We start from the raw sequence: 134,051 nt of genomic DNA, 5'->3' as shown, positions 1-134,051 counted from the left end.
GAAGAAATTAAAGCAAAAAACCACCCTCATATAACTGCAGCTATCACATAGCAGACTTGATGGTATTAAAAAAAAAAAATCCTTATTGACAAATGGTTATTATTGACCTGTTTTGCTGTCCTGCTGATTAATAATATCTTTTCCAAGCTGGTACCCAGGGCAGACAAAGCACTCATTTAATATGACACAGTCACACAAAGTAATGGACCTTGCCTGTGAAAAGTCAAGAGTTAAATTCAGTTAACATTTCAAAGGCAGGATTCTTGGCCTTCTGCCACTGCTACAGCTTTCTGCCATAGCAACTCGTCTCCAGACAGCAATAGCATGATTCACTGGTAGCAAGAGGTGATTGTTGAATTTGAATATTTGTGTTTGTAGATCAACTCCGAGCCGTGCATTTGCAATCTCAGTGATTTGTGTCCCTCTTAGTGTGGTTTCCAACCACCTCTCTGGTTTGGTAGAATGCTCTGCAGAGGGCTGCTGGGGCTCTTCGTGCAGTGATTAGATGTGTAATAGATTATTGATTGCTTTGTCTTGTAAGGTACTAAATCAAGTCTTTCGTATTGAACTGTTTATGGAGTCTGTTGTTTACCTCTGTACATTTGCAGCAGCTGGTTAAAACCAAGGCTTGAATTCTGACACAAATATAACATGTCAGTAATGTTCCATACAAATGAAGAGAAACCTTTGTTGGTCTTCACCCTTTCCTCAAACTGTAATCTGGGACAGTTAAAAATTATCTACCTCTCCTACTGAGAACTGGCAGGAGGGGAGGGGGGAAAGAACACTATAAAGTGCATAGAAGAAACAAAATCTGCTTGGTGGCAAACGACTGGGGAGGTTCAGTATGGGTCACTCAGGGGTTTTATCCAAAAATAAAACAGTAATGATGCAGCCATCATGAACAAACCAAAAACAAATCAGTAAATGGAAGAGAACAAGGACTGGAGAAGCAAAAAATTAAAAGAGACACAATTCTGGTGGGTTTTTGTAGGGCTTTTTTTAGTGGTGTGATATGAGCAGTAACCATTACATACGCGATATTATTAAGGGATTGTTATCTCCAGTAAATTGGGATTTTGAAAGCAGGAGGCATATTGAAAGACCTGAATGTTTTTCTGAATGTTACACAAGAGTGCAGTCCTCAGCATTTAGGTGGACACTGGCACACCATGGTCTGTCTGATGGATGCACAGACAACGTTCCTCAAAAGTGCCCTGGGACCCGAGTGTGCCAACAGGTACCCGCAGTCCCCAAGGCGTTGCAACAGGATGATGGGACCGTCTTGGCTTGGATGCAGCTGCCACCCCTGAAGTGCGTCCCCATGGGATTTACCTGGAGGCTGTGCGCCTTTGTCTGCTGGGAGGATGCAGATGGGAACAGACCCGTCCGTATCTCAGTGGGAAGTCTCATATCCCAGCCCACGGATCCCCACGGAGAGGGGGTTCAGGACGCGGTGCAGAAGCCCCTGCTTGGCAGGCGGGTGCAGCTCAGAGCAGCGCACCCACAGCAGCGCAGGGCTACGGCAGCAGCCAGAGAGAGCCCGAAACCCAGCATCGCCACAAAGCACAGCAGCTCCAGGAGACGCGGAGGCAGAAGGCTCTGCCGCACAGGGCTGCATCAGCTAAAGGTCTGACAGAAATTCGACTCGAGCTCCATCAAGTGTCCACTTTGTCTCCTCAGCTGCAGGCCAGAAGTTTTACTCTTCCCGATTCTCTTTTGCAAGTGGTAACATTAAACATCAGGAGAGGAATCACAGCCAGAGACCAGGGACAGCAGCGTCAGTGATCTCCCTTTGTGGAGCCTCTGCCGATTGTCCCCGCTCCTTTCCCCTCCTGACTACTTTTCACACTTGAACGATTCTCAGGGGTGGTAATCTGCCCACTAGAGACTTTTCACGTGCTCTTTGTGGCTGCAGCTGGGAGAGACCTTCCTGACTCCCCAAACTGCTTCTCGAGTATATCACCAGCCCTCGAGTGATGCAGCTCCCTCCAAGTTCCCAGATGCGAGTTCCCTCGGTCTCCCTTCCCTCGTTCAGCTCTAATGAGCTGGGTCGGGTCTCAGTGCTTAAAAAGCAGACTCCTGGCAACTCGGGGACTTGCTTTTTGCCAGCAAGCGTGCAGAGAGCGCTCCCATGAGCGAGTGACTTGGCTGTCGGCTCTGAGGGCTTAATGAATGCTTGGCAGCACACCGCCAGACAGCTGCGGAGGAGAAGGCAGGGGATGGGGAGTTCATCCCTATCCCAGCTGCTGCTAGAAGAGGACACGTGGACAAACCTCGGGAGACGGGCACTGGGGTACAGAGCAGATACAGCGAGGCTTTTCCCCCCTGCTAGTTCCTGTGCCTAGAGAACGGGTTCTGCCACATTAGTCATCGCTCATGTTGCTCAGCTGCCAGCAACCCTTGACAGCAGCATAAGCAACAGCCTCTAAAGCAAATTGCATCCATCCCATTTCTTCTAAATTCTTATTTTTACCATATTTGCAGGTCCTGAGCAATTGCTCCAGCTACCTTCCTTTTGGCAGCTGGAAGTGTCCGGGTACAGATCAGAGAATTCATCAAGCATCTCTCACCAAACGGAGCTGAGTATTCCCCTTCTCACGTTTCTTTGTCTGACGATTCAATAACTTCACTTTCAGACACAAGACAGCTGAGTGCTCCCTACAGACAGGTCATTTTCATTTCCCACCTCCCCCATTTTAATGTCTTTAATGTCAGAGTGTTATTTATTGCAAAACTTGTGATGCTTTCACACAGCTTCATGGCAGTATCATTCCAATAAACCTGAAGAAATACCTCCCTTCCATGAGATCTTCTACTGTGTTTTAGCCACTTCTACTCCTCTTCAAGGCATTTCCTTCACCACAGTTTTAAAATCTCAGAGCAGGTCTCTTTCTCAACCCACCCCAGTGCCTCTTGTGAAGCAAGATCCATGCTCAGTGTCATATTATCACAGCTTGATTTTGCACTTAAGTGCAGTCAGAAATAATTCTAGAAACTGCCCAAGACTTCTAACCTTGTGAGAAAGCAGCTCACAGCCTGGGTCTTGGCATGCTGGTGTAGTTGAGAAATTCCCCTTTACGCCAAGCAAATGCTGGAGGCTGGATTTTTCCCAGTTGGATTTTGGCAAAGCCAAAACTAGTTTGTAAGCATCACCAGCAGGACACACAACCCCAGGCAGGAATGTAGGAGGCCATCAAACAGCCTGGGAGAGGGGCTGCTCCCCCCCACCCCTGCACCCCAGAGAAGGATGAATCTTCTGGGTTTTAAAAGCACAGAGAAATTAGCAATGCTCCCAAACAGGACAGGTGCTCCCCACAAGCCAGCAGCCTTTGCTGGTCAGTAGGAATCCTGGCAGTAATTCAGCTGTGGTTAATTAGAAGAAAATATTAGGATAACTCCTTTGCTTCTTTATACTTTGTTCTCTGCACAATACCTGTGCACCAGCACCTGCCAGGATAAGTTTCAGTGGCAGTGATTATCTTCGGATGAATCAGAGGTAGAAAGAGCAACTCAGCCCCGTTCCCAAAAAAGAGAGAGCCCAGCTCTGGGAGCAGCCAAATATATCTGGGCTTCCCAGATAGTTCCTGCAATTCGCTCTCTGTAGGCCTCTCTGGTGGAGGTCTAAGGTCACATGGAAAAGTTACTGCCCTAAATCCCAGAAATTTTGAGGCCAGGCTTTGATGCCTCCTTAAGTTTTGAAGTTTTCCACTGACTTGGCATATTTCTGCAGCTTGCAAAATCCGAGGATGTGGGGCTTTCCTGAAGAACCCGCAAGTGGGGGTACAGCCAGACCCATCCCCAGAGTGTCCCCACAATGCTGACTTTATATTCCTTGAAACCAGAAGGCATTTTTTGAAAGTTGTGTGCTGAAGCTCTGCCCCAGAAGTGGCCACTAAGGCCTCTGTCACAAAGCCTGAGAAGATCCCACAAGGACAAGGTGAAGGGGCTCTCATGGTGGCAGCCCCATGTGACCATCACCCCCCATTCAGAGTTCACAAATTCCAGCTTGGAGTGCCCTGCTGTCAATCACATCAACTCCCAGTGTTGGCCAGTCAGTGACACCTGTAAGAATTGTTTAGGGGAAGTCTGCTGGCAAAATATCATCCCCTCCCAACACATATGGGAGTTATTACCTTTTCAGGTTTTTAGTCTGTTTTTAGCAGTCCTCATATTCTCCATAAATTTCATTAGTTGGATTTATATGGTCACTGAACTCCATGATACAGTATTATAGGCACAGCAGGAAATTATTTGCTGTTCTAGTGAAAATGAGTATTTCCTAGTTTTGTCAGTGCAGGGAATTGCATTATCAGGGAAATAATAACCAGCTGAACTGAAGGAGGGTTTTATTCATGGTAATTACTGATTATATGCAGATTACTTTATGGCTTTAATTCTTTGGTCTCCCACTGTTTGCTTGCTAAACCTCAAAAAAAAAAAGGCAGTGAGTATATGAGAGTCTTGTTTGTAAGGCAAATTACAGAATCTAATTTGTTGATTACATGAAAGGAAGCAGAGCTCTGCACAGACCAGGACAGTGGAGGGAAGGAGCCAGCAGAGAGCTGTGCTTGCATCCATCCTCGGCTGCAGCCACTTCTGTTCTGCTCTTCAGCACCCAATTCACATTCCCAAGATTGCCATCCTAGCCTGTCCTTAGGACTGGTTTTACTGGGGCAACAGCAGGCCTGAAGGTGGTCTGTGCCCTTTGTCTTTCACCCCTGTTCATCAGGTGGAGATGAGGATGTATCAATTCATTTGTGTTCCATATGCACCTAAAAACATTTCTTCCAATTCAGTGCAACAACCAGGCCCTTGCAAACCTTCAGTTTTAACTAGCACTATGCTTTAAGGCATCAGAAGCTGGTTAGCAAACTGCTGCTTTTGACAAGAAAGTTATCCAAAAATAGAGCAGAGCATCACCACTGCTTCTCAGACACTCTCCTGCCTTTCCAAAACAGCTTTTCTCTTACTTCCTACAGCAAGCCTTCAGCAGACTTGCAATCCCCAGGGATGAAACTAGCCTTTTGATCTTACATATTATTCTTAGCATTGCTGGAGCAAAATTTCAGACCATTTCAGTTCTCTCTGCAATGGAGAGATGGGGAGCAAGACCCTGCTCCTGCTGCCTCTGGCTACCTCCCTGACTGGGAAGCTTCTTCACTCCCAAGGTGCCAAGGGCAGCGTGCTGATTGCACACTGCAATTATTCTTAAAATACATAGCTATGTCCTCTTAAGTAAAAAGCAAGTGCTGGGGTTTGCATCAAAAAATATCACCCTGTGTCAGAGCAGGCTCAGGAGCATGGCTGGGTGCTCCATAGTGCCTGGGTGTGTTTGTCTGCAGCCGCTTTGGCACACGGGCCGGCTGGGATCTCTCAGCTCACAACACTTCATCTAATAGATGAAAGGGAGAAAGAGGGAAAGCACTGTACTTGCCAGCCCAAAAGACAGCACTCTGTGCCGGGCATGCCTGCCTGCACCCCTGGGGGTGTCAGTGCAGAGGAGCAGCCATGAGTAGCACCTCTTGAATCCATCAGGATTGGCTTGCACTTGCAGCCCATGTGAGCTCTGTCCTCATCATGACCCAGTGCAGGGTCAAATCCAGGCTCTGGGATGAAGGGTTGGCACGACCAGCATCCCTTTGGGAGCCTCCAGAGAACCACCCTATCCTCTTGGTCAGTACCAGCCATGACAGCTCCCACAACCCAAATATGGGGCAGTACTGTTCCTTTATAGAATAACAGAACAAGGCAGGTTAGGGTTGGAAGGAACCTTAGAGATCATCTAGTTCAAATCTCTCTGCATGGGCAGGGACACCTTCCACTAGACCAGATTGCTCAAGGCTCCATCCAACCTGACCTTGAGCACTGCCAGGGATGGGGCATTCACAGCTCCTCTGGGCAACCTGTTCCAGTGTCTTACCAACTTCACAGTGGAGAATTTCTTCCTTATATCTAGACTATGCTTCCACCTTAAAGTCTTTAAAGCCTTTTAACCTTTGTCCTAAATCCATATTACCATTGTCCCCGAGTCTACATTATCCCCCTTGCTAGTAAAGAGTCCCTTTCTGAATGCAGAAGTGTATCCTTGGCTGTTCTGCTCCAGAGTGCCCCTCATGCTGCAGTGCAGAACCCACTGCAGGGACAGTGTCTTCAGAAGTGGTCCCCATTCCTGCCATAATGTCCACGGGTGTGTTTCAACCTTTCTGTTTTAGGCAGCCGGATCCATCAGTAGGCTTTGATCTGCCTGTGCAGGATGGCTGCCCTTTGGAATGCTGAACTTCCCATTCTCCCTTTTCAGGCCTTATGTCTTTAGAAGAAAGCTACATGCCCCTTTATGCTGACCAGTAAGAGCTATTCATCACCACGTTTACTATCTCATTTATCTTATTTCAGTGCAAGAATAATAATTAAATGGTAATTATAATGAAAAAAATACTATTTAAAGTGAAATATTTTCCTTTTGGCTGTTTGCTATGGAAAGGATGCTTCTTCCTCTGCTGTTTCACTAACACCCACGATCAGATAACACCTGATGAACCACCACAAATCAGGACGCAGCTGACGTCCTCTTTTTTGTGCTGTTCGAGACGGTGTGTGCGGTTTTGCTTTATCACCGAGCTGCCTGCCCCCGGGGCTAACCATGAACCACTTCGGGCCGTGCCGAAAACCTCCTGAAAGTCGGCGTTTCACGAGCACCCAAGAAGCCCCGGATTCCTGCCGGGAGGAGCGGGCTGCGGGGCCGTTCCAGGGATGCGCATCGGGAGGTGGCAGCATTTCACCGCTGCACCGAGCCCTGCCCGGGGGGAGAGCAGCCCCTTGCCCAGCCACGGTGCTCTGCTCCAGAGAAAAATAGCAGGTTTTAATCCTTTCGTCGTGTTTTCCGAGCATGCCATAGTTTCCATTTGCTGCTCGTTGCTTTTATAGCTGTCCCCTTTTCGCTCTTTTTGCTTTCCTTGTTCCCCGTTCTTCCCCACCCCCCCTTTCCTTCTTTATTTCTTTATTTTAAGAGAGAGAAGGAGTCAAAAGAGGCACCATAAAGGCAGCAAACCACCTGCAGCACCCGGTGCAACATCCCAGAGTCCTGAGCGTTGCTGGTCACCCCAGTCCTAGCGAGAACGGGCATTAAAGGAAAGCACTCCCAGGTGTGACACTCACCAGGTGACACTCATGGGCGACTCATTCGTGGGTGACTTTACCCATGGGAAGCTCGAGGGACGACCAGAGCCTCCACCTGCTCAAGGACATGGGGACCGTGGGGTTGTGCTGGGAGTCCCCCCAGCTTCCTGCTCACCGGGGGAAAAGTCCTTCAGAAGCCCTGTGAGAGCCCCCCAAGTGACTGAGAAATCCTTCTCCTCTGGTGGCCTCGGGAAGAGAGATGACACTGCTGCCACTCTGAGAGCAGCTCTGCTCCACGAGGGGTACGAAGCCCAGGGGATTCCCCTGAGGAGGGACCTGCAGTGGGCTCAGCACATCAACCAGACCCATATCCACCCCAGAGGGCAGAGGCAGGGGTCACAGACCCACCATCCTTATCTCCTCAACCAGTAGGAAGGACACAAAGAACAAGAAAACAGTAAAAACATCTATCTGGGCTGGTTCCTGCAGCAGGAACTTCGCAACACCTCCCTTTAGAGCAGGCAGCCCAATGCAGGAGCAATGCCTTATGGAGGTCTGCTCCACCCTGATGCAGTGCTATTGCTCCTCTGGGTGATTTTATCAGCCAGCTCATGTCCTGTCAGCTGCACAAAGTCCTTCTAAACCCTAAAGCACTTCCTTGCTCTCGATGTGCCAGGTTTTTGCTCCTGGATCAATTCCAAGGGAGTTTGAGAGGTCTCCTAAAAAAAAAATAATCACCCAGATGACTTCTGATAAACCCGAGTTCTCTTTTCTGAAGAATCCACAGTGCTTCAGAGCCCAGGTGGTCTCTTGAAAGTGTGTGTGTCATTTCTGCCAATGGGACATAGCTGGTTCAGAATACATCCCCTTGTTTGCAGAAAGTTTCTGCAGCTCCTGCCTTTACAGCAGGCAGCCCAATGCAGGAGCATCCCTGAGCTGCAGCAATCCTCTCCCAATGCACACCCAGATCTGGGGAGGAGCAACCTGCACTGAGTGGCTCTTTCCACCCTTGGGAAGAAGAGGAGGAAGGCAGGGACAACACTAAGACCTCTGTGTCTCATGGTAGCACAGGTCCCCACCTCCTTCCAAGGCAAGCTGCTTGTCCATGGAGAACGGCTCACAGAGGCTCTTCTCCATGTGGAGCCAGATGAACAAGTGTTTCACAAAAAGAAATCAGTGGATGTGTACAAATTCAGAGCCTGCTGCTTCACAAGAGCACCCATGTGTACCTGGGGTGGTTTGTGCCTGTTCTGCTCCTTTCAGTGACCCTGGACAAGTGGAGCAGGGCTGAGCTGCAGCTTGAGCCAGAGCAGCTTCAGCAAAGGGGCCAGACTGCTCAGAAATAAATGTGGTTGGCAAGGCAAACAACCCCTGAGTCACTTTAAATTAAGTAGCTGATCCCCCTCTCTTAAAGGTTTTTGTGCAAACAGTGGGTCTGCACCTTTATTAGTGACTGGATATTGAGGTATCAGTGCCCATGATTTTGGCAGCTTGTTCAAGAGCAGATTTTTCTTTTACAGGCTGCAATAAATTAGGCCAATGATGATGGCTAAACTATTAGTTTTCTTTTGACTAGTTAACTGCAGATTAGAGTTTTCTTATTGCTGATAACTGCACCTATTGCTGGGTCACATACCTTGCTAACAGGAAGATTTTTCAGTAGTACAAAAAGAAAATACTGTAATGTCTCCCCTTCTCCTTAAAGCAAAATTCACATGAAGAACCAACTACTATACAATATTAACTCTTATTGCAGCCACATGGCTGTACTAAATGTCTGTATTAACCTGATGTTCACACAAAAGTAAACGGTCTCAGAGGATATCAAGAAGGGTAACATTTTATTTGGCAGCGGATCCCACATGTCTCTGATATGTTTTGCTATGACCATTTTAAAGGTAGTTAGCAGCAGCCCTGGGTGTGTTCAGTGGAGAGAATAGAGAAACAGTGTTATGGGTGTGCACTGCCTAAAATGAAAGACCAATGGGGAGTGAACTTGATCTTTAACACAGATTATAAAAACCATATATAGGTTTTCAGGCAACTATTACTTAGGGTAGCGAATGAGTAGGTTTCTGCACAGGGTGATCAGTGCACTGTACAGCTTTATGGATGATGGACAGTATCTGGGCCCTGATACTTATTCTGACCTGTCAACATCCCTGAGTGAGTCCAGAATACTGAATTTTTGTCTTTTTTTTTTTTATCTAACCGAGTTTAACTAATTCAAACTCGGCAGTATGATTGTCTAAACAGATTCCTTCCCCAGGTTTTATACAAGGTTCTTGGTAGAAAGTTACTGTAATTTAGATAAATGTCTGCTGCCGTCACCAAGCCTATAACTTTGACAAAGGCAGCTATTGATATTGTCTGATGTGATCTATCCCATATGAACACATGCAGCTTCTCACTTGTCATCTTATGTGCTACATTATTACTTATTGATTCTCTCATTTGCTTTTATTTACCAGCTGTAGAAGTTGGTGGAGTTGTTTGGTAATTATGAAGACTGACTTTCAAGAAGACACTATGCTTTACCACAGTTTTCTCATCAAAACTTGGCCAAAGTTTGTCAGAGGGATGGCATTATTTTCTGCTGCTTTCCATAGGTTCCCTGAACAGCATGAGCAGGACAGGAACTGGCTGATCCCTTAAGAACCCTCCTATCCTGACCTTTCTGTCAAAGCCATAAGGTCTGTCCTCTGAGGCTGCAGTCACTGACCTATGCACATATGCACAATGCACACCTACCTTAGCTCTGCTGTAAGACATCATTAATTCTGTCAACTACCATTAATTATAGTTAATGTCTGTGTCCTAATGACATGGACTAGAATTTAACCGTGTTTGTTTACCCACATTGTTACGACTTAGTTTGCAGTCTCTAGAGTGCCACAGAGCACATAGTACAGACATGAGCATCTCAAGGAGATTTTCTTCCACCCCCTGATATTTCAGGCAGCACCAGCCCCTGCTCACTGGGGGCTCTCCAGCAAGCAATCTCTCTCACCATGAAAATGGGAAAGACTCAGGTCTGGGGCTGGCAGTCTGGAGCTTGCAGTGATTCAATAACCCTGCCCTCACATCTTTTGTAGGTAACCTGGAATAAAGAACATTTCCATAGAAAACACTTTACCTGAAACATTTTTCCTAGACTGTTATTTTTTTGCCATCAGTTTCCAAATTCAGCTTTAGCTAAGAGGAAAGATGATTTACACCTTAATGTTTTTGTATCTCCATTAAATAGAATGCTTTGACTGGTACCTGCAGGTACAGATGTCCTGAGACTCCAGTCATTTCTCTTTAACAACATGGAGGTCAGCTGGGAGCAGTAACTAGAGGAAGTGTACCAAAGTACCTTCTGTGGTGAGGGACAATTTGTAGCACTCTCTCCTGACAATGGGCTTGCACAAAAGGAAGTCCAATGGAAGAAAAGCTGATTTTAAAAGATGTATATATACACATACACAGGGAACCTCAAGAGTTGCTTAATTCAATGTTTGATTAAGAAGATGCTGACATTCTGCGGGAAATATTTTGGGGGGAAAGCCTGCCATATTTATTCATAATCAATTCTGCTTCTATGGGCTCCATTTTGTTGTCTAGGCATTGTATGAATTGCAAAGTAATCACAAAGTCTGGACTGAAGAGAAGGCAGAGAACTGTGGTATTTGTAGCACCTGAATATCTGCTACGCAAACTGCAAATTAAAGAAGTACACATGGCTGTAATGGTGACAAACTAAAATAGCTCAGATAGAGACCACACAAGTTTACTCAACCCATCACCCTCTCTGGAGACAGGATCATTCTCTCCATCCTGTTTCAGGTGGATCTTTACAACTTGCTTTGAGAGATTTCCAGTGATGAAGTCTCCATAACCTCCTTACACAGATTGTTCCAGTGTTCCTTTGTTTCTGGCAGTTTTCCAGTGTCAAGCCTGACTCTTCCTTGCTGCCATTTAAGCTCATCCTTCACTGTTCTACAAACCATGGATTTCAGATGCATAGGATTTTTTCTCTTTTTTTACAGCAGATTTCACATACTGGAAGAGTTCCCCTAACCCCTCACAAACAGTGAGGAGAAGCTGTTGACCAAGCTCAGCTCATGACAATCCTTCTTGTGTTTGCTACGTGGCTGTTCACTCCCCATCTGGATTTCCACTGCTCAATTCTCACTGGCTTGCTGTGCTTGCCTCTAACAAAATGTCTTCTTTTTTTCTTTCCAGAATTGCTTTCAGACGTGATAAGATCATGTTGAATACCAAGTCAATCCTCTGGGGTAACTGCAGCCCCTCCCTGATGTCTGACAGCTGCCCAGTGAGTAAGTATTGTCCCTTCTCCATCACCCAAGTAATTTAGGAGAAAATCGAATCACACTTCGGGTGAGACAGACACCTGTGACTCAGTGCATCCTCCAGTGAGCGCTCTCACAGAGGGCTTTACACAGAAATTTCACCCAGATGAATCTCTCCTCCCTTGCTTTTGAGAGGTTACACAGAATAGGAGGCTGCATCAGTCTTTCTTCCTTCGCTGTAGCTGTGAAAAATATTTTCACAAAGCAGCTGTCTTATTTGTAGAAAGAAAAGTAAACACAAACAAGGCACAAACAAGAAATAATGAGGATCCCAGGCTCTGTAGATTCGTCAGTCATGCCGCCTCTATCAGCTTCAGGTAACACCTTAGCAATTAAAGCCAGAAACAATAATATAAAACGTAGAGGGTTTTGCTCTCTCTACAAAGAAACATTTTCAAGAGTTAGAAACCTCTGCTGTTGGGTCATGGCATAAAGAGGCTTGCAGAAAGACAACAACTCCGTGATAGATGGAGTGTGCAAGCAGCTCTTGGGAAACACAGCTCGATGGGAAACCGAGCCGAGCACCAGCTCTTGTCTCGCCTCTGCTGGGGTGAAGCGGGGGTATGGACCTGGCTAACCACAGCACAGTGAGCACATCACAGCCAATCGATAGCCCCAAGAGCTGGAACAGCCGAGAAATTGTTGCTATGGATTTATATAGGGTTATACATTTTAAAGGGAGGCCACCTGAGAGTAATCTTAAGAAGCAGGAACAGCCGCTGTGTGGAAGCAAAGAGAGGTGATACCAGGACAGACAAAGTTATAAACATCGTATTAAGGCATTTGGGAATGGAGAGAAAGGCAAGATGATGTAAAAGCTGCCTTAGGTTGTTTAAAAGATATTTTTACTGCCTGTGGATGATATGTTCAAGGACATAAATGTGTATTTCTCAGTCTCAGTTTGTGATTAAAAATGCCAGCTAACTCCAGACCATGACTGGAGCCTCTCTAAGAGGCAGCAAAGCAGAATGGGGAGGAAGGTTTCCAAGCAGCACAGCACTACCACCCGCCCCAGACTTGGGGTTTGTGTAGCTCAGCTAGGAGGGAAAAGACACCCTCTTCCCTGAGGGAGTTACAGAGAGGCTTGTGGTGGATCTGGCAGCTGCAGATCCCCTGAGCTTGTGTTGCCCTCCCCATCTCGCCTGTTTTGTTCCCTCCCCTCTGCTTCCTGCTCTCAGGGGTATCCAGGCTTGTGTGTCCATATCAAATGGGAGCCATCACCAGAAGCCAGATGAAGCTACCTGCTGCAGGGTGAGAGTGTTTACCTCCAGCAAAGGATCTGATTGACCTCGCAGATGTGTGTAAAAGCAACGGTGGGGTGGTTTTAGACCAATCTGAATGTGCCTGCATATTGGCTATGCTCTGTCAGTGGGACTGCATAGCTACACCCACATTTACCTGTTCTGGTCCTATCCTGGTATGATGAAAAATGAACTGCAGGGCATTACCTTGCCTATTGCACCCAAAGACAGGTCTTGAAGATGTCCTTCAGGAAGACAAGTGGCACGACAGGCCCTTTCAGAACTATCCTGGCCATAAAACAGCATACAGTGGTGAGGCAGCCCAAGCCTTCAGCACTCACTCTGAAGCCCTTAGGAGTGTATTACACCAGGTGAACTGAAAAATAACACTCCTGTTGTGTCTTTTCACCTCTGGAGTTAGGTGACTTTCAAAAAGCAGGGAATAATCTCCACCAGTCACTCAGAGGTGCTTCTAAGGAGCACCATGAGACAAGCAAGCAAGTTGCAGCTCTGATAGATGCAGCCATTTTTGCTTGCCTCTCTGCCAGACTGGCCCACAGATCTTCATTATTTATTATTTCCTCAGATGCAGCAAGAGCAAAAGTGGCATAGAAGTAACACTGTTCCCCTGGGAGCAGTCCCTTCTGAGTGAGGGGACTTGTAGAAAAAAAAATAAAGTCCATCCAACTCCTCACATGTTAAATCCCTCTGAGGGAAGCAGCAGCAATGCCATCTGAAAAGAAAAGGAAGTTAAGACATGTTTGAGGAAAGGCAGCTCATGCCAAGAGCTGGAAACATGGCGTTGTCACAGCACCTTCAGGGAAGAGAGAAGGAAAAGCCACCTTTGGGGAAGAAAGGGACATGAAGGGAGTGTCAGGGGGAGAAAACAGATAATTAGGAATAACAGAAGCATATGGATGTTCCCAAAATGGGAAGAGAAGGCAGGCATCCTATCTGTACATTGTAAGTGGACACCTTTTTCCAGGAGGAAAAAGACTTCTCTGATGTTCTTTGGTAGCTCTCAGGCAATTTCACTGCTACCTCATCTTCCCATGTTATCATTTTCTGTCCTGCAGAAGAGGAGGAGGATTACAAAGCTCAGGTTTCCACACAGGCATCCAGCTGTCACCTATGACTGCACAGAGCAATATCAGACACCTTCCATGCCTTGTACTGATCAGTGGTGTGCTGCATCCATGAGAAGTGGGGAGCCCCCTCAGCACTGAGTGCTACCAACACACTCCTTGGTTCATGGCAGGGATAAAATGGGGAGGGGGTGTCAGGGAGCTCGTGCCTTGCTCAGTACTGCCTGAGGCACTGGGGAATCACTGGAGAGGTGGGAACAGCCACATAGCTTGGCACATAAATGGGCTGAGTGAGTGGTTGGGCAGTACACCTGCTCTTGCTCTCTGCATTAGAGAGAAGATGGAGTGGCATTGCCAGGTCAAGAATCAGACTCATCCAGTGTGTTTCTGTCTGCTCAGATAAAGTACCAAGTGCTCATTTCAGACGAAGGATGGCAAGATGGGAGGGTGTTATTAGGATGCTTTTATAGATCTGACCAATACAATGATCACTATGGTTAGGCAAAAGGTCCCAGTTTTAATGACAATGAAGGCAGAGACAGAGCTTATTTCAACTTCTAAAAATGTCCTATGAAAGACAAAAATGTTCTAGTTGACACAGGAAGAGCTGCATGCTGCTAAGGTAGCCGTGGGTATCAGCAGGTAAGACAGCAGCAGGGTATTTACCTCAGCATGGCTGGGAGAGTTGTGGGGCTCTGCAGAGTCTATTTCCCACCAACACCTCACGTGGAACTAAAGCTGTGACAGCAGATACAGCAATGTGTTCTAATCTTCCCAATTTCATTCAAAATAAAAAGAATGCAATTAGGCTGTTCTTGTTCATGAATAGGCAGTATCTGATTACTCTTAGAGCTCACTGTTCCAGTGTTACAAGCTCGACCTCACACAATGGGCTGCACTGCAAATGTCTGTCTCTCACATGATGGCCTTTGGCTGCCACGAGGCAGCTGAGCGCCCTGGCATGAAGGAGTCCACCTTCAGCCATGTCCAAGTAAGGGAGCCACTCATAAAGTCTTGGGCTTGTGCTTGGTGCACAGATTGCACTCCATACTCAAACTCTCCCTGCAAAAGGTTTTCTGATGGATTTATTTCAGCGGTGTAATTCAGTACAATTTATTATTTTCTTTGAGACATTTGTAGAACAGCAAGAACAGAAAGAAAGAAGCCTTAAATTATTTGTCTCCCATTTTCCTTATTTGCCACTGCAGAATGAAGTTTAAAACAAAACACACCCCTGATTGGGAAAATCAGATAAACTCTTTAGGAGAGCCCAACTTCCAACTTACTAACAAAAATTGGCCACAGGATCAAAAGTCAGACTGATACTGGAATGTAGCATGATCCCCTTATTAACTGACACATTTATTTTCCATCTAAACAAATTTCTTTTGACAGCATCATAATATTACCTAGATGTACTTTCTATAAAAAGCAGCAACAACTAGAAGTGACAAATTACAACTGCTTGCAGGTATACAATCACATTATCTTTCTGTGATGCAAAGGTGCTGATTAAAAAAAATAATTCAGTCATTCAAAGAGTGTCATAGATCTAATTACATTTCACAGGAACCGAAACATTTATTTGGACGATCTACCTCTGGTAGAATATTTCTAGATTGACTCTTTCTGCCTTGGTTTTAAATGTAATTATTAATAGGCATGCTATCTTCTTGGTGGTGATAAAATGAACGCTGATCCACACAAAGTATACCTTATCTCAAAAAGGAGAGAAGGTTCAAGTTCAATTTTTAAAACTCTTTCCCAATTCTTTCCTAAAAAACTCTCGGTCTTTCAATTAAGCTGCAAAATGAAACAACTGCACAGCAAGCAGGTTGCTTGGAGAAAATAATCTCTGGAAAAACAACATTGTTTTAAACCAGCCAGGAGCTAGACAGTGAGTAGCATGAAAAAAAAAGAACCAAAACTTTAAAATATTCCCCCAGTTCATAATTTCTTTCCTTCTTCAGCACTCAACTTGCCTCCTCCTGACCCCATCTATCTTCTGTGCCTGAAGCATAGTAAGCAGTTTGTCCCTGCTGGAGAAGCAAGTGTTCCCAACAGAGCTGGTCAAAAAAATACCCCCATTGCAAAAAAATACCCCCATCTGCCAGTGTCCTGAGCTCAGCCCCTTCCCCTGCTGGAGTGAATTAAGTGTGTGGAAATGCTGGACATTGCAGAGATGGAAAACCTGGATAATTCTTACCCTATGTGGTATTCCTGTGCTTTCCTAGCAAATGAAACCATGTGGAAAACACAGATGTACAGGCACCTCATTCCCCACCAAGTGTAGTGGGAAAAGGCTTCAACTTCCAGGCTACTGGTATTGACTGGGCAAAGCACTCTGTGGACAAGCTGCTGCCTGGCTATAAGGGTACAGAGGATAAAGGCACAGAGCAGCTGATTGATTTGGTATTTGCATGTCCACTCAGCAAACCAGATTGCTGAGAGCCCCATCTTTAGGAGTATGGATGCTTAAATCCTTTTCCTAATTCTTCTCCTAAGCATCTTATTCTCACTTTAAAGTGCTGACAAATCCTTAAAAATGTGCTGTTGCATGGCTATAACTCCAGTCTTGCCCACGTGTAGAGAGAGCCTGTGCCACGGAGGAAGGTGCAAGGGACAGTGCAAAGATGTTCTACCCCAGCACCTTGTGTCAGGAGCACAGAATGGCAGCAGGGGATGGAAAAGGTGCTGTCTTGTAGGTGACTGCCAAGTCTGGGTTTGCAGTTAGAAGTTTTTTTGGGAAAAGCAGGACAAAAGTTGAATCTGGATTACATTTGTCTCTTCACTGTCTGAATGGTAGGTTGGGCAGCTCAAGAGATCTGCCTGCACTTGCAGTTTTAAGCTCAGGAGGTCTAGGATTGAGGGTAACTCAATGCTGCAGTGAATAAATATTTTTTGTCTTTTGTCTTTGAGGCCCCAAACCACTGCTGGAGGGGAACACCACAACCAGCTGATGTATCCCAGCTACCTACTGGAGAAGCTGTTCCCATGCCATGAGTCATACTGTGAAGCACTGTGCTCTTTCCCTAAACAGATACAAGCACATTCATCTTTTGTCTTGCTCTTTCTCTCCCACCACTTGTATTGTGACGACGACAAAGTAAATTAATTTTTTAAAAAAGGGCGAGAATCTGCTGGAAAATGCCCTTCGCTGGGAGGCTTTGCTGCAACACGTGGAGCCTTCACAGAGACCTGACCATTGTTTCACCTCTCGCTGCCTTCTGTCACTTTTTTTGCAGCAGACAGAGCTGACACGAGCAGACCTGCCTCCGCTGAACTGGCTGCCACCTCTACTGTCAGCACTGAGTCAGCACTCACCGTTCTCCAGCTGCCCCAGTAGCAGCTGGGTTATTTCCAGGACACTGGAGTTACTGCCCTCAATAAATGGAACTGCCACTGGGGGAATGTTTGTCCCTGGGAGAGCCTTCTGTAGTCAGAGGAAAGAGCTTAACCATCAAGAGGGCAGGGGAAGGCATAGTGGTTTTCTACCCAGAGGATTTGAGTGAGGCACTCCTGAGCAAAATGCAGCAGCCCGGGAGCTGCCTTCTGTGAGCTTTCAAGGGAGGAGCTCGCTCAAGGAGGATCAGGTGATGGGGAGACACCTCACAACACAGACTGTCCCCCAAACAAGCAAACCCAGCAAGCGTTAAGGTGAGATCCAGATGTGCTCATCCTCCGTGCAGAGCTGAATCTCACCTGCTTGGTCACTCCTTCCAAGTCACACATCGCACCATAAAGCAGTAAGAAAGAGAAAACATCTTTGTTTATTCTCCTCTGTCTCTTTTTCTTTTAATAATGGCTGTTACAACAGTCAGATGAAATGCTGAGGAGCAGCTGCAATATGAGAAATTATTTTTACCTCATTATAAAAATATATCCTTTCTAAAGGGAGAGAGGCAGAACTGAGATTAGAGGTTCTAGTGCTTTGTCAGGTGTTACTTAGTACCTGTGGATCATTACATTGATAAAAATATGTACAGGCTCACTTTTCAGGTTTAAAAGTGTTTTGTCCTTTTGTTTGCTTAGCTAAATAAAGAGGTTTTGTTTGACCTGTGATTTTGAATCCAGCTGGCTTTTTAATATACAGTGACTCATACAAAGCAGCCTGCAGAGTCAGTCTCTCTTCCACTGTTTTACTGCTGATTTGGGCAGAAACCCCACAGAAAGTCAAGCAGTGTGTGGGGCTTTCAGTCCTGACTGGCTCCCAACCAGGTCTTCCTCACCAGAGCTCTGCTCTTCATTCTGTAATTGCTCCTGCTGAAACAAGGGAGCTCATCACAGTGGGAGGTACTTCAAGCAAGCCAAATAACTGGGATTTGGTCTTGCAAGGCATTGCAAGTCCTGTAAGATTTTCAAGGTTGGTAATGAACCATTAGTTTCTAATGAAGATTGGAGCTGAGGCCTGTCTCAAAATGGTAACGTTTTTGTAATTAGATGCTGCTAATATCTTGGCTGAAGTGCAATACAGCATTACCAGTTTCAGTGGGAATAGGCTGGGAGCTCTTTAGACCAAGTCCATCATTATTTTACCTAGGTCAGAATAAGGCAAAGATTTTTAAAGAGTGGTAAAGAAGGAAATTTCCATTTCCAGAAAAGACCATGAAGAATAAACCACAAGCAAACATTGGGCCTAATCCTTGCACCTCACTCAGCATGTGTTTTCTCTCCTTATAGGCTACACCATTGACATGAGAACACAAAAACCATTGAGCCCATGCAGGGACAAGGAAATAGTAATGGCAATTGCCATTGTGGTCCCTATGCAGGCAAAGTTGCCCATGGCCTTTTGGGACTAGGTCAGATACAGTCCCCCTTGAGCAGACATGTGGTTGCTCCCTGGACAGGTTCCCACTGGGGCAATGGGGGAATCACAGTCCTGCCCTGCCCAGTGACTGGAAATGGGGAATTTTTATCTCCCTGAATAATTTCATGATTAAGGTCAAAACGCCATCATCTGATAACAGGATGTGTTTGTGGGTCCGGATAGTGCAAATGTAACACCATTTGCTCAAATGTCTGCTGTTTCAAGAAAAAACGCAGAAAGGAAAATACAGGTGTCATGCTATGCACAGCTCCTGGACTTCCTCCATCTTTTAAAATGCGATGTTGTTTGGGGAGAGAAGAGATTAAGTAGCCTCCTTTATGTTATTCCATTCAGGTGCTCCTGCAGATCTGGATTCACTTTGAAATTTAGAGCTGTATTTTACTGCAAGTGGGTTGATGTCAACTCCACTGTCAGGGCTAACCAAAACCTATCAAAATACTCTCTCCTCTTTCACCTTAGCTTTTCCTAGAAATTATGAGTCAGCATATCTTTCTGAATATAGAAAAAACTCTTGCATCTCTTTTTGTCTCAGGAAAATGAATGGCTAAGATCGCTGTTACCCAAATTTTCTTCCTGTAAGAGAAGAATGCTTGGGGAAACACTTCGAAAGTGTCCCATTTTTAACAGGAGGGATCCAGCTTTATTTTTTTTTTACATACAGTGAATCACTGGGAAAAGTGGTAACTGAAAATGTGATCATATAACAGAAAGAAAGGAACAAAGTCCCATTTAAAGAAACATGGACTAAAATTGGAAAAGTAACTCACCTAAATCCTTTACACTCCTTGATTAACTGGTTTATTACTGAAGTGGGACTCTATTCAGTTAAGTTCTTTTTCTAATTTTTATACAGAATGTATGTCACTGTACAATGAATATATGGTGAAAATCCTCCCCTGCCCAGGATTAAGGGAAGGAGTTGCATTAGCAATGATCTGTGGCAGATTCTGCCCCCTTAAAGACTAAAAGTAAGGATAAGAAGTTTCTCCTAGGGGTTTTAGAGCCAATGTTGGTCTTCAGAGCCTGTACGGGGCTCCCAGAATCCTGCTGAGGTCCTGCACAACATCTCACACCTGGGTGCAGGGTCAGTGCCAGGGTGTGAGGGTCTGCATTCAGCAACCCTGTCCTGTGGTTTTGTTGCAGTCAGCACAGGAATGACAAAGATTTATGAGGCTAAAGCCTAGCAGATGGCATGTTTTCTAGCTTTAACAGAAAGCTTTGCCACATTTCACCTGTCTGAGGCACTAACTGGTCTTTTCCCTTAGCAGTTACTGTTGTGGGTGTTGCAGCACCTTTGGCTGAGTCTCTGCAGGGTGAGGTCAGAGCACAGTGAGGGTGTTCCAGCCAGCAGTTTGGTCCCTGGATTTGCAAGGGGAAGGGAGCTTAATTTGTTCTTAATTTGTGCAGTACTTTGACCTATAATAAAATCTAGTTTGATTTATATTTGTAACACCTGTGCAACAGTTCCCTGATGAACTGCATGCCTGAAGGTAGTCATCAATTACAATGTCAGATTTATGATTATCCGGATTGATAAAAATAGTGGAACTAGCAGTATGGAATATCAATTTTTCTTTTGAATTAAGTATCTTTGTATTATCAGTGAAATGATGCTGGGTTTCATAATACTTGCAGATAATACAGCATTACTGATTCACAGCCTCTCCTTGTGGACCCAACTGCTCCAGCAGGCAGAAGTTTGATCCATTGCCCAGTCATAAACTGGGAAAAGCACTAGTCCAAACTTTTTATATGGTACCATGCATATAAAAGTATTCCGTTTCAGCCCTTAAATACAAACAGAAATGGTAGTGATAAACTGTAACATAACCAAGATCTAAGTGTAGCATAACTATAAATAAATGAACAGCAACAGTGCTTCTGAATTTGGCTGCACGTGCTGTTGTTCTGAATAGATCAGTCACTGGAGGGTTTGAACCCAAGGGAAGGAGTGTTCCAAATTCCGAACAATATTGACCTCTGTGGACTCTTTGAAGCCATTAAGCTATGGGATTGTCAGAAGACTGTATACTGCTCTGAGACAGGTAGACAGCAAAGATGCTCTTAAATGATTTCTCTATAGCATACAGTCCAAAAACAAGGAGGCAGAGAAACAATTCAGGTCCCCCTCAGAGCTTCGGATGATAAGGGAAGTCCATATATTGTGGCATTTTACAGGCTTTTAGGAAAGAATGTTATGCCTTTTTTCCCCTAGTCCTTTATTTCCCTTTTGGCGTTAGAATAAAACAGGAAAAAAGAGCTCAGCTTAGAGAATGCTTCTACCCACAATCTGATAATTCTTTAAATGAGTCATTATTGTAAAGGGCTAATTTATAACTTGAAAATTAAAACTACCAGGAACCTGGTGAATAACTGTGAGGAGCCTATCTGACCAGGCTATTTGTTTCTTTGGTTGTTGGAGGTAAAAAAAAAAAAAAAAAAAAAAAGAGTTTGTGCTCTTCATTACTCTTTACTGGACTAAAGAAGAAGAACAAACAAACAAGCAGGAAGGTGCCTTTCTTGGTCCAGTATTTCATCTCCATAGTGAATGATGATCTCTTTAGGCAGAATAACATGGGGAGCCTTCAAAAATAAACAAAGGGACTTTGCTCAACTGGCAAATTTGCCAACTCTCCTCTTTCTAAATCCATCTAAACACACAATGTTATGTTACATTTTATATTTTTTTATTTGTATACAAAACGTTATAATTTATCAATGTTGTGCAGCAAAGTATAGATAGACACATACATCACATACATACATCCCCATGCCCTTCCCTCCCCCAACACACACACTTAGAAATACAACACGAACACAACTTTCTCTCTGCCCTTCAGAAAGGCAACACTGTTTTGGCAGGTCAGCAGCTAGAAATAAGGTGCTATAATTAAGCAGTACCGGAATGTCTTCAGTTTACAAATGTGATGTGCAAATTTATATACAACCACACCTTTTTTTTTTTTTTTGTCAGGGAACCCAAAACTCCATACCCCGAACAACTCTCCGAGATACAAATATGTATAAAGTGCTAATACTTAAGCATGTTTCCAATGACTTCACGACGTAGTTTGAAGTTTAGAACAGGCACTGTAATAGTTCACTGGGTAGATTGTCACTGGGTGCAGTTTGACAGAGGAAAGTCACTCAGACATCGCTGGGGGACCGGGAGCGAAAGGACACTTTAGCCTGAAAGCAGCCACAGAAGAGCACCCACATGGACCTCTGGATTTCCTGGTTTCTGTAGGCATAAATGATGGGGTTGATCATGGAGTTATAGGTAGCAGGTAGGAGCGTGGCGTACGTGTACACAGAAGGGTAGTCAGGATCCCCCACCACACAGTAGATGGCAAAAGGCAGCCAGCTGGCTCCGAAAGTCCCGAGGATGATAGCCAGGGTAGAGACTCCTTTTTTGGTGGTGACATAGTGCGAAGCAGTCAGAAAATGCTGCTGGAGAGCTATCTGGTGAGCATGCCTGCAGACGATCTTGCAGATCTCGATGTAGAGATGGAGCATGATGAGGAAAATGAGAAAGAAAGAGGCAGACAGCAGCGTCACGTTACTCTTGGTCAAGGGTCTGACGACGCTGCAGGAGGTGCGGTCGTGGAGGCAGTTCCAGCCCAGGACGGGCAGCAGCCCCAGGCAGAGGGAGACCCCCCAGGCACCGGCCAGCATGGTGTGAATGCAGAGCACCGTCCTCTCCGAGTAGTAGGTGAGGGCATTGTAGAGGGAGAGGTAGCGATCGACCGTGATGGCCAGCAAGCTACTCACGGAGGCGGCGAAGGAGGCGACGAGGAAGCCCACCGTCAGCAGGCTGACCGTCTCCGAGCGGATCACGTACTGGAACACGAAGTTGAGGATGAGCCCGAGGCCGGCCAGGAGGTCAGCCGTGGCCAGGCTGCCCACCAGCACGAACATGGGGGTGCGCAGGGCGGGCGAGTAGCAGATGATGGCAACCACCAGGGCGTTCTCGCAGGCGATGGCGGTGCCGGACACGCAGAGCATCACATCCCAGGGGTTGAGGGCGGCGGGCGCCGGGGGCCGCGACGAGAGCTCCAGCGAGGAGTTGCTGCTGCCGCCGGCCGGCAGCCGCGGGGCCGCCGCTCCGCTCTCGTTCAGGGCTGCCGCTGCCTCCATCGCCGCCCGGGCCGCCGGGGCTGTGCGGGGACCGCGGCGGCGCGGCGGTGGGGCGCGGGCAGATAGGGCGGCTGTGGGGCGGCAGAGGAGCGGCTGTGGGGCGGCAGAGGAGCGGCTGTGGGGCGGCTGTGGGGCGGCGGTGGGGCGGCGATAGGGCGCGCATGCCGGGCGGCGGCACCGCGCCCGCCCTGTCTGTGGTGCTGAAGCCGCAGAAGTTTCCCGCCGGCCCGGCCGCCCCCGCGCTCCGCCCCGCGCACACGTCAGGGGCGGGCCGGGCAGGGCAGCCCGGGCGGCGGGACGGGGGGAGCGGCCGAGGCCGAGGGGGGTGCACCGACCCGCTCTGCCCGCCCGGCTCCGGGACGGGGAGGGCTTGGAGTCGGGGGCAGCGGGAGAGCGAAGTGGGCGCGCACACACACAGACAGACAGACACACGCACAGACATACAGACACACACAGACAGACAGACACACGCGCAGGGAGCCGCTTCTCCCGCTGCTTTTCCCCGGCCCCGCAGCTATTTCTCCCGCGGTGGGTGCCGTCCGTGCAGCGGTTGCTGTAAGAGCTCTGAGCGCAGCGGGAGCTCCGTGGTCCGCCGGGGGGAAATGTGCCCGAATCGCGCTCGGAAGAGCTGTGAAAAAGGCTGCTCCGCAGTTACGCTCTATACTCTAGGGCTGACAGTCTGTTCACCACCGAAAGCATCCGCACTGTTTTCTGAGGTCCCCGAAATGATACGGTCAAATAGAAGACTCAAACCCATGGGCATAAAAGATACCAGCTCTCTCCTTGTCTCACCCTTTGTGTCTCACAACGAAGCCGCGGCCAGCATATTTTCTCTCTAAAGCATAAATAGATGAAGCAGAATCACAGAATGGGATGGAGGGCACCTCTGGAGATCAAGCAGTCCAACCCCCCCTGCCAAGGCAGGGTCAGTAGAGAGCCCGTGACCCAGGAACATGTCCAGGTGGGTCTCCTCTCCCTCCAGAAAGGGACCTCAACCTCCCCTAGCAGCCTGTTTCAGTGGTCTGCCACCCTCCCTGTAAAGAAGTTCTTCCTCAGGCTGAGGTAGAATTTCTTGCACTTTAGTGTACAGCCACTGCTCCTCATCCTGCCACTGGACATCATTAAAAAGGGCCCGGCACCATCCTCATGACACCTGTCTTTGAGATATTTAAAGGTGTTGATACGGTCAAAGGATAACGTTCTTGTGCCCATTGCTGGCAAAATCAGTATCAAACAAATATGGGCAGTGGGTAGCTTCCCTCTGCAGCAACACAGCTTTCCTAGGGGACAAGCCAAAATGTGTCCCCACCTCAGGCTGGGAGACTATGTTCATTCTGTGACTGACAATCAAAAGAATGTGAAAATAAAATAGCCTCTCAGTTATGGGAACAGCATGCAAGCAATCTAGACACAATTTTGAAAAAATACATTAGAAGAAAATGTGTTTATTGTCTTGAACAGTCCAAATAAAGAAAGCATGCAGGCTGTGCCACAGTAAAAGGTGGGCACATTCAGAAAGAATTAGTGTCAGCACTCATTACATCCACCCCCATCAATGTCCTCCTGCAGGCTAAACACTATCATCAAGCTGTGGACACTCTGTACCTCTGTAAACAACTGAAACCATTGCTCCCCAGGAATTCTGAAACACAGGTCTCAGAAAAGCTTAGTTTGGAAGGGACCAGTGGAGGTCAGGTCTGAGGCATTTCTCCTGTCCCACCGCCTGCTCAAAGCAGGGACAGCATCCACTGTGCAAAGATTTTCCTCAGGGTCTCATTCAGTCAAGTCTGGATATCTCCAAGGAAGAAGATTGTACAGCCTCTCTGGGCAACCTGTGGCTCTGCTTCACCCTCAACTGTAAAGATGTTTCCTTATTGTTTAGTAATTGCCTTCACTACAACTTGTGTCCATGGTCCATGTGGGGTGTCCTGCCATCTGTAGGTTTTCTCTTACTTACCTGGGCATTACAACAGCATTAGTAACTGCAGCAAAACCAGCTTCAAGTAGAGTTAAGAAGGTCTCTTCATTTCAAGCACTTGGTCAGGTATCCCTACTGTAGTTCAGAACATAGCATTTGCCCTGTACCCTCTGCCAGCTGCAGAACAGATATGTAAACTTGGCCAGTATAAATTTGGATTAATACTGAAATCACAAGAATCTCAGTGAAGAAAGACTGCTACAGAGCAAGGCAACAGAAGGCAAGGTAAAATCTGAGGTAAAGTAAAATTGTCTATTTGCCCAGAGGAAATCCTCCAGTCTACCCCTCAAACAGAAGTGGTTGATTTCAATTAATTAAAATGACTGTGGCAGAATAAATTATTCCAAACGTCTTTCAAAATGGATTAAAAATGCTGCCATTCAAACTTAGCAAGTCAGGTTTGCAAGCATGAACCAGCTGGGGTCCACTATGAAGTTGTAAGATCTGTAGTATTATTACAGCATCTATAAAGCAGAAAGAGAAATGTAATTTATCTGGTTTTCAGTAATGAGATGTGGAGTCTTGAAATGTGGAGTCTTGATTGCCCACAATCAAAGTCATGATTGTGGGCAATTTGTCACATCTTTAGCCAACATGTTACTGCTGGGAAACAAGTATGTGGCAGATCTTGGCTGCAATAGCGTGTATATCATATGGCAGTGGATTTTTTTTTTGATACTATGGATTTTAAACAGTTTTCCTTATAACTGAAAACGTTAAGAGCCCATGCTGCCAAGGCAGAAGTCATTTCACATGTGGTGAAACCTTGTGAAAATGTTGGGATCTCAGAGGGAGATGTGGGAGAGTTTTTAGCCTGAGAGGAGGCTAGTCTCACAGCCTGTCCTTGTGGTCACATATTTCACTCTGAGAAAGAATTGCTCAGCCACTGTAGTGTGTCTCTGAACGGGAGATGCACATGTCCAGCTTGTTTTTGCTCCTTGTGTCACCTTTTTCCTGAGTTCTTCCGGCTCTTTAGTTCCCTCATTTCCCTGGGCTTTTACCCTTTCAAGAAGGATGCTCTTACAGCCCTCGTCAGATTCTTACAGAGCCCAGGGAATAGTGCTGTATATCTTCCTCATCTCCCTCCCCTTGCCAAATATCAATTGGCAGGGTTAGGGGCCAACTCCACACTTATTAAAATAGTCACACCTCCCTGGGAACTGTTTGTATATCCTGAGCTATCATTAAAGGCCTTTTATCTTCTTAGTAGAGATTCTTGTATCAGTCATTCCAACAAAAGGTGAGTCATCTGGATTACTCTTAATTTTAACTGTTTGTGGGTAAAAAAGAGTATTCAAAGAGTAGATACAAATCTGGTGCCTAAGAGCCACCACATTTCCCACAGCACCACAAGGTGCAGCAGAGAGAAAAGTCTGGTCAGACCTCTTGCATTGTCATCAAGATATTTTCATCTTGCCCTCCTATCTAATCTGAGGCTGGATCTGCAGATCTCACAGGAGAATACAAATATAAAAAGCTATGTTCCAGAAGTGCATACCTAAGCATAATGTATGATATAACTCAGTAATTATCTTAGTGAGTTTCTGAAAATTAAACAGCAACAAAATTAAAAATTTGCTGAAACAAATTATTTAAAAACATCTCGGCTTGAATTCTCCATCTGTTCTGAGAGCTGAGCAGTATTGTCATGTAATTTTAATATGTGATTACTTAATTTCAGTTAACTATGGATTATTTTGCTTGTTGGTATTTTTAATGATTAATAAGTAGGCTGAGTAAATGTTAAGTATTATTAAATGTACTTTACATAGCAAGAGCTGGAACCACCAAAAATTTCTCTTCAAAATTTATCTTTCTAATAACACGCTGAAAATATCGAAGAGTCATTTTTCTTCTGGCAACATAAAAAAGCCTTAAAATAAAGGCGGGAGGAGGGGAAGAGGGGGGGGGGATAACACAGATGGTGAGCTAACCAGCGCTGGCATTTCAGAGATGTCTATGCAGCTGATGTGAAAAGATGTTTTAAGCCCTTAGCAATCCATTTAGGCACTTCTTCAAGTTTATCATTTTCTTGACTCGGTGAACTCAGCTGAGTCACCTGGTGACACCAATTTCTACATTTTTACTAGTAATACCCTCTGCTTGATCCTTCATATTTGCAAACATGCCACACCTGCAAACATGCCACATTGCAAAACTTACTGGTGACATGAACCTTAGAGGGGTTCAAACACCATTTAGAATTTCAATCTCTCCTCCACCGTCCCATTTCTCCACCATACATCATGTTTCCCACATGGACCTTGACTGTGCTTCTTGATGGAGTACTCATGGTGCCACCACTCCTTTTTGGTAAGTTTCCAGCTGCTTGGCTGCTGTACCTCTCATAAAAATACATTCCAGAAAACAGCCTGTATGTCTGTAAAATCTGTTTCACTTGCACAGTGAGGCTACACGGGTCTGCATAAACACAAGAAAACAACCATCACACTTTTTCTAGCACATGCTTGGGTTGAAAATCCTGATTTACTCTGTTGCATTCACAAGGCTGCATTTCTCCAGTGGATTTTATGGGCACTTTGGAAAATGATACTTCATCTTATGTGGTCTCTGAATCACTAGCAGTAAGTACAGGGACAAACTTCACATAAGCAGGTGAAAACCTGCTTTCAATAATGTAACAAATACCAGTCATCAGGAATGTAATCAGGCTGAACCTTAGCTTGAAATGTTGGTTTTGAGATAGAATTCTCACCCAACCTCCCCTGGCCCTGCCTCACTCACAGTTTCAGCAGCTGCTGGTTCTGCCCTTGGCTGACAGTGGCAAGGTTCCAGGCTTTGATTCCTCCTCCTCCTCCTCCCACTCCCACTGCAGACAGGATGAGTTTTGGATGCAGCTTTGACCTCTTAAGCTTAGTCAGACAGAGATGCCTTTTCTGAGTGTTCACCACCCAGAGATGTTTATTTTGTTTTTGTAGTGCTTGAGCTTTCATATCATCATTTAGAAAGGGCACAGATACCATGAGTGCTATCAAACACATGTTCTTAGCAATCTCCACATCTGTCAGCCCACTGCCAGCAGCCAGCCAGGCTAAGGCAGAGGAGCTGGCTTAGCTTCCAAAGGAATAACTCAGGCCAGAAACTTTGGATGTGGAAAGAGCTGCACATGGGTTTGCATGACCATTGCTTACCCTGATTGGAAAATTTAGCCCCTGGCCCACTCTATTTATTTCTAGCGATTAGTGATGAATCAACTGAAGCTAAATACACATATTTTGCAACCTTTCCTTCCTTGCCCTGCTTGTTCAGTTGATGGAAAGAAAGCAGCAGCAACAAAGGTCATTCATCACTGGATGTGTCGTCAAGTGCAGTGGAACAAAGTCTTTTATTGTTCTTATTCTTTTAAACTTTTTCAAAACCTTTTTGCTCAAGTGTTTAAAAGGCTTCAAACTGGCCTTTAAATTGCACATCTAAGAGAGGGAGTACAGAGTTCACCTAACAAATGTTGTTTTGCTGTTTTGTGAAAAGAAACTGCAAATTTATTTTGCTAAAATAACTAAAAGTACTGGTTTCTGTTGTTTCATGTGATCATATAAGTTGATGAACAGTGGCTACACAGGAGGGTGTAGATAGATTTTTTTTCATTAAAGTTAATAATGAATTTGAGAACAATTTTCCCAGATACTAGAATGCAAGCTAAAAATAAAATTCACTGTGGAAAAAGCACTATGTCCATCTTCCTCTCTGAAATTACTTTCTTAGAAATTGCAAGAAGACAGCCCAATCATCAGCCATGTCTAATTTTCTTGCCTAAAGCACAGAAGTGGCTCTGTGGACCAGGTCCTATAAAGGGCCTGGGGAAAAACAGTAAGGTACCTGCCTCCCCAAAATGGGAAAAAAGTCTATTTCTAAACCAGGAATCCCAGTGCTGAGGGATCTGTTGAGCAGGTAAAGTTCAGAACAGGATCCAACTGGAAAATAGAATAAGCTCAATGGTGGGTCTGGCCAGAGGGATAGGCTGAGATAGCAGTTCTGCACTTCTGCCCAAGTACAATCTGCCTTAGAATGTTTTGCCAAAAATTGGTACTCATGTCTTTGTAGAGATCCAGGCAGGGCTTATTCACTCATTTTTATAAAATCTAGGTGAGAACCTTTGCCCAGACGCAGCCCTTTAGATACTTTTGTAATGACTAAAGTCGCTGTGGAAATGGTAGGGGAGGTCTGATCCTCTGCCCCACATCTCCCACAGGAATGAATCATGCCCCACCTAAAATTTGGGCCAACAACCATATTAAGCAGCTGCTGCATGTAATACAGAAACATCCAGTTTGAGACAGGACCAAATCTCCAGTTTTACTCACCTTGTGGAGCTGTAGTCAGGCTTTCTTTCCTGTGCTTGCTCTGGTGCATCTCCACACAGCCTCAGTACAAAATGAACTGTACTCGAGCAATTCCCTGTAGCTGGTTTTCAATTTGTCCTTAAGAAAACCCTTAAAATTTCCCTTAAAATTTCAGTGATGGAGTTGGTCTGATCTCCATAAGCAATTTCTTCTAGGGCTCAACTAATTTCCCTAATTACAAGGTGGAAACCAAGAAACACTGGGTGGCCTTGAGTGCAAGAAATCCCAGGCATCTGAGAAGACTGCATCCTAAAAAGACACAGTAGAAGAGGTGGGATTTTTCTGTTAATGGCAGGAAAGTGGGCAAAGAGCATCTTTCTTCTTCAGAGAGGGAGGATGTACCTTCAGCAGTGGGCTGTGTTATGGGGAGAAAGCAAGGTCCCTGCCTCCCAGTGGGAATGTTGTCCTGGGGTCCGTGGCCTGGGAATTTGACATCACAGGCACAAATCCATACATCCTAGCCAAATATATTATATATCAAATTATATATTATCCAGAGACACTAATAACTCAGGTGTAAACCAACAACATATACATGTATACACCCTTGCTATTATAAAGTTTAGTTCTTTACGTATTTTATATGAGTCTTCCAACTACAAATATGGCTTCATATTTCTTTACTTGTCAGCTTGGCAAACCTTAGAGAAGACATTTCCTCTAAGAGAACAAATTAAAAGCAAGTCTAAAACAAGCCAGTTACTTCTCAACAGCTTGGGTGCCTGCCAGCAAGAAACAAATTGATGAATATTTAGTTGTGTCAGTAACTGAGAATTGCAAATTCTCAGAAAACATTTTTTGTTGTTTTTTTTAATTTTTTTTTTCCCCTTGGTGATGTCAGCTTTACAATAGCAAAACCAAAAGTAGAGCTGGCAAGGCTGAAGTTATTAGCATTGCAGGGTGCTTACAGGGTAGAGCATAGGGGCAAGAATGATTACATTTCCAAAGGCAGAGGAAAGGCTGGGAAAAATCCAAAGTGATACATCCAACTTGCTCTCCTCCTCTTCCTCCTCATCCCACAGGTGAAGCCATACTCAGCTTGGCAGCAAAATGCAGGGACCCAGTGGTGAAATGTCCATAGCTCTGGAGTCTTCCACACAAATGCTCATGCTGATGTAGATTGCAAATGAGTAGTTTTCCAGGCAGAAGGATGATTGTTTCACCTCTATAATCCCTGTAGAAGGGCCTGCTTCTTGACATGAGCACTAGAAGGACCTTCTAATATGTCAGATTTTTCACTATTATTTCCAAAAAGCCTTATGAGGTAGAAATATGGGTTTGAAATACAGTGCTAGGATGTGGAGAGCTTTAAACGCAGAATTATGGGTTGGGTGACTAGCTAGCATGTAATGAAAAAATGAGAGATTTTGAAGAGCTGAAGATAGCAATGTGCTATGTGTAGGGAAGGAAAGAGCAAAGCCTGAGTTGAGCATCAATACTTCACTGTTCATATATGTGCTAATTGGTAACATCCACTTTTTATCACGGAAGTTTGTATGTGTGCCATAGAAAATAAAAAGTGATTGCTCCCTTCTATGGCCACAAACATTGCAGCGTGGTGTGCAGTGTCTGAGCTCAGCCTTCAGCTCCTCTTCTTGGGAATACCAGAGTAGGGGGTCACTGTCCCTAAGAGACTGCTTGTCTCATGAACATCCATATTTGGACAAGGAGAAAATGCAGCAAACATCACTTGCCACCATTAATGAAGTGTCCTAAAATAGCAAGAAGACCTTTTATTCATTCAGAAAGTGCTATATTCAGCTGGAGATAATTTGATGGTAAATTACACCCTGACAAAGAAGAGTTAATCACTGACCTCAAAATTAGCTGTTGCCTAGGTACCCCTGGTCAGGCTGTGTTGACATTTATGTTGTGCAAACAGAATGCAAGACCAAGCACTCAGATGTATATTCAGGGCTTTAAAAGTGGCCAGTTTTCCAAAGTGTAATGTGGTGCCTGGGACTGTGGGTTTAATGGTGGAAATGTTGATGCCAACTGGATGTCATTCAGATAATTCTATGGAAGCTCCTGCAGATGCAGTTCCAGAAATGTTGTAAAAAGCTCCAACGCCCCCCCCCCCCCCCCCCCCCAACCAAACAACTAAATCAAAAACCCAAAACAAAACAAAAAAAATCCCCCACAAAACCTCCACAGCATGTTTTGTTGAGGAGAAGCCATCCTGGTTAAGAAAAAAGATGTGCAGAGAGTTTTAGCAGCTAAAAATCATATACTTGAAATTTAAGTAATGTGGTTAACATGGCTTCTCAGAAGACACACTACTCTAGATAATTTTTCTTTCCCTCTGTTATGGGATCAGACACCTCTCTGGGATTGAACCAATGCCTCTGTGCAGAAAAATAAATATAGATTTCTCCAGAGTGTGTGATTCAGTACTTTGTGACACTAGGGATTTTTGTGTCGTGGTGTTAACAAGGTGTACGAGGTCAAAACCTGACTGGCTGGCAGATTGCAGCAAGTGGCTTTAGGGGGAAATCAAAGCTTGTGCCTTCACTGAGGTCTCCTAACTATTGTTACTGTTGTTGTTGTTGTTGCTGTTTTCTAAAACCTGGCAGGCAGTGGTGGTGTTCAAAGCAAAGGGTTCCTCACCACCAGGCCTTTTGTACAATGACATCTTCAAAATTATGCCTGTTGGTTTTATGCCCCTTTGCTATCCTGTTTTGAAAGCACAGACAGCTCAGGAGCAAACCCTGCCTGGTATGGGGGAGTGTGATTTTGGCATCCTTAGCTGCCCTGCAAGCTTCGGGTGGTTCTGGGATTTTTCTCCCTCAGGCCAGTGGATCACTGGGAGGGAGGTGTTGAAGGAGCCAATGCTCTGCACTCCCTGCTCCTGCCACCCTGCCAGCCCAGTGCTCATCTCCTTGGGAACCAGCCCCAGGCACAGGCTGATGTGCCAGGCAGGGCTTGCTAATATTAGGTGTGAAGACTGGCTCCTTTGCAAGATGGGAAAAGATCTACAATTTCTGATTTGCGCTTCAGCTGAATTTTTTTGCAGCTTCCTTTGGGGAAAAACCCCAAAGTTCTAGAGGATAAATCCAAAGGTCTCCTCTGATATTGGCCATGGCACCTACTTCTGCATCACACTCTTTAGTCAGTAGTGTGTGTTCCCATAGCAACACGAGGAATTAATTTAATGGCATTATTAGGCCTTATTTACATGCATGCACACACACCTGCTTGCTGTGCACACAGAGAGAAAGACAATAAGAGATTCCTACTCTTCAGGGAGACCCCCATGAGAAGTCAATCCAGTAGGTGAGGTTCACAGTGACTGCAAGATCCTGATTATTCGCTTTATGGGCACAAACCCAAAAGCTGACTGACCAGCCAAAAAAAATTCAGCAGCACAGCCCCAAAACAACAGGGTCCAACCTCATAGCAGTGATACAGCTGGGAGTGGGGATACCACCAATGCAAAATCCTCCTTTCATTTTCCACCCCTCAGTGCCCCCTCTCACCAGGCAGGTGGTGCCAGAAGGGAAGCGGAGCCCCTCTCCCTGTGTGCTCCCTGCAGAGGAGTGGATTTGTGGCAACATTTGTGTCCCATCCATGTTTCCTTTGCGCCGTGGGACGATGCTGCACACCAAACTTCGCTGTGTTTTGCCTGCCTCATCCCAGACACGGGGGCTTTTGGACAACCTCTGTGTCATCAAACACGAGTCAGCAATTTCCATAAGCCCTGAAACTCTTCTTGTTTATTGACCTTCAGCTATTTGCAGTTACACATTAGCCAAATAAACTTCAGAGAGACTGTCGCTTCTCGTTGCATTTCAAAACACTGGCACTTTAAGGTATCTCAAAAAATCTATTAATTGAGGGAAAGGACAGCACCATTTATGCTCAGATACCACTCTCAAATGTTTAGCAACTTTGGTTTTCAAACTAAGTATTTAAGAAAATCTTGTGAATTCCTTGTGGGAGTCAAAAGATGCAAAAACCCAGCTACTTTGTAAGAGCTCTCCAAAAATGATGCTTGATATCTGTTTGACATTTAAAATGCTAATATGGCTTTTGCTTGTGTTTATTATTTAAGGCATAGAAATATTAATTTTCAAATGCCCAAAGGGCTAGAGTTTATTTCTAGTTAAAGACAATTTGTAGATTATCAAGATCAGACAACATTCTAAATTAGTCTGGATTCTCAACATGAAAAAAATTAATCTTTGTTAATTTATCTGAAAGTATCCAATGGAACTTCTGAGATGAGCCAGTCCTGTGTTCCCACACATCCCTGTGGCATGACCAGCTGCTGCCCTCTCTGTGAGCAGGGGAAGAGTTCAGGTCTGGGTTGAAAAAGACAGGAAGCTGATTTTCAGGGAAGCATCACTTAGTGTATTTGTAATGACGTCCATTTTGCTGGTTTTGAGTTCATGTGCAGTGTCAAAAGTAAGCACAAGCCTTTTTTTTTTTTTTTTTTTTTGCACTGATTGTCTTCTAACAGTATTTTCTTTGTTGGTTGTATCTCACCTTCCTCTAACAGTACACACAGTTAAGCCACAATTTTGTTACTCTAACCAGTAAGTGATCTAATTGATCTAATCTGTAATAGTGAGGGTACCTGCCAAGTATGGACCTGAACATTATCAGAGTTGCCAGTCCAATTATGCTGTCCTGGGTTACATTAGAAGCCTTCATTTCTAGCACACAACTTTCTTTTTATTCCTTTCCTGGGCAGCACCATGGACTTTGAAAAAGTCCTGGAAGTGAACAGCTGAGTGACTGCAGATGAGCTAGGGGAGGAATGTGATGCAGAGGTGACCAGCACAGAAAAACCTTCTGTTTTCTTGAGCACATGGCTTTTTACCCCACTGGACCACTCCAAATGCAGGAGCTGCTTCTTGACAGCCTGCTGCAGATGGACAACCAGTGCAGGGATTTAGTCCTTTCCTCATAATCCATTGCCCTTGTTCTTACCAGAGGAGAGAAAGAGTGACAGGAGCCACTGGCTCTCCCCTACCACTCTCATCGTGGTGAGAAGGGAACCTGTGCTGTGCTGCCCCGGCACTTTCAAGGCATTGCCTGGAATTCTGGCATGGGGATAACTTGATTTCCATCTGGGCAGCAGATGGCAAGAGACAGCAAACCTCCATGCATGCTTTCCCATTGCCTGCTCCCAGACTTCACCTGGCTCATTTGCACCACCAAATTCCTACAGATCACACCTCTGCCATTTGCAAAGCTCTGCAGAAAATCAAGATCTGAAAGCTTTGATGCTTAAGAAATCAAAGTTATTTCAGATCATATTGTGGGGAACGGAGCAAGAGATGTGGAATTTGTTTGAACACTGAAAGAACTTCATAAAATAACTCTGCTGTACCAGTAAGCCGCACACAGGTACCACCATTTTAATCACACTGTCAAGGTGTGGACTCCAAACCTACAAACCACGTAGGGTTTTAAAACTTCAAGCCCCAGACTGCAGACTCAGAAGTGTTCATACACTCTTCGCTTGCTCTGTGTGAGTGGAAATAATGGCCTTACACATATTATATATTTAAACACAGAAGCAGGCACGGGGTCATCAGTTTTTCAGGTCAACACCGTGGATGCCACCTACCAAAGCAGCCACACAGAGCTACGTGGAGCAGAGATTTTGGGTTGTGGCTATCCCAGGACAGGTTTTCAGTGGGTTTTCCTCTTGCTGCATGACAAGGTCACTGAGTAATGCAGCACTGGCTGCCCCAGGAGGGGAGCTGCAAATCCTCACTCAAGAGCATGTGTGAAAAACCAGCCTGTCCCAGCTATGGCTGCAACACCCTCATCTCCTGAGAGCAGGGAATCAAGATACTGAGGCAAAAAAAGAATGAGCCCTTTTCATCAGAGCAACATATATAAATTTGCCTTTATTTTGGTCACTTCCCCAACCTGCTGTTATGCTTTTTGTCCTGTCTAAATTGATATTTCATGCTTGGAATTCATCCATGCTCCAAAAATATCCAGATACAGAGTGAAAGGCACTGGGTGAGTCACCAAAGCTCCAAGCTAAAGAATTTAGGGATGCATTTTAATTACAGTTAGCATTAATTTAATGCTAACTACAATGCTTTTCATTACACAGTTGTTTATTTTTAGCACCAAAACACACAAAATACTCTTTTGGAGTACTTGACTACTAGCATATGCAAAATTTGAAAGGAAGACTGAACTGTAACCAACATGATGTACCTTATGATATTATCAATTCCCAAGTATGTTGAAGTCTCACAAAGTCACAGGCAGGGCATGTGAAAAACCCAGAAAATTAAGTTGCTGGACATCAAGAATTGAGGACATCATTGCTCAGAAGTAAACTCAGTTCCTGGTGAATATGAGGCAGGGTACTGTGAAAAGGCAAAGCTGTTGAGTTTTAAAAAGCTGTTTGCAGGTCACTTTTAAAAAACAGCTCTGGTCATGCCTATTTCCAAAAAATCTAGTTTTGAACCTGATGGCTTAGCAAATAATCGTCTCATATCAAATATTCCTTTCAAAGCCTTTATGCTGGAACATGCAGTGCTGATAGGGCTCAATATAAGCACTTAAATAAAGGTTATTATTTCCAAGTCTATGATATAAAAATAAAGCATCAATAGGGCAGCTGAGTTCAAAAGATGCTGAATAAACTTATTAGATGCTGATTCTAGTAATCTTTTCCCTTCTATTAGATAGCTGCAAGCCTGTTAGCCCCTCCCTGCTATAACAGTGCTGACAGCACCTTTCTCAGCATCTCTTCAGGGGTAACCATGCCTCATTTCAGGGATGCCAGTGCATCCCTTTCTCTTACAGTGCCAGGGCAGTGCTTTAAGAACTGGGCTTCAAAATCAATTCACACAGTCAGCCTGGAAAGATATCAGTCTTTTGTAATCTAGTCCATCACTTCAGTGCAGGTGAAATTTTGATCAGTTGCTTGATCCCCTTTTAAGAAATAAAAAAATAAGGAGAATCCTCATGATATTGTCCTTTCATGTATTTGCTGCAGTCAGCAGCAGCTGCAGAGGTTTGCTTTGATGCTTCCGTCCTTTGAAGCTCTCACTGCACACTGTGCATTACATTAACTGCCTTTGAGATCTGCACCTGGGAGTGCTCCTGCCTCTTTAAGTGGAAAATCACCCCCAGAAATACACTCATGGTGTTCGGGGAACCCAACCCATGCCAAATGCAGCTGCTGTGTGGCCTGGACCTTTCTTCTAATGGTCAAAATAGTCAAATTCCCTTCTTCCATCTGAACAGGATTCAAAGCAGGGTATGAAGAAAAAGGATATGCTCACTGGCCTGGCCATCAGGACCATGGTATGGATATTTGGAGTTCAGAAGAATTTTGGCCTTCTCCATAGTCATCTTCAAGTTAGTTTCAACCAGTTTGTGAGTGTATACTCTGATTTCAGTCATGGCCCCACTCTGCTGGATTTAGGTCAAAGAGCAGCCTATGCTGCTGAAATCAGTATAATTGCTAGGACATAAAGGTGGTCAGAGGAGGATAAAGGAGATAGAAGTCCCCCTTTAAGGTGTTCCCATTGCTGGTTTGGTTTCATTCTCTCCACTCTCTCGAATTTTTTTAAATACTTATGACTGAATGACATAGCTGAGTTCTTTCCCTCCCAGCACTGTGCCTATCAGGGAGGAGAGCCAAGTGCTCAGCCCAGGAGGCTGCCAAGTGCTCTGGCCCTCAATCAACAAAGCACTTAGGGGTGTGCTTGTTTGTAGGTATTTAGGCAGCACCATTGACAGAAATATCCATAGTACAGAGCCCTCAGAATCCAAATCAAGGCTACATGACACTTGGGAGATCTTAAAATGGCTTTTTTTCCCTTTCTAGAAATGATGCAGGACTCACCCAAATGAACAAACAGAACTCTTCCATTGAAAGGCTGCCCATCTGGCTCCTCTCCTAAGAGTGCTAGAGCAAACAAGGATTTATCTAGTTTGGATTATAATTATATAAACACATTTAAGAAGATATTATATTACAGCTTAGTGCAGAATAGTGTATTGTAGTACAGCATAAATATAATATCTAATATGCATATGATATATCTAATATATCTAATATTCTAATACTACTAATAATAAAGGGTGGCAGACAGTAACATATGTTGAAGCAACAACATGAAAACAACAGCAACTCTTGAATCGAATTTCTTGCTGTCCTGCCATAAAAAATTTCAGCCCAAAGAGTGAAATTCAGCAAAGGTATAGCAATCAAAATCAGGATTCTGGAAATGGTCAGGGAAGTAAAATGGATGTCACTGCCACCTACGCTGCTGCTGAGAAGACAGCTGGAAACACAACCACAGTCTGAGATGCATGGGCCTCTGAGCGTTTCATAAATCTGCACAATGCTGGGATACATTTCAGAGGAAGATGCACAGGGACTGTGACAGTTTGTATGCTCTGGTAATTGTAATGCCTGTGTGCAATGTGTACAATGGATGATGGATAAAGTGCCACAGATTCTGCAGGATAAACTCTCTAAAATAAGCACATTTTCAGCTCAAAATAAGTGAAAGGTAAGCTGAACCACTCAAACCAAATGCAGGTCAGTATTTTCCCATTGTGTAATCTTAAAAATAGACGTGATTTCTGTCATTAGCTCTTGATGATTCATCCTTAACTTGGACTGTTTTCTCCTCGGTTCTACTGACATTTCCCACAGTGGTGAGTTGAATCTGCCTGGACACCAGTTGCCCTCCAAAACCCACTCTATCACCCCTCTCCTCGGGTGGACTGGGGAGAGAGAATATAGCAAAGAACTCATGAGTTAAGGACAGGGATAATTCAGTGTGCCCAGAATCTGCCTTCCCCAACAGCTCATCCCAAGGACACGTGAGGCCAGCACTGCTTGACAGTGAGATAGAAAACACCAGGGAGATGTTAGGACAAAAGAGTGTAAATATGTGAGCGAAAGCAAGTGAGTTATTAACACCAGGCAGATGAGAAAAAGCCATGGTGAAAAAAAAAGGAAGGGGAGAACAATTATACCACATCCTTCCCACTGGAATCTGAAAACAAAAAATCCCCAGAATTTGGGCCCCTGTGTCAGAGGATGTCAGGGAAACATGCATTTCACACTCTCCTTGTGTTTGGCTAGTGCAGAAGGTTGCACCTTGCAGCACTTTTGGTTGCTGTGTGGTCTGAAGCAATAAGACCGGGGCCATGGACCCACTGACTTAGTGCTGGCCATGGGTCATCTGAACAGATTCTCAAAATTACAGTCTGAAAGTCAACAGAATTGTCAATTGTCAACTGAGGGAGAACAGGAGGATTTCTTTCACCCTGCCATGAAAGGCAGTGCCTGCAGACACAGCACAAGGACTTTGGGCAATTGCTTTTGCTTCCTTCTGGTTCCAGCATGGGCTTTCTTCCCTGCCTACCTCTCCAGCTAGAAGTGGTGGCTTTGGTATTCAGCCACTGTGCTCTGCCCAGATGAGCACAGAAAAGACATCATTTTCAGATTGCAAGGTAGGAAGTGAATATGAACAAGGTGGGAAAGCAAAGCACACAGAAAGCAGAAGAGCTGTGAGTCTGGCCTGGGAAGAGGCCACTTCTTCTAAAAATACTTTTCTGATGGAAATTGATTTTATTGGCTGCATTTCCTAGGAAACTAAGTAAATGAAAGATAGGATTTGTAATGTATTCTTTCAGTTATTCTTGCCTACTATAGATTGAAAATAATACTTTTACTGCCAGGAAAAAACATCTACGGCCTGCAGAAACTTCAGGGTGTCACTGGAATGATGACTCTGGTTAAACTGTAACCTTGCTGCTGTTAAATGTGGTGCTGCTGTACAGTGTGAGGAAAATACTGTGCATATACAGTATGGCCTAATTGCATCCATGAATCACAGGTTTTAGAAAGTTTTTGTGCTCACATTTTAAGCCTGATGCTATTCCTACTGAACTCAAAGCAGTATTTCCACAAAGCTCCATGTGAGAAAGACTTGGCACTAGATACCAGTGTCCTTACAAGAGAGTTGTCCTTGATAAGGCAGAGACCAAGCAATGTGTGCTCTGTCCTTCTGCCATTGGGTTTCCAGAGTTAAAACTCCATCGTAGCCTTTGTAGCTGCAACCTCCCTTCGCTTTGGTTTCATTTGAAAAGAAGAATGCTCTGCCCAGACTAAGTAAGACCAATAGTTTTTAGGCACGTTAAAGCAACCAGCAAGTCTCCAAACCCCCCTTGAGGTTATTGGAAGACTCTCTGAAAGGGAGACCATGGAGCGTAGCATGCCAGCGTGAACAAACTACAAAGCAGAGGAGGGAAAAGGGAATGAGGGAGTGAAGAAGGGAGCGTGAGTGTGAGGAAGCTTAACAGCCACGTTGGCAAGAAGCAGACTGTCAGCAAAGAGGATGTTTACAGTCTTGAAGTCAGGATTCAAAGAGCAAGTGGCTGGCAGCAATCTGCACTGCAGCCCCTTGAGGTAGGGTAATGTTGAGAATAAAGAACACAAGGACCAGTTCTCAAGCACAGATGAGAACTGGAGGCTTCCTGCTTGGGCTCCTGCTCGTGCAGTTGTTGACTTACAAACAGGACAATGTGCAAAGTGACCTTAAGTTGAGTGCAAACGTATGTTCTAAAATCACAGCACTGAAAAGCATTGGCAATTTTTAAAAAATCAGTTACAAAAAAGGAACTGAGAAATAGAGAAATATTCATTACACAGAAATATCAAAGCTCATTAATTTCTTTATAGGGGTGTTGTGATTGCTCCATAATTAGAAGCTGAAAAACATCTTATGCTTATGAGGAACGCATGTGTATTCTTCCCAGAGATACAGCGTTTACACTGAGGATAAATATTTTCAGGGGATTTACAGAGTAAGCTAATAATCAGCTTGAACAGCTCCTTTGAAACAAATCATACTGTACCAAACACTTTGCAATACTGACAGTGCTTTAATGGTATTTTTATTTTGCACTGGAATACTTATGCTCTAACAGAAAATAAAACAGTTCAGCTTCAGGAAATTCTGTGGGAAAAGTGATGCCCTTTCAAAATGCTTCCCACCTCCTGCTGGTACCAAACACAAGCTGGCCCATCTCTGTTGCCTGTGCCTGTGTGCTGACAGACAGCTGTGCAGAGATGCTCAGCCTGGAACATGCTCATATCACTGAGAATCCAGGGAATGCTTTCCGGTTGTTTGCGGGAGAGGACAAGCCTGCTGCCTGCCTGTGCATGGATGTGAGGAGCTGTCGGAGATTTCAGGGGACAATAGGAGAGAACTGAGACAATCGTGAGAGATTTTGAGCCTTTGATAAAGGGGGGAAAGAGACATTTTGTGTTTATGTCTCCTCAGGGTTTTTCAGAATAGTTTCTCCTTTTGTAAGGAAGTGATGAAGTGGCCCTAGAAGGGTATTTTGGGATCACTCCCTCAGCACTTGGACCTTGCTGCAATTTCAGTTGCTGACAACCTGTTGAAAGCATGGAATAGATTTTATCTGTCTTTATGAGCTGCAACCTCTATTTTTATAAGAACAGCTAGTAGCCAAATCACTGAAAAAGAAAAAGAATTAAAAGAAGGAAAATATCAGGAGATATAATCAGACACATCTAGTTCCAAATCAGCCCAAATGTTCTGCCCGGAAAAAACAATGAAGGGACAAACTAATGCCTAGAGAAAGAATTAGCAAGAAACACATCCTCGACTGAACTTTTCAGCTTCACATTTGCAACTATGGATCTGGAAGGTGAAGAGATGTTTTTTGATTGCTCAGAGCAGGAATTGTGCCCCTATGCTCAGACCCATGATACTGAAGATGTGCAAAAAGATCGATAAAATCAATAATGGCAAGGATATGCAGAATGAAAGCAGGCAAAACCCCGTGTATCTAAGTTACAAGAAAAGAAATCTAAAGGGGACATCTGCAAAAACAACTAACCATTGCAGTATTTGTGCTACCACCGTATGCTCTGCATTTAATAAATGGGATTATAATAATTCACCAACATCTAATAAATAGAGGAGATGAGTGTGGAAGATTAAAAGAAACCAACAGATTCAGTGGTCTGGGGAACACTCAGTACTCCACATCCAAAAGCAGGATATGCGAGGTAGAAGAGGTTCAGGTAGTATTCATATGGCACATAAATGAAGATGCCTAATTGTGACCAATTACTTCTGATCAAAAAGGCAAGTAACTCATCTTCAGGTGAATGACACTTTCCTGAGCTTTGGGCCGAGTGAAGCTCTCTCAGAGACTCCCCCATATGGTTTTTGCTCAGCAGGCTGCAGTGCAAACACTCTCCAAAACCAGCATTTTGAAGGGAAAGCATCTATTGAGTGGGAAGTGGATAAATTCTGTGGAGTGTCTAATGGTATAAATGTTACTGGAGAAGCCATTCCATAACATGTTCATCAGAGATTCAAGCCAAGGCAGCAGATGGAGAACATGCTGTCAGCAGGCAGAGGAGAAGCTTTGTGAATCCCAGGGGAGACCCCGCATGAGGCTCCTGACATGGGTAGAGAGGTCCCCATGACCCATCAGCAATGGAGACAGACAAAATCCTGTTTTGTTCAAAGCCAGTGATGATTGACAAGCTTCTCTAACCCTGAGCAGCCTGTTCTCTGGCCTGGCTGGTGACAGACCAGGAGTCCCATCTACTCCTGACAACGCAGGGCAGCCCTGAGGTGGGACACCCTTATTTTAGAGAAGCTCTGTACCAGAGGAGTACCTAGCTATGTCTGGAGTAGATGAGATAGAGGTTAAAGCCATAAAATCCTTTTGTAAGGAACCCTATAATGTAGCTCTTTACTTATCTCACAGCTCTGCCAAGTTTTATATAGGCTACCAAGGGATTCACCTATTTTAGTTTTTTAAATGCAGGTGTTTTGGCTAAGCCATTTATGTATGTTCCTCCAAGGAGGTACAATGGGGAGAAATAAACTCCTGCAGAGGGGTAACCTCTTGTGCCCCAAGAGAGGTGATGTGAGTCACCTCTGGAAGCCCTCTTCTCTATTTATAGCCTACCTGGCTTTGATGCCACTGTCACCAGGTAAGGGGGAATTCAATTAGATGGTGCTACAAACCAGCCTACACCTCCAGAAAGCTGCTCTATAGGTTTCGTGCAATACTTAGCAGGACATGCCTGCTAGGTCAAAATCTGATCCCCTACGTAGTGTATCCAGGACACAGCCCCTCTCCTACAACATCCCAGAAGTGGAGAACAGTGAGATGAGACTGAAGCCTTGGGGGAAGCCCTGTGTGCACGGCTTGGTTACAACAGCATATCCTGAGGATATTGCACAGGGCCAGCTGGAGACACTTGTTAATGAGAATCCTGGTACACAGAGAATGAGAAATGTGACCTTTGGAAATTCAAATCAGGCTTGGCACATGTGTCTTCCAAATGACTGCTGTGACTCCCGTCAGAGCTCATGTGGATATAGGGCATGTCTCAATGGCAGGCTTGCCGCTTGTTTTCCCCGTGCTGTGACCCAGCCTGCTCCCTGCCACAGCAGCACAAGCCCTTAGCTCCACGTGTCTCTGAGCATGTTGGGCCATGCCCACACACCGAGCTGGGCTCTGTGACTCTGTGAGCTCCGGTTCCGCACCCTCAATCTGCCCATCTGGCCAGCAACGTGAGAGCCAGAGCTGTGCGTGTGCCTAGGTGTGTGCACAGCTCTTTTGCAGTTCCTAGCAACTAAATTGCAGCCTCCCTGCCAATCTACTCTTCCCTGTGCATCAGCTTGCTTACTCAAATAAACCTCACTGGTGCCCAACCCTCTCTTTTCACCCAGACGGCTCCAGCTCTTCCTTTATTTGCCCTTTTCCTTTCCCCTCACCTCACTGAGATGCATTTCAACTCCTGCTCACCCATGGTATTATGGCCACTGTAAAGGACTGTGATTTATGTGCAAAGAAGCAAGACCAGAAGGAAAAATACCTAAAAACCTCCCTTAGGACTTACTGTAGAAAGGTTATCAGAGCATCTGGGGAGAAGGATTTTCTACCAGGTAATTGGTGTAACTCTTCCTTAAAATCCTGCCTCTCTTAGGAAAGGTTTTACTGAATGGTCCCTCTCTTGCTAAGAAGGGACTTCATGAGCCTACAAAATACTTGCAAGCTGTGGAGGAGAAAAATAAAAAAATCCCTCAAAATATAGTGTAGGACCTTAAACCCAGCATCAGGTTTCATAGCTTAGACTTGTGAGCATCTGAGTCAATTATCCAATAGCCTGACCTGGGGAAAACCCAGGAAGAGGGTGGCACAGGATATTTAATTTTATTATGGGAGAAGTTATTATGGGAGTTCTGCTCTGTGGAGAATGTCTCTGTGCAAGATTTAACTTTGATTGAGAGTCAAAATCCCACCACTTTCTTTAGTTTCTCCTTTTATTTTCTCCTCTTTATATAATCCACACTGCATTTCCAGGGAAGTAGGTGGAAAATCAAACAAATTAAGAAAATTTATATTCTCTCATTGATAGCAACTTGGAAGACATCAGTAATAAAATAAACAAGACAGTGTATTGGAACTACAGAGTTTTGCTTTAAGAAGTGAAAACTCCTAAAGGAGGAGATAAATATAGCGGAAAAACTACAAATTGTGGCACAGTTACATGTGAGAAAAAGGATTCTGAACCACAGAAAAAAAATCAAACACACTACCAAAAAATCAGGAAAAAAAAGAAAGGGAAATAAACAAAAGGTAACCCCCATGAAAGAAAAACAAAATGAAAAAAAAAGAAAAAAAACCATAAAAAAACCCAGAGTAGCTGAGCTGTCAGGGAATACATAACAGACCCATTTTAGGTCCACATCTGAATCTCTCTGGAAATGAGAGGTGGCTATTGCAATGATTGAAAAACCACACTGGGCTTTGGTGCTGCCAGCACAACTCACCTAGAATGGGGAAATGTAAATGGAGCACCAGAGATGGTTCATATTATGTTGTTGGCTGTCCTACCTTGATTACACTATCTCTCTATGCTACAAAGATGACTGCTAAAAAAAAAAAGGAATATAAATGTTCTAGTCAAACCCTGGGTCATGCAAAGAGCGTGGCTTTCTGGAGGAGAAATACATAAAACTAAACACTAAACATTGCTTTTCATGCCTTTTCTCAGCACTCTTGCTTGGTTCCAGTAGACAGATCAGCTGCTGCAATGGTTTTTTTGTAGCAGGTAGATTTAAGAACTCCAGAAGGGAACTGCTGATTACCAATATTTGCAAGGGTTGTAATTTCAATGTGATGATTTTTTATTATTAATATTTTCTAACTTGACACACTAGTTTCACATTACTTCTAAATCAGCACCAAAAGTGACAATTTTAATTAGGTTTTTAAATATATACAAGACAGAGGGAGGCATTTGGAAGCCAAGCACATTGTATTTTTCGCTATCAGCCTCCAGGCAATCACTTGGATTGCAACTATGCCAGCAAATGGAACACTTCTGTGTACATACCTCAGTTTTACCCTCAGTGAACTGGAGTTGTTCATGTAATTACTGATAGGGTAAAACCCCTATGGAGAATGAAATGATCTCCTGAGTGAAGCTGGTATTTCCTCTGACTGTAAAACATGACCATTTGACAGGGCATATGCTTTGGAGTTTATACAAGTGAAGGCTGCCCTGAGTCTCTGAAAGCCAAGAGAACCTTCCTGGATGAAGCAGAAAAATCTCAAAGTCAGTAACAAAACAAAGAGCTGATGCAAGTGTCACCCCAGAATTATACACAGCTCTTTTGCTTCTTCCCCCTGGCAGCTGTGTGAACATTGAAAGGTCCTATTTCAGGACCACAGATGAGCCCCTCTAGAAAATCAGAGGAAGAGAACAAAAAGCCAGTGGGTTTTGCAAGTGGACACAAGACTCACAAGGTGGGGAAGCTATTAATGAAAATTGTGGAAAAGAACCACTCCTGCAGTCACAGCACCAAGCTTAAGCTGTTGGACAGGCATCAAAATCCATTGGCTCAGAAGTGGCACAGAAATGACCAAATCAGTCCTGACCTGACATTTGTGCTTCCTGATTCCACAGAAAATAACCTGAAGTCACTATTGCCCAGGTGTACATTTTGGGATTGCATCACAATTTAACTTTTAATAACACTGAAACAAACTGAACATATTCTGGAGGAAAAATAATTTCTTTTGTCCATATGGTTTAAAGTTACAGGTGTTTATTAGCACTTAAGAGTGAAAAAGAGCACCACGTTACTCTTCAGAGGCAATACAGCCCACTCTTTTCAAGTTTATTCTTATTTTATACACTTTTTCTTCTGCTGCTGAAGGAGAAATATATACACCTACTGAGAACCTCTAACACTCTTGAGAACTGAACCTTATTATCACAAGAATGGGATAAAGTAGGTGGATGCAGAGGCAGCACTTTGGGAGTCCTTCATCCAGTAGAACTTGTTAGCTGGGTGATTGAATCTATTTCTATTTAAAATAATAATTTATGTGCATTAGGCAGCAGGTCCACTCAGACTGTTGAGCTTACTCAGGGTTAAGCTGGGAGTCCTGCTTTGTGCATTGGCCTTTTTTTTTTTCCCCTTTAAACAAGCCTATTGAAAGTTGACATTGACACCCTGAAGGATTGTGAACAGCTGCTAACAGTAGGCTGATGGTAGATCACACAAGCCATCCCCAGGTGTCATTCAGCTCTCAGAACTGCAAACCAATTTCCTTTAATCCTCTTCTTTGAGGAGTGTCTGAACTGCTGAGGGCTGAACATATTTTCTCCTAGAACTGTAAAATTACAACTATCCCTAAGTTTTGCAACATCACTGCTGAAAAGGGAGTTTCATCTTTTGCATTACCTGTGGGTAAGTGGTACACTTTCAAGGGTAACTTTTATGAATTACCAGTATCTATCAACAACAAAAGTCTGTGATAGTCTAGAAAACATTCCATGCAACAGTTTAAGTGCAGTAAGGAAAGTGTGCGTTCGTCTCATTAAGACACAAACTCCAGGTCTACAGTTTTTCAAAGCAAGCATTTATTCCTTCTAATAATTTTCATATTGGGCAAAAGAATTCAGTATAGGTTTCTTTTTCCAGAGGAAAAAAACACTGACAATTGCAATGAAGTATTATCTAAAGTGACAATTCATTCTTTCATCTCCTAAAATACAACCATCTGGCTCAAAACAATTAACAAAAGAGAATGGACACCAAAATGCTTTGGTAGCTCAAGGTACCATGCTCTCATTGACTGCAAGTCCTTCCCTGTGACACACAAACTTGTATCACAAGAAACCTTTTTTCCCCTTTACCCACTGCATCTTTTCTTATATTGAATTACTGACAGAGGTGCAAGTTACTGCATAAAATATTCAAAGATATGCAAACATGTTTGCAGCGAGCAGCCACAAATCTACAATAGCTGCCTGAAAAGCAGTTTGCTGTGAACACAAACATGTTCTCTATATCTGTTACATGCAGTTGGCTATATCCCTAAAACAGTCATTCCACTACTCCAGAAAATTCTGAAACATGGTCTGTACAAGCTTGTAGAACAAAATGTTTTGTCAAGAATGCTGCCGATACTGTCAGTATTCTTCAAGGCAAAGGGCTACAAAGCGTAGGGAATTTTAGCTCACTATTGCAAATAGTAGGCTTCCTCCCTTCCTTTTTTATTTTTTCTTTTAATTTGGAAAATGTTTGACTCACAAGCCCAAAAGAACCTATTTAGAACACCTGCTTCCTCTTTACCTCTTACCCAGCACGGGACATCATGTTCAGTTTTGCCTGACTCAAGTATTTCTTCCTCTTGCATGATCATCCCAGCTGATCCAGTCACTTACCAGCACCACTTTCCCTGGAGGGTCTAGGCTTGAACCTGAAGGCATCTCACAGGAGCACAAACACAGGGATGGGAAGAGTATGCTTCAAAAGGATAATGCCTGTCATACAGAAAAATGACAGGATGGTTTGGCACTCTCTAGGTGTCCAAACCTAGTAATATGAAGAGCATTCCCTCATTTGCAGATGCAGTCATTATGGGGCTCTCCTCAGACTCCTACTAGAAACCTGTGATAATTAGTCACAAGCCTCTTCACTCTGCAGCATGTGGCACAGATTCTGTAGCTACCAGCCCCTATGAGATTAGTTTCGACACATATTAGGGTTACAAAGTTTATTAGTGGTGATGCAAATTTTGATTTTGACATAAGCCACATATTTTTCATTTTTGCTTAAGAAAGCAGAAAATTGCAAGCATTCCAGCACTCACTTTGCTAAAAACCTCAAGAAATATCAGAAAATATTCTGCTGTAAAAGAAGCTTGTTTTCTGTCATAGAAGAAAGAGGAAGAAAGCTATTCTCCTCTGATTCTTGTGTACAAATCGCTCAGATTTTATTAGCAAACATAATGCAAGAAATTATTATAAAAAAACTAAAGATGTCTTATTTTTCTTTGCCACAAATTGGTACATGCTGTCTAGTGACTCTGGGTGCTCTGATTATTCACTTAGTCTCTTAGAATACACTTCCAGCTAAAAAGATATTAAATAACCTTTAAAATCCGATATGAAACCACCTTTTTCCCTAAAGCACAATACAATAAATGGATAACAGTAAAGAATAATAAATAGAAAAGTTAATATTAAATTCATTGCTGCAAAAAAACAAAACTAGATTTCCTTTCTAAAATTATTTTTGTGACTTATCAGTACAGTAGATTTGGCAGAAGAACCCGGCTTGGATTTACATGTATCTGTTTCGAATGTACTCTCTGTACATGAGGAAGTCATCTCTTCCCAGGGGCTGCATGTTTCCTCTTCCAGCCTGAATGTGTGCATGGAAAATCTCTATTGATTTCCAATCAGCTCTTGGAGGCTGGACTTCATAAATATTGTCTTGAGAAAAGGAGGATATAGGTATTCTGGAAAAAAAACAAACATGCAGAATATTTGGAGCTTTAAGTAAAAATTTTCCAAGGAAAGAGAGGAGTATTTCTTTTCTTTGAAATATACAGGAAAGTCAATGAGAGGGCAAGTTCCCAGTAGATAATTCATTTACCTAGATTTTTATCACTACTGCAGACCTGATAAGACCCAGCTTTACAAGTAGGGTAATTAGGTAAGTTGTCATTAATCCCATTACAGAATACCTTCTCACTTCCCTTTGCCCTGCCCTCATTTCTTCATCCTTCCCCAGATCTGCTACAGTCAGTAAGTACCCCAGCTAAAGTAGATCTGTGCCATTATAGCAGATGAAAGAAAGACTTCATTGAGCTATCCACTTAGTAGCAATTATAACAAGTGATTATACTCTGAGCCAATACAGAGAAAGGATTAATTAGGTAAGAAATTTCCATCTAATTATCAGGAAACAGACAATTTATTATAAGCAACAGCACTTAGATATGAAAAATAGTTTTAAAATCTTCATCTAACAAATACCATATTTGAATCCTAATATACGCACTCTTGTGGCTCAAAACTTCTCAGGTAAGAAAGTAAAGTGGCAACTTACTGTCAAAGCTCACTACTTCATGAAGTAAACCAGCCCAAATGCAATGAAGATTCAGATATTGGCATCATTGCCATATTCTACAGAAACCACAGTCATGACTCACTATCTGTGTGCTTTTCAGGAGACAGGTTATTTTTATGTGCAGAATCTCCTCTTCTGAAGGTAAAAAAGCAAGTAAGAACTGGAACACTTAAGCAAAGGGAAAGCCCTTCTATAAATAAAATGCCCTAATAAACTCCTACTTGCATTATGGGCACAAACTAATGTTTGACACTGTTTCTCAATGAGGATCTCCATTACAACTGGCAAAATCTCTTGCTCCCTCATTTTGCAGCTTTTTATTTTAGTAGAAGATATTGTATTTCAGATGTTTCATCATGTTCATTAGTCTTAAAAAATTACTGCCACATGTGATATAGGATATACTGTGTCTAATATTCCACTACAACAGGAACACAGTATCTAAAACAAAAAGGTTTCCAGATTAAACTAATACTCTTGCATCTTTCAACTTAGCACAGCCATACATTAATTAGCTTACTCTTTGACTGCAATGATAAAATTACTTATACAAGTATACTACTGAACTTGAGACAGTAAAATCTCTGGTCACCCACAGAGTTTGGCTGCACACTCTTAAAACTTAACTTTTTTTTTTCTCAACAATGTGATAATTTCTTCTTATTTGCACTTCTAGTTTATGTAAGCTGGATGTTTTCAGAACTGGTAAAAAACATTAGTCCAGATGCTTTAGAAGTAGATTGCTTTTTAGAGCACACATAGCTTCTGCAGTACTTTTTTAACCAGTGTAAAGCATCCAAGCTGAGACTCTAGCAATGGTATTTGACACTAGCACACTGTACTAATTTATCAATGTCACTGTCTAACAACAAAAGATGTCACTTACTCAAATATAAATAGTCTGTCTGGTCCACTATCAAGTGGACAATTAAGTAAAAGAGCAAAACAGAGCCATAACACAAAATTGATCCCTTCTCTATTGATTGGTTTCTAAAAGATATGACATTTCTGAAGCACTAATGACTCAAAAAATATTTTCCTTAGGTACAATGGAAGCTGGGTAGCAAAGTGCATTTCATTTTGAGCATTTAAGAACTGAATCTCAATTTTTCTCCTACTTGCATAAACATGATAAAAATATATTTAAAGAACCACATGTTCATGCATGCCAGCTTTGATTAATAACCCTGTATTAAGCTGTAACTATTTGTAGAGCGTTTGTATTATCCAGTAATTTAATTAAAAGTCATTTCTCTAACACATTAATGTAAAAATCTATTCTACTTGATAAATTTAATATCTTACAATAGTCATGAAGGAGAGCATGTTATTTATGACTTGGCTATCAGCTTTCCCTAGAGACCTGGAGCTCTATGGCCTCCCAGTGAAAATTACATAGATAGGAACATAAACTTTATGTCACGAAAGACAGCACTCTTGACATGCAATTTTCAATTATTTTCATCCCACTTGTGAGCAGGCTTCCCGGTGTTACGGCTTCACCAAGACTACAATTGTCCCTACAGTAAAAGACACAGTTAACACCTTCATTCATAATGAGGATGTTCCATACTTCCAAGGAAAAGTGCATGGTTATGTGGATTAGCTCTCAGACATGTAGCAGTCACCAGAAAGCCATTGCATTTGTTTCAACACTGATTAATTCTCCGCATGTCTCTGCAGTACATATAAAAAGCAAACAAAATGTACTTTTTCACTTTGTTTGAGTCCTAAGCAAATATCCACGAAGATGATCAGAGGGCTAGAGTACCTCTCCTACAAAGACAGGCTGACAGAGTTGGGGTTGTTCAAACAGAGACCAGGAGGCTCCAGGGACATCTTATAGCACCTTCCAGTGCCCAAAGGGGGCTGCAAGACAGCTGCAGAGGGACTTCTTTAAAGGGCACGAAGTGATGGGACAAGGGGGGATGGCTTTCAACTGAAAGAAGACAGGTTTAATTTAGGCAGTAGGAGGAAATCCTTCACTGTGAGGGCAACAAGGCACTGGAAAAGGTCACAGAGAAGCTGTGGATGCCCCATCCCTGGCAGTGTTCAAGGCCAGGCTGGATGGGGCTTTGAGCAGCCTGGTCTAGTGGAAAGTGTCCCTGCCCATGGCAGGGGGTTGGAACTGGATGGTCTTGAAGAGTCCTTCCAACCCAAAGCATTCTGTGACCTGAACTGAAGCACAAGCACTGCTTGGACCTGGATGTATGCACTAGCCACACTTTGGTATAAGGATACTTAAATGTGCCCACACTCTCCTTTTGTGCTACAGGGAATCAAAACACTCAGTTCCCTTTTCAGGAGGGAGGAAAGTTTCTTTTATGCATTAAGTACATTTGAAAAGACAAATGTATTGAGAGTGTATTTTTACAACAGTATTATTTATATCATACCAAAAGGAATACTAGGGAATTAGGAACAGGTGGACCATGTCAGCCAACAGTAATTACACTACAGTACTTAGAGTCTCTCTTCATACACATCATAATAGATTGTGCTAAAATTAGTCCAGCTCTGTTTAGCTCTAAGTAAAATTCCATCACTTTTTTCTTCATGGAATTTCTAAGAACAAAAAGGAGAATTTTAAAATCCATCCACATCCTCCACTTAACTTCAGTATTATTTCACTGCATCACTCTGGTCCCTGTTCAAGTCCCCATTTTTTATTTCTAGCCTACACTTACAGTTTCTAAATTTAAGCCAGAACCTTCTCTTCTTGTATAAATACAATTCATATTTGAATTCATAAATATCACTGCAGCAACATAATAAGAAATATTTCTTCTTTTGTAGTGGCTTCACGTATTTGATTAAAATAGTGAAGTGTTTAAAATTGTGAAATGTGGGGTTATTAAAAAGATTTTCTTGAGAAGTGGGAAAAAGACAACTAACTTAAGCCTAAATTATATATCTCACTGCGGATATGAAACCAAAGATTTAGACTGAGTACTTCATTTTACTATGAAAAGAACTAGTGTTTGATTGCATTTATATCATATATGAAGCAACCACTGGAGAATTAAATTTGTCAATATTTTTTTTTTCAATTTGAAAAGCATCTAACATCAAATTAATGAAACTTAGTATAATTTTTCAATTTCTTCAAGAGCTCCTTGAGAAACTAGTGCAAGCTGTGCCACAGCTGCTGTTACTGAAAACCCTCCCTCTCTCCCTAATCTTGAGTACACTTTTGTTCATTCTATTTTATCTCTAAAAAGTTAGTATTCTCCAAGGAAATTCCTGATTCAGAGCAGTAATTCAAACTCAGTAAGAGAACGCTTCCTTGTTTCAGAGTTGAAAAACATGCCTTTTAAAAATAGCTACATTTATGACTTTAACTAAAAGAACAATCTGTCACCATCCAAACAGTATTAAACGTTTTTTTAAAAGTCACAGAACAAAATCCAAAGAAAATCTAGGTATTCCCTGTCTAGGGATATACTGTAATAAAAAAGAAATTACCAAGCCTTAGATACCCTATTTCCTTTATGATCTGCACAGAGGATGTTTGGTAGAACTGGCAAGGAGAGAATGATCTACGTGACTTACAAGGAAGGAGTGATAGGATGCACAGATTTGTGTGCCCTATGACTTTTACACTTCTACTATTCAGAAACATGGAAATTACACTTGGGAAAAGGGGAAAATTCACATCTGGCTATTCAAAAGCCACCAGAATTCTGTGTAGAGATTCTCTTTGATGTGTTCATTTTACAGCAGCTCAGCACTGGGAAAAAAATCACATTTAAAGAGGTAAGAAAGGAATTATTATCTCCTACACTGTCTTACATGCTGGGAGATGTTACAATTACAAAAAAGAAATTGCCTTCATTCACAGCAAAAGTATTATTCTTCTTACAAAATATTTTCTTAATAAACATGTTTATTTAAAACACTCAGGCTTGCTCCCTCATATTGAAAAACAGTTTTACTGTTTGCCAATCTAATTTACTACTTTAATACCCATTAGGCATGCGTTATAATAAAACTACAGGCTCATTTACCTACAAATGTGGCATCATCACTTTAAATGTAGCTAATACCAAGTGACTAAACACTGCCATTAGACAGTGTTCTCTCACAAACAGCATTACATCTGTTCCATGTCATTCTTTCTCAGGCCAACTGAGACTCACCCAATCTCTCTCCCTACTCAGGTCTAAATGCTATGTTCAAGGTTTCCTCACTTCAGCACAGAGAGGTGGACAAGAGGCAGTGCAGGAAACTAAGTGGAAGCTTCTGTAAAGCAGTGGACTGCAGAAAAGCTCTTGCAGTGTACGAAGTGGCCCTGCTGTTGGATAAAGGATCATGTACCCCAGCAAGAGAAGTAAATAAAATTCTGCCTTGCCTTGGTGAAACTTTAAGCTGCCTATGGTACAGGAAGATATCAACTGGGAAGGCAGCACTTGATCACTTAAATTGTAAGACCTGGTTCAATATTAGTATGACATTTGGATAATAGCATGACCTTTTTTATACACCAGTATTAAGAAGATTCAAACGCAACTTTGAATTTTTTTAGTGAAGAATATGCAAGAAGAAGTTGCCCTCTAAACTCAGTAGATTCAGCACTTTCCGTTAATTCAGGTTTGCTTAGACTGTTGAATACAAACCTCTGGATACTACAAAAACTAAAAAACAAAGCTATAAACAAGACTCCCCGAAAGAACACAAACAAAAACCAAACCCCCAAAAAACCAAAACTCCCAAAAAACCAGTTCATGCTGGGCATTGGATCCCCTTACGCAGTAAAGAAAATGGAAGTATGTCTCTCAAGAAATTTAACATCAAATTTACCAGATCACTTTCCATATCTAATGACAAAAGCAAAATCAAGCTAAAATGAAAATGAAAAAGAATACTTACAAATTTATGACCTTATCCAAGGGGTGTTTTGAACAAAATTGCTGGCTGCCCTTTTCTTGTTTATGCTGACTCTGTCCCAGCTGAACAAACCTGTGAAAAGCAGTAGATTGAAGAATAAATCAGAGAAATAAAAGAACTATCCCCCAAAAATCATCAAACAAACAAAAATGATACTCAGAAATGAGATTTTGAGTCATACTATGCAAGTCACTGATCATGATGTACTTCTCTGGTGAACAAGAGAGATTTTTAAAAGTTCATGGAGGGTGCATGCATGAACTCAGAACCCCCTTTGAAAAAAGATTTGCTTATCAATTGGTGTCACCTAGTACATCATGGGAAGAAACAGGCAGCCCTCTACAGTCAACTTCCTATGCCTTTCTCAAAGCAATCAGTCAGAGGAATAGCCTATGGAAAAATCAGCAAAAGACACAAAGTCTCTCAAGTTTCAGATTTAATTCAGTCCTTTTCAAAAATCCATCTAGTTTATTAATCTGAAACACTGTTAGTCCAGATAACTTATTTACAAACACAACCTTCTGGGACAATCTCTCCATCTCCAACATTTGCTGGAAGACACTGCCCATAGAAAATATTGTCATGATTTTTTTTGTTGTTGTTGTTTTTTGTTTTGTTTTTTTTTTTGCCTTGGCAGTGAAGTGGAATAAAATCTTCTGAAAAGTAGTTTACCACTAATCTTAGTCACTCAGAATAGAAGGAAAAGTCAGATGGTTTTAAATGTACATATATGTATATATGTAAATATGTAAATATATACATATATGTAGCTATCTTGCACTCAATTTGTTCACTCTCCAACACAGCTGTGTTATTGAAAAGACAAGTAAATGTCAGTTGTGATTTACTAGTTTAGTTTTTTGAGGCAGAGGGTTTTTCTTAACAGTGAGCTTCCATTTAGCTTAAGAAGTTTTACTGGTCTACTTCAGGAATATTTACTGCATTTAAAAAAGCAACTACTGCCAGTGCAAAACCAATTGCACGAAAATGTGTGCAGAAGTCAAATGAACAACATGCTCCTAAACAACTTTTTGCAGCTTTTGTTTCTGCTCCGTTCAGAAACAAAAGCCTCAGAGACAAGCAACATCACTTTGACCATTAAAGAAATAAATACTTACATTACTAAACAAGAGAATTTTAAGTGGAAATGAAGATAATTAAGATCTTCTAGTGCAGGAGCCTGCTATTGAAACCAACTTTAAAAAAACTAAAGGCAAACCAAGTGCATAAGTATTTAAATTAATTGCTTTGAATTATTCAATATTTTGAAAGTTGTAAGACCTAAATGCAGAAAGCAAGTTTCCTGACATCAGGAAGATACCATGCACAGTTGACCTGCAGCATACATCCTCAAATTATTTGAGAGACTTCCTGTCCCTTCCACATTCAACCAATCTGTGCTTTTGTGGTTCTGTTTTGATGAGAATTATCTCAGCCATGGGTGAAAGCAGGCTGAATAGATCCAAATTACTTTTAATTTGCATTTGAAAGTAGGCTTTATACAGGTTCAAAACAACTTAACCTGAAGTACTATGAATCTTCGAGACCCTAATCCTAATAATGAAAAAAACATGTAATGTGTCCAGCAATGTCATGTGAAGTCAGGATCTTGCACCCCCATTTCCCTTATTACACTAATGGCGTGATGTGAGAAAATGGCTTGATGTGAGAACTGTAATCATACTGTGAAAGAAATTGCTGCTATTCTCAAGCAATGTACATTTTGGAAAGTATAGATTTTACTGACATCCTTTATTACATAAATCAGCACACCAGACCAGAAATAGCACTATGTCTTGTTAGCTAAGAGAGATTAAAAAATTGTAATTTTTTTCTATTTTTAAAACTTGCATTGCTTGAAGGAAATGAAATAAATGCGAGGTTTGTCTTGTTTTTTTCTTAAAAAGGATATGAATAGGGAACTTCAAAGCCTCCAAGGGGTTTACAGTTTTACATTAACAATAGATTGAACATCAGTCCAGCCTGAAGTAAGGATGAAATTGGAAGTAGCTGCAATTCTGGATGTTAACACAGCTGTTCATCTGCACAGAAAGACTCACAGTAGATACCAGCTCACACTGGGCCATTTTCAGAACCACAATAACTACCTGCTTTATCAAAGGATAGTTGTCAAATTTGCATCCATCTTCAAGGGTTAAAACAAAAAAATAAACAAAGGCAGAGGCATAGATGGAGGTAAAAATTTCAGATATAATGAGAAACAGCCTCCTTAACCCTATTCAAGTGTAATACCTTCAAACGACTCAGCTTGTAGGAAATAGGTAGAAATGGGAATTTTAAAGAACAAAAGAGTGCAAGAGAAATAACTACACCTAAAGAAAAAGTAAGAGAAAAATAATTTTAAATAAAAAGTAAAAATGCTTTGAGTGGATAGCTGCTCCTATTACACATTCGAAAATAGAAACAAATACACACAAGGCCGTTTCAATGCAGGTCTCCCAAGTATTCACTTCAGTGTAGACACAGTATTTTCCTGACGTGAGGTGTAGATTATTTCGACCCCTTTATGACATCGTGTTAAACAAATTTTATTTGTTTAATATTTTTTGTTTAATATTTTTTATTTGGTTAATATTTTTTCTTATTATTTTATATGCATTTTAACAGAATAAACTATTTCATTATGACTGACTAGAATTGGAGTAATTCAACACTTGAAAAATGCAAACCCCAGATTACAAAGCTTACAATTATGGAACCATTCCTGTGAAATTTACTTATCAATGGAACATGGAATTCCTATGAATTTATGTATGAATTTCTAGGATAATATTAAGTGACAGGTATTTCTTTTGAAACATCTTTCACTTGATTTAAGCTCCAAATTTTCCTTTCAGAGACATCTCCATAGCTTCCACTGAAATCAGAACTGACACAGACAGCTGAAAACAGTTTGATTTTGAAAGAGGTAGCATATATAGGCAAATTTATTACTTAAATAAGTTTAATCAAAGGCAGCACTTTGACAAAACACTCTGAACTAGCTCAAATTATCCTTTACTGATTATCACTGGAAATTTATCTCACCTTGCATATATTGCAAGATCATCTTCTGAAGGGATATCTGAAAGATTGACTCCGTACACATCTTTTGTTGACTGCACTACATTCTGGAACATATAAAAGATTCAGATTAAGAATACCATAACAACATCCAAAGAAAGTTTGCTCTTAAGAAAGAGCTTCCTTACAAACCAAAATATCATTTCAGAACAGCAGACAAAAACAAACAGGTTTCTTACAGCCACAGCAATCTTAGCTTACACATTTTTTTTAGAAAATAATTTATTAAAAATATTAATCCACACATTTATTCAACAAGTAAAGAATTCTTGAAACCTAGCATCAGTTAAAACAATGCATTAGGAGAATAAATTATATTCATAGAAAATGATTATGTAGTTATTAAATTCTGTTCTGTGTTGAAACTTAATATAGAATAAATCATACTAGTTCAGAACATGCTCCCACATTTTCTTTCACTTTTCCTGCTGTCAATTCTGCAATAATTACAAGCCTCAGGTTGAACTAAACTATTTTTATTTTATACATTATGCAATCATGTCCGTCAACTATAACAAGGAATTGATGCACATGCAATAGTTCACTGTGTCTAGTGATTCAGGTGCTAAACTGAGGGGGATTTTCTGACAAGACACATATGACTGTGAGTCAAATATCAAGACAGTTTTCTCTTGGTTCAAAATGATTCAAAGTCAAAAAACTTCAGAAAGGTATGTCCTGACCAGAAGTATAAATGTATTTTTTATTAACTTCGCAGAGATATGAACAGAAAGGAACTAGCTTTTTGAGTTCCCCAGATAACACAGAATGGCATGAAATAACAACACAAATTATGATAAAAATTCAATGCATGTAAAGGTGCTAATAAATTGGAATATATTTATTTATATCATTACTAAAACGTCACAATAGCTGACTGAATTTTTAAGCCATTGAAATTCAGTATTTCAAATAATACTTTGTGTTTACATACACCTTTCATTTAAGCATCTTAAAAATCTAAACCAGATATCTTAGGTCTGAGTGCTGAAGTGTGTTCAAAACAGAGAGGAAAACTGATGGGAGATAAATTATGCAATAGTAGGAATCAAAGAATAAAACTTCAACTTGGATTTTTGTTTAAAAACTCTAGAGATAATCTGATTTGCTGGAGAACAGGTACTCTGTTATTCAGAGATAATGGAAAACTTTCAGATAAAATATCTTGCATAAACACAAATAAATAAATGTGCTTGTACTGGCTTAGGAAGAAGACACTATTGAAGGCTAAAAATCCATTATCTGAGAACATATAACCCTAGGCTAAAGACTGAATAGAATCAAAATTTGAATCGTGGCAAAAAAAAAAAAAAAAAAAGAGGCAACAAAACCCCCAAAAAGCAGTCTGTTGCCTATCAGGCACTACATTTTATGCTAAGGTCATAAATACTCAATTTTCTTCAGAAGTGATAACATGCACAATCCTATAACCATTTAAACTAGCTGTGACTTTAAAAAAAATCCAACCCTGCCAGACAACACAGGTATTTTCCAAATGTCTATACTGTACATTAGCATAACCTTTTGCTAAGACACTTTCAATGGTATCCAAAATGGATATCTACAAGAAAGAATTTCAATAACTATTACATGAACGAACAAAATAGAGACTTCCATAACTCTTTATACAACTCAACAGTTTCATTAAATTAGCACTCAAGGGATTCCAACAAAATGGGAGTTATGCTAGCAAAAAAAGATTAATAGCCCACAACTGAAAACATACATTCTTTCCTCCTGACTGGGCAAATGCAATTTATTTCATTATTTTATTCACTGCCATTATCTGGAACCTTAGTAGCAGTAATAGCACAGGACCTGTATGGTCCATTAACATCCACATTTTTGAAGTTAGTTAATTATTTTTCAAATACCAGATACATAATTATGGGACAGCAATTTAAAGGTGTTCACATAAATCAGGTTGAAACTTAGACAGAATGAACATTAAATTACAGTTAATTGACCTAAGCAATTGGCATTGTCCAAAAGGAATTGCTTCACAATTCCAAAAGGTGGTTCTTAGGACCTCAGATTCATACTAAATGTCTTTTAGGGGGTTTGCTCCAGATTAACTCCCACGGACTAAATGTTGATTAAGTAGGTAGATCAAGTACATTCCTAGATCAAGTACATTCATGGAGAAAAGGAATCTCATTTGCATGCTCCAAGGCCACCTAATGATGTGTGCCAGAGCACCGTAATGGACAAAAATCAGAAGGAACTACTGCTCTGAATTAACACACTAATACAGGTGCATTTTACGTTACGTAATGACCCAAATTCCTTTCAAATGCCATAGGTTTCTGACAGTAGGTTTTTTTAAAAATGCTATTTTCCTTTGTGTTTTACTATTATGTGACAAGAACAGAATAGGCTAACAAGCAGTTGTGCTACAGTTATGCTAATACTGACACAAAAAAATTACACTGGAAACCTTTGTCACTAAATTTCTCAGTGTTTTACTTCTGACTGTTCTATAAGGCTTTTTTAAGGGAATGGGAATTTTAAGCCTTCTTGCCTAACACAGTAAATTCTTACCTCTGTGATTTTTGTATTGTCTCCTGTATCAGTCACCTTTACTGGAGTTGAACGTTGAGAAACAGCACCTTCATCTTCTTTATCTGTCCCAGAATCATCTTCAGAACTACTTGACACTGCTTCCTCGCTTGGGGGTGGAGGAGCACTAGCAGCTGTTTTGCGCTGCAGCACAGTCTCTTCTCTATTATTTTTGTTCCTGTTAGGAAAGGCAGTGTGCATTTATGAAATCAGCAAAATATTGGAAACGAATATTTAAAATTACTAATCTTGGTTACAATCTTTACAGGCAAGTAAGTTTTAACCTCTGGGGCAGCTTTTTGCTCATCTTTTAAAATCCCCACTTGATTTCTCTTCTTCAATCTCTTGTTATTCCAGAGCATTTAAAGAAAGCCCAAAGGATTCTGTCAGCTTTTCTCCACCAATTCTCTGATTCTTCACTTAAATCCCTCCCCACAACTGAATAAATAAAAAAGGAATAAAACTTAATTGAGACATAACTTCTTTGGTTTTTATCTTGGAAAAAGTTTCACTTTCTGATTAATAACAATACCTACTCCAATAGCCTCCTTAATCTTGGCTCCAAATCTTAATGGCAATGTCAATTTTTTTTCCTTTATTTTCCATACCCCTCTCCTCAATTTAATTCTTTAATCAGCAACATTTCTTGATGCAGTATGTATTTCTCACTCAATAAATTCTAGGCCATATGAAGAGGTGCCTTATTTATAACAAGCCCTCAAGAGCATCTACAGCATCTCTATGTAGGCAGGCTAACACTGTATTTAACTGTATGCACTCTGAAAGGTACACATTACTTCACCCATCAGAAACCATACTAGACTTATGTGCTCTGCATCCTCTCCTACTGGCCACAGAAGAGTATTTAGTAGCAATTTCCTCTCAGATGCTGTCACAGCCTTTCAGGGAAGGCATTTAACAAATAGACCTTGACTAATGATAGACAGTTTATAGACAAATCCCTGGAAATAGGGAAGGAACATCCCTTCCCTGCTGCAGTGACTGTCCCATGTATTGCTGACAGACAGTGTGTGTGATTCATTCTAAAGGAAGACTGCAGCATGCTAGAGGCTGTGAAAAGAGCTCAAAGACTGATGCAAAAGCTATTTGGAGATGCAGGTCTAGTGTTCTCATCAGCATCACTTGAGCCCTAGTAGAGCACACCACGACTTACAGATGCTGCCTCTTGAAGTGAAACTCACACAGCAGTTTATCCCTGTATTGAATTAGCTACACCTTATATACTCAAGGAACATGTATAAACAAGTAGGAGAGTCCTTCCAAAGCTTCTGATCTGAGAGCGTAACCCACCCTCCAAGGACATTACTGTATCAGAAGAAATCTTAGAACTGGAACAAATGCCTTGGGGAAAACAACACCACGGGTGAGTTTGATTTCTGACTCAGCAGAACCTGACATTTCCTTGGACTGAAATTTACAGAAAGTTATGAAGACATAAGCATTATTTTTAGGGAAAATAAAGGGATTTTCCCCTACTTTTCTAGATGAGGTGAAGGTCACAAGAAAAGCAGTCCTTTCTGAAAGCTGAGGAATGGAGAAAGTAGCCAAACACTGGTAAGAGACCCCACTCCCAACATGTAACCAGCCAAGATCTAAGCATCCTTGGTACCTGAATGCCTACAGACAAAAAGAGATCACTAAACTTCCTCCAGAAACGTCTTAGATCAAAAGATGATGATAAATGAGCAAGCCAGAGGTACTGCCTTTTGCAAGGCTAAATAGGGTGAGGTGCAAGAGTGAAGCCATGTTTTACCCTACAACACAGTCAATGAAGGGGAAGCCTTATGAAGTGATACACATGGAGTCCTGGAACGTGGCTTTGATGAAGTTGATTGTTTGTCCCACATCAATCCCTAAAAATCACAGCAAAGAGCTTGAATAAAAGTGCCTGAGAAAATTATATAATAGTCAACTATCTAATGGAGTACTTTGGAGACAAACTAGTCCAAAATCTGACATTCTACCAAAGCGGAAGAATAAAGCTCATCCTAGAAATCCTCATAAACTCAAATTCTTAGCACAGATAAACTGTGTAACAGTTGAACAGTCTTCCTGTTTATTCCCAGGGAATCAGTAGCATGAAATGAGGTTCTACTGGTGATAAGCCTAGTCTACTTTCAACATTCATTGATAATGAGACCCTCAGGATCAGAGCACATGAGACAGTCAAATGTTCTAGTGTTTAACAGAACAGCAAGTTTTTAGAAGAACTTAAAATGTTGTGACAGCACAGTAACTACTGACAAAAGGTTTCCTTAATACAAGCTACCAAAGAGAGAATGAATAAAGGAAGATTCTGCACAGCTCTTGTGGGACACAGGATTGGAATAAACAGAGTAACAAAGCAGGTCCAGGATGCAAAAGCAGATGAAAAAATGAAGTATTCATTTGTCCCAGCAATTGTTGCTGGATTGTTTTATATAATTTTACCATAAATATTTTAATAACATATTTTATCAAAGATTACACTGAAATTGGCATTTATTGTTGTTTCAGATATGCACTATTTATAAAAAAATACAATTGTTAAAAACAATAAGGAAATATGCACTGCTGTCAACTCCAATAGACAATACAGTTGCCACTAGGATGAAAAGATCAAATTTAAATACCTTCTGTATATTATTGATAAAATCTTCTCATTAATTTAATTTTGAGAAATGAGAGAAAACAGAAAATATTAAGCCAGTCAAATTAAAAACTCCTAGTGTCAAATAAAAATCTCCAATAAGATATGATGTTCAGAGTGCACAATTCTGCAGTAGAATATCAATGAATTTTTTATTTTCCATATAACATAGAATATGTTTCCCAGACACACACACATAAGAGTTTTTATCTCTTCATTACAATTTCATTACTATTAAACCAGAACAAATTTCTGATTTCAGACTTACCCTAACACAGATTTTCCAGTTTCATCAGGTTTACGAACAGTAAATGGACTTGGATCAATTCCCACATTCTTAGGCATAAAATCTCTGCCAAAATTGAAAGGAAGAAGTGTCCATGAACAAATTTTCAAAATTTTCTCAAAGAACCATCTCTAATATTTACCAGTGTACTTAAAAAAAAAAATCATCATAGATATTAAGTTCTAACTTTATCATTTCAAGTTGATGCATATACAGCCTAGGCATTTAAAAAGCTTTCAGTTGCATTATTTGGTTCCATAAAACAGCTGCAAGTATTACCCCTTGCCAAAGATGCTAAAGCATTGTGCTCCATTCCTGTGCTGAAGAAGCCTGGTAATTCAGGGCTTCGTACACAAGGGCCAACATACAAATTGGATCAAATAGCTACATGAAACATAACCTGCCTGGAAATCTTTAGCCAAACCATGATTCAGATTATGTTCAGAATATCCAGATGACTGCTGCCTACAAAAAAAACCTCTGAAAATATCTGACCAGCTGTGAGAACCAGATGAACTGAAGAAAACAACTGCAAAAGGAGAGCAGAACAATGAGAAAACAATTATTTTGAAAGTAGCCTCTGTGATCTGAATCAACAGAGAAAAGTTCACCTCCCAGCCATCAAGTCCCCAAAGACTAGGCACTCCATAACAAAAAACAATTGGAAATCTAATTGCTATTTTAACTGACGTTTTTAGAGTAACATTCCTGGTAGCATTGTGATTTAGTTTCAAGAACTTTGCTAAATTTGAAATTACACATATTTAACCAAATAAATCAAATGCATATTTAATTCACACCAAATCAACTTCCAGTCAAGAATTTAGAGCCCCAAAACATCCCAATATACCGTGTAGAATTGGTCATTGCCAAGCAGAAGGTCTCATCAAAACTGCTCAACTCATATGGCCTAAAAAACTCATTGTGGATATCAATTTCTTCTTCATATTTGTGGAATTTCTTCACTGTCAATTTGCGTCTGTTTTCAGCACATGTCACTGAGGGGGAGGAAAAAAAAAATCTTTTTACTAGCAATTACTGACTCCTGCAAAAATCTAATCAAACAGGAGCCTGCTCACCTAGCCACAATACCAGGCATTTTTTCCTACAGTCATATCCCCTCTGAGACAAGGAAATCTGACATGAAGAAGATGCATTGCACGTCTTTAATAAATATGCATTATCAATCACTGTAATTTGATTTCACTTCATGATGACAATTCCTAATAAAACATGCTCCACAGCACCCCAGAGAAATAAGACACACTAGCTGTATTGTGCCATCTGCGACAGGAATAGGACCACCAGCACAGACTATAAATGTATGCAATGGACAAGAGAAAAAGAAAAAGAAAAAAAAAAACAAACAAAGTGTGCCCTGGCTCATAAACATATGAAGGTCAAGTTTTAGGAATAGGACCACCAGCACAGACTATAAATGTATGCAATGGACAAGAGAAAAAGAAAAAGAAAAAAAAAACAAACAAAGTGTGCCCTGGCTCATAAACATATGAAGGTCAAGTTTTAGCCACTTAGGTAGTCTGCAACTGAAAAATCTTATCTCCTTGCAGGGGTGAGGGTGGAGAGGTATTTAGAAACCATTACGGAAACACTCTTATTTTTTCCCAGATTTGGGATCTAAAACAGGTAAAAAAGCATTTGTGACTAAAACTTCTTTTTCAAGACACTCCGCAAGGCAAGGAGCAAATATAGGTCCTACCTTCATCAAAAGGAAGAGGTAAATGCTTTAGCACACCTGTGGTCCACCAGTAAGTATAGCTGTACAGGAAAAACAGAAACACAATTGATACAGGAGATAGGATCCTGTATCCAGCCTATCCAGTTTGAACATAACATTCACCCACCCATATAGTGTCACTTCAGCAGACATTGGATACAGGATTTCAACAGGCCCCTGTCCAACCACTTTGCTCTCAAATCAAGAAATTTAAACATATGAAACTCAATACAGTTATGGACAGAAGAGTGGTTTTGCTTCACGAAAAAACGTTTCAGGTGCCTACATCCACAGAACTAAAAATTAAAGTATTAGTACATATCAAAAGTATTTATGTATTTCTCTTGCTCTGGTTGTTGGAGGATGGGACGAGTGTGGGGAAGGCATCCCCTCCCAGATGTTATTTATATCCCAAAATTTAGGAAAAAGGTACGAAGAAGTGAAGGCCATTAATAACAAGATCGGATTATTGTCAAAGCAGCTGACTTCTACACAAAGAAATAAAATTTGATGTAACAGCTGTCATAAGTATGAGAGCTGTTGGCATATCTAACAGCAAAATTCAAGTCCTGCTGGAAGCTTATTCAGGATTTCTATAGAACAAAAAAGGAAGTCAAGCAACATTCATAAAACAAAGCACATTTTATCTTTCCTTCATGTTTACACATTTTTATTATCTCTTCTCAAACACACTTTAATTTCTTCTCTGATTTATTCTGATAGTTTCTTCTATTTCATTAGATGGAATGGAAACACAATTGTCTTCACTGATTTTTATTTCAAATACGTGCATATTCACAATACTGCAAGGGCTGTAATCAGAGTATTAATGTGGTTATCTGCTACTCCTGTCAATGTAGTCATCTGCAGCAGACACAATGGGTGTATTCCCATGGCCAGGGATAGGCTTGTCAGTGGGATTTAGAAGCTGGTACAGGGCAGGCAGGAAAACACACTACAGTTCCAAGAATTCTGTATGTCCTAGACAGTAAGAGATGAGTTATGCCAGATGGTCCTGCCTCTTCTCAAAGTACCATGCTAGCAAATTATTTTCTTCAGTGCCTTCAGAAATTATGGAGAGACACACAGTTTTGTTGCCTGCATAAATGATAACTAACATGGCAACACAAAGTCTCCTTTTCCATATTTACTGTCCTTTCATAAATTATATAGAAGTTAGATATGAATCTCATTAGATATCTTCCTCCTGATGAGGAGGCAGTTAAAACATTAGGAAAAGCACAGATAGCCAAAAGAAGTTTCATTGACAGGAAACATAATCTTCCTTTTCCTGTATCCTTGATTTAGTTATGAGTGTCATTATTTCTTTTGCTGGTGTGCCTAAGGAACCTAAAAGAGGTACTACACAGAAAGGCAGGAAAATGTTACACAAAGAACTCGTCCAAATGTTTGGTAGAAACAAGAAATTACTTACAGAAGTTTTTTTCACCTATTTATTTCACCTATTTATTAGAGGAAGGTGTCATTTTATACACATAATGAAATATCTTGATTGTATATTGTAATTGCTCAGAAGAAATTAGGTTAGAATGAAAGGTAAAAATAATTAACAACAAAATGAAGAGTAGCAACATTTCTTTTTAATATTCCACCTCATTTGAGAACAGTATGTGACAAATAAGAGACGGCTGTTTTAATAAAGTAACAGATGAAAGGAAGACTAGAACATTTACATACTTGAAATATATCAGCTGAATTAATTTTAGACATACAATAATGTTCAGAATGAGTAGCCAAGAAAATTAATATTGCATGTTTAATGTATGTCTGAAAGAGAACTTGGTTGTATGGCTGATAGAAGATACCCTTAAGAGAAGCCTCAGGACATAACACAGGAGGACTGAAACTCAGAAAGAACCATATCATGTGCCAGCTGCTGTGGCAGGTTAGCTGCATAAGCAGCCAACAGGGACTGATCACACTGGTTAAACACTGCAGTTTTGCCCAGACAAAAACCTAAATGAAGATATTCAGATCTACCATTTGGATTAAAGAGCTTTACAGCTCACAGAACAAATAAAGATAAAACCAGCCAAAATTCTAAGAGATTATTTTGTTGACAAGTTGAGCACTGTACTTCTTATTAAAATGGATTTTTTTTAAACATACAGTATTCACAGTCTCCAAAAAATAATTTATCCCTGAAGCAATCAAATTACTTTAAAGTTTTATACTTTATTACTTCTGTATATTACCATGCAACTACAGTGGAATGCAAGTGAAGAAAAATAGTCTTCAAAACAGGTTAGACATAAGCTGAAAGGAAGGTAGAATGTCATGGGTTTCTTGGTATGCCCAGCTGCAGACCAAGTGCAGTACACAGAAAAAAAAATGTTATCCTCATCACATAATCTCAAATTCAACTATTAATAAATCTGACAATGAAGAATGCACCTATATATTGCTTAATGGAACTGTAGTAACTACTTCAGTAAAACAGTGAAGCATTTTGCACTGAAGGAGAGAATTCCTCATGAAATTAAATTTCTTTTTAAGTACAACAGGAAAATAGCATACAAAAGCAAATCCTCTCAACCACCAACATTCAGCATTTTTTAATATTCTCTTGAAGGTGGTTTTTTTTTAAACTTTTGTATAAACATAAAAAAGAGTAAGCAATTTTTTGACAGGTTGACCTAATTATTTGATTAGCAACGTGCATTGTTTAGAATTTATTAGAGCAATACCAAACAAAAGAAAAAACAGAACAGCAGAATACCTTGGCCTGGTCTGTGGCAGATTGAGGGTGTTCTTGTGATGCAAATAAAAATCAGTGGGAAGTTCCCAGAGATGTGGCTTTCCTTCTGCAGGCTTGAACACTCCCAGAAAGAGATTGATAGAATCTTGCCTGTCCGCATCTGTTAAGACAAGAGGCACACTTAACACCAGGAGCACTGCACAGCTCAAACCCATCCAGACACTGCTTCTCTTTGCTCCTCCGAGTGTCCGTGACCTATGACTGCTGCAGGGCCCTCTGGGATTCAAGCAGCACCATGGAACTTCATTTACAGCAGACCTGCTGCACTGCAAGGCACGTGGGGCTGGTGCCAACACTGCCTCTTCCCTTGGCTTCTCTCTCAGGAGCCCAGGCTTGGCAAAAGTCAGACCTCATACAGCAACTCTGTCTCTCACGTGTGTGCATGAAGCACATACATGGATTAAGGCATGTTTCAGGAAATCTGACATACCTTAGTGAATCTACTGCAGCCTAAATAACTGAAAAATTACTTACTGAAATTAAACAATATCCATACAACATAAGTTTCCAACAAAATGTACAAATGACTAATTCCTTGGGATTTTCTTGCCAATACACAGTAAAATGATTAAATTTCACAAACACCTTTTAGTAATTCAGACTTGTTTCCTGTTGTTTTAAATCATTGATTTAGCTTGTCATATTCTAAGCTCTACCAAATTATTACTCGATATGTGTCTTACTTTTTGTCGTCTGTACAACTTAATTAGTAGTAATTATCCTAAGAGTGTTGAGGTCAACAGAAGAAAATATTTTCTTATACGAGTAGATGATTTTTAGATTCATGTATTTTGAATGACAGACAAAGGAAAAAAAAAAAAGGTATTTCTACCCCAGCTATGTAACTTTTGTGAAAAAGAGTAATAGAGGACTGACTCAATATTTATAACACAGTAGCACTTGGTGTTTGCCCTTCTGACATGTCTTAGACCATTCTTTGATCATTCCTTTAGATCTTTTGTAAGACTTCTAAACATACCACACTTTTTTTTTTGTTATTTTGCATAAGATAAAGCTCAGCATTTTTCAAAGAAGTTTTCCCTTAGCAAAATTGCCCAGAAAAAAGTAGAACACTCGGTGTTCAACTAACGAGTGATATGAGCTAGTAAAGGAAGTAAGTTAATATTTTGCAGCTTATTTACCTGAAAAAAAAAAAGATTTTTACTTGGTCTTTGAGTTTAATTTTGTCTTTTCTACCATGGATTTAACAGTTTGTAGCTCCTATTTATACAAAACAATTACATGCATTACAGCTTGCTTTGTTGTGAGCTCTCAGAAACATCACAAAAAATATTCCACCTAAAGCCCTCCACTCATGTTCACCAGCTTCCTTATATTTGCTGAAGACATTCTGTCCAACATTTTAAAACTCTGTAACACCCACCTGCTTCTCTATTGATCTACAAATGTCACTGACAGATGCAGAGCTACATGTGTACATTTTCTAAATAAAGGGCTGCATGCTACAACATTTATTTATTATAGAAATAAATATATCATCAAATCAGAATACCTATTTGAGATATTACTGAATTATTTGGGAAATATTGTACAGAGGAACTCTGTCATAAGGTCATTGTGTAGAACACTGAAACATCGTAAGTAAGGTGTTTTGTAAGCAATAGCTCGAAAGAAAGCACTCAAATTTACCTGAGAAAGCATTACTATAGTATCTTGACAGCGTTTGCATAATATCTTTAGAATGCTGTGTCCATGGAGCAATCTTTCTGTATGTTTTTACTCTGTGGACAAGCTGAGAGCCTCCGTACTGCAGAGAAAGTGTGTCCCCGTGATCTTCGTATAATTCTTCAAATAATCTGAAGGAAAAGCAAAATGCGTCATCTATCAAACTTCTGAATAGAATTTTAAAAGAGAAAATACAATAAAGTCTTTCTGCAAATACAATGCAGTTTCTTCTCCTCTGTTCAGATAAATACGTGGAAATTTTATTCAGACATATTAATTACTAAGAAGGTTTAGACTTTGAGATTTTCACAACTTTTTAATATAAAAGAAGAGGTTCACTCAAACAGAGTACATAGTTCTGTAGATTCAAGAAGAAGATTATCATGTCCTACGACTTGGTGGGGAGAAAACAAACATTTTATCTTCACTAACCAAGGCATGCGTAATGCATTAAAAGGGACAGAACATATAAATATCTCAAGGCTACACTTTCTGTTAAGTACACCAGGAATGAAGTTAGCATTACCTTCCAAAAAATCTCCGTAGTTACGATAATGATGGCTCAGAGGTACAAAATGAATAAACATGACTTGTAAGAAAAGTGTATGGCAGTCAGTTAATATCTGCTGGAAAATCTTGATGTAAGCAGAAAGCAAAAAGAATTGGCTAAGAATTGACTTGAACAAGGAGAGCTGGCTAAAAAGCAAAAAAGTCCTGTGGCATCAAGAAATTGACACTATCCAAACTGGGACTAGTCCAAATTGCAAAAATTAAACAAGCTTCCTATTAATGACAAAAACAAGACAACAGTCTCAGAAAAAGAGGCTATTTTAAGGAGGTGGTGCTCAGTCTAAAATATAAGAGACTAAAAAAGTGCTTCTCAGAAACGGAGACTATGGCCTTGCTTGATCAAGACAATGACAAGGAAATACTTTGCCAAAAAAGACTGGAAGTTCAGTTAAGAGGCAAAAAAACCCCAAATCAGAACACAACAAGTCCAAACCCCTCCCCAAAACTAAAAAGCAGACCCAATCACTAAACCTGTGGGAATGGGCTTCACATCAGTATAGGAAGACAAAGTAACTCAGCCATCTACATGTAATACTTGCAGAAGAAGTAAGTCCTTGAGGAGTAAAAAGGAAGACAGAAACAAACATCAAAATAAAAAAAAGCACCAAAACAAGACAACAAAAGTATTGCCCTAATAAAGTTTCCAACAAAAGGGACAGTATTGCATATGTAACCTAGCAACCATTTGACTGAAGTTCTCCTGGAAAATATCTGGATGAAGAACATTTATCTGAGCAGCAAATCAATTTCTGTAAAAGCTAAATAGCAGTCCAGCAAATCTTCTGTCCAAGGTCAAGTACAATAAGATCAATTAGGAGGAAACATGTGCCAAGTAACTTAAAAAAAAAAACAAACAAAAAACAAAAAACCAAAAAACAAACAAATAAAAAAAACATACCCACAAACCAACAGACAAAAAAAGCCCTAAAGAAATAACCCCAAACCCACTTTCCTCCATACAAATTGTTCAGAGATCATGACACCACGTAAGAGAATCTCATTTGTTTCTTTGGGTTTGGTGGGTTGGTTTGTTTTTTTTGACCTGCAGCCCCAGGAGGCTGTACAGCAACTGGTATAGGCAGCAGGAATTATTCATTCCCAGAGGTAAATGTGCAGCTCCCAGTATCTGGAACATGGTGGATGAGAGGCACTGCTAGCACACCCAGGAAGCCACCAGGCAGAGGCCAGGAGCCACCACTATGCACAGTGAACCAACATGCTGCAGGTGAGGTGGTTTTTGCAGCACATGCCAGCTCCAGGCACCAGGTAGGTGCTGGAAACTAATGGAAAAAAAAGGAGCTGAAGGTATATCTCAAGTGTAGGGGACTGAAGCCTGACTACAAGTTAGGTCTCTAAAACTATCACACCACTAGTTATAATCAGCACTGAAGCCATAAGTTTCACAGGCACAACAACAGCTTAAAGGAATAAAACCACAGCACCTTAAAGACTCCTACACTAATTCCCAAAGCATGTGTACAAGTTAAGCAGCTTAGTTCACCCTGACTCCCCAAAGCATTTCAAGACAAATGCTGGGTTTTCATAAAGGGTTTGGGAATGCTTGTATAAGTACCACTGACACTTGATCTGAAAAAAACAACTTTGTTGAAAAACTTTGTTTCAATAAATCAAAAACCATTAAAACTTTCCAAAGAAAAATGAGGAAATGGCAAGGTAAGATGTACTTCTATACCAGTTTGGCATTCTCCATGAAAATATGTATTTATTTCAGTTTTCACTCTCAGTCAGAATTTTGCCTCAAACAATTGAAACAAGTGTAAAAGACTGGGGTGGAGGTTTTCTTAGATTTATTTCAAAGGAAAACACACCTCTAAGTTTAGGCATATTATAAGAATGAAGTCAAGCAGTTATATTGTAAGACTGATTAACATAATTTTCCAGAAGATCAAACTTTCAGCATGATGGGATTTTCTCAAAATTTCAAGTATGAAAGATATTTTAAACTTGGATGAATAAACATTAAATCATTCCAGCAGAAATAACTGTAAGCTTCTTTTACATAGACATAACTCTCCATCAGCTCTTGACTCAAAATTAAAAATTAAAACCATGACACACACTATTAATCTATCTTACCTTACAGCATCTGTATCAAATTGTAAATTAGGTTTATCAATCAATCCCAATGAATACAACTGGTAGGCCAAAGCACATTTCCCCACCATAAACTGTGCTGTGTTAGTGCGATCTAAACAGTCCACACAGTTGGTTCGAAGGACTCCAGTCTGGTAAAGCAATCCAAATAAAAGATTTATCTTAATCAACAAACTACTACACTTGTGATTAGTACTTTTTTACTACTAGCTAAGTCTTATCAAGTCTTAAATTATGTCTTCACAAAAATTTGAGGAAAGACATTTCTAACAAAAGTTCAAAAGCAATTCATCTCTAGCAAGCTACATCAGACTGCTGTCATGCCTATTTTCAAAATATTCTTGCTTTTATCATCACAGCAAGTGGATGTTCCTTCAAACTCACAAACAGCCCTGAAGAAGTCACAATTTGGATGTGACTCACAAGATGTCTAGTCAGAGATGAACTGTGATCCAAATGCTTATATGTATGTAACTGGTGACTCTCAAATTATTAAAGAAATAATCACTCTCCTACTACAGGTAAACTTGTCAGACTAACATTTAAAAAATCTAACTAGGGATGACTTTTTTAAAGAGATCAAATTCTATCTGGTCTGCTGTTTATCCACCCTCAACAGACATATGCCAGCAATCAGCTAGTACAGGAATGGTCATATGCTCTCTAATTTACAAGAAATACCAAATTATGAATGGCAAGTCAAAGCAACTAATGCTTCTTAAGAATATGCCCTGTGTTCAGAGCATATAACCATAACATTCAGGTATAAATTTTATGCTGTATGGTTTGCAGTTTAGTCAGTACTTTTCTGACCTTAAAGGAAGACCTGTTTCTAGTTTTATTTTCTTCTAGTGCTGGAAACTGTAAAAATGTACAGAATATTCAGCACTCAAGTGAAAATGCCAATAACCCATGTTCATGCAGGTGAATATGTTAGCAGGGTTAAGTATGTGCTTATTCCTCACTTGTTCTTTATAACATTTTATTCCTAAGTTTGTTAAAATGCTGCTGGTTATAATTGCACTGCACTGGTAACATTACAGACTAAACAGTAATGGAAACTAGTTTGAAATACAAGCATTTCTCAGACTAAGTCCAGCAGAGATACAATTCCAACACCATAAGGTTTTGGGATACCATGCAAGAACTTAAGACCCTCATTCCCAATTAGATTTCTAGGAAGGACAGCCCTAATAGAAGTGTACTATAAATATCAATTTAAGAGCAGTCTGTGAGTCACCAATCAGTGAATTTAAGTGAAATGATTCACTGTTCTTTGGGAGTGCTGACCTACATCACTATAACTATGAACTAAAAAAGTATATTTTAGTACCTGCAAGCGACCAGTGGAAACAACACAACCTCCTAGTTCATTCCACCTGAAAAAGAAACAACAGAATGACTTCCAAATTATTTCATAAAATAACAGTTCATATAATGTATTGATGTACTCAGTGACAAATAATTCCTTCTGGATTTTCAGGGACTTGAGTAACCTCATCTGCAGCAGTCTAAACAAATACAGTTTCTATTTTTAAAAAGTTTTAAATTTTGTATTTGTAAAACCATTAAATCCACTGGTTAACAACAGACTCAGTAACATTCAGATGACAATTACCTTGTTAGTATGCCTCAAAAGAAGTCCCTTAGTAATTTCCAAATTAGTAAGTCTTAAAATAAGAAATAATTTAATAAACATAGAAATTCCAAACAGCTTGCTAAGGAATAGGTGCTATTCATTATGCATCAAGTAAATTATAGGTACTTTTCATCTGGACGTAAGATACTGCAGTAGGAATCAGGTCGATTTACAAAAAATCCAGTCTTCTTTACTACACTTTCTGCAATCACATTCAGTCTGTCAAGTACATTGCAAAGTTTGCTGAGGAGAGGGGGGAAAAAAAAAAAAAAGAGACAGTCAAGATACATCATTACTAAAAAAAGTCTCACTACTTCAAAAGTTTTTCCATAGCAAAAATTACTTAAAAAACAACATTTCTAGAATATCACAGCTTTATTCATCCAACGGTAATTACGTCTATAGTTTCCTTAGAATTTACAGGAGAGAGAGACTGTATCCGAGCAGTTTTGCTTCTTTTTGCTAAAAAATATTACAAAAACTAGAAGCAGAATATAAAAAACCTAAAACTCCTTGATTTTTTGCATCACACTGATTTTTCTCTACCAAACTTTCTGTGATTCAAAAATATGAATGAGGCAAAAAAAGGATGGATGTATGATTATGCTGAATCACATTCCCTTGTTTTGTTTGCAAGTTGCTGTTTTGTTCAGTAACATTTGCTTCCATATGTGCATTGCAGCCAAGCACTAGTACAGAAAAGACTTTTTATACCTTTTAGTGTATTTGGCCATATCCCAGGGTATATATATAATTGCATGCTCTGGAGGTAAGAACTGGTTGAGATATGTCACAGCAGCAACAAGTTCTTCACTGAGAATCCTTTCGTGCTTTCTTTTTTCACGTTCCTTTAGCAAAAAGAAAAGGAATTTAACATCACGATTTTCATTAACAAACGTATATAACCCATACACATGCACACATACATGTATGTATGCATACATATTGGAAATCAAGAGTGGAAGCTTTAACAACAGCAGGCAGCTCTTCATAAACAGTACAATTAAAATAAGAACAGATAAGATTCTAGGATTTTAACAAGCATTTTGTATTAGTAGTCACCTGTTTCAACTGTGCATAATCCTTGGCTAAAAAATGGAATGCTGTAAGCATAAAGAAGAATACAAAGAAATAAAAGTGGCAATGTAGGTGAAATGGAGAACCACAAAAGAGAAGTGAAAACACAGGCAGAATGGGAAGTGTCCCATTCAGTTGTGGATTACAGGAGGACAAAGGAAAATTCTTCTCCATTAGTGGCAGGAGATGGGGAACAGCAGGTCCCATCTCCCAGTCTTGCAATAATTTTTAAAAATTAGAATTGTGTTGCCCTTGCCTGAATATAACATATGTTTTCAAAGAATCACAGAATGGTTTGGGTTAGAAGACATCTTAAGGTCATCCTAGTTCCAACCTCATTTTGAATGGAACCATACTGCTTGAGAAGTTTTTAGTGCTAAATTAAATTTAGTGATAAATTTATTTGGACTTAGATCTAATGGGTAATGACAAAACCCTGAAAAGAACAGTGAAAGGGTACTGTAAGAAATCTCTAAACATAGGAAATTTTGTTTTTGAAGGGCTATAGTGGAAGTAGAGTTTTGTACATCCTAGAAGAGTAGGACTGGATTTATGAAGAAAATATTACACTTGTAAGCTAATATTAGTTTTAGAACATAACCAAAATTACACAGCAACTCTACAGAAAGAAGCACAATATTAAAAATCAAACACATAGAACATATTCAATATATTGTACCTTCACAAGATTCAGTATAATAATGGGAGAGCCAAATCTCTGAAGCATTTGGTCAAAGTGAAGAGCAGCAACATGTGCATAAGGATCTGCTTGGTCCACTGAAACAAATATAAATTGAAGATGATAAAAGGTGAGCTTTTCCCTTAATAGTCCTCTTCACAAAAGATGCATTAATTCTCTGGTGGTAATGACAGTTAAATACTTTCCCCTTTTTTCATAAAAAAGCTGTTAAAAAATACTCCCTTTGCCAAATTGTAGGCAGCTCCTTAAATTTTCATGAAATGCTTATAAAGAACAATTATTCTGGCCCCATTAATCTCAGCCCAGACATTTTCCACCATTTTCAGCAGGTTTAGCATTTTATCCACAATACCAAGAAAAAAGTAGCTAACTTCACACACAAAGTAATCCAAAGAAAGCTCACATCTTCAAACAAAAACTTTTCCCATTTAATTTCTGAACGTGAAGCCAAAGACGGAGATTTTTTTCTTAATTTTCAAATTATGGCTTCACAAAGCACAAGTGAACAGACAATTTGTCAATTTTTTCACATTCAGTTTTCACTTATTCTCTCAGACGTTCCTTTAGGACACAGCACTAACCATAATCTCTCACAAAGAATAATTTGTACATACGTGTTATGGGTGGCTTAGGCATCATAGTTGAAATATCTTGAGACCAGTACAAAGGGACAGACCCTCGAACCTGAACATAGGAAGAATAACTCCCCGCAGAAAATGACATAACTGAAGCATCATAAAGTATTTGTTCAGTTTCCACTTCATTAGCAACATCTCCCTAAACCAAACAGAAATAGACATATGATGTAGACATGACATTCAAAGCTGCATGCAGTACAGAGAACTGATCATTACAAACAGCACAATTAAACTGTGAGACACTGAATCGTAGCAGCGGCAACAATACTGAAGGTTAAATTCCCATTTGTCCCTAATGTATATAACCATATTTTTACTTTTTCTCTCAGTTTGGGAAATAACTATCTCTAAGTGAAAAAAACACAAAATAAGTGTCAATTTAGAACTATTAAATTTATTATTTTAGGATCAACTTTATTATGCCAAAGAAAAATGTAATGATACCTGTGATAGCATAATCTAATAGCATAATTTACAGCCAAACCCTTAACAACCCTCTAAACCATTTCAGCTCTTCAGCCATTCAAGTTCAAGCTTTCATACTTGAGGGGAGGGGCAGGAGGAAACAACCCCTAAAATCATATTTGACTTACCTCACAGTTTGCTCCTCGTTTCAGAAAACGTGTTCCAGCAAATTTGCTTGATCTTCTGGCTATCAGAGTCACATATATAGGGCGGCCATATATTAGCAGTTCTTGAAAGAGAAGCTAAGGTTTACATGTCACATGCAATTCTTTTATTCGCACACTTTATGCGCACAAAACTAAGTTCTAACAGAGGTGTATGAAACCAATAGATCTGATTTACTAAAATCACCTCAACAGCAATGAGTATCACTTCCAAACTTATTTTGCAGCTGGAAGAGAACCTTGCCCTTTCCAACAATCTGTTTTAAGAACTTTGAAAAGCCAATCTATATTGCAATACATCACCCACTTTTCAGAACCTACAGAAGAGAAGCAGCATTTATCTTTTATGAAATGACAATAGATACATCTAGCACCGCAAATGCTGCTTTTGTGAATACTGGGATTAAAACTTGGGAGCTTCTTTTTCAGATGAAGTATATTAGTCAACCTCTAATTATTTGTTTGGAAAAAGAGACAAATTTGCAACTACTTAAGTAATAACAACTGAAAGCCAGAGGCAAACAGGCTATGGATGCAGTGGTGGTTTTTTTATAGTCTTTTTCCATTTTACCAAAATCAAATGGAATCAGAGCCTAAAGTGACTATCATTGCTTCCTCAGTGAAAGGGAGGCACAAGAAAGAATTAAAAAGACATTTGCTCACATACTAAGCAGCTGCAGGCATAATGCTGGTGGTCAGATGTTTTGATTAAGTAAGACCACAAATGAAATAGTGGTATATAAAAACAGATGTAGCTTTTTGTCTGAGAACTAAGGCAATGACCAACAGTCTTACAATCATAAAAAATCAAAGTTAAATTTTGCAGACACCACTAACGTTAACTTCATAATTGTATTTGCTTCCCCAGAAATTTTAAGCTAACACATTAGTGTTGGTGAATAAAACAGTGTCTTCTTAATACACTAAATTCTTAACATATAACATGACATTTCCCTGGACTGAGGTATGCGTTTAGACTTTTGCTCCTCTTGCTACAATGTACACAGACCTGTTTAACCATTTAAAATAGTATATAGTCAAGAAAAGAATTTCACATGTCCCAGTGCTCTTCACACAGCAGGGCTGAAGTTCTATCATCGTCTTCAACAGAAAGACAGTAAATACAAGAATTTCTGCAAATCTCAGCTACTAAAAAATGTTTTAGAGAAGATTAGTAGGACAGCATATCTATGGCAATGTCATGGTTTAAACACAGCTGAAACAAGACCAGACAGCAATTCAGTTCTGTTTAGCTTTTCTCTCTTTCCTCAAACATCTGTGAAAAAACACAGCTGAGCCTAAAAATCCTCTCAAGTTCTTTACTACTAAGCCCCATGTTTATAAACAGAGCCTCACTGAAAATGCAGTCTACCTGTGTTAGAGACCTCTTACAATAACTATATTTCTTACTTAGAAAGTAATGAAAATAAAAGCCAAACAAGAGCAGTATAAAATTAAATGGTATTTATATGACAAAGAAACAATGTTCAAACTGAGTTTTTTTCAAAAATGATAAACCAAAATTCATTAAAACAGTAGAAGGATACTTGATTGCCCACAGAATCCATGAATAATATACAGCAGCCAGTCACGATGAACAGAAGTTCTTACTGCTTCCAGAAGCTTGGCATTCCAGACGTACTTTTCGTAAGGCTTACTGCAAATCCCAAATACACCTGGGAAGTTGTTACAATGAAAATGCATTAGCAATTAAGAAAGAAGCTCTCCTGCTTTAAAATCCAGGACATTGGACCTTTGTTTTGATTTTCCCTTGACTGCAACTCAGTGTATCATTTACTTGCATCCTTGAGGTTTGCTGAACACAGATAATTCCAGGTACATGCTGAAGTCCAGTGCTTATGAGGATTTGCAGTTTTTCTGTAGCTGCTAGTCACTGTTGTGATTAAGTGCCTTCATGCAGAAGTTACTGATATACTTCAGTACTGAAAAGATATCTCTACATACTAGCATCAAAGGATTTGATAACAAGGGAAATAAAGTTGTGAATTCCAGTTCCGGCAAAAATGCCCTTACATGAAGACTTTATAAGCTTTTCAGTTCTGGGTCACCTCTAATTACCTACTAGGTTCTGGAAGATCGTGCACATCAATCCTTTTTCACACAATTCAATGCATTTTTTCCTAATTTGCACTAACACCAAGAAACACAGCTATTATAGACCTGCAAATCAAAATTATGTTTCTGATATACCTGGAATCAGAGTCTTATTCTGTTTCAAATATCAGGACCAAGATGACAATATCACTGAAAGGTGGTAGAGTGAATTGAATGAATCTAAAACTTAAAAGAGAAGAAAGAGAGCAAGAATTCTATTACCTGAAGTTTTTCACACTTTTTTCAAATGAAGTTTCTGACAGGAAGAATTATATTGTAGCAGTATGAATGCCAATTATAGCAGACAACTACAGCAGTCAAATGTTCTGCTGGAGGAAAAAAGGAGTTCTTCTTACAGACTGCAAATGACAATGCAGTTGTTGAACAAAGTACTGCTACCTAGACCAACTTACTATAAGCCCAGGGAAAATTGATATAACCAAAATATATTCATGAAAAAGTTTAGACAGTCAGCAGAAGCTGGTCACAAGCACTTAGCCAGCAATTTTTCCTCTTTCTTACTACTGGCAGCATTACTTCGGTGAGACTTAAATAACAGGTGGCTATTTTTTACACACATTCTATTAACAGATAGGTGACTAGCACACAGTGCTGATGGGGTCAAGGTTAGGACATCTTCATTTCCTACTGTTTTTATAAAGACATTGAAGAGATGGTGCCCTTTTAATATGGTGCCCCTGAGGCATCCTCCAGATCACAGTCTTTGCAGAAGAGGAATTATTGCTCTCTTCATTCCTTATGGTCCTTTCTGATATTATAGTATTTGATAACCAGTTGCTGGTATCCTGATATATATGACCACATTACTAATATCCTTTTCTTGGGGGTATGGGAATTTCATTCAACAGAATAAAATCTAATATTGAGAATTTCAGGAGAAACTTTCTGTCTGTGTGTGTATGAAGAAAAAGGGAGAGAAGCTAGTGTTTCTGTCTGGCTGCTCATCTTTATACTCTTACGAATATGTTAGATCCAAACTGAAGGCTGAAGTTTCCAACCAGAATGAGTAATCTTTCTTACATTTCTTGACAGGGGTTACTACAGTAAGATGATGCTAACTTCATACAGTTCCTCTGTTGTCATTATTCTCCAATGTAAAATAAAAAATGTATTGGTACTTAATCAGTTATTGCTTCCCACTCTCCTTGTAACTCATTCCTGTTGGGAGACCCAGAAGTCAGTTGAGTAATCAATTGCTGAAAAATATCAGCATGCTCACTCATCTTCCCCAGTTGCAATGTAACTTAAAACAATGACTGCACACCTCTAGAAATGGCATTGTTCAAATTGAAATGTATTTGGCCCTTTACAAAATCTTTTATTAACTCACAATTGTTAGGACACTACTGACCAACAAGAGAAGACATGAATGCTTCTCAAAAGTAAACATAAGGGTAACATATTTCAAAGGCACTCATGATCAACATCAGTTTAATTACATGTGTTTTCTTACCACACCCTCCCTGTGTTGAAAGTCCTTCATCTTCAAATATATCAAAACTCTCTTGTCGGGTCTGGGTTGTTTCAGTTTTTAATGTCTCAAGTGGCATTCTCAGGACAGTAAGATTATACTGAAGGGAGTGAGATAGATCATAGCTGTAACTGAGAGACAGTTAATGTTTATTAATAATTGTAGATGCAGAAGAATTTTCTGAATGCCCTTTCTTTCCATCTGTACTTATATTTAACACAGTACCATTTTACAGAAAAGATTTCTGAATAAGATACACAGATTCTGATTCTATAAGGGCAAATTATACAAATGATTCCCAAAAGAAGCTTTACAAACACAGAAACTGTTTACCATTTACAAAGACTGAAAATGTGTTTATATTCTTCTTTGAACTGAAAACTAAACATATATTTTGAACAAAGCATATCAAGAAACTTAATTCATTATGTCCCAAGAAGCATTCCAGAGGTTTTAAAAAAGCTATTCCATCAGAATTATCTACATACATTGACAACCTCATTGTTCTGAGATTTAAGTGCTGCTACTTTCTAACTGCTACCTGAACTCAAAACAGCCAAAAAAAAAAGTCCACAAAAATTGTATATGTCCCCAAATTTATGATTGCAGCACAGATGCATATTAAGGCAGTGGCTGCTGAATTAAGAAAATGGGTTTTTTTATTAGTTCCATAATAGTTACTGATTTTCCATGTCTTGTCTCTTTTACTAACACTCTATACTAATTGCTAATTTTTTCAAGGTACTAGGGCTCCTCCAAAGGAGAAACTAAATATACACTACACTTAAATCAGAAATACTCATATATTTCCATTTTAGTCTAAGACAGAAAAAGTCCTTACATAAGTTCTAAATATCCATTAAAGACATAAAAATTATTTTAACATTAGACATTTAGATTTATCACTGATCATAACATACTGTAAGCCATGCATCCATATATTTCCATTATAATGTCCTGACCTAACTGTTAGGGGAAAAAAAAAAGTCTGTAAAATGCTCTGTTTGCATACAACACAACCTTTAAACAGTATCCCAGTAAGAGACATGTTCAGGCTGCTTCCCCACTTTGCTCTTAGACCAAATGTTTTCTTATAACTGATTTCTAATTTTCTTCAGGAATTATATAAATATCATGCATAAAAATGTGCTATGCTTTAGCCAAGAACAATTTAAATGAAGCTGATAAATTAAAAAGGTTCTAAACAATAAGAAAGAATATTAGTATCATCCTATGTTTCTCCTTTTGAAAGTGAAAATGAGGCTAAATATGCAGTTAAAACAGAGAGCACAAAAATGTTTTATGAAAAAAATTTTTTTAATGAAAAATAAAACATAAACAGTAAATTATCTGCCAGTAGGAAAGTTTTCATTTATGCCACACAGGATTTGTGTCAAAAGCATACTTTTTTATAAGTAATTCGCTTACTCATTTTTTTCTGTACAAGAAATTTTAAATATGTAATTTATCCTATTTCAGCTTGGAGATAAGAAGTCTTTGGGAAGACCTCCCTATGGGTTTCCAGTACTTTAAGGGAGTTTATAAAAAAGGAGAGCAACTTTTTACATGGGCAGATGATGATTAGACAAGAAGGAATGGTTTTAAACTACAACTAGAGAGATTTAGGAGGAAATTCTGCAGTGTTTGTGCAGTAGGGTTGGAACTGGATGATCTGGAAGGTCCCTTCCAGCCCAAATCATTCTATGATTCATTTTATGATAAACATGTTTATTAGAGTCACATAAGTATCTTCTCCTTTCCCTTCTATGTAAAACAACAGGAATAGTACAAATTTATGATCTCCAAGTGAAGGAGGTAGTGGGGGGCAAGTTGTATAATATTAGGGCTAGGAGACAATGCATGGAAGAAAAACTCAGGTTTTATACTACAACAAGTCTTTCACATGCAAAAGCAGAAACACACAAAACTTGGGTAGGTTCTCTCCCCACAGATTCAGCTGTGACAAAAAGCCTTCATTTTCCAAGAGGAAGCATCTTCTAGACTGACACATCATTTGGTAATTGCAAGAGGGATTTTTTTGTTTAATTATTTTTTTTTAAGTCTTCAAGTCTTCTAACTACTACTGGCAGATTTATCACCTGTTTATTTCTCCCATTTTTGTGCTGTCACACAAATCTCACTTAATAGTACCTGGGACACAGAAAGTTGTCTTAGGTATGGCATTTATGAAACAATAAACAAGAGAACTGCAATGCCTAGAAAGCTCTATGAAAGACATACCGCACACAGGGTGTATCTTAAATGAGGACCTATTTCTCTACCTGTGCTCCTGAATCAAGGCAAAGTTTTATTTATGGAAAATCAGATCAATAAAGAATAAATAACAAGACAAGCAGCCCCCCTGAAACATAACACTTTTCCATAGAGAGAACTTGTGCATAATCTTGCAAGGCTGAACAGCCAGTGGAAACAGTAGTTTCAGTGTCTACTTTTTTCCATGCCATTAATAGTTTTATATTTTTTATCCTAATGGAGACTAAATTCCTGGCTATTTTTTTAAAAGCAGAAAGCAGGTTCAAGATACACAGAAGAAAAGGGACAAGCAAGATGATCATGTGTCTTATTTCTCTAGACTATTCAACCTAAAAGTCCTGGGTATCAAAAACAAAACCTATAATCTTCTAGCAAGTGTAAGTGCACATTTTTTTAAAGTAACAGTAACTAATACCTACCTAAAATAGAAGTTGCTAGAAAGGTCCACATTTTGAAAGATTCTCAGATACCTAGCAAAATAATTCAAGTTGTAGGGAAGATCATTATTTTAACCACATAGACCATAAAAAGTCATTCAGAGGATCACAGAAGACACTACACATACAGATTGATTCTTGTCCTATGTTCCCGTCCTATCTTACTGTAATTGTTTTGACAGGTAATTACACTAGAATGTCAGTATATGGATTAAATAAATCAAATACCTTTTTTAAAAAAAAACAAAAAAACCAAACTAATGTCTACTCACATACATACTCTGTTTCTTTAGGCAATTGTAAAGTTATGGTTCTATTTTCCACTTATGCACATCAATTTTTTCAGTACTTAACCAGGAAAACTCTCAAAAATACTACAAAGGAATAATTTTTTTCAATTACTCTCAAATAAATTGGCAAGAAAAGAAATATCTAGTAAAATCTGTCATAGCCTTGCAAATTCCCAGAAGAAACCATTGCATTGTCTACGAATAACAAAACGTCTGACACCATAAATATCTAGGTTAGATAACATGGTCTGCTGCACACTAAGAGGAGAGACTGAGATCTATGATCAATCCCATCTTAAAGAGGAAGCTTTTGTAATATTTACTACTGGCTTGGTTCATTACCTGACATCCATTTATCATAAACCATCACGTTCTGACTACTCACACTTAGTACAGACTGAAAAGCAGTTTACTGAAACCAGTTGCCTGCTATTTCACAGAAGCAAAGTTACCCTACCCTGATAAAAACATGCAGGCTCAAATTTCTCTCTTCATTAAAAAGTCCCTGAAAAGAAGGAAGCAGTTAAACTTACTGGTGAATCTTTTCATCGTCCTTTACAACTGCAACATTCACAAGATTCTGACAGCACAGAATCATTTAAAAATCTATTCAGCACTTTTTGAAGGGCACAAAAGATCTCTTCAGGTGAGACCAACATCAAATAAAGAACAGTGCCCCAAATTGTACAATATTAGCATTACTTTGCCCTTGCAGGAACAATGCTTACATTTGACACTTCTTGGTACAGATTTGCTAAACTTAGCCTTGACATGAAAATGTGGACAATAAACTCTAGAAGACTATGACAGCTGCATTTACTCTCCGGGTTAGAGGCCACAGAATTTGTAGCCTATCTTCCATCTAACAAGATAAAATGGCTTGAATGACATATTAATACAAAAAAACCGTGACTGAAGTTTCTAGTTGCTGTTCAACATTGTTTAGAAAATATTCAAAAAGTATATATTGATTATCAACATTATTACCTGGCCTCATCAGGATGACTCACTCTTACGGAGTCATTTGGAATGTAGATCATATTTGTATCTTCTATTTTATATATTGCATGACCTCCAATATCTGCCATTTTTCTTCTTTTTGTTATTAAAACAATGTAGTAGCCTTCTAAAAACCTGACAAAACCTGTTAAAACAGCATTATAATGCTTTCAGTTGCATGTTTGTGTTAATTTGATAAAACATATTTAGCAAAACAGTATCAGAATTGCCTCAAGACTTCAAAGAATTTTTATTTGTTCTTAATGCTATATATATATATATATATATGTACACAGACAGAGTCTTAAAATTCACTTCCATTAATCAATGAAATACATAGTTTTTATCTATTTCCCCTCCCACTGTGGGTACTTTTAATACTAGGCAATATTGAAAATTTGGACTATGTTTCTGTCTACTTAACATACTTGTACTTTGTTTTGATAGGTCTCTGACTATTCAGAGTGAGGCATACTCTACTTCAGATACCAAGAAGTTAATTTTCCAGGGAAAGGAAGAATCCCAGACTCCAATTTTCTTTTCAGGTTCATGTATTCTCTGCTGGAGACGGACACAGAACAGCAAAAGGAGTTGTGGGTAAAATGACAGCTTTGTGCTCTCTCTCCTTAACAGCAGGGAACTGAATTCCTTGACTAGAGCAGCATCTCCCTCAAATCACCCATTCAGAGTATCAGGGGTACTCCTTCTTTTCCTGTTTCCTCTCTCAGATATCAACACTTGACCCTGCTGAAATGCAGAAGGCTAAGAAGGTAGAACAGGCAGTGTCTGGTTTTATTGCCTATAAAAAGATGGCTTCTGCAACCTCCACCCTCATTCCCTGCAGAGCATAGCCATGCTTCTTCATGAAGTGCCTCTTTTGGATACCTCCATAATATATGATTAGCAAAAAGTGTAACAAACCATTAAATACAACACAAATGTAGATATTCAAATGAAAAATAGAAATGCCTAACCACCCCTGAACTCAAAAGTGTTACTAATACAGTATAGTACAACAGTAATATGCTTTCATAAGTAATGTTACATTAACTAGCTACTGGAGGTTACTGCTCTGATAGGTTGCTGAGAGCTTGAAACTCACTCAGTACTACACTATCAACAAATAAATTAATTTAGGGATGGAGGTGATGATGATGTTGTGACACAAATGGACCCTCACAATTCATAGTTTTACTTGCACTTATACTCAGTTCTTTTGGCTTTGTATTATGAAGTAAAGAAGAAGGATGAGGAGAGCACACATTTTCCTCCCGGCCACCGCTGCAAGGTGATCAAATGAACTGCAAATCTTTTCTTCCACCTTATTAGCCCCCCTTGGAAAAACACTCTCACCTGCACAAAGACAGGAGGCCCTGCTGACAATAAGAAACAGATCTTCCATTTGAAGTAGACTACTGAATTTCAGTTGTTAAACAGTAGTCACAGTTCTTCCTGTATCCTCCAGGTACTATAATCATTTATGTGAACAGCCTCTGTCCTTTGAATTTCACCAAACATTATACCAAAGTCTGATAAGGAACTGAGCCTTTCTCCTTGGCCCAGGTCCCTCCTTTTAAAAACAATTTCTACTTTTAAATGCTACACAGTAAACCACAACTCAGCCTATCAACACCCCCATTGTGAGCACACTGAATGTACTGCATCTGGTTAATGAAATAACTAGAGGATAGAACAAAGCTGTTCTTTACAATTTTAGAAAAAATAGCCCTGTTCTTCTGACCTGAGCCAGGAGGCAGAAATAAACAACCAGTTGCATTCCCTCAAATTACATGTTTATACAGATATGGTCTGACTCATGTAATTTGGAAGTATATAATCTGATAGAGAGTCTGTTACTTCTAAAGAGTCATCTGGAAATACACACACCATATCTGTTAACCAATACAGAATAGAAACTCTCCTGGTTATGAACAGTGCATATAAACAGTCGTACAAATGGGATGCAAAATTTTAATTGATTGCAACCACATCCCAACCAAGTATTTATCACATATTTAGCCAGTGAGCACTGATGGCTTGTGCAAAAAAAACCAAAAAAACAAAACAAACAAACAACCCCAATTCTGCAAGGCTTTTAGAAGCTCCTTTAGGTTTACCCATATTACGAATACTCTTAAATCAGTAAGAAACATAAACACCATCTGAGGCATTTCTGAAAAGCTGGATGCATTGAGAAGTTCCAAAATGCTTCACAGACAAAAAGAATGAAGAAGAAAGTCTGTTTAATTTGCCACTTTGGATTAGAATAGAATTTATCATGTTTGGTTGTTATGCAAAATTCAGGAGCATCCTTTAAAGAAATTGCATTCTCCACTTTCTCTGCAGCTTTGGCTTTAAATGTCCAGGTGTATATTGATTCTAATAAACCATAAAGTAGTCTTGAGGGCTGTCACAGTACACTAACATTTACTTTAGAGACATCAGCCATCAATATACTGACCTCAGTTATCTGATAATAGGGAGGAAAGTAGTGACTTTCAGATGAAGTTAGAAGCTATTAAATCCTTGAAGCAATGCTTGAGGACAGCTAAGCAGCATTTTAAAATTCAACTGACATACCAGTCAGTTATACTTGTTCAAACATGAAAAAGAAATCTTTAAATATGTCACTGCAAGAAGTTAACCAAAAATAAAAGTCGTATTTCTGAATACTGTGTGATAAAGAAATGCAACCTAAATAAAGAATGTTGACTTTCATTTTCCCTTTAAAAAGCATTCTGAGAGGTCTGGAATTCAGGAGCCAGGTTCCACATGATTTGTACTCTAAGATCAGCTGAGTTTGGTAACATCTTCAACCAAGTTTCTAGAGTTTGGCTATTTCCTAGATGTGTCCCTTAGTGACAAAGAAAAGACTGTTTACAACACAACTTTCACCCCTGTATGGACCACTTGTTTTCAAAAAATACAAAGAAACTTACTTATTTTTGAGCATGACAACTTTCTAAATCCTCTTTAATTTTATAAACAGATAAAATCAGGGGAGACAAAGATATATAGCATGCCACAATAACCCTCACCTCCTAGGAAAACAAAAGATTTTATAAACTCAATCAAAACACTTACCTACTATACCAAAAGCAGAGACAGCTCGAGATAACCCAGAAGAACCCTTCTGCACCATCTTTGTTCTGTTTCCCAGGTCTAAACGACCAAGCAGTTCTCTCACCTCTTGTTGTGTATAAACATGCTTTAAAATAAAAAGTCAGAGAGGTTACTGTTTTGGTAGTTAAATGTTATTTCATGTCAGAGAATAGTAGAATTTGCTTAATTTCTGAAATACACAATAAACCAAAGGCCTGCTCTACATTCTTTGTTTCCCATTTCAGGGCTACCAACAAGTATCATTTAAAACAACTGGGAAAAAAGCCCAGCAACTAAATGCAGAGGCACTTACTTTGTCATCAATTATAACCAAATCCTTTGGTTCAGTGCGATCTATTTTCAAAACACGGTATTTGGTTTCTGCAGGATTACTTCCAACTAGGAAATACCGCTACATAAAAGAAAACCAACAATACAAGTCAGAGTATTATACAAGACAAAGCAACGAGAACCCAGTGTAATGTAAGACATCAGCAATCCCTTTTAAATATTGTCTAGACTAGATCCATTCCTACTGTATGCAATCAAATATGCAATATTCCATATGGACTGTTAATAAACTGGTTTAGACACCAGTATCTTAGGTAAGTATATTTATATACAATCAACCTCTAGAACTTAAAAGACTTTAAAACCTATTTAGAAAAGATAAACTGTAACTTACACCAGGTACTGTCCAACCACATCCTGCCCTAGCCATTACTGTCTTTTCACTTGCTTTGTACAACTTAGCAGAAGCTTATACATGAGTTTTTGACTTTTCATGATCTAAAGCTGTTGCTATATTGTACTCCCTTGCTATTTCTTTTCCTGATCCATACTAAACACTGCAAAATTGTAAGTACTTCAGGACTGCAAGATTTCTTCTATTTTTACTTAAACTTTCATGCTATGATAGTCTTCTCCACAATGTTCTTCCAAAAACCTAAAATTTTCTGGTTAACAATATTACTGTTTAAAAAACCATTAGCTTTATTTAATATTTAAAATATGAAAGAATGACCACAGATAAACATATAGTATGTCCATTTTTCATGTAAGGAGATCAAACTATAAATTAATTTATACTTTTAGAGGAATTAACAATAAGCACAAGTTGCAGGACTGACTTCTAAAAGTAGCTCTCATTTTTTCCTATTCATTTAATCAGTGTGGTGCTAGCACAGCAAGGTGGAACTCGTTAATAATGCTCAGCCTAGTAGGAAAGCATGGCAAATTCATGTGGATCTATGCGTCAGCTCTTAACTCTAAGAGTCACATGGATTTAGGATGTGGGAAAGGAAATCAATAATCATATTCATACAAAACTCACAATTTCATAATGCATACCAATTAGATGTTAAGAAACATCTTTACTTTAAAAATATTCAAGGCGAAAGAAGAACTTAAAGCCCTCTTCAGCTTCCTTGAAATCACAAAAGCATATAAATATTCAGTAAGCTCTAAAGAGGAAAATAAAATACTTAACTTTAAAAGCCATACAAGGAAACACCACCAACTTCTGGCTCCACCTTCTACACTGACATTACTGTGCTGAATGGTAAGTTTTGCTGTTTACTTCCAAATGACAGTAAACAGGCCCTTCAAATTCATATGCCATCACAACACTCCTTCGCTGAAGCCTTTGAGGCAGCAGTGATGTGCTGCAGGGCCCAGCTCAGGCTCCCCAGCCTGGCCTCCTCAGAGCAGCCTCTGCAGGGGATCCCTTAGTGCCAACCTCTTGCTTCCCAGGAAGGAAATCATAAGGACAGTGCATGGCACCAAGTGGTACAGCTCTTCTGCTGGTACCACTCACCATCAGCATGAGACACCAAACCACCAAGAGAGACACTTGCTTTGGCCATGTCATTATATCATCCTTTTCTTATGCAGCAAAGGTGAATGGGCAGAGGGAAATACATTCATTTGTAATAAATCAGGTGATAAGATAGTATGCATTTCAAGAGTGCAGTTTCTGTATTTGTAGAATGCTGTTAGTTAATTAAAGGTAAACAATTTTAAGTATTCCACAATACGTCAGTACTCAGGGATGTCCCACTATGTCCAGCTCGCTAAGTGAATGCAATTTCTTCCCAAAGTGACACCTATGGTTACCAGCAAATAATACTGAATAAAAATAGAAGAGCACAACTCTGAGATGCTTGTCCTAATGGCAGCTTGGACCACATTGGAATACACATAACACATGGTGGGGGGAAGAGGGAGAAACAGGTGATACAGAGTTGCAAATGCTATTACTTAAGGAAGTCCAGCTGCATACTTCTCCACTTCCATTTTAATTAACCAACAAAACATGAAGAAGTGCTATAAGGAATGCATCACTCACATCAACTTGGCAGCTGCAACAGAGGGCTGTGCACAGCTACAGGGCCAGCATTAGGAGCTGCTGCTGCTGCTTAGAACATCTGAGCTGCTGCTTAGATGAGGAGTAATTGTACCTGCAGACCAAGGAAGCAACCACCAAAATGAATGGTACTTAACAGGCTCTCTGAAGTAATTTAAAGACTGATTTACAGGGTTTAAGCTGGAGAGCCAGACTGTGTAATGGATTAAGGAAGATCAGTTGAGAGCAACATCAAACCTGAGCATCAATGGATTTAAAGTAAGGCAAGCAATGAGAAATCTCTATTTAGCAAATGGGCATTTTACCCACTGCATGTTAGAGGATATTCTTGTGGAAGTAATAAAGGAAACATCTGCAAAAACTTTTGAATCTGTGTTAGTGTTCAAAACTAGGAACCCAAAATAGACCTCTGCTTGGGAAGCTTTTGGGACTGGCTAATAAGCTCAGAACTACTTGGAAAACAGTCTGATATGCCCACTCATATTCAACCTTTAAGATCTGAAAGAAAAACAAAGATTGCATGAAAATTAATGATGAAAAAAAAAACCACAAAAAAAAGACACTTCAGGATTAGCTGTTTCTGCTACCTAATTTAAGCATCTAATGAATAAGTAAGTCTGTCTTACTGGATGACACTGAGCACGAATAAAATCATATTAGTGACATGTGCTGTAATTATATTTCCCATCACATGAATACCAGGAAATTATAAAGAAAAAATATCAAATCAACACGACCCCAAACATGTAACAGCAAATAAATTTCTACGGTTGCAATATAATTGTAAAATAAATCAAAGCTAAAATGTGCTATAGTGTTTACAACTCTTCTGATTAACAGAAATTGTTACAATTAAAAAAAAAAAAAAAAAGAGAAAAAGCTACAGAAATCTTCCTGGAAGTATTTATCCTTACTACTTCATTCTGTTTGTTACTAAGTTGAACTGAATAATTTGAAGCATTTCCCAAGTGTCTCAAACAATTCCACTCCACAGCACAGCCGATGCATTTAGATAAACATGCAACCTTGACCAACAAAGTAATTTTTCCAGAGAACAGTACTCGAGGAGAAACTGCTGGCTCCCTCATCCCGCTCTGGCCAGAACCCTCCAGCCATACCTGAGGTGACCCATGCTGCTTCCAGGCTTACTCTGCCCCTGGCCTTTGCTGAAATTTGTTAACAAGCACATTTTACCAACCATGGCAACACACCAGGCAGCTACAAGAGCTGGACCGAAGTTTAATTTATTGCACAATTATCACTAAGCAACCACAAGATGGGAACAGTCATTAGTCATTTCCACCTGGGACTGAGTTTTAACCAAAGCAATCTAATTGAAAGGCTTTACACCATCTTTTATCAATCTTTTGATTCATCCAAAGCAAACAAAACAGCTTCTTCTAAGAGGAGTCTAAACAAAATAAAAAGACTTCTTACTGCAATTTGTTGTTTTTTAGTGGCAGGATAGTAGTTCTGAAATCAAACATTCTGCTCACTTCTTTTTTCCCCCCTTTTTTCTTTAATATTGCTTCTTAGAACTCTGAGTCTATGATTTGCTTCTTTGTATAGACCAATTATGATTAAGGAATGCTAGCACAGCAAAAAACTTTTTCAATCTTCAGTTATAAGGCTACAAACAGTTTAATCAGTAGGAAAAAACAAGTCCAAAAATACACTATAAGTTGAAATACAGGCAGTGCACTAATACAGCCAATTTTTAAATCTGCAAATATCATTAAGAAAACACTTATGATTTTAGACAAAAAGCTTGCAAATGATACCTGTTGAGAGCACGGATGTGTCTAAAAATACAAAGCCCAGAAGAAGTGGGTTCACCTTGGCCATCTGCCAGATCCCTATCCAGCTGGTCTCTCACCCTCCCCCCCTCCTCAACAGGACAGACACAAAAAATAAAGATGGAAAAGGTGATGGGTCAGAACAGAAAGACTGCCTAACACTGACCACTGCAGGCAAACCAGACTTGATCTGGGGAGAATTTATGTAATTTACTAACAATTAAAATAGAATCATGGTATAATTACACCTCAATGTAAAAAAAAAAATCCACCCTGCTCCTTGTTTCTACAGGACCTAGAGTAATTCTGGAAGCATCTGTCTTTCATCTCTCATAGAAACTGTCAGAATGATGTGAAGAAAGGAAGCCATGATAAGCTGCAAAAAGAGGTACCTGGAAAACAAAGCTGTCTGCTTGCCATAATCTGCTGAAACTCTTCAAAAGAAGCTCCTTCAACATGAGAAATTTTAGTAACATATGCCACCAAGCACCACTCCCTGGGCATGTAGGAATGGGTACCCATTCTGCATCCTACAAGCCACAGAATTCAGTGAATCCCTTTTGTCCCAAGGCAATCAAAGCTTTTTGGTCCCAAACAGGACCTTTCTCTTGCTAATCCATTGAAGCATTCTTCCAGATTCTCCCTTCTAATTCTCAGCTAAATCTATTAATTATCTATCTATACATTTTTCTTTAGCCAAATACTTATTTGCTCTTTAGCCAAATACTTATCTGCTCTTTAGCATCTATTCTGCTGGAATGCTTTCAGAAAAATAAGTAACTGGATGCCTTTTCAGCACTCACTTCAATAGACTACAGAAGACTTTCTGTTCCTTTACTCCTCCCAGGACACTGCTAGCATGTATGTTAACTCACTGGACCTTCAATGGACCTATTCCTGGTTGAATTCTTGTTGTTTAGATTAATATGGACTGTAAATCTACACAATATAATGCACAAGGTTTTATTCTAGAGATTAGTATTTTTCAATAATGACCATACCAAAAATAACCACATTTCTTTTTCAGAGCTGTAATTCATCAGCAGCTCAACCCTCCCATTCCTTCAGATAAAACACCGAGATCCTCCCCCTTCTCCTCTGCTGCTCCTGAATTGATAAACTCTCAGTAAACTTTCATTGGTGTGTAATGTATTATAAGGCACGGTAACTTTTATAATATACCATTATACTTCAAATTATTTCTTTTATCTGCTTCTGAGAATCATCACCATTTATTGCTTTATTGTGCTCTGATTATCCGAATTATTTACAATACTTTAAAAGACTAATCAGAACTGGCCCACATTTTGTGCTAATAACATTAATGAAAGTGTTTAAGTACATCAATCCTAAAAACATTACTTGAAAAAAATAATCCCTCTCAGATGATTCCTCATTCACTCCACACTAATTTATTTACGAATTTTTCTACTAAGTTTCTTCCTTCCATAACAAAGCCAGAGATTTTCCTTGTGGCACTGCACCTCAATAGAGGAATGGATTTAAATACATAAGGCCACCACAAGTCTAGACTGTATTTTATGTAATTTGCCTGAATTTGCAACTACTTTCCTATATGCAGGACTTCAGAATGGATTAAATATTTCATTGGTCATGCTCCAGTCACAGCATCACCCTTGACTTGAGCAACTTGAAAATCTTCACAGTAATTTCACTGTTCAGTATATTTAATTTTATTTTTATCTTAACACTGATTGATCCCTTTTCATAACCTTATTCTTGTTACTCATCTCCTGTTCACCTCTCATTCAGTATATTCATGGTCAAAGTAAATTTGATAGCTAATGATTGCCCAGTAGGCTGCTCACTATTTTCAACATTTTTAAAATGTGTCTGATATCCACCTATATAAATCAGTGCACTTCATAAGCCACTAAAAATTCTATAGCTTTTTCTGTGAAATCATATTCTACATTGAACTTTCTCCAAATTGACCACAGATTAACTTCAACATTAAATATCCAACCTTTGGAATTTTAACATCAAAATCTTTACACTGTTATTATTAGAATAAACTACATTTAATATAAAACAAATGCCCATAGTTTTCTCTGGTGAATAAAGGGCAGAAATATCTACAGGTAATTATGCCAGTCACACTACTTAATAAGCCTGTGCAAGTCATTTGGATACTATGGAGATGGAGACTGTAAAAGAACCTGATTAGAATAAAATACTATTAATTAAGCCTCATAATATCCTGAAAGATAGGCAAGTGATATGACTTTTAGCGACAACACAAATTGCCTTTTCAATGTCATGCTGCCTCAGGGGAACGATAATTTCCAGTGAATTAACCTACAGCTTTCAGGTGGGTTTCATCTGGAAGAAACACAAAAGTTCTATCTTCTCCTGAAGAAGAGAAAAATATATTTTATCTTTTATTAGTCATAGTGCTCAAATATCTTTAGTGCCCTCTGGTGTGCATTTCAGTGATCAATATATGCATAAAAGGAAAGATAATTGGCATTGATCTGAATAAATCCTTCAGTTCATCTTTCTGACTACTTCTAAGCAAGCTTTCAACTTCCTAGGACAATTGGGAGATACAGTTAACATCTCTGTGGCATTTATTGACCCAAAGCATCAGTTGAAAAGGTAGGTTTCAGCAACTATCCTAAATATAAACATTAATAGAAAATATAGAATTTGGCTCTCTGTTAATTCAATTGACACCATGAATTCAGTTCTCCTCACCTCTTGCAGTCTCTCATTTGACTCCAATAACACTACCAGAGCCAATCCTTTTTTACTTCAATAATATTATTGTATTTTTATCTAAAAAGAAACCCAAACAAAGAAAACCCTTGTAAACAATATCCACTTTTTCCACTTCCTCATCCATTTCATCTCTTCCTGCTTTAACACAGGGATTTTACAGAAATAAGCTGTATGACCAGTGTAAACTTCACTGTTTCTCCCACTGCTGACAACTTAAGTAATTCCTTCTTTGCACCAGAAATCTTAGGATACATTCTCAGTCTCATGTTAGTCTGTATCTCAAACAATTCCAAATCCCACAAGCTGGGTCTAGCAAGTCTAGAAAATTAGGCATCAGGGAAATCAGAAGAGCAACCTGAAACAGAAGAAAGCTGTTAATTTTTATTTCTGAATGATGCTTATGCTGTCCCAGTGATTGTCATGGCCAGCAACTGCATGATTGTGAGATCTTATGCAAAGGAGATGGCATGGGATACCTCGGGGAGAAGTCTGTCAGCAGCACAACATGACACTGAATGAGCTGTAACAGCGACCAATCAAACCAGAAGTTTAATTCTGGCCTCCCCAGCAGAAGACGGACATTGATATACCAGAGTCCAGCAGAGAGCTCTCCAGATGATCCACAGGACACAGCACGTGATGCGCGGGGAGAAGCTGAGAGAACTGAGTTTAGGTTTGTTCAGCCTTCAGAAAACTTTGGCGGCATCTTGCTGCTGTCTAAAACCATGTAACAGGAACGTGTAGATAAGAGAGACAAACTCTTTCAAGTGGTCTACAGAGGTTGTAATATCTATGTATTTGAAGGGATTCAAAACTAAGCTGCACACAATCCTGAGCAATATGCTCATTGAAGCTGCTTTGAACAGAGGGCTCAACTTGGTACTCTCTGGAAGTCCCTTCTAACATCCCTTAGTCTATGCATTTATTAAGTGCAGCAAGTCTTTTCAAATAATCATACCAAAATGATTCTTACTGAATTTTTCTTTTGAAAAAATTACTAGAAATTGGATATCAAACCACAAAGCACTTCAATTTTTAATTTTTAAAAGTAAGAACAAAAGCTTACTCAGGGAAAAAATTCCATTTTCATCATTCCCAAGAAGTAACTGAAGTAACAGCTTTGAGATGCCCTTCACACCTGATGAAAACCATTTTACCTCCTGGAGCAATCAGGACTGCTGGATCTGCCCCTCATTGAATTCTGAACAAAGCACAACAAGGACAAATCCATCCATTCAGGTAGAGACTGCCAGCTGCCACTGGCCAGATGTAAAAGATTGTGGTTCCTGAAATAACAGGATCAGCTGGAGAGGCCCAGAGAACAGCAGATAGCTGACAGAACTCCAAAGCACAATATTTGCCCTGCACACAGCACGTTGTCTCTCAGCAACCAAGCCTCACAGCTCAGAGAGAAGCAGGCCAGGTATCCACACATGCCAGTCACAAGAAGCCAAATCTCAGCTGAGATGTAGCGTGAGTTGTGAGCCAAGAACAACTAAACTGAGTAATACAGGACCTGATTCAGAAATCACATTTGCCTGGTGCCCTGCTCATGTATAACAATAATTTAGCAGAACACAGAACAAAAAAAAGCCTTTATCATCAACAATGAGAAAGACAAATAAGGTAGCCTTCAAAATTCATTTAGGCATAGGTAAAAAAGTAACATTCTGGAAAGACTTTCTGGAGTGTAACCTTCATTTTTTAAATTTACTTGTAACAATAACTCTATATGCTTTAATCCTTCTCTGTTTCATAGGCTGTTCAGCTGGGAATTATCACAAAAGCACAAACCTATTTCAGACAGAAGCAAAACTGGAAGCCAGATTCCTATTTATACTGAGATCATTCTTGCATCTGTGACATTTTGGAAAGTTTCCAAGGGGCTTCAGTATATAAATTATCTTTCTTGTTATCAGTACAGGAAACATCTGAACCTCAAACTTGACCTGTTACATTTAAAGCCACGGTACCTAACCCTATCCAAAACTACCTCGAGTGAAGAAAACCAACATACTATGAAACAAGGGAGAAACCAACACATTATGAAACACAAAGAAATTTGATTGGGAGCTAAGGAATGGTAAACACGGCGGTATTTACAGCAAGAATTGGCTTCTGATTCACACTGTGCTCATCACATGGCCAAAGCAGCAATTACCACTCCAGCCTCCAATCCACTTTGCCCATGACAAAAAAGTACTGTGAATAACACATGCCTACAGTTTCTGCAACAGGACCTAAGGAACGCTGAAAATCTTCAAGAGCTTACTTCCAGAGGCCAGACTGAAAACTTCGGAAGCTGTTTCACCAGCCATTCAGACAAGGAGGACTGAAGTGTGTCATAAATAGCAAACAGGTCGGGGCAGGTAGCAACCACTTCAGCCATTTTTAATTTAACTATTAATTCCGGACACCTTCAGCTGCCCAGTCTTAACTCCTCCTGACACGGGGGAGCACTGGCTGTGTGACAGCAGCCACAGGACAGAACAAGCAGGGCCCAGCCCGCATTGCCACCCTGGGGCACCCACACCGCAGGGCCCTGCGCTGACCTGCCTGACAGAGCCCATTCCTTCGCTTAAGTCTGCAGAGGCACAATGAAAACAAGAGCTTTTAAACCTTTTTCTTTCCTCATTTCTTGGCATGTTTTGAACGTGTGACCAAAAAGAACCATATCCCAACACGCGAAAAGAAAGGCAAGGCGTAGTTTTTTGACAAGCCGCAACCCCGCCGAGCCAACACGCCGGGGGGCCGGGACATCCCCCCCGCGCTGCGCGGGACCTGCGGCGGCGGGGGGGACGTTACTTACAGCCCTGGTCTCGTACAGCACCAGCTTCTGCACGGAGCTGATCAGGGGGGCGGCGGCCGCCACCGGCATGGCAACCCCGAGGGGCGGCGGGGGCTGCCCGGGAACACCCCGGGAACAGCCGGAGCCGGGGGAGGAAAGCGGCGGGGCTGCGCGGGGAACGGCCGTCGGTACCGAGAGAACCCGGAAGCGCCGGCGCGCCAACGCGCAGGCGCGTCCACGGCAGGGGGGCCGCGAGAGCGCGCCTGCGTCGCGGAGCCGCGTCACGCGCGGCCTCTCCGCAACGGCGGCTCCGGGCGCAACGGCCGCGGCAGCAGCGAGGCACAGGGGCCGGCGAGGCGGCGGAGCCGCCACATACATCCGCACCCGCTGCTCCCGCCGGGAGCCGCTCCCCGCCGGGTGAGCGCGGTCAGCACCAGGAACAGCTCCGCAAACACACCCCCTGTGTGGGCGGGGCCTCTGCATCTCCCTCCCCCGGGGGCGGGGTCAGCGGCAGGGGCGGGGCGCGCCCGTTGCCCGGGCAGCGGGGGCGCGCACGACAGGGCTCCCACCGGGAGGGGGGCTCCCACCGGGGGATCGCCCTGGGTGTGGGGGGGGCTGGGGGTGTGCCCCTGGTTTAATTTAATTCTTTGTTTTGGTTGCTATGGTTTTTGTCAGTTAGGAAATAGAGCCTTGTGAAGGTTTGGGAAGGAGCGAGACTGCTGGGAAGGGCCGGTAAAGCTCAGCCGGTGAGTTTTCTGTCGGGGCAATGGGGAGTTGGTTCGCATGTAGTGGCTTTTTTCTTTTTTTAATGTTAAAATCTGTAATGCAAGAGTGTCTGAACATTTGGGCTTGTTGTTTCAAGACAAACGTTTAGAGATTCTCATCCCGAAGTCGATTTTATTTTTTTTTTTAGTTGAAGTTTTTAATTCAATTTAAAACTGACTGGGAGTTGCGTGGGGCTGTGCTGGATTGGATGTTGCATGTGGGTTTTCCTGGGGCTGTGAGATTGGAGTGGCCCTCTAAAGACAGTGAGGTTTTGTTTCACCTTTTCCAAACAAACTTCAGCAAGCTCCCCATGTTTTGGCCTCCATTTTGTTTGAAAGGTCAACACACATTTTCCTCCAAATTATCTTAGTTAGAAATTGGTTTTGGTTTTAATTTGTTGTGCAGCACTGTACTTGCTACTGCCTGCATTCCTGGAAGAGCTGGGATTTGTGAGAGGATGGTGGAAGAGATCATGAACTGTAATTTAATTCTGCAGAATCTTATTTGTGTACCTGCCTGCATGGACACTGGGTTCCATTGACCATGACAGGGCCCTTCTGTGTCTGAAGTACAAAACCAAAGGTCTTGGCAGGCTCATGGCCCATTTCAGGGCCCAGAGAGAAGTCACAGTTGTGTGGTAATTGGAGCAGGAAGGAAAAATCAACGAAATAACTTAAAAAGAGCAACAGATAATATGAGAGTCATGAAGAAGTCATCAACAGCTGGTGATCAGGGGTTCTTCCAACAGTCCTTTGTTTTTCAGAAGTGGGTTTTCTCTCATTTGATGGGTGCATAGTGTATGTTCTCTAAATGCTGTTTCTACTTATAAAAGCCTTCTTATTTTACAAATCCGTTTACCTTGTAATTCAGTTCAATTTTAAGGCAATTTTACACACATATAACTACTGTACTTTATAATAATTTTTTTTTTCTTCTAGCCTTAGAAACACATGGCTTCACAAGAGAAAAATCAAGTTCAACCCTTTACAGACATCTTTGATGAAGAACAAGCTGAAAGATCTTTTCTGTTGTCCAAACCCACTTGCTTAATCGTCTTTGGAAAGCCAGTAAGATGTCTGATAGAAGGGTATTTTCCAGATATACTGCTAACAATTTTACTTTTCCTTTCAAAACATTAGTTTACCAGTTCTACCAAAAAGGTTAAATACCTAGTTTTTCACTTTTGCCACTCCTCTTGCAGAGGATGGTAAAAAATTCTTGTCTCATTTAATGAGATCAATTTTTGCCTTCAGTGACCATCAATTGTGGTTATAAATGGTATTACTGTACTTTAAAGTTACATGTTGCTCAAAATGATTTTTTTTTGACATTGACAACTGGATTGTTTTTATTTTTCTGGTGGTTTAACCCCAGCCAGCAAGCAAACCCACACAGCCTCTTGCTCAGCACCCTGGTGGGGTGAGGCAGAGAATCAGTAGGGTAAAAGGGACAAAATGCATAGGTTGACAAAAGCCCACCACTTCCTATGGGCAGGCAGATATTCAGCCATCACCAGCAAAGCAGGGCTCCATCACGCTTCATGGTGATTTAGGAAGACAAATACTATCACTTCTAAAGTACTTCTCTTTTCTTCTCTTCCTCAGCTTTCTATGCTGAGCATGACACCACGTGCTTTGGAATATCCTTGTGTGCCAGTCGGTCAGCTGTCCCAGCTGTGTTCCCTCCCAGCTTTCTATCCATCCTCCTTTTCCTCACCAGTGTGGCAGTATGGAAAGCAAGAAAGGCCTTGGCTCTGTATAAGAGAGAGTATAACTGCTCTGCTCAGCAGTTACAGAAACATCTCTGTGTTATCAACACTTGTTTTCAGCACAAATCCAAAACACAGCCCCACACTAGCTACTGTGAAGAAAGTTAACTCGACTCCAGCCAAAACCAGAGCAATGATCCCAGTGGTAGATTTTAATTGTTTTTATAATGTGAAAATATAATCTTCATTGTGTTATATGTTTGGTTTTGTTCTGTCTGTTATTCTTTTTAAAGTGTATTTTTTTAATTTTAAGGGTTCTGGAAAGAAAACATTAGCTCAAAAACTAGCACAGAGATGGAACTGCATTTTCATAGAAGGTAAACACATGCTATATTTGGAACTTTGCTTTGGCTTCACAATACCTTTGGGTTTAGAATACCCCCACTCTTCACTACAATTCAAAGGGCATGTTTCTGATTGCAGCAAACACTTCTACTAAGGACCAAATAACCATTTTACCAGCAATAAAATTGCTGATCATGTTTTTTTTTCTAAGCCTATTACAAGGCTTAGAAAAATCACTGTTTTTTTTGTTTTGTTTTTTTAAAATCTAAATTATGTTCCAAATCCTGTAAGGGGATTCATGTGACCCTTCTTGTTCACATGCAGGGCAACTCATTCAACTCCAAAGAGTACAGACATTTTCCAGTGCAGATCATGGAAAAATAGGAGGGTCTTTCCTTTCTCTTTGTGCAGTGTCCAATATGTGGATGTACTCCAGGAAACAGAGTTATTTATCAAATGAAGTATCTCTACTTCTTTTGAAGATTTAGAATTGTAACATGGTAAAAGTCACTTTTAATAAAGTGCTTTTTTGTCTTGGGTATATATAGATTTTTAATTCATAGTATTGTATAACAAGAAAAAAATTCATATCTGGTCCAAAACATAGATCAAGCCAAAATCAGAATGGACTTCAGGAATATACTTAAGCCAGTCTACTCTGTTTAAGTGTATTTAAATCAGTACTGACAAATGTTCATCAAATTTGTTTTAAACAATTTCTAGTCTATAGAATAGAAACAGTCTATCTCTGTAAGACTGTCTTTGACATTAGAAAGTTTTTCTTAGAAACCAATGTAAATCTCAGTTACTGCATTTTTAAGCCTTATTTCTAATTCAGGGAATAACTTATTTTATTAATGATATTTCTTTTAATCTTCTTTTAGCTTGTGAATGCACACATGTGTATATACTTATTGTTACTTATGCTAGTGAAATTTTTGATTTTCTACATCAAAAAAAGAAAGAAATGAAGAAATTCAGCATACATAAACATGAATAATTTAGTTCAGAAAGGACCTCCAGAGGTGACTGAGTCTACCATTCCTCTCAAAGCAGAGTCAAACTAGAGAGGGCTGCTCAGTTGAATCTGGAATTTCTCCAAGGATGGAGACTCCACCTCCTTCCAGAGAAACACTTTGCAGTGTTTGACTACCTTCTTGATGGAAAATTGCTTCCTAATTACCCCATTAGAATTTCTCGTGTTCTTATTCATGTCCGTTGCCTCCTGTCCTAACTGCACTTCTGTGGTGACTGTGGGTCCATCTTTGTGACCTCCCAATAAGCAGTTTTAGATAGCAGTAAGAGCTGTCTGGTTTCTTCCAGCCTGAAAAAGGTCAGTTCTTCTGGCCTCTCCTAGGCTGTTAAAATCTTCTGATGGTTTTGATGTCCTCCACTGAACATGCTCCAGAATATCAAAATCTGTCCTGTGCTGGGTTAAAAGTAAACCGAGACAGAAAATTATTGAATAGGAAAGATGTTTGTAATCTTTTTAATGATGTAATGCTTTCTATTCATTTATCCAGTGAATAGGTCAATACTCAAAAGTAAAGCAGGGCCAGGGTGCACACAGATTGCTGATTTTCAGTTGCTTGTATTGTTAATTAGTACATTCCCCTGTCTCAGTTTTTGCCCATGGCAAATATTGTTCTCCCAAACACCTATCCATAGTATGAAAGGTAGGATGTACAACAGTCATTATTCCTAGTAGGAACAGTTGGAAAATACCCACTGTGTTTTGAGAAGGAAGATTATGGCTGTATAAGCATGAGTCACCTGGCTTCAGGACCTTTCCTTGGCCTGGTTTATTAGTAGTATAAATGTAGCTTTAAGAGTAATTCTTGAAAACTTTTATAAAATGTCTGATCATTTAATTCATACAGAAGTGTGAAAGACTTTCAGGATAGATCTAGTATGATGTCACTATCCACAGAGACATAGGGCAGTCTTTGAATTTGATGGATGTCATTTTTCTTAAAGTAGATGCTTTTAAACAGTTCTTCTAAAACTTGGTTTTTAAATTTAAAAAGTGATTTAGCTCAAATACTCATCTCTGGATTACAAAACAGTAATGGTGATTGAATTTAAATCAGTAATTCAAATAATCCTGCAAAACTGCTGTTGTGCATTTTTGTGTAGTATATAGAGGGTTAGAGTGTAGGGAGAAACACCTACTCAGATCTTGCCATAAGGCACCAGGTTCTGAATGGGCAAAGTATAATAATGACCCTAAATATAATGGCTGTTCATTCAAAATAGTCTGGTTGCTTGGAGCACACATACATCCTCCTGTGTGTGTCTGTGTATGTACATATGTATCTGCATGTACAAGTCTGTTTAGAAAATACTTGGTATTAATTATTTTTCTTATGTTTGATATCCTGCCTTAGCTTCAGAAGTAATTCAAATGAATATTCAACAAGGAACAGAATATGGAATTAAGGTAAAGATCTAATCTTCTGGTAAGTTTTGTCACATTCTTAACTTACACTTACTATAAAAGTCTATGTTTTGCATTTTGCCCTAGTGTCAAGAACTGCTTTGTCAAGGTGAAAGTATTCCTGAGGAACTGGTGACAGAAATGATTCTGCAAAAGATTGAGTCACCAGAAGTTGCTCATTTTGGTAAGTACGTTTATAGCTTAAACTTCTAAGAATGTGCTACCTATAATTTTACATCCATTTTACATCCATGGGTGCTCAAATATAATTCTAGCCTTTTGTCGTGCTCCTAAGGTTGTGGAATATCAATAAACTGAAAGTGTGTTAAGGGATTAATTTACCAATGTGGAAGATCAGAAAGTGTCATACCGATCCTATGTTGCGTTGATTTTGAGAAAATAATTTTCCCAGAATTTTAAGTGTTGCTATGAGTCTTATTTGACAATATTACCTGTTCAGAAGAATCTTAGCATTTAAAATACAGATATTTTATTGTTCAATATTTCTATAGCAACAGCATAATAAAAATCCATCAGCAAAATAATTTTAAACATTTAAAATAATGATAAAGAAGGAAAACAGATTACTAAAACTGTAAAGTATTATGGCTTTTTTTTCTCCTACAGAATTTTTTATTCCCTTTGCATTTTGTGGCACAGAGTAGGATGGATGAGAGTAGTAATGCTAGTGGCTATAATTCTTCTATTTGGGAAAAGATTTTGTTAATTGAGACTGTCTGGACAAATGCTGCAGATCTTGCTAGTGTCTGAACCTGCTTCCCTGATGAGAAAACAAATGTACTGCTAGGAGGAATGGAAGTAAAATGGAAATGTAGTTTCTTTTTCTTGTTTTGACTTTTATTTGAAATTTCCGTTATAGGAGAGAGACAGTGTAGTGCCAATGTTAGTTTCTACTGCTCTAAAAACTAGCCTGCTGTTTAAGCTTTCAGTTGCAATGGGTTTTATTCCTTCCCTAGTACAAGACTCAACCATTTTTCAAAATATGCAGCCTTAATTGGTGAAACCAGGCTTTTCAAAAGGTTTAAAAAAGAGAAATAGGGAAGAAATTAAAAAGAAAAAAGAAAAAAATGACACAAAAAACTGCTGAAAGAGGTAGCAGCAGAAATGCCAGTCTCTTAATCTGTATGTGAGGACTTTGGTAAAGGTATGAAGAGGCTTCTGTGTTATTGGAGTTCCCCTCCTTGAGTCAGTCTGAAGATGTATCACAGACGAGCACAGAGGTCCTCGAGGGTGAGAAGTTGAGTAAAGTTTAGTTCCTGTAGCCAAGACACTTTCTGCATTACAGATGCCCCAAAGTGGCAAGAAATAGAATAATCAATATCCTCTCTACTTTTCCTACCAAGTAGAACTGACCTCCAAAACCAATTTTTGTTTTAGTATTTCTAATAACTTTTTGTTTATCAACTACTGTCTTAATCCTTGGGAAGCTTAAGTAGGTTTTAAGCAGGAGCTAATAAATCAATTCACTGTAGATTATTTATTAAAGATTTTAGAAACTGTTGCGTGAAAGGTTGGGTTTTTTCTTTTAGAAAAATGCAAGTTTTTAAACAGTACACACAATAAGTGTGTCTCAAATGCTTGGTAATCCCCTGGTAACTTTTTGATCTAGTTGATAGTTGCCTTAGGTGTACTTCATGGTTTTTAGTCTCCTCACATTATTGATTTGGGGGCAAACACTCTTCCAGAGAATGGTTTCCCACATTACATTCCCATTTCCCTCCCATCAGCTGTTGTTATCTGGGATATGTTGATAAGCAGAGGCTGTGCACATCCTTCACACCTCACTACCAGTTAGAATTTTCTAAAGGTATCAACAGTTTAGAATCCAGGATATGAATTTCCTAGAGGAATGACTATATGCTTTGCTCTCCCTTGCTTATCCTCTTCTTCTCTTGCATCTATGGATAGTAGCTTCCCAAAGAAGTAGGACTCTTCACTCCTAACACCTCTTGCAAAGACTGCTGCCCCTTTTTGTGCTGCCCAGACTTGCATTTAAATGTTATCACATAAAATTCTGAGCATGCACCATTTCTCTAATGGAATATTCTCATTATTTGGCTAAGAACATCCGCCTGATTTTTGTTCAGTCTCTCATCTTGGCCTTATGAATATTGATTTTGTTGCAATTCAGCAGTTCTTACTGCATGCCTACAGCCATCAATAGCTACAGTACTTTCCTAGGAACTTGAAGCCACAAGTTCATCCGGGGGATGAGCACTGTAATACTAGGAAAACATATTATTACCATCCTGCTTTTGATGTCTAGCCAACGTCTGTTTGCCAAACAGGACTCAGCAGTGGGAGTTCTGAGTGAACACACGCTTACCAAGTTATCCATGTGCACACCGTGTGCATAGTGCCTTCTTTTGAGAGGCAGGAGAGTGGTTCAGACTCTCCTCATTAGAAGCTGAAACATTTAAATCTTGTGCAAAAAGCCCAGACTCCTAGTTTAAATGCTTTAAATCATAGAGTGGCTACTTTTTGCAGTGCCTTTTATAAAGTCTTTTTACTGGTGAAACTGGTCCCTGAAAGCTTGTTACTTTTTAGGCACTACAATGTATGAGCTGGGCACATAGAGTGGGTGGTCTGAGCATGGTCTTTAATGTCTACACATTTTTAACTGAATTAACAGATGTTGAGTGCTCTGTAAAGCTGAAAACAACACACTTTTTTTGTCTGTATTTCATCTGGAGCAGACGTGGGTGCGTAGTTTTTTTAGAAGTGCTTTGTCATGTACACAGTTTAAAATTGCACCACTACATGTATTGTTTAAGGAGATGAATATAACTAGCTCTATAATTGACAAACCCTCCTAAGATATGCTCAATTAAATGTATTTGGCAGGTTATGTTCTCACTGGATTTCCTTTTCTCTCGGAGAAATGCATGACTGTTCCACAGCAAATAGAGAAAATAACAAATCTAAAATTAAAACCGGATATCCTGATTAACATTAAGGTAATGTCATCTTCAGTAACTTCCTAGTATTTTTCCTAATTATTAGTCGATTCATATGCTATGCATGCCAAATATAGTATTTTCCTCTGTATACTTGAGTATAGAATTTATTGAGAATGATAAATTCTTCCTTTTTTACACTGGAATAGAATTTCACTGGTTTGTTCCATTATAAGCATTGCTGAGGTATAATAATGAGCATGTCCTAAAACTTCAGCAGCAGTTAGTTTTTGCACCTTCACCAATTAGAAGATACAGGTTTTCAAGAAAGGGAAACTTTGAATTGCATGATTAGCATGGGATTTTGGACAGAGGTACATCTGCCACTTGTGTAATGCAGGAAGGAACTTCTTACATATGGAAGTTAGAAAGTAAATACTTTTAATTTTCAGTCTCTAATTGTGAAACTGCTTCATTATTAATTAATCTTGTTTACAATTCTCAATTTCTTCATGAGCAGTGATGTGACGTAACCATATACTTTACAAAAGCGGCTCTGATAAAACCAGAGAAACATAAATCATTGTTGGGGTGGGATTTAGAGGACTTTCTCAATGTAACTTAAAATAATGGACGTGCTTGCTACTTCCACATTAGTAAATAATACAAGAGTGACTCTTCAGACATTGGGCCAACTGCTTTGGCCAAACACTGCTAAGCTGTCTTGTTAGGCAGAATGGGGTGACAGTGCCCAAACTGCCCACAGGGAAAGGCCCATGGCCTGTGCCATTCTCCAGATTGTGCCCAGCTGTTCACTGGGGAGGATTCGAGCTGGCCCACACTGAGCTGTGCCAGACTCCATCCAACAAATAATGTATATATACAACATATGCATAGTCATGAACACACCTTCAGGCCCTTCCCCTTGCAATGTTTTATTTATAATCAACTAGATTATTTTTGTCTTCTACTTTGAATGTGCAGGGTGAGCTGCTGAGACAGCTCTAAATAGTCAACCTCTGGTGGTGTGCTCCATTCTCATTGGGATTTTGATTCTACTTGGCACATCTATGTGTTTTGTCAGATGCTAAGCCTCAGGGTATGGACGTACTCCATCACTTTGCAGATTTAACTCGGTGTTTGTTTTAATCCCATACTTTTAAGACTTAATTTGCCTGAGCATGCATAATGCAAGTTGGTGAATGCCTGCTTCAAAACTTTTTTCCATGGTCTCAGAAAGATACCAAAACATCAGTGAAGCATATTTTTGTCCTGCTTTGTAGGCAGATTTGATTTTTTTCAGAAATTCAGTCTTTATTTTAATGCTATGTAGTGAGAAATCCCCACTGTTGAGAATATGCGTTGTATAGATTCATGTGCAACAATACAAATAGAAGAGTGAAACTAACTACACCAGAAAGAAAAATGTAGTTCTTGACTTCATGTAGTAACATCATCTCCCCTGAAAAAAGGACTGAGACTAAATGTGCATTAAAAATCCTTGCCCCGAAGTTAAAGAAATAACCTTGCCTTTGATTTCAGCGGATTGAAGCTGTTTTCACAGATATGTTAGAATTGCAACTACTTTCATTAGATCAAAAAATAAAGGAAGAAGGGAGATTCTAGATAACTGTGGTAATAATGAAACACTGCTATTAGTAGACCAATTTAGAAAAATTTTGTCTCTCCAAGGAAAAGATGTTATAGCAGTACAATAAACATGATTTCCTTTTAATTTTTCCTTGCTAGTGTCCAGATTATGAGTTATGCCAAAGAATATCAGGACAAAGGCAAAACCCTGATTCAGGGGAGATATATCAAAGGAGCCAGTGGGATCCTAAAGATATTGACAAGCGTAAAAAAGAGAAGGATGAGGATGAAGAAGAGGATGAAGAAGATGATGAAGAGCAGGATGAAGAAGACGAGGTAAATATTGCGAATTTGTAAACAGTGCAAAATATCACAATGTACTTTACACAAAGCAGAAAGAATTCAGATCTTCTAAAATATCATCATACTATGTTATGAATTTATTTTGCTCAAATTTAATCTTAATTCCATTTCTGTCCTGCTTTAAGAGATGTGGCGTAACATTTAAACAGTAGGTTTTAATGACAGCTAATGCTGATTATTGTATAGCTTAACCCCAACTCAGTCTTTAACTCAAAAGTCACTGATCTGTTTCTTACCATAAGTTATAAGTGTGTATCAGGAGGAGCAGGGTGGCACTGCCTGTTTCTTGATCTAGACAAATAAAAGTTATTCATTTTTGTTTATGGTAGCAACTTTTTACTAATATTTGCAGGACACTGACTTGTTTTCTGGTTTTGGCATTACACTACTACCAGTGGATTTTCTTTTTTTTTTTCATTAAGGTATTAGTTTTGAATTCAGGTAAAATTTTTATAATAAGGGCCAGAGACTTATCAATGCAAGCTCTAGGCACATTGCTCTCTATTCATAGAAAATATTCTTCATCAGGATAGGATCATGGATAGCAGTCACTGGACTAATACTCACTGCAATATGCTCCAAAGCTACTTTATTTAAATTAGAATGAAGACAAAAATTATATTAATACATTATTTCTGTGTCTTGAAAATTTGTTTTGCAGACTGGAGAAGGTCCATGTAAGAAAATAGAATCTTTTCATCAGTTAGTGCAGAGGCCTGAAGATTTTCTTGGAAATGCAGAGAAAAGAATTGGAACGTACAAGGATATAATGCTTCCTCCTTTAGAAGTAAGAAAAAGCAAAGTAATATGATTATGCATAACAAAAGATTTTTAAAACATCTTGCATTGTTTCAATTTTTTTTTTTTTTTTAGTTTGAGATTTACTGTAAAGAGGTGGTCATGCTACAACACATCCCCAAATTCTGAAATTTATTCTAGAATCAGTGATACAAAGTAGTCATCTGTAGGTGTTGTTTCTACTCTGCAGTCAAGATAAAGTAATCAACTTTGACTTTTAAAAATGAAACTGTACCTGCCACCACATAGGCTTTCTAAATCTAAATCTTTCTAAATCTTTCTAAGTCCATTCCAGAATGAAATCCCATTAGTAATCTGCATCCATCGTCTTCCACTCCAATAGATCTCCTTTCTCACCTGCTTCATTGCCTGCAGATTTATATATATAGTAATTAGCTCATTAGTTTATTTTACTACTTACTTAATTTCTGAAGCTATGACATTTTCTTTCCCTGTTGTGTTCAAGAAAGTGGATTTACTGTATGTTTCTTCCCCTCCTTCCCCCCATAAGAAAGAAAAAGACCTGAGGGCCAACAGAATAGTATATTATTTTTTGTTGTTTGCTTGGTTTGGTTTTTTGGGGTTTTTTTGTGTGTTTGCTTTTTTTGTTTCTGTTTTTTTTCTTTTTTTTTTTGTTTTTAATCTCTTAGTACAAGCAACTGCAAAATCCTCAAGTTCGATGCCCACTTGACAATTACTATTTATGCCTTTCAATTTCCCTGTGGATTAGTTAAACCTGTAGATAAAATTTTGCAAAAAGTGGTCTTTGCTGGAATAACAAATTTGTTAGTGCTGTGAAGGGGAAAACAAAAAATGTGATATCTTTAATCATTACACAGTCTCACATGGATTTCTTGTAAGTGAGCTAATGGAAAGTTGTTTAGATTAAATTCCTTTAGGTATATACCAAACTTCAACAGTTTCAACACATTCCACCGGCTGGTCGGGTTCACTTAGGGTTCACTAATGATGACTGTTTTGGTGAAGATGCTTAGTGGTCCACTAATACATTAAAAGAACATAGGGTCTTATCAATTGGCCCAGGCAGAGTTTGAGATGATTAAATTGAAATTGAAACAGAAAGCTTGTAAGATGTGCAGTTTGCACTGATAGGAGGATAGGTGGAACGAACTTGGGCGAACACACTTTTATTTATTTTTTTATTTATCAGGAGATAAACTGTTGGTATTAAAATGACCTGAAATAAATGTGAAATAACTGCAGTGAGGAAGGAAACCTAATGAACAGCTACAGCATGTGAAATAATTGGCTTGACCTCAGTACTTCGGACAATCTGCAATCTGTGGGGATTTAGTCAAAACTGAGTCAATAAATGAGATGCTATTGTTTAAACTCACATGCTGTAGATGTACTATAAAGACTGTAAGACTACTGTATATAAGAGAAATACAAACTATTATACTCTCTTTAGAAGAGTGTTAGAAAGAATTAATTATTTATTGTCTATTTCTACCAAAGATGGAGCAGATGATTTAATTTACAGTATAGAAGACAGACTACATTAAATGAACCAGGAAATGAGCTCTGACCATAAATGTAGTGAAGATCTGGAACAGAGTACCAAAAGTTGTAAAGTCACCTTCAATAGGCCTTTGAAGTCTTGAGGTTAGATCAGCATTTGTCAGGAATGGAGTGAGTGTTATCAGTCCTCAGAGAGAAGCATTAACAAAGGACATGGGATGTTTTTTTAGTCTAAGACATTATTTTCTAGTATGAAAATTTAAAATAAGAAAAATAAAATATGTGGTCCAAATTTTAAAGGAAGTGGGAGTCAGGACCAAAATTAAAACATTGGTCTCATGACTGGCATTTCCAAGAAATGTATTACTTGAGATTGTCATCATTTTCCAGCAAAGAATTAAGGTAGTTAGACAATTAAGGTAGTTGAATTCATACATAAAATGTTACTGTATCTTGGGTTTTTTTAGCTCTTGCATTTGAGCTAAGACATCTAAGCTATTTTCTGAACCCATTGTAACTCCAGTTTCGGAAATATCTCTGTATTTATCTGTCATCAAATAAAAGTTAAACTCTGGAAGATTTTAGAACCATTAATACAATGCATCTTGATTTTGCTGAAGTCCCCAGGAGTCCAACTTTTGATATGTACAGGAAGAGAATGGGCTTCAGTGTCATTATCTAGTTAACTATACTCAACTGACAGGTATGTTCTTAAACAGGAATTTTTGTCTCACCATGATTGTCGATACCTTATTGAGGTGGATGGAAGTCAGGAACCAGATCATGTCTTTGAGGTAAGTAAACCATGCACCAGCCAAGTTAACATCCACTAGAAAATAATTTCCCAAATCTGTGGATTGTTTTCCTGTTGGCAAAATTTAACGTTGTGTTTAAAAAGCATTCATTTACTATTAGGAAACATGACTTTTGAAATACTTGTTTTCTTTCCTCTATTAGTTGTAAGATTCACTGCTCTGGCCCCAGGCTTACATATATGTTACGTGAGAGTATTTTCAGGCAGGCTACAAATGTTTTTATTATGTCCATCTGGTTTCAGTGTTTTTTCTGACCTGTATTAACGTAAAATATAATGAGAAATTAAAACATTTTTGGTATATATTTGCAAAACTGGTTTATTTGATGATTTTGTCTAAAATATATTTTGTATAATTTTTATAATTTTTATTAATTTTGATGTTGTTTTACAATGTAATAGAAGACCCTTGATTCTTGTAAGAATTCTGCTGAGTGCTTGTGTCTAGATTTTTAGCTTGTAACAGAGCAATTTGTTCTCCCTGTTAAAAAACCTGCAATGGTAAATTTTGAAGATAAATAATCTTACCCTCTGCTTCACAAATAAAAGTTGCTTCAAATAAGAACCTAGAGTATGGGGTTGAAAATTAGGTAGGAGATTGTCTTTGACAAGGTAGGAAATGAAGTTTTCCTGCGTTTTCTCCTCTGTTTGAAATAAATTGTATTATTATAATTCTGTAAGTTAATTATTTCAGTTTATGCTTAACTCTACCAGGAGTGGTCTTATGGGAAAAAAAGCAGTAATTTTGCAGCATTAGAATGTACAATTTCCTCATTTATTATCTATTTGTGAACATTGCAACACAAAATTTGTAATAAGTGCAATCAAGTTATGATTCCAACCATTTTACCTACAAGTAAGGCAAAGGCCTATGACAAAACTAGCCCAAACATGACATTTTACATGAAAAATAATTTGCTTTTTCATTTCAAGAATACTTGCATTCAATCAATATTACATTCAGGAAACAGTTCAAATACATTTAATATAATCCGATTCTCATTAATAGACATTTGGTTTAAATACCTTAAACTACCCAAAGTTATATTGCTTCTGAATGTGCATAACCTGATTTCCTAAAGCGATTTCCCTCCTTTTCCAATTGGAGCTCATCTGAGTACTTGCACTGCCTTGGAGGAGCCTTCCCAGTCTTGTCCTTTAGTAGGCTTGGGATTCACAGCATAATGAGGAGATAGAAAGTCTGTGATCTGCACTGCCTGTATCTACCAAATAGCTTCTTAAAACTCAGCTCAATAACTAGCATGAGTCTGAGTTAGAAACTGGGCCTTGGTGTTTAAGTAGCCATTGTATAAATAATAAGTTACAGTTTTAAATAGATTTTAGGGGCCCTTCTGAAGACAAAAGCAGTTTTGATTGGTAGTAAATCAAGACTTGCTTTCTCTTCAGGCAGCGGCAGGCCGACTTGAGTCTATGGATGTTCAAAATGCAGCTCCTATAATCAGACTTCAAAGTGAAGAAGAAGAAATCCTGGAAGGAAAGCAAGATGTAAGTGTTCTTTTCTGAAGTGTGATTGACTGTACTAACTAGAATTATTTTTCTTTTCTGCTGTAAGCTTATATTATAGCATCTTTGTTTCACATCAACCAGTTTGTTTTGCCGTGCAGTAAGGGCATTTTGTAAGCATTGACCTTTCAGAAATGAAAGTTTAAGGTCATTCTTGGACTGAAATCCACTTTAAAAAGTATTAAAATAAAAAACCAAAACCCAGTAATGGTTATAATAAATCTTTGAACAAAATGTTTGTTTAAGCAATAGGGGAAAAATAATTCCTTCCAAGGAAATAAAGAAACTGTAGCCAAAGTGTAATAATCTCAGCAACTGACTCTTAGCTCAGTCTAGTCTTTTCCTGATTAAGAAACAACATGCTAATCCAAATATAGCAACATTCTGCCTGAGATCACATTTGTTCTATTTTCCTGAAATTAATTAGAAACATGACAAGTGCTGAATTTTGCTGAATCATGGCAATTATAATTTGTATCCCTTCCAAATGAAATTGACAAACAGAAGTTTTGCACAGATGTTGTCACCTGTATTTAGTTGTGATCATCTTTCTTATTTCTTTAACAAAACTTTGAATATATGAATGGAAGTGTAATGGGAGACCCCACATTTTCAGAGAAATACCCCTCCCTTCACTTTCCCGTTTCCTTGATTCTTAACAAATTCATAAGTGAATTTCTGTGTCAGAGGTCATGTCCATTTATTACTTACTTTGTGTGTTTGTTTTAGTTTGTTTAGTGTTTAGTAACCACAGTATTCAGGGCAAAGAGTTCTGCAACTTACTTGAACGTTATGTACAGAATTGCTTCCCTTTGTGTTGAACCTGCAGCCTTTTAGTGCAGTGTCCTCCAGTGTGCAGAAGTCAGTGAATAGTTTGGTTCTCTACATCTACCCTCTAATAGCACACATGATTTCAGACTTCTGTCCTGCTCTTGCATAGCTATGCTGAAGACTTCCAGTCTGTATAATTTTATTTCTTCTTACACAACAATCTTCTTGTGGGATTGTTCAGTTATATTACCTTTTTCTGAAACTTACCCAGTTTTGCTGTGTCCTTTCTGAGATTAGTGCAGCAGGAGGCCCATTGCAGTAAAGACAAGGGCAGTATTTAAACAATTAAAACATAAACCTTTATCATCTGTTCTGTCCATGCTCAGCATTCCTAACATTTAAGTTGGTTTTCTGACTGCCCTTGGGCATTGAAAAAATATTTTCACAGAGGCATCTATTTCTGAGCAGTGACAGTCAGTGAAAATTCATAACTTTCTCTGTAAAACTGCTATTTTAATGCCTGCCTTTGTTGGTTTTGAAAGTTATTTTGCAGCTCTTCACAGCCAGCACTTGTCCATGCTATTCTGAATTTAGAGTCATCATGACTTTAGGATTCACTCACTATTCAAATTCTGTTAAAAGGCTACTAAACTTATTCCTATCATATGATATTTCTGAATTCCTAAAATAGATATTTTAATATTGCTATTCCTTGACATAGATTATGGTCCATTTTTCACACCCTTTAGAAGAAATCTTAGCCGTTTTCTGTTGTCTTCAATAAATGGCTCTTTATAATTTTAAACTCCTAAAAATAATAAGTAAAGCCTACAGGGACTATTTTAATACTATTTCTTTTCAATAGGCCTGAAAAATAAAGTAATTTCTCTTTAAAATTGTCCTACAGTTCTGAAATAGATACTTTTTTTAAAATGTTCTAAAAAGTATAATGTGGTTTTCTTTTTATGTTTGCTTATTTTCCATCAAAATGTTTAAAAAAAAAATCAAATAAAATGACATATGTGGCTTCACACAAAAATTACACTTGGAATTATTACTATTTTAATAAACAGGATGAACTTTTCCGGGCTCTGTCATCTTGCAAGCTGATAGCACCCAGATATCGATGGCGTAGGAGCAGGTGGGGACAAGTGTGTCCCGTGGCTCTAAAAGAAGGGGATATCATAAAGGGAAACCCAGAGTTTGCTGTGAGGTTAGTGGAATTTGATTCTCTTAACTTTCATATCTATTTTATGAGGTAACTGTCTGTATCTGTTAGCTTCTGTTTTAAGTTTTCTAGGTAAAATGTACATACTGTCATCCGAAGACGCATTGAAAAAGTTTGTGTTGAATCCACGGCCTTACCTCTTACCTCCAATGCCAGCTTCTCCTTGTAAAGTATTTGTATTTGGTCCTCCATTCTCTGGAAGAACAACTATTTGTAATTTAATTGCACACAATTATAAAGGAAAGGTAGGTTCATAAACATCCTAGGTTGTAGAGTATCAGCTGGGGCTTGGGAATCAGTTAAGCACATTCTTGTCATGTTACTAACATTTACACTACAAATATAGGGATTACAGAGGAACATAGGATTTTAGTGAAATTCATTTTTATAAATGTAGCTACAGATCAAAAGTACTTCTGTATACCCTCTTACATTGCAGTTGTCTAATTATTAGAATATTATGAATAACTTTTGTATCTAAGATAATTAAATATAAATGCAACTTTAAATAATTTCATTTTCAAAAAAAATCCCAACCCTGCACTTGAAATTTATGTAAATTTTTCTGAAATCTGCAGAGCTTTTCCAAAATGTTCGTTTTATAGAAGTTGCAGCAGATGCTATATTTGTCTTCTGTGATATTTGTATTTTTTCAAATAATTTCACTAGGTTCTTGATATGGACAAACTCATTCAACAATATAAAGAATCAAGGAAAAAAACCACTGAGGAATTACAAAAGGATGCAGTAGAAAAGGCTATAGCAGCAGTGAAAAATAGATTGGAATCAGAAGAACAATCAGAACAGTCAGGTGAATAAGCTGTTCCATGGTCTTTGAAGCTGTCTCATTTGCTTTACGTTATTTAACTGAAGCAGTTGCTGTCGCTTTGACTTAGAAGAAGTTGCAGATGTTGTAATGATTGATGTGCAATAAATATGAACTAAAAGAACCTGGCAGTGATGGGACTAGCTTAATAAAATTCAGTATTTTTTGCAGAGATATATATATATATATATATCTCCTTTGAATTTGAGTGCTGTGTGAAAAATTTTTCTGAACTCTGAGCTTAAAGAGGAAATTTGTGACTGACACTAGTTGAAAATATTCCATTTTAATGACTTTCTGACAAGTTAAATCTCTGCAAAATTGAAATATTCACCAAGAAAGCAGCTTGTCAGCTGGACTGATGTGAATTCACAATCTACAGATTTTTCATTTTGGAGCAGCCTTCCAAGTATTCTGTCACAGATGGCACATTCATAAGTCCCTCCAGCTCTGGTCACATTTAGACTTTTTAAGCTGTCTAGTTTTCTGCAGCTTGACAAATTCAATAAATATATTGAAAATGTGAAAATAAAAAGTTATTTTAGTATCTTTTAAACAAAGTTTGTGGGTTTTTTTCCAAGGAAATTCAATGGAGGCTTTTCAAAATAATTTCTTTTGAAACAGAAGTACTCCATTGAATTAGAATTACCTTTTTATAGATAGTTCTAGTTATGGTTCCAACTATATTGCCTTATTCACCTAAGCAAGGAAAAGGTCAGTGTATTCCTCTAGTGCTGCACAGCTGGTGCTGACAGTGATAAAAAATCATTGGCATTGCAGTAAGAATAATGATGAGCTATGACACCAAAATTGAAACAGTTAAACAGTGTTATGTTCTAGATTCCTGGCTATGTAAATACTTCTGAGGACAGGGATATGAAATCCTATTAGAATTGAGAAATTTATCCTAATTAAAAACTTTGGAGAGCTCAATCAATTTTATTGCAAACCTGAAGTACAAACAGAGGATGTATTTTTCCTTACATATCTTTTCGTACCATAATATTGTTTCAGAATATTTTAATAGAAAAGATGTTTTGGTTTGGGCTGCATTGAGTTTTTTTTGCAGAATGGAAATTATTAACATGCTGCCCCTTTTCTAGGCACCTTATAACTTGGCAAAAATAACCTGATAAATGTGTACATTTGTACATGTAGGAAGTATCAATACAATAATTGAAAAATCTTGACATAAATGCAGAAAGTAAATATGGCATTTTTCCCAAATTATACTCATAGTAGATACTGCAGTTGTATAAAACAGTTCTTCACCATATTTTTTTAAATTGTTAACTGTGACTGTTCCTGTAAAAACTTTAAAATAATTACAGTTGTTAATTAATTACAGCAATTAATAAGAAAATGTGGATCCAATATGAATGTTTTGTGCATCGTAGGGAATGCAGGCTACTTCATTGTCTTAAATATACTGCCTTGATCTAAAGTTTGTATTGATTGAAAAAATAGTATGGTCAACCTTTTGATTTAGGAATCAAAGGGAAATCAAATCCAAGGAAATTCTAGCATTCTGTAAGTGCCTGATTGTTCTAGTACAGAAATGTCTTTCTGTTCATATTGAAACTTAGAGATAGAAAATACTCTACAGTTTAAAAGCTTGAGTTTTTTATACTGAGAGAGCAAACCAAGGCTTTAGTTTATGAGGCACACTCTACATCTGCATTCAGAACTGGTGTTTGTTTCTTTCTCAGAGCAGTTGTGTAGTGCTTAAAATGACTGCTGTGCTGGAGTTATGATTTGATGCTTTATTTGAGTCCTAATTTCAAATTTCTCTGTGAAGAGCATTTTAAAAATCTATGTTGTTAGAAATACCAGAGATAACTGCTGACCACCCAGAAGTTCAAGCCATGTTAGAAGAAGCCAAGAAATGTCCATCAGTTTCTGAAGATACAATGTCACCTCAAATATATGCTAAAGTACTAAAGGGAGCTATTGCAGAGGTGAGACTACAAGTACTGTGTAGCAAATTACTTTTTTCCTAAAAGCAACTCATAACAGTTTATACATTATCCATATATTTTTTAAGTTTTCCATTTGAGAGATCAGTTTCATTTATATCACATAGCCCAAAAGCTTACATAGGATTGAGGAGACAGTGAGGAAGATCATGAAAGAAAAATCTGTTGAGGTCTATTTTATAGTCCTTTATATATAATAAAAATGTGTGTGCATATGTGTATATATATTCACACACTTTTACAGAAATTATTTCTGACTTGCAAATTACGTGAGCTGTAAATTGTTAATGGCTGGAAGAATTATCTGAGGGATCACTGTCTGCTTGCTCTATTCTTATATTTTTAGTCACTATTAAAGAGGTGAACAACAGAGGTAGGAGTTTGAAAATAATTCTTTATGAAACTTTATCCAAGAATCTTGAAATGTTTTAAATTGGTTTAATGGTATGTAACTATTGAAATTGGAGTGTAAATTCTTTATAGGCAAACTTAAAATGTCATTACTGCATTAGTCTCTTGTTTAAAATGTCTTTTATTTCATTCAGACATCTAAAGTTCTAAATGTCTTACTTTCTATTGACCTGAAATGACAATAAGGAAAAATCATAGCATTTAGAAAGCAATTTTGTATTGTGCAGTCTTTTTTTGTAAAGCTGACTTAAGTCTCTTTATATTCCTGAATGTGACATTTTCTAACAGCTTATGAAGACAAACAAAGACAGGTTTCCTGGTGCTTCAAAAACAGGAGGGTGGGTAGTGGATAACTACCCTCTGTCAGCAGACCACTGGTCAGGTTTGTCAGAGAAAGGACTTCTACCTGGCACTGTTGTCTGTCTGAAGGATACACAAAAAGATGGTTAGTAAATACACCCTAATGCAACTTTGTTTTCTTTATTTCTTTTCCGTGTTGATATTTGTATATAAAGCATACTTATGAGAAAAACTAGTAGGTATGTCCCATTTATAAAGCTTCAGGGGTCTAGAGAAGGAATAATCCAGTGAAACAACAAGAGTGCCACCATTTCTTACAATTTGGAGTAAGGAAATTACACAGAATTTAAAACAGGAGTGCTTTGCTATAACAGTAAAGAAGATTCCTCCTATTTTTAATCAATTTTCAATTTTCTCCTATTTACAACCAGCAGGAAATACCAGTAGACTCTTCTAGTGTCTAGATTTTTGTATTTGACTGGCAGGCTGGCCACTGCCTTGTGATGTGGCTGTTGGTCAAATTTCTCTGCCTTGGTTTTCCCATTTGCAAAATCAGGTTAGAATTATGAAATTTCTAAGCTTGAGAGAAAAGGCAAGGGAGGAAATACTTGTAAGCAGGTATATCCTGTTCTCCATTCTGGGATCAAAAATCCCTACTAACTTTCTACCCACATGGATACAATAGCTTAGTATCCATGAATTCAGAATAAGGGATTTTTACTTCATTCTTTCAAGCCAAAAGGAAGGTTGGCACCAGGCATCACTAAGTGAACACATTCATATACTGTTAAAAGTTTGTCTGTCATATCATGTCTTCCATGGATTGTATCTATTTGATTCATACTACACCACAAGTTTAATTGAGCTTTGGCTATGTTTGATCATTACCTGTTCATTATCAAAAGGTCTTTCAGTGGCAGAAACTTCCATTGAAGAAAGGAATGATGGATCTACTCACATACAGTTCAAGAAAATTCAGTAGATGCCCAGCATTGGAATCAGTCCAGAGATCTGTTCAAACCTTTGTCCCTGAATAAAAAAAAAATCAACCTGAATAAATCAAAGTTACACAGTTTACTCAGAACAGATTCCTTATTTCAAAAGCCCCAGACTTTTCAGAAGTATGTCAACTGATCAGCAAATCATCCTCACAACTCGGGAATAGTACCTACACTACTTAGTCGTACAGTTTTGTGAAATTTTGTAACTAAAAATGTTTCAGTGTGGCCAGAGCTCATGTACAGACTAAATACTGGCTGAACATTTCTATGAGAAAGTTCTAGATCCAGTGTTTGTCAGAAAATCATATTTGCAGAAGCTGTTGTTCAAGACTTCATCTTAGACACTTTTCAGAAAGAACCTAGGGGCAAATTGCATTTCCATGCCTCATCTTTGGTTCCCAGCCATTCCAAGCTTAATGAAATGTTCACGAACATAGTGCACTGTCCTTTCATAAAACCACAAAAAGCATCTTCTTCCTGTAGCTGGCATATGGCAATGAAATGTTGATTCTGTGTGCTAAAAAATAAACATAAGGATTCTACATCGAGCCTGTACTGCAGGGAGAGCTCTGAGGTGGGAGAGATTAGTTCAGAATTACATTAAATTTCTCTTCATTTCTCAGAATTTATCAAATTGGTGAATTATTTGGATAGAAGGAAAGGTTGTCTCATCATCCCTGCGAAATTTTAATCTAGATCCATCTTTTTTGAAACACATAATTTGTCATTATAACCATGTTGAAAACTGGTCAGTAGCTTCTCCTAATTTTTTATTTTTTAATTTATTTTGTGAAGGGAAGAATTGGGAAGTCATAGTGGAGGCTTTCAAATTAAGGTCTCTGTAGAGCCTTCCTATTATGTGCTTCCTTCCTGCAGTATACATCTCTCTGCTATTTCAACTAGTTCTCAAAACCTAGCTCTGAATTACTTGCTCTAATCTGAACAACCTATTTTATACTTTTGGTAGTATGAAAATTTGGCTAAAAAATGTAGCTTTTCACTTAAGGATACATTTCCTTAAATTTAGCTATTTTGTTTCACTTTATTATTTTTATTTGCACAATTGTGTTGACTCTTTACTTGATTCCATTTTTTTCTGTAATTTAGATAATCATGTAGTTGTGAAGTTTACATTTTCACAACATTTGAGTCATTACTCAGTAAGTTGTTCCCTGACCTAGTCTAAACTCTCATAAGTCCACCGATGAAAATGGGTTTCAGTCACACAGCCATATGTAAATCTATTTGTCAAAGTAAATAAATCAGTAGAGTTCCTAGTAGGAACAGCATATACTTCATTTCTGCCAACCATCTGTAGTTGTAGAGGTATGTACATTGTTTATATTTTTATTTGAATGTTTTTAATTTGTTTCTTCATAGATTTTTTGTATGCTTGCAAATGAAATAAATGTCAGAGTAACACATGATATATGAAAGTATAAGACAAATCATTTCAGTTCTGTCTCACTTTATAGCCTTTATAACTTTCCAATATCCCAGGATCAGTTTTTAGATGCTTTAAACTGAATAAAAAAATCTCTAAAACTGTAGAGATCCACAGTGTAATAACATTTCAGTGGTATATATGCTTTTTGTTGACTTTAAAAGAATGTTGTCAATAACTTATTAAATAGTATTCCTAACCCGATGATTTCAGTTTTATACAGATGCATTAAAGTCATTACTGTCATGTAATTGTGCTGCAGGAGCCTGTATACTACACAGAGCATACCTGGCAAGTAGGTATGAAAGTAACTCTCAGGTTTTGGAAAGACCAACTGATGAAGCATTAGAAAAGAAAGACGATGATACAAGGTAAAATATTCCAAGTATCTGAATGTATATAATGAGCACAAGAAAATTCTAGTCTCACTTTGTGTTAAAGGTATCAATGCATTTATCACACAAATTAACTAAAGCAGTACACTGAGACTAGTTATCATATATAGGAAAGAATCCAATATCTGCTGTCTTTGAGGAGTATTACATTTATATCTGTACATATAGTGACAGTAAAATCTCTTTCTAAATGTTTTTTCATTAGCCTTTCATTAGTCCAACCTTTTAATACAATGAGACAATAACATTTTGAATAATAAAATATGTATGATTTTTTTTTGCAGCCCAAATTATATTTCCAGATCTTTACGTTCAATATATCTGCAAGTTGCTTTGGTAATATTGGTAAAGGTTTTAAAATAAATAAACTTTTATTTACAGAGGAGGACTAGAAGAAACACTGACATCAGAGGAAGATCAGTCTCCAGCTGCTGCAGAGAAGAAAGGTGAAAGTGTGTATCATTTGAATTCTGATCTAATTATGTATTTCTATCATTTAGTGGTTTGATTTTCCAGTTTTGATTCCCTTTTTACATTTAACATCTAGAAAAATTATTTTTTGTTACTATCTTCACTGATACAGGCAGTCATTTCTTTGTGTCATTCCATATAGATGTTACAGAATAGAGATGGTTTCCATTAAATCAGCCAGCAGTTTTGCAGTTTTCAATAAATTCAAAGGATGGAACTGCATCTCCTCTAGTAACTTTTCTAAGTGGTTTATTAACTGTCTTCAAACTATTAATAAAAAAAATCTGTAGCTCTTTAAAAGTTACAAGACACTGCTGGAACTTGGTCAATAGTTAATGGGAAAGTCACAAAGTTGTCTGATTCTCTCACCTTCCTCCAGTAAGTTCAGCCTGAAGTAACACAAAGGGAATAGAAATCAGTTCAGCAGTGGCTCTCTTAACATGTATTAGGAATTTCTCAATCTGATAGCAACACACATTGCTGAATCCAGAAACCCAGTAGAGGTGAAGCTGCTGCAGCTCCATGTCCCTAGGACCATGCAATGAGTTTGAGCATGTATTCCCATTTCCCCTTTCATCCTCTTCTTACTCTATTATCCATGCTAGCTCCTCTCCAGTCCACTTTGATCCTTCCTTCTCCTCACCTTAGGTCCTTCTCAGAAAATCTCCTTAATATCGTAAATCTCTCACAATCTCAAACTGCTTTTCCCTAAGCATCCCTTAATGAATCTCATGCCCTGTAGGCAGTAGTACATCTCAACCAGAGCTTCTGGTGCTGACCCATCTCAATAGATTTCACACCCAGACACTGCCTTCATAATTTCTCCTAATGGCCCTGAGGGGTGTCAAGTCAAGGTTATATTTGTTGTGATTAAGTTTTGGGGGTTCACCCATCTGTCATTGTTTCTCTCCTCCTTTGTGCTTCTGGAGATTAGTCTTTAACAACGTAACTTAACACCATAAAAAATAATGGAATTCCATGTATTACATGAGGTTTCCCATTTGGTAACAACACTAATTAAACATTTTGGGTAAAGATGTTCTTACTTTGTTGTTTTCTATATTGACAGAACCACATATTTTTTTGTTTCCTGTAAATATCCTACTGTTACATCAGAATTGTGTTATACTTAGTTTCCAGCAGAGAAAATATAATTGTCCTTGGCAGAAGTGAATAATCTGTAAGGAGTGAGATTTTGGCAGCAGACCAGCTGTCACGAATAGGCTGGATTTTTTGCACCTCAGATTCTGTCAGTTGGATTGAGGTTTAGAGTTAGTTCTAGTTAGTTTCAATGGTTTGAACCTCTATAGGCCAAAAAGCTGCAGGGTTTTACTTCCCTGTTTGCCGTCTTTAATCACTGCCTAGTTTCTTAGAAGAATGTTTCTGTCTGATTTGGATCTGCAATGAATTACCATGCATAAATATCTGCTTCTATGTTAAGAACTAGGCTGGGGACTTTAGAGTATTTTCTTTCTCTACTATGCAGTCTCAAGATTTCCCATTCATAGCCTAAATTATCATCCAAGGCCTGGAGATGAAGTTAAAAAATGAAGTGCTTTAATTCCCTTTTTTTTTTTTTAAGTGTCTAGACTGCTATTAGTGTCTTTCTTTGAAACATAACATACTGGTTTCTATATAAAATTGCTGTGGCCAAGCTTAAATTCTGTATTACCAGTATGTCTCACATACATTTTCTTGCCTGACCTAGTCTGGCATTTATGTTACATATATATATGGCAAGGCCTAAGTTGAGAAGGTAATATAAGACAGACTGAATAAGATAGTATGCTTTTAATTGTTAATAAGGTAACATTTCACCTACTCTGTGAAAAAAAATACTGTAGCTTTCTAGGGTTCTTTAAATTGCATGTAAGCTTTTTTAAAAATCCATATTATAACTTTCTATAGTTTCTAGTAAAACACATAGCTCTTCTCCAAAGTGAATGTATCCCATAGTAGTAAATAAAAAGGCTTCTACAAAGATACTTTGTCATCTTCATCTCAAATAACAGAAGTTGATGGTAGTTTTGAATATCTAACTAATTTTGATCTGAGTACATCAAAACAACATTTATTAATTATAGAAGTAATAATGTAATGTGGTCTTAAGATGTTTTAAGTCCTCATTCAGAGAAAATCATGTTTTCCTACACCTACATTTTCTTTCAGTAATCAAACACTGACTCACCAAAACACTTGAGTCATGCTGCTCTTAGCCTGACATAACTTTATTTCACATGTAGTGCCATCAGCACATTGACAGCAGCTTTTCTCCCACGTGACATGCCTTTACACCAATATAAGTGAATATTCACAGTTCACACGTTCAGTTTGTTGGGGTTTTATAAGATATAGCAGGTATAAGATTAAAATTGCAGCTCAGAAAAATATTTCACAGCCCAAATCATACTCTTTTGTTCTCTCATACATGGTATCCTATGGGAATGGCTCAAAGCTGCACCAGGAGAGGCTTAGATTGGGCATCAGGAAGTGTTTCTTTACCAAGAAGGTGGTCAAACACCAGAACAGGATTTCTAGAGATGTGATTGATGCCCCAAACCTGAAAGCATTTAATAAGCATTTGGGAAACGCCACTAATGACATGCTCTAACTTTTGGTCAGCCCTGAATTGCTCAGTTGATGAGAAGTAGATGATCATTGTAGGTCCCTTCCAACTGAAACAGTTCTGTTCTATTCTATTCTATTCTAATCTGTTCTGTTCTGTTCTGTTCTATTCTATTCTATTCTATTCTATTCTAATCTGTTCTGTTCTGTTCTGTTCTATTCTATTCTATTTTATTCTATGCTATGGTATGCTATGCTATATAAATAGATGCACATTTTAATAATCACAATTTTTTAATGTCAGTGGAATCTGGGATTGCATCAGCACTGATCATATTCAAGTTTATAATATTGTCTGTGTTTAAAAGGAAAAAATGGTTCCAGTAATGAACAAGGTACTTACATGGGTCTTAATGAGAGTAAAAGTAACTGGAGAAGGAGACTTCACATAAATCTAACAAATGTATTTAAGTGAGTTAAGAAGCTAAGTTCAATGCTGAAATGTCTGCTACAGATATAGAAATCAATTTATGTGGTAACTCTTGCTTGTAATGTCTAGCTGAAAATTATAGCCTCATATTTTTCCATGTCCTTTGACACAATTATTCTGAGGGTTTTTTTCAGTAATTTCTTACTTTATTTAAGCATTTTTGCAGAAGCTTTGCATGAGTATGATTGTATTTATCCTAGGAGACAGCTATATAAATTCATGAGACTGTATTTCAGCTGTTGTAGAGTTCTCAGCTTCAAGCAGATCTGTGGGTTCACTCCAGTCTTCCCAAAGTAGTGCTTGGCATATTCTTTTCCTGCCACATTTCTTCCAGAGATTACTTCCTTTCCATAGCAATCTCAACTGGAGCACACATGCTTATGTCTCAGTAGCTCACACTGGTGTGTTTGTACAACCCCCCGTCTTCACTAATGTCTCTCCTGCTGCCCTTGCTATTTGGACTAAAGTTCTTAGCAAAAATAGCTGGGCTGATAATTCCAGATGTCACCTCTCATGCTTGTGCTTTCACAGCTGTTAAGATCAGTATTAGTTATAAACTCTTTAATATTGAATCTCAACTCTTTAATATTGGTCTCCTTTCTCATTACAGATGGCAGAGGGTTGAATCAGTACCCTTCTCTTAGGCATTTATTCTATGTTCTTGCTCTTTTATTTTTATTGTCATGTTAAATTCAGTAAGATATTTGAAACAACAGCAAAAAGTAATTAAACCCTTTCATGTTTGTGCATTTCATATTTAATCTTTGAAGATAAATACTTTTTGGAATCAGTTATAATCGTAACATTTACCAGGCAGATTATGTATGCTCAGTCCTACAACCTCTAAATGTATTTCGTTTTTCTTGCCTGACTTGCATCATGATTTGTGTTTTCCCCTACCTTTTACTGCAGACTTTTCAGTGAGAGAGTTTGGACAAGTACAGTTTATTAAACTGGAGATGAGAGATTGTGAATTACTTGTACTGCAAACTTCAAAGCAGGCTCTAGAGATATTACCTTCACAGTTTGTTCAGTCTTTGAGCAAAGCTGCATGATCTTCAAAACCACTTTCTGCCATCCTTCATAAATCAGATATGATAATTGCATTTAAATACCTGGAACCCTGTAGAGGAAACAAATCCCTCTGCAAATACCTCTGTGAGGCACCCTTGGCATTTTCTCTGAGATAAGAAAAACTTCTCTAGAATATGACTATTGCTAGAAAAAATACAGACTCTCTCTTATCTTTTTAGAATATTATTGGTTAGATTTGATTCTTTATAATTGGTTGTTCTATACAAAGAGATCTTATGTAGTTGGTTCAAGTGTTTTAACTCTGTATCCTATTGGTTTACTTTTGATCCCCCTCGAACTTTATAAAGTACATGTAGTGCCCCCATGTATTTGGAAAATTCCTGCACGACCACCTTCACAGAATAAAAGCCTGTGGAAAAGTCTGAGCAGTTTCCCAGTCTTTTTATGCCAGCTGAAGAAGGTTCCTGTAAGCAAAGATGAAATCAAGATAAAGCTGACTTCCTGAAGGGCCAGCACTTACATACCTTGTAACTGACCCCTGCCTGAGAAAAGCAGAGGTAGGGGGGGAGGGAAAAGTGACATAACCCCAGCATTTTAGGCAGAGAAATTTCAAAATTTGAAAAAAAAAAGAAAGGTTAAGAACAACTTCCTCAATTAAATTGCAAATACCTTCAGTTCTTAAATTCTTTTAGTCTCTCATTCAGATAAATAAAGACTAAGGAATATTAGTGGAGAACAACTATGCAGTGTTTTACAGAAAAAAGAACAAAAGCCTGTAATTAGAGCTATCAATCTTTTTGAAAGCTCTTGTCACTTTCTGAACATAATAAGAGAAAGGACATTCTCTTAATTTGCTTCACTTAATATCTGTCCTCCTTGACCCTACCCGGTGCCAGTCTTGTAAATGAAATACAACCATAAGCTAATGAAAAGATATATGAAACCTTGGAACAGCTTTATCTCACAAAGCACTTTGAAGGCAACTCATCTTTAATGGAGATGGTCTGCTTTAGTTTTTAAAGTGTAAACAAACTGCAGTCTGTTTCAAAAAGACAACTGAAAATATATTCATAACGAAATACAGGTCAGTTCCAAGAAATGAAAGTGTCACTGTTATTGTGTATTTTGCCTTTACATTTATTTTGATGGTTAAGCTCTAATGAAGAAGGCATGCTGCCTTCTGGTGTGTCTTTGTCAGCTCTGGCAGTTTCAGTGGGGAGAAAAGGACTTTTTCATCTTGTTTGATGTTGCATATGGACTGAGGGAAGAAAAAGTCACAGATACTTAGATATTCAAGGGTCTCTTTCCCCAACAATTCACTTAGTGAATGTGGGGGCAGAAAGCCTTCAAGGATTCTTTGTCTCTGTGGTAACTATGCTCAGTAAAAGCACAGAAGATGCAGAGCAAAAGAATATGACAGATTGGCATGTAGGCATTACCTGCAAAAGCCGAAGATGTAAAGCTGAGGAAGAGTGTTTCCTATCACCACTGTGATAAGGAAATTAAATTAAGAACACTACTGTTAGGTAGAAGGCCATCTCCTTGAAGAGAAAGTTGGCTGCATTTTTATATAATTTATTTCTAAACCATTGTTGTCTTCTCATGTATTTTTCTTGACTGTTTTTAATTTTTAAAAAAATCTTATCACCATAAATTACCTCTCTGAGCAGAGTTATTATAACTTATATCTAATGACAAAGTTACAGCTGCCTTACTTGGTCCCTGAGACAAACTAAATGTCAGGGAGGCAACATTTTTGTCATAATAAGGTTCAAATACCTGAACCAAAACCAAATGAGATTTGGGTTGTCTGATTTTTGGTCTGTCTCTTTTCACTGGGAATGTAAATCTCTTTTGTTACTTCTCCCCTCTTTCCGTGGGAAAGTTTCTGCACTTAGACCTGGATAATCTATTTAAAAGTTCTTTAAGTGTGCAATAATTGCTGCTGGATATGTTTCCTGAAGCTACAAAACCTTCTGCATTGAGATACTCTATTGGAATTACGTTTCTAAAATAGCAAAACAAAGCTGGAACACATGCTGGTCCATCCTTTGCTAAATATGGCCTGTCAGGAGAGGTAACATGAATTGCAAGTGCATCTGAGATAAAGGTCATGTGAACTACTCTATTAAGTGGATTCATTGCCATTTTCAGTATTCTGTCTCAAATGATAAGGTGATGCAAAATATTCATTTAAGTCTGTTGTTCTGCCTATATATTTCCCAAGTGTAATGACCTGCTGAGAACTGAGAGCTTTTTAAAGGGTTGGACTGTAAGATGATCTGTTGAAAGCTGGATCCAGCCAGCCCTCATCCCTTCTTTCATGTGTTACTGCTGTGAATAGGGCTGTGGTTCACAAGGCAGCACATGTGATTTCTGCAGTGTGACTGCCAGGGAAAACATGTGCCAGCAGTACTTAGTGTAACCCAGTTATTAATGTGTCCTTTCCTTCTTTTCTTAAATTCTGTGTTCCTAAGGGAGTCATTATTACATACTGCATTAGAGCTGCCCAAATTTAAGCAGGTTTTATCTGGCTAAATCTCTGTCTCATTTGGAATGTATCACTGCAGAATGCAACATAATGGTACCATTTGGACAACATCTTTTAATGTACATAACAAGTCATATTTATGTTCCTATTTAGAATCATGACAAGAAGCAAAAATGTCGTTGCAGGGTATATGTAATGACATATATATAATGAATGTCTAGTTTAGTAAAATGCAAATGTTTGTAAGCTTTTTCAAGGGAAAACATTACTTTTAATGCAGGATCAAACTATGTGAAATCTGCAAGGTGTTTCTCTTTAATGATATGCCCTTTTGCACTTGGATTCATGTTTAGACTAATAATCAAATAAGAGGGAAGTTAGCCACTAAGGTGTCAGCTCTAATAGTTGTTCAAAAATAAAAAAAAAGTGGAGAGGGGGTAGACGCACTGAGTATTGGTTGTTATAAAAGATCACAGAAATACTTGTCAAAATGCTTATTTGTTAATATTTTTGTAGTTTACCTTGGCTGTGCAATGATATTGCTGGAGCAGGGGCTGACAGCCCTGAGGGCTGACAAGGAATCCTGGGCTGTGGACAGGTGGGGGGAGAGCCCCAGGGGTTGGGTGGGGACAGCCAGGCCGGAGGGTGCCCTCCAGACCCTGAGCCTGCACATGAATTGCTATAGAGAGCCCAGCTTGCTTCAAACCTCAGTTAATCATGTATATAGTTCAGGTAAATGGTGGCATTGAGAGAATAAAAGTTTCAACCTCAAAAGTAGAAGAATAAACTTATTAAAAGCATCTAAGTATATAGAAATCTAGTATATTTCTAGAAGGCTACACATTGTGACACAGACCCTTAAGATGTAGACATTGCAGTACCCAAAACTCCCATGCTACCTCTAAAGTGCCTGATTTCATGTATGGACTAGAGGGTTGTAGAAATAGGCACCGGCAGCAAACTAGCAAGGGACCAACCTTAGCAGACCATGAAGGAATTTCAAAGGAAGGTGTGCTAGATATGTTCCTTGTTCTGAAGGCACTCGCATATCCCAGCTGATATTGGCACTTTGAGGTGATGCTTTAGTTGGTAGAATATTACACAAAAATTAGGTAGCATCTCTACTTTGACCATTAAGTTTCAATCTGTTTCCTGCCAAGCCTTATTGGTACCTAATCACTGAAATCCAGCTACCTTTATACACTTTTGCCTTTTGGCTCTATTTTGGAAAATTAAATGTGTCATTTGCAAATTTCTTCAACAGTTGACGAGGAGATTTAGAGATACTTGGTTCTGGGAGGAAATGTGTTTTCTTAATGGAGAAAATTGTAACGGGGCTATCTAATCCATCATAAAACAAGAAAAATTGTTTGGATTTTTCAGATTGGGAGAAACTCAAAATGGATGTTACAGTGTTGCAGTTTGACAGAGTGAGCATTGGTGTACTTAATGCCAGAGAATGACCGTAAAGCATTGGGGTTTTAATGTTTTGAGGTTTTGTGTTTTTGAGAAAGTAGTCAAAGCTTTTTACGTACAAGGCATTACAAAAGACGTTCATTTTCAGTAATACCTCTCCTTTGTTCACATAGGAAGTTACATAAGGAAGAACAGTAGTAATGGTGCTTTTTATGTAAAAAATCAGTAGAAGTTCATTGAAAAAGGCTGAGCATGTTGTTATTTGTATCAAAATCTATTCCTGTTCTTTCAAACTAAAAACAAGATGGGAACAACAAGAGAAGAGGAAAATTTTCACAAAATAGAAAACCATTCCATTCACTGATAAAATTTTTTCTTGTATCTTCATTTCTGGCAAGAAAAAACAACAGCATATGCTGTAAGTCCCAGCAAACTTAAAGTAATATAAGATCATTTAAGTCACTGCTCTCAACTGCTTTTCTCTCTATTATCTGATATCAGTAATTAACAGAACACAAAAGAAAAATTATGAGGAAAAAAAGACAATCAGAGTTGAAAATTATATGACTGTGGAGAATGGGAACAGCAACAATAACATCACATTGCAGCTGCCAGCAACAAGGTGTCATACAGGCACTTGGATATCATCTTCTAGATGAGATAGGACTTTGTCTCAGGACTTTCAGGGTCTAATAATGTATGAATGGATAGCAATCGCAGCACTGTCTAGTTCCTAATTGGAACCTTTTTTAATGTGTCAATATCAAGTTTTTAATTCCATATCTGTTGTCAATATCAAGTTTTAAATTCAACATCAGCTGTCAACATCAAGTTCTTAATTCCATCTGTCTTATTCAGCAAGAAGTTGTGCTGGAAGAAACTGATCCCTTGTTTATTTGCTCACAGAGTATGACAACACATTTGGTATGGTTTTGTCATGTTTACAATGTGTAGTACCTGCGATTTTCTTATTTATATTAATACATCCTTTCACTCTCTTAACTTCTGCTTGCTTTCCATGAGACAGTGTTAGGAAACTGATTTTAAACAACAGATACTACAAATTTCTGCATGTTTCTAAAAAGATTAAATTTTCTCTCTCTCTTCATTACTTAACAAGTGATTGTATACAGACATGGCTTCATTAAAGCCCAAATTTCCTGTGAGAGTTTCCCAGTTCTAGTATTTACAGAGGGAAGTAATGATAAGATTTTTTTTACTTTATTTTTTATAATATATATTTTAATTTATTAAAATTAATTTTATTTTTTAATTAAAATTTTTCCTATACTGTCAAAAGGCATGATCATATGGAGAGTCTGTCAAAAGCTGTTCATCATTAAATCATAATTTTTAGATTAATATATTCTGTATTCTATTTCTTTGCAGAAAGAGTCATATTTATTTTGAGTGCTGATTTAAATAACCATATACAAATATAGTTCAGCAATTTGACCTCATTTATTTTCCTGGAGAAGCCTCAGTGTATAGAGTATCAACACAATTAAACTGTGAGTTTACAAAGTGTCTTTGTAAACTACTAATATAATAGTTCATAATTATGGGGAGGAAAAAGCATTAAAAATTATGCCACTGTATTTGAATAATATAAAAATAGTCCTAAAGCCTAATGATGATTTATAAATGTAAAGCATTTTAGAGGAGCATTTTACATTATTTGATTTTCAGAAATCATGCAACCTGTGTTTACAGAGGATGGTATTCCAGATACAGAAAAAATGAAAACAATTAAAATGAAGATTGAACTTTTCATGAATGATTGGAAAAAAGTGGAATCAGAAATCAAAAATTCTTCTCAAATTCAGGTTGTTCTTTTAGAGATTGCTGAGCAAACACCAGAAAGTCTGCTTAATCAAATCGTGCTGGTTATGGAAAGTAAGTAATACTATTTATGTGATTGGCACTTAAACTGTCAAGGGGGATTTTGGCTAGCTCATATGTGATAAGCATATTAGGGAGTAGGTTATACTCAGTTTGATACTGCTAATATGAAGAGGGTCATACCATGTTCTCTGAAAAGCATTATAGCAGCCTTTCAGATATCTAAGAGTGGGGAAAATACATATGTTTTATATATATATATATATGTATATATATATATGTATATATATATATATGTATATGTATATATGTATATATTGCATGGATATGCAAATAGGTGCATAATAGTTACCTAAACATTCTGAAAGCACATTTCCACAGTTACTTATTTTATCTATACATGCTAGGATACTGGTTTGAGGAATGGATGTATAGTGAAGGTTCACTAATGTACAATATTCATTGGGTTAGTGAGACTTTCATGGTGTGTAAGAATCTAACCTAACCACCTGTATAGACTGTATTTCAAGCCTGAATTCTACATAAAGTTTTTTAAAATTAATATTTCTTTGGCAAATTGCCTTTCTTTTGTGTGGTCTTGCAGAATTGTGAGCACTGGATAAATAATACTGTGTTTTTCCTATTATCACTACAAATCAAGTGTTTTATTAACCAAAACATCTATTGTGCTGGCTCTATATTAAACTAAAATTTGAGTGATGATTCTTCCCAACAAGTAACAGGGAAAAAAAAACCTGTTGCAAACAGTAATGGTGCTATCTGCATGTGTTTGTATAGTACTTTTGTAATACAAGTTCCCATTGAAATTACCAATTTACTTCTACCAAAAACAACCTGTAGAATTTACATTTTTGGAGGAGGCAATATACTAATTTCCACATCTGGGGAGAAAATTTTGTTCTGTGAGTAGAAGATATGCAAGATACAGTTGGCATTATTTTCTTCCATGTATGCACTTACTTTTATGGACAAAGAGAATATATTCTGGTATTGCCAAAGGATAACTATTAAAAAAAAAACAAACAACAAAACCCTAACCTTTTCAGAACCTTTTAAATATTATGGCTGGGAATTATCTGATGAAGACTTAGAGGAGGAAGCACAAGATCTGGCTGCTGAAGAAGAAAATGAGGAAGAAGAGGAAGAGGAAGGTGAAGAAGAAGAGGAAGGGGAAGAAGGGGAAGAAGAGGAAGAAGTAAGCATGCCAGTTTTATCTATTTATGCTCTTATTATAACTCCTCTATTTTCAGTTTGAACATAACCTCCGAGAAGTCAGATTTTGCTTGGTGCTGATTTTTTTGGATCCAGTTGGAGCCTTCTTACAAAATAAATATTAGCATGTGCTTCAAGAGCACTTTCACTACATTTCTGTGTTGTGGCCAATAGTAGTTTTACTACAGCAAGAAGCTCAGGTACCCCCATGCTAGTAGAGAGAATGACTGCACCTAGTTTTGCCAGATGGCAAGGAGGGGTTTTATGAAAGAAACAAATGTGAACTTTGATTTCTGCCAGCTAACAATGAGCCATCATGTAAACATCAGAAGATGAAGAGGCCTATTCCATTTCAGCTATTGATAATTTTCACACACCCACTTTAATGAAATTAGAGGTCTAGCTTTGCCTTTCTGTTTTTGTCTTATATTGGAAAATTCCCATCCCTAAATTTAACAGTACAGGATATCCATAGACTGTACTAGAGCAGTATTGAATAGATTTGTTTAGAAATTAACTTTACTGGATAAGTAATCTGACTTCATAACACCAACTCTCATTGTATTTTCTGAAGAGGTCTACATTTAAACAGAAAATCAATTTCAAGAACACAGTAGGAAAATATTTTGTCATAGATACTTCCACCCTAATTTTGGTCCTCAGTGGCTAACTATGATATTCATGGTATTTTGAATTTAATTATTTTCTCAGTAATTCTCTTGGACAGTTTGTTTTCTGACTCAGAATCTTAAAAGTGTCTATTTTCAGAGACTTTTTTCAGCATACAGACTGTTTTGTGAATACCATCCTCATTCAATCCTCAGTTAATGTATTTGGCATTATTTAATCTGATCTACTTAAACTAAGAAAACTCCAGAATTTTAAGAGTTCTTTAAAATGTTCATATTTTCAGGATGAAGAAACAATTAAGCAAAAGAAAAGGCACATGGGAGATACAAAACACTTCTGTCCAGTCAGTCTGAAAGAGAACTTTGTCCTCTACCCTGGACTCCAGGAACATGCAGCTAAATATAAAGAAAAGATTTATTACTTTGCAACTCCTGAGTACAGAGATAAATTTTTGAAGAACCCTGAGGAGTATGTGGCTCACAGTGAACCACTACAAGTGAGAATCTTAAAAAATTATTTTAAGCAGATAATAGCAGATTAAAATAACGACTTTACATTCCCATTTAGATTTTTTTATTATGGCTGAATTTTTTCTAGGTAACAATTCATTAGGCAAGTTCTTGAAGCAAATAAAACATGGCTTCCCAAGTGATTTTTAATGTAAACTTGAATTAACACATTGAATTAATGATGCAAATACCACAGAAAAGAGAGGAAGATTATAAAGGCTTACAATAATCTTAAAATGTGTTTAACAAATGGGACGTACAGAGGGTTTTGGAGGATTTTTGTAACTTGAAAGGGTAAAATGGAAGATTTACCAGACTTGTCTAATGAAGTTTCAGTTTTACCTGCTGACAGTTGTTTGGTGTTCAAGAGAGAAGGTAGTTTAGTTAGAACAACAGCAGAAAGTCTGGAAAAATTAAAATACAGAAGTATGTGACTGTTCTTGATGGATTTTTTTATAATGATATTTTTTTAAGTGAAAAGCAGTAGGGGGTGGGTGCACTGTACACTCCAAAATGTTACAGAATATTCCGTTTTTTTTCTACAGGCTCCTCCTTTACGGGTATGTTTACTTGGGATTCATGGTGCAGGTAAAAGTACTTGTGCACGACAGATAGCAGACAAATTAGGCATTTTTCATATTCAATTTGAAGAATATTTACAGGAATTGATTTTACCCAAAACTAAAAGGAAAGTTGGGCCCTCTCTTGATGAAGATCATGAAGATGACAATAAAATACCAGAGGAAGTGGAAGACTTCTCTCAGACCATAACTAAAACTGAAAAAGAAAAAACCAAACAGGTAATAATAATCTTTTATACATCCATTCACAAAATAACCATTCTCAGTCCAGAATAGGAGTTTCCTATAAAATCGTAAAAATTGTAAAATTATTTTAAATTAAATGCTTGATGAAATTTGGAAATAATAGTTCTTGACATTGTTTTATAAATATCACAAACATTCTTCAAAACATTTTCAAGATTTATATACATTTTTTCTCAATAGTAGATATAGATGCTTAATGCCCAATGGAAGACCAAGTGAGGGGAAAAAAGGTCACGGTCAGAATAATAATTGTAAGGCATTGTTTCCTTTAAGTGTTTGTAATATGTAGATTCAGTCAAGGGCATGTGTTCCGATTGCACAGGAGTTTAAAAATGTTCCCCAGCTGTGTTCTTTGCACTCTCTTGGAACAAACAGATAGAATGCCTCTACCTGCCCTTTGGTCTGATCATGCCTCATAAAAAATCAGAAATATTCAGCATTAATAACAGGGTAAGGGGTAAGCTAGTATTCTTTTTTAATGCAATAGGTTTCTTAACCTGGATTTTAGTGTTTCTTTGCCGATTGGCAGCAGTTTCAAATCAGAAAAATAAAGCAGCTCTTGGGTAGCATAAAATATGCCTTCTAGGTTAACTAAAAAACTGTTTTAAATAGATGTATGTTCATGATACTGGTAGAATAATTAATGAATTATGATTTTTCAGGAAATTAGTTCTTTTTCTTAATCAGATTGACTACTGCCTTAAAATCCTTATAAATATGCATTCTAAACCCTAACTCTTACGGGATGCAATTTCTCTGAAGAAGAAACTTTTGCATAAATTTTTATTGTGGAGAGTATTTCCTTTTATTGGGCAGTGATCTGTTGGGAGAAAAAAATCCACAAAGTTTTAATGCAAATGAATTCTTTGGATAGCAATGGATATGATAAAAGCCTTCATTATGTGGAGAAGTCTTGGTGCATATGAATCTTTCAAAAATGCATATACCAAAACTGAAAATCGACCTCTTACACAATAGAAATAAGGATTTATCCAACATTCAAAGATTAGGAAGAAATAAGTTTCTGCATCACATTTTAAGAACCCTTTTTTATTGTGGGCTCCTGATACCTGCCAAGTTCCCTCAAGTTACTAGTCATCAACATTCTTCAAACACTTCTTACTACAGGATTTAAGGAAGCATGCAGGAGAGACAGCAGGCTGCACAGGAGGAGGTATACAGAAACCCTGGCACAGTATTAGGAAGATAAGCACCCAATGGATGTGGAAACTAGTGAGGGTTCTGAAGAGTTGCAAGAAGAATTTGCAGTACAATTGCAGTAAAAGATCTAGAAAATATGAATCTGACACTGAAACGTGGTCTTTGCAAGTATAGTCTAATCTTTGGCCTAGAGGGCTCTGTGTCTAACAGGAAAACCTTGGTAAAAAATGGTATTGCTCAAAAACAGAATAGGATCAAATTTGGGATCATTTATGTAAACTGGACATTTACTAGGTCAATGGGGT

The 134,051-nt window shown here is 38.8% G+C and overlaps 4 protein-coding genes across 5 annotated transcripts; 2 read left to right on the top strand and 2 right to left on the bottom strand.

The window, feature by feature from the left end:
- Positions 1 to 21,778: 21,778 nt before the first annotated feature.
- Positions 21,779 to 22,768, bottom strand: GPR6 (G protein-coupled receptor 6). The gene has a single exon (XM_062488731.1). The coding sequence runs from the start codon at positions 22,766 to 22,768 to the stop codon at positions 21,779 to 21,781; it is 990 nt and encodes a 329-aa protein (XP_062344715.1).
- A 23,253-nt stretch (positions 22,769 to 46,021) lies between these two features.
- FIG4 (FIG4 phosphoinositide 5-phosphatase) lies at positions 46,022 to 96,146 on the bottom strand. Of its 2 annotated transcripts, XM_062489935.1 has the most exons (23): positions 96,002 to 96,146; positions 86,603 to 86,701; positions 86,272 to 86,395; positions 83,176 to 83,332; positions 81,881 to 81,931; positions 79,170 to 79,318; positions 77,128 to 77,256; positions 75,545 to 75,645; positions 74,928 to 75,090; positions 74,293 to 74,390; positions 73,251 to 73,384; positions 72,663 to 72,779; positions 72,231 to 72,276; positions 70,880 to 71,028; positions 68,177 to 68,343; positions 66,488 to 66,626; positions 63,730 to 63,788; positions 62,860 to 63,007; positions 61,992 to 62,075; positions 59,056 to 59,251; positions 56,479 to 56,561; positions 53,413 to 53,502; positions 46,022 to 47,929 (listed from the first exon to the last, which is right to left on the bottom strand). In XM_062489935.1, the coding sequence occupies exons 1-23, from the start codon at positions 96,068 to 96,070 to the stop codon at positions 47,752 to 47,754; spliced, it is 2,730 nt and encodes a 909-aa protein (XP_062345919.1). In that variant the 5' UTR covers positions 96,071 to 96,146; the 3' UTR covers positions 46,022 to 47,751. The 2 variants fall into 2 exon arrangements, with proteins under 2 accessions (XP_062345919.1, XP_062345920.1); XM_062489936.1 differs by lacking the exons at positions 79,170 to 79,318; positions 81,881 to 81,931; positions 83,176 to 83,332.
- Positions 96,147 to 96,675: 529 nt separating this feature from the next.
- On the top strand, positions 96,676 to 112,980 carry LOC134042489 (adenylate kinase 9-like). Its single transcript, XM_062489937.1, is given in 12 exon segments — positions 96,676 to 96,726; positions 97,684 to 97,812; positions 98,767 to 98,830; positions 101,186 to 101,238; positions 101,323 to 101,419; positions 104,101 to 104,213; positions 105,903 to 106,103; positions 106,789 to 106,893; positions 109,106 to 109,184; positions 110,612 to 110,706; positions 112,569 to 112,708; positions 112,788 to 112,980. Coding segments are annotated over 11 exon segments (1,257 nt in total). The 5' UTR covers positions 96,676 to 96,726; positions 97,684 to 97,695.
- A 2,383-nt stretch (positions 112,981 to 115,363) lies between these two features.
- On the top strand, positions 115,364 to 119,584 carry LOC134041914 (adenylate kinase 9-like). The gene is made up of 4 exons (XM_062488967.1): positions 115,364 to 115,507; positions 116,225 to 116,381; positions 118,944 to 119,052; positions 119,458 to 119,584. The coding sequence occupies exons 1-4, from the start codon at positions 115,364 to 115,366 to the stop codon at positions 119,582 to 119,584; spliced, it is 537 nt and encodes a 178-aa protein (XP_062344951.1).
- Positions 119,585 to 134,051: the final 14,467 nt, after the last annotated feature.

The sequence above is a fragment of the Cinclus cinclus genome, chromosome 3 (assembly GCF_963662255.1).
Source record: "Cinclus cinclus chromosome 3, bCinCin1.1, whole genome shotgun sequence".
Classification (NCBI taxonomy): Eukaryota; Metazoa; Chordata; class Aves; order Passeriformes; family Cinclidae; genus Cinclus; species Cinclus cinclus.
Note: the sequence above shows the minus strand (reverse complement) of the source record. Positions and strands in the feature narration are given on the sequence as shown.

Coding starts and splice junctions, on each gene's coding strand:
- GPR6 (XM_062488731.1), bottom strand. CDS start 22,768: ATGGAGGCAGCGGCAGCCCTGAACGAGAGCGGAGCGGCGGCCCCGCGG.
- FIG4 (XM_062489935.1), bottom strand. CDS start 96,070: ATGCCGGTGGCGGCCGCCGCCCCCCTGATCAGCTCCGTGCAGAAGCTG. Junction 72,277..72,662: donor ATCTTACGTCCAGATGAAAA/GTACCTATAATT, acceptor TTTCTTTTTCAG/GTGGAATGAACTAGGAGGTT. Junction 59,252..61,991: donor ACTGGAAAATCTGTGTTAGG/GTAAGTCTGAAA, acceptor CTTTCCTAACAG/GAACAAAAATAATAGAGAAG.
- LOC134041914 (XM_062488967.1), top strand. CDS start 115,364: ATGTTGTTAGAAATACCAGAGATAACTGCTGACCACCCAGAAGTTCAA. Junction 115,508..116,224: donor TAAAGGGAGCTATTGCAGAG/GTGAGACTACAA, acceptor ATTTTCTAACAG/CTTATGAAGACAAACAAAGA. Junction 116,382..118,943: donor GAAGGATACACAAAAAGATG/GTTAGTAAATAC, acceptor ATTGTGCTGCAG/GAGCCTGTATACTACACAGA.